Source organism: Eublepharis macularius, chromosome 11, assembly GCF_028583425.1.
Source record: "Eublepharis macularius isolate TG4126 chromosome 11, MPM_Emac_v1.0, whole genome shotgun sequence".
Lineage (NCBI taxonomy): Eukaryota > Metazoa > Chordata > Lepidosauria > Squamata > Eublepharidae > Eublepharis > Eublepharis macularius.
Genome location: NC_072800.1, coordinates 23,409,949 through 23,554,127, shown reverse-complemented (window position 1 = coordinate 23,554,127; position 144,179 = coordinate 23,409,949).

The following is a 144,179-nucleotide window of genomic DNA, read 5'->3' as shown; positions in this document are numbered from 1 at the left end:
GGGCTTTTTTTCAGCAGGAATGCGGTGGAATGGAGTTCCGGAACCTCTTGAAAATGGTCACATGGCTGGTGGCCCCACCCCCTGATCTTCAGACAGAGGGGAGTTTAGATTGCCCTCCGCGCCGCTCCAGCAGTGCGGAAGGCAATCTAAACTCCCCTCTGTCTGGAGAGCAGGGGGCAGGGCCACCAGCCATGTGACCATTTTCTCCGAAGGCAACCCACTGAGTTCCACCACCTCTTTTCCCAGAAAAATAGCCCTGCCCCAAACTATTTAGAGAGAGCGAGAGAATGAACACTCACACTGAGAAGCTGAAGGATCCTGATACAGGCGCATGCACTGTAACAGAATTATAAAATGGCATCTTCAACATCTTCCCCAAAGGCAAAATAGGGACCATTCCCCAATACATTAGATAAACAGTTGGAGAATATGTGGAATGTCCATCACCCGACTAACTGATTATGGTTTGTGAGCATTCCAATGTGGTCAGTAGTTAAAGGATGAATTGCCAATGGAAATGGACCAAAGACACTCTGACTTTGTCTTTTATTTGTAAGTATATATTTTTGGGATTTAGGAAGTTACAGAAAAAAAATAGTTGTGGCTGTTTTTGCACTTTCAGAACAGATAGTATGAGTAATACAGGGTTTCTGCTGTGTTTCTGCTGCTGTCCTAAGCAGAGTTAACCTTTGTAAGTCCATTGAGGTCATTGAACTTAGAAGGGTGCAACTCTGTTTAGGACTGCACTCTTACTTGCTTTTTCAAGGTCATCTAATTGCTGGAAGGATAGAGTAATTGGCATAGATACTCATGACATTAGTTACTTGTTTTGTGGAAATGTAGTGTGTTCCTGCTTTTATAGCTGAAATTTAAAATGCAGGATACTGTGTGCTCAAATGAAATGACCATTAACTGAAAAAAGGTTTCAGTTGTTATACAATAACTGCCTTCATTAATGTCTTTTGTACAGTGAACCGATGCATATCTGACACAGACAGACACAAGAAAATGGATGATGGTGCAAATATGTTTTAAATTACATTGAGAGTTTGAGTTGGCTTTGAGTTCGAATGATATCCTGTATAAATGATGAGAGGTTAAGGCATAGCCTGGAGCTGAACTCTGTATTAAAGGATGGAAAATCTGATATCGTTCATGCATTGCAGTCAGATGGATTCATTCACTGTAATTTTTACAAAAATCTTCAGTGTTATTGGGTCAGATCCTACATCTTTTGGTGAGATCAAATACTTACTACTATGAGCAAGCATTAAAGGACCTTTCAAGCTTCTTGCCTACAGATACAAAGGTATGTGTTTTTAGAAAGGCAGATATTAGGGCTATCAGTCCAAACCAAACTTTTTTTTTGGTCCATTGCTAATTACATTTAAAACAACCCTTATTTGATTGAATATGCATCAATTAGCATAAAATAAAACATCTTATTTTTTCAGCATATAGAATAATATGAAATATTATGGGTTGGGTTCAACCAGCTGTTCTGCCTTTGAAAAAAAATATATTTGATTAAACAAAAATGCTATGCTGAGAATCATGTTGGTTGTAATATAGAGGGGAATTGGATGAAAAGCTGTCTGGATCCAACTCAGTATTTCTTTGTGAGTTGAAGGTAACCTGATCAGTTACTGTAGTCCTTAACCTGCTATTACCGGAGTCCCCAAAGGTGTGAACACCTTTGGAATTCTGATATAGGTTGGTGGGTGCAACTACAAAATGGCTGCCACAGGCAGCAGAGCAATGCTCAAAGTGTCAGGGACTGAGGTTATGCATAACTCTAATAGTAGCTCTTCAACATTTCAGGCAGAAGCTCTGCCTGTTAAACAACATGTTGTTTAAAAATATTTAATAATACTATCTTGCATACCCACAGCTTTCCTTCAGTCTCACAGTAAAGTGGTGGCAGCTGCTGCTGAAGCAATTTTTTAAAATTCCTCATGACCAAATAGATCTCCAGTGGTCAACCAGAATTCCTGTTGGGCAAAACCCCAATATGGCCCTTTCACTTTCTAAAACTCTTTAGTGTGTGCACCATGAAAGATGTTGGCAGGTGCTCTGGCACCCATGAGTGTCGTGTTGAGGATTCCTGTATTGTTATGTGTTCATATAATATTCTTCAAGCTAAATTATAAATAATGTAGTTTTTTTTTCATTTATGCAGTCCAAGTATATTGAAGCTGGTGCATCTGTATTGCTTACACTGCAGCATCTCCTTCAATAATCCTAAATGCCAGAGTTTTTGCATATTATCAATTGTACTTATTAGCCAGGGGTGCACATTTCAGTTCTGACTGATCATGATAATCAGTTAGATTATCTGATAATCGAAGGGCTTTTCCATATGCTCAATTTATAGTCCGTTTTCTGTGTATTCGGTTTGCAAGGATCAGATCTGGTTTGGGCTTCTGTAATTCCACACTTGAGGGAGTTGAACCAAAGGCTGATTCCGCACACGTTGGATAATGCACTTTCAATGGACTTTATCAATCGTTTGAGGTGGGTTTTTTGTTCCACACACACAAAAAATCTGTTCCAAATGATCTATAAAGAGGATTGGAAGTGCATTATCCAATGTGTGCGGAATCCCCCAAAGTGATGTCTGTTTCCCCCCCACCCCTTGCATTTACAAAAACACCCTGTTGTTGATTTGGGCTTTCTAAGGAACGTCAATGATATCAGCATTTTCATCAGTGTAGGCATCCCCTTTTTTGTTTTTTGTGCATGAGTTATAACATTTGGACATTAGAGGGCATTATGTCATTCCAGTTTACTATCCAGAGTTTCAGTTTCATGGTTGGACAATCCCAATCACATGTTCATAGTGAGCCTATCAGGAATGTTTTAGTGATGACATCAAAGAATCACACACGCTCCGTAAATGCCATGTTTAGAATATGAAATACAAACGTTAATGAACTGACAGAGTGCATGAACAATACAAACTGATCTTTCTTGGTGTTAATTTTAATTTGGATAATTACTTTTTTGAAAAAATGAACATAAAAATGGGAAGAAATTATTTTCAATGTAACAACATTATAGAATAAAAAAGCATCAGAAAAAAAACAGACAACAAACCAGGGAAAAGGGAGATTTAATGTTCAAAATGTCATCTCTCACAGCTTCTGTCGGTGAGCAGACATGGGCAAATTTGTGTGGACACATTGCACATAACACATTATGATATTAACTTTTTTCCCAATAAGGATTGCTAAAGGGGAAGAGTGGGGGGAGAAAGTGGGAAGAAGGAAGTGGTTGGACTTTGGCATTCAGCCAACCAGCATGCAGAGAAATAAAGGACCGAGCCTGCATCGAAGAAAAAAATTTGCATGTTGAAAAAAGTGTCTTAACTCTACTTTTAAAAACCCATGTGCAGGGGGGGAAATTGAAAAAAAAAATTCTGGGGGAAAAATAGATTCTGCAGCTGATGCAGTCTTTCACTGTGCAGAACTCTGAAGAGTAAAGAAAGCAATTTGAACATTGAACCAATGTTATTTGACCATGTGGAATAGTCCTAACTGTGCTGATTAATCAATGCATGCTTAACTTCTAAAGGAGTTAAGATAAAAACATGTATGTGCATACTCTAAAGATGATAAATATTGAAAGTAAGAAAGCTCTTTTTAAAATCTAAAATCTTCAGGTCAGGTAAGAAGAGAAGCAGATAATCGAAGACACCATCATACGCCTGTTCTGGTTCAACTGGACAAAGCAGTTCCTAGAAATATTAAAGCTCAAGTTAAAAAAAATCAAAGGATTAAAAATATCAGTGGAAGTTTGACTTTATATCCAAACAGACATCATATTGTGCCCTATGATGACTGTATGATACTGTTTCCCCCCCAAAATGTGCACTTTCTCTTGTGTTTTGAGAGGTACAGCTGTGGTGCCGTATCTTCTGAGGTCAGGAAAACAGTGACCAGATTTGGGTTGGAAGAGTCAGCGGACGTTCAGAGAATCAGATCAACTGCTTGATTTTTCCAGTCTAGTAATGAATATTACAATTCACTCAATTGTATTTTAAAAGTAAAATGAATGAAAAGGCAAACACGCTAAGGTTATTTTATTACTCTCCCCTCCCTCTTCTCTAAACAGCAGTATTTAGTAAGAATATTTGCAGTTGTACTGTCGAAGGCTTTCACGGCCGGAGAACGATGGTTGTTGTGGGTTTTCCGGGCTGTATTGCCGTGGTCTTGGCATTGTAGTTCCTGACGTTTCGCCAGCAGCTGTGGCTGGCATCTTCAGAGGTGTAGCACCAAAAGACAGAGATCTCTCAGTGTCACAGTGACACTGTGACACTGAGAGATCTCTGTCTTTTGGTGCTACACCTCTGAAGATGCCAGCCACAGCTGCTGGTGAAACGTCAGGAACTACAATGCCAAGACCACGGCAATACAGCCCGGAAAACCCACAACAACCACAATATTTGCAGTTTTTGACTGACTGCTGAGAGGGGATTGAGAGGGCTTGTGTAGCATGCTCCCTGACTGGCAAAAGCCAATTCTGCTTGTTGCTATGCTATGCAGGAAAACAGGCCTATCTACTCCACTGCAGAGCTACAGAAATCTTGGTGCAGGGTGAGGTTGCCAGCTGGAGTTACAGGGACATTGAACATGTTTAGTCAAATGTCAGTTTTTATCCACATTCTTCAAGAACAACTATCCACATTCTTTAAACCACTGCAGAACCATTGCATCTGGCTTAAAGAACAAAGGAATAGTGGTTATGGTCCTGATATGTAAACATCATAATCTGAAACAGCAAGGTTTGATGGAAAAAAAGACTCAACAAGAGAGGCAGAAGCCTCTAAGGACCCAAAATTCATGCTTTCAATTGTACTTCTCTACCAGCTGGAGATAGCATTGGGAGAATCTGTCACACTTGATCATCCTGGTTAGATTGCTGCGATGAGTTGGACATGCTTCTGTCTTTGAAGACGGTTTAGAAACTTCAGCTGACTGGCTATGCAGCCAGATTGATACCTGGGACTGGTCCAGTAGGATTAATGCAAACGAAACCAAGTACAACAGAACCAACGTCGAACCAGAGAATCCCAATGAAAACAAAGTGAAGCTGAGGACACTGTTACAAGTCCAACAGAACAAGTGTCACTCACAGATACCAGGCAGAATCCAGGGCCAATGCAAGCCCAACTGAACCAACATCAAACCAGAGAATCCCAGCACCCAAGCTGGAAAGTCAGTAGTACCAAGGCAGCCAGGATAATATGGACGTAAGCGAGATGATGTAAGCTACTTTGGGTTCCCATTGTGGAGAAAGGCAGTATGTAAATGAAGCAAATTAATAAATATAGGTGAAGATGGGGCAGACAAAGGTGGGTGGGAAGGAGAGAAGGAACCAGGAAAAGGGGAGAGGCTATGGGAGGCCGGGAAGGGAAAGATGACATGGTGGGGGAGGGGGAAATGAGATGGCTCTCACAAGTCCTTGCGGGTTCCCCACTTGTAACCTGCTTACTTCTTTCAGCAATTAACTTTCGAACAATCATTAGAAAGCTAAGTTAATTGACCCCATCCAGACATGGTAAAAAAGCCTGCAGGTGTTTATTAGTGTAGGAAGAAAATCATGCGTGAATGCTGTCTGGCAATAGACCATAATGCATTGCATGCACAATCTAGGTATGCAGAAAATAACAGTATTATGAAAGTTATGTGCATGAATTATTCAAACTCAGTGGACACATACCCTCATGAATTTCAAAACAATGTGAAAGGGAAGGATATGAAAAATACAACCTCCTCCATTTCTGATCTTCTTGGGTTTCCCGTGTGGGAATAACCAACAATTCTGGTAAGTTGTTGTTTAAAGTTGCCACCTGTTTTGTGCAGATGCAGTGTGTAGTAGTTGCCAACCATCTTATACTAACTTAACTAGTTGTAACAGGGTCATGCCTCAGACCTCAGGTAACCAGGCCATTATTGAGGATGTCTTATCCTTATGGCTTATGCTTGGCCCTTCCACCCAGTGCTTCCATCCTTGTGCATAGCCCGTGAGGCCTCTCCTCTGTTGTTCCACTGCCCAGCTGTGTCTCTTCTACCCCTCCTGCTTCGCCCCCTCTGCCCTGCCGTTTTGGCTCCTTCCTCAGAACCCAGTCCCCCCTCATCACAACAGTTGGTAGTTAGGACTTTATGAATCGTACTTCAGCAGTTTTAAATCTGTCTGGACAATACGTTTCTGCAGAAAGCATCAGTTCTCTCTTCCTCATTCATGGAAGAAAAAAGACTATTTTTTCTCATATGGGCATGGGACAATTTATAGAAACCACTTTTTCCAAACCACAAAGTGCTTACCCATATTTTAAAAAAATATCATTCATCCAAACTGTAGAGTTGATATGCTGAAGGTGGTTAAGAGCATGAATTATGAGGTGGAAGTCTGCATTTAAAATCTCATCTCCGCCATGAACACATGCTGGGGTGCCCGCTGGCCTTAGGCACACCGTGGTCCACCAGTTGCCATTTTCCATCTGTTGTGATAATGCTAGCCTGTTTTTCAGGGTATTGTTGTAAAGGCTACTGAGATGATTGTGAAGTGCTTTAAGCTCTTCATTTTTCCAACTTCCATCCACTTATTTCTCCTCATTACATTTTAATGGTACTGTATCTGCATTTTTCTGGCCTTCCCCTGATTCCTGGTGAGATCATAAAATGCAAAGTCTAAGGACACCCTGTTTTCTGAATGGGTATTTTGTGAAGCTCTGTTCTTCGAGTAACAAGAAAAAGTCAATTCATTATGGCTTGGAGAGGGTACCACTGGAAAGCCAGCTTGCTGGTTACGGTGAAGTAAGCTAATGACAGTATAATACCTATGAGAGACATAGATTTAATTGCATTGTTTCCACTGTTCTCCAGCATAGAGCTAAGTAATAGTATCTCTGGCTCCAGTATGACTTCTCATTGTTTCCTTTCCTGTTGTATCAAACATAGAAGCTTTTCCATTGTGCATGGGGTTTCTCTTTTTTCCTTTTCACTTAGAGGCAGAAAGTGCAGAGGACAAGTTTTTTTTGTTTTCCCGTGTCATGCTTTGATTCATGACAATACCGCAGTTGCAGGATTCGCAGGATGTAACCAATATACTTCCTTTAGGTTTCGACTGACTCCAGCTGAAAATGAAAACCTCATCATCCATGTGCCTGTTCTGTTGGTCACAGGGGATCTGTGTAGGATATGCGTGAGAAAGCACTCCAGTGCAGAACACCTTAGCTCACAGCACAGGTCTAGCCAAGTCAATCAAAGTATTTTTGATGCTTTCTCTCACTACAGATGCAGGCCATTGGGTTATTCTGACTTTTCACACCTTTCTTCAGCAAATTCTATATCTACGTAAGGTTGGGTATTACCCTTATTATATTCAAGCTAGCTTGAAATGTCTAGGGGAAAAAAAATCTGTTTCATAAATTTTACTCATCTGAGCCCCAGAAATGGATTTCTAATTAGAGTTTTAGGGCTGACGTATATTTTTCATGTCATTTATACCCCACCTTTCTCCCCAGTAGGAACCCAAAGCTGCTCACATCATTCTCCTTTCCTCCATTTTATCCTCACAACAACTCTGTGAGGTAGGTTAGACTGAGTGTGTGTGTGACTGGCCCAAGGTCACCCAGAGAGCTTCTGCTGCAGAGTGGTGATTTGAACCTGGGCCTCCCAGATCCTAATCTGAAACTCTAACCCCTATACCACGTTGGCTTTCATGGGGTGGTTGCTGTTAAACTACTGGGTGAGTCATGCAAATTCTGTGGTAACAATTCACCCAGTGATTGCTGATTGGCCTGGCCCAAATGACTTCTCCTTGAAAGGCCAAAACAGTCCTGGAAAGTTCCCTGCTCCCTCCCCCTTCTATGTACTGACAGAAACCAAGGCTTGAAGGCTGGCAGTATTTTTGGAGTTGCCTAGCAATGGCCGCCATGGCCACTGAAGGCACTCATTTCTTAAAACTACAGATGCTGCTTCTATCATTTTGAAGGATTTTAACCATCCATTTCCCCCCTAGATTTTTCTGCAGACCTGGGGCTTGTCTCAGGTTTGTAGAAAGACCTGTCTTGTCTGCTAATGGTCCCAGTCTCTGGATTTAAGTATCCACAGATGGGGTCATGTTGAGAAACAGATTGATCATTTGAACTCCTTATGAAAACCAGTGGAGGGACAAAGTGAGGTGATGAAGAAATATCGCTAGGTTAAAGGCTTTAGTTTTCGTTTTTTTTTAATAGGCCGCAAATGAGCGAAGAGTGGCAAGGCAGTGATGAGAGAGTGTTACAGAAATTTCCGGAACATTGTACCCCTAAAGCAGATGAACCCTTTGAGAGAGATCAGTTTCACATGAGAACATAGTGGGAGGTGATTTGGCAGATGGAGCAGTCACTTACAAGATTTCCTTCTCTTCAGTAATTAAGAAAAGAGAAAATTGGCTGGATCAGACCAGGGTTCCATCTAGTTCGGTATCCTGTTTCCAACAGTGACTGGCCAGCTGTTCCCAGAAGATCACAAGTGGAGCATGGTAATGATCACCCTTCCTTGCTGTTTGGCCCTGGCATCTGGAATTAATTCTTCCATAATTTTGTGAATACTTTTAATTGAACCTTTGCTATCAATAAAAGTTTATCTCTTAGATGTCTAGAATTTGGATCCAGAGAATTGTTAACAAAACTCACTCTCTGTCAAGAAAAAGAATCATAAAAAGCATAAATACTGTTTTATAAACAACATAGTATCTGTGATACCTTATAAAAGTCTTCCTTCTTGGCATCTATATGTTTGATCCAAACTTTCAAAGTCACTACTGTAGGGGTTGAATGTTGCATTTACAAGTGCAACTTAATGTTGCATTTAAAATACAAACATAAAAGACAAAAACTTCCATTTAAAATACAAAACCTCTCTTTATTGGTTGAATGCAGGTATTCTCAATTGCAAAGAGGTTGCAGGTAGCCTCCACACTTTACAAATCAAAATCCAAAAACAAATGCCAAGTGATACCATTTATTAGAAACAACTAGTGATGCTCTAGACTAACCCTAGCTTAACCCTCTGGCAGATCAAGTGAGAGACTCCAGAGACATTCACCTTCATTAACTACTTATAGGCAAGGAAATGTGCATTCTCAGTTATGCATACCTGAATACAAAATGCATGTGTGCTGTTTCTGTTGTGGATGAAAAGTGTGCCTGGGGCTTTTTTTTATTTTTTAGAGGAAGATGCACTTAAATCTAAACCTATGCTCCCTTTGCTCTTGATGTAGCATGCTCGTATTTTGCTCTCATTATATTTATGTCAAGTAAAGTGGGAATTGGTCCTAGGGTGAATATTTCATTTCATTTCATTTCATTCCTAGTCCATCTTTCTCACTGAGACCCAAGGCACGTTACCAACCTTGCTGGTTGGAGGGTCTATTTACAAGGAGGACCGACGCTAACAGAAGTGCTTAAGGTAAAAAGAATGAATTCTACAGAGTCAGTGTGTCATAAAAAAGTCATGCCTACTTGGTGACTGGAGAAATAGTATTATCAATTAACATTTTGGCTCTCGGTGGAGTCGTTTTTGACTGTCAGGTAGAGTTCTGTTTATTTGATGGAAAGGGGGCCAACACATTAACAGAACTGTCCTATGAGTAACTCCAGTTGAAGTCATTTGAAATCAAGGGGTTTTCGAGTGGAGTAACTCTGCATAGGATTGCACTGTAGGAGTAACTTAATCTGCAGCATATCTTCCGCTTCACAGCTGTTGACTGTCCCTTTTCTCCTCTTCCTGATTTCCCCCCTGTGCCATTTTGCTTTTTATAGTTCTAACGGTTCGACTGAGTTCCCACGTACATTCCGAAGCACATCCAGAGCAGCACCTTTGCAAAACCTTCCTATGTGAAACAGAAGACAGCGTATGGGGGCAGTTTCATTTGTGCACAAGGAGCGTTCGGTTCGACAGACAACAGATGGATATGAGCTGGGACCATGCCCATGATCTCTGATGAAGTTACAGTGGTGTGAAAAATAGCCTGGGATGCCTCTTCTTCTTCTTTTTTGTCACTTATCATAATGGTATGGTATTTGTTTTCCATTGGTATAAAGAAGAGTCTTCTTGCTATTTGAAATTCCAGAAATGTCTGACTGATTACTGTAATGTCACATGTGCTAAAGTTATTTTAGGATAATGAGCAATTTTAATCTGACTTAACCAAGTGCTTTTTCACAGGGCACTTTAGGGGATCTGCCAATGTGGTTTTTACTAAACCACTTTTCTCCTTTGGCATTTATTCAAGGGTATTCAAATCCTACAAACTGGCAGCTGAATCTAAAAGTTAAAATGGCTCTAGCCCTGGACTTAATTAACTGGTAGCTTTCCCCTAAAAAAGATCTGATTAAAAGGATGAAATGGTATTCTTTAAATCTTCTTTGTGCTGATTTGAAACAGGACTAAAGACGAGTGCGTTGAATTCATCGCAGGTTTATGGTAGAGGCCGACTCTCATTTGTCTCTGACAATTTGGACCCATTTGAGTTATTGCACTCTAAATAACAACACAAGTGGTTTGTCATAATGCATTCTTTTAATTTGGGGTGGTGTTCCTCTTGAAAGCTAAGAAGAGTTGGAAACTGTTAGCAAAACAGATGCAACAAAAGCAAACTTTGAAGCAAATAAAACACTGAGCATCATAACAAATTGGCTGTAAAAGTTCAGAAAGAACTGTACAATTAACAGGCAACCACTTTTGTTCCATTCAGATGTCTGGAAATATTTCCATTTCATTCCAGGAGAGAAGAACCAATTAACCACTGTGGAAAAAGACCTTGACAAGTAGATGTGGTATCTGCTTCAGTTAGTGGCCAAACCTCATACAAAGGTTGTTCCAGTCAACTCTTTGGATGCACGCATTGGCCTTCCAATTCCAAATATATTGTCCCCTTTCTCTAGTTCAAGTGTGATTACATTTAGTTTAATTTAGTTTATTCGGGGTTTAACCCGCCCTCCCCACAAGTGGGCTCAGGACGGGGTACAACAGTCATAAAATACAATTACATAGTAGATTCGACAATAAAATTCAGCAATTAAAATTATATACAAAAACCGGATATAGTTGGCTACACATTCCTGCCCCCAGCATACAAAGAGGAGGTAGACAGACACATGAGCTGTACTTGAATACTGGAGACCGGTGGGAGGCTCAATGATGGTCCTGCCGCTGGCCTCAACCAAAAGCCTGGTGGAACATCTCCGTCTTGCAGGCCCACCGAAATGATACAAGATCCTGGCGGGTCCGAGTGTCCTCAGACAGAGAGTTCCACCAGGTTGGGGCCAGGACCGAAAAGACCCTGGCCCTGGTCAAGGCCAAACAAGCCTCCCTAGGGCTAAGGATCACCAGTAAGTTCTTACCCACTGAACAAAGCGCTCTCCGGGGCACATATGGGGAGAGAGAGTCCCTCAGGTATGCTGGTCGCAATCCATTTAGGGCTTTAAAGGTTAAAACCAACACCTTGAAATGGATCTGGAATTCCACGGGGAGCCAGTGAAGCTGCTGTAGGATTGGTGTAATATGTGTCCTGTATGGAACACCCATCAGGACACGAGCAGAAGCGTTCTGGGCCCGTTGTAGTTTCCGGATCAGACCCAGTTGCCTGGGTTTGTTAGGTGGGGAAATACACAATTTTCTTTTCTTTTCACTCAAAATTATAATGACTACTTCTGTTTTTCTGGGTGCATAATTTCTGTAGCAAATATGGGCTGGATATATGTCTTCAGGAAGTATTACTGTAAAGTCCCTGTAATTAACATGTCTGTGTCATCTGCCATTTAGGATTCCATGACCCCTTGGGGGGGGAGCTGTTAATTTCTCAAGTGCCTCACCACGTACGTAACGATCTTTATTACTCATTGTTTACATATTGAAGTGATAGGGGAAGACATTAGTGTTTCCCATTCAGGCTTGGAATTACTTCTCTGAAATGGATGCCTTACCAGTATCTCTCATTCTTTGTATTTGATTACAGGGTTGTTTGTTTTCTTTCTTCCTTCCTCCTCTGCTTGCTTCATTGTTGGGTTTCTCTTAAGGCAGTGGCTTTTTTATTGGGTTGGTACCAGGTCCCAAAAGAAGTGATCAAAACTATGCTAGTTCCCATGACAACAACAGATCCCTAATCTGTGTCACTAAACTTCATGATGTGGAAACTGTTAGTGTACTCCAATGTCTCAATCGTTTACCGAGTTCATTCTTTTTATTGTTACCAACAGAGCCACATGAGTTCCCTGTTTTGCTTTTCTCTTGGTAGCCCGTACGGGCCTTGTCTGTTTCAGTACAGGCTGATATATTGATTTCCCTCATTGGTTTTAAAGTGCTGTTCCGAGAGACGGGAAAACAATTGTCCCCTTCACTGATTTTCTAGCACAAAATGTAAAGTAATATTTTTGACCCCTCTTTTGCTATAGCTTGATAACACATATTTTAAAAAAATAGCATATAAATAATTAAAAATAATGAATGGGGGGGCAATTAAAACCACAACTCACTGGATCAGCTTATTTCATTGTAATGCAATCAATTATAGAAGCAGTGAGTGACAAAGAAAGGCATCAAAACAAATGTCAGTCCTCCTAACTGTGTGCATAAATGCCACTCTGTTTTACAAGAGCTTCCAAAATTTCACCAAGGAAGCATTGCATGGTGTTTTTGGATTTATTTCAGGGCTTTTTTTCAGCAGGAATACAGTGGTACAGAGTTCCAGAACATCTTGAAAATGGTCACATGGCTGGTGGCCCTGCTCCCTGATCTCCAGACAGAGGGGAGTTTAGAGTGCCCTCCGTGCCACTTGGCGGCATGGAGGGCAATCTAAACTCCCCTCTGTCTGGAGATCAGGGGGCGGGGCCACCAGCCATGTGACCCTTTTCAAGAGGTTCCGGAACTCCGTTCCACCGGGTTCCCACTGAAAAAAAGCCCTGCCTGGGACTATCAAAGTATAACTGATTGGTTCTGAAAATGAAGACAGACCATTTCCCTGGTAAAACCTGTTTTGCTCTTGAGTGAAAGGGAAAGATAATAGCCACATGGGCTTTTCATATTTTATTTAAGATTCTTGAGACAAGGGGGGAGGAAACTTGTGACAATAAAGAACTTCCTTGTTGTCTGTTAGCACTATCAAAGATACAATAGACAATATTTTGAATGGGTTGGTTGCACTGGCTGAGTGGAAATTTATGGCTGGAAATCTTAGGGCCTCATGCATACCCTTCTGGGCATATTTCATTCTGGTCCTATGATGTGTACAAGGTAATTTCGTGATGTAGGCACTAACCCCCCCCCCCCCAAAAAACTACTTCTTATATTGTAAGAAGGGGAAATAATGCAAGTTTGTATATTCAAGTATTTCAGCTTTCTTGAAGCTTTAAACAAGATATGTTGGAAGTTACTAAGCCAATTCCAAGGGTGCGATCATATGCACTCTTACCTTGAAGTAATTACCATTGAACATAGTGGGACATACTTTTAAATAGATGTTCATGTGGGTCTTCTTTGTCTTTATATCCCATAGATAAATCCTTGAATGTGGTCATCATGTGGGCCTGATTCTGGAGCACTGTATGTCTTAGAAGCACTCCGATTTCCCTGGGAAAAGGATAATCAAGAGGTGACGTCAGAACTGGCTCTGAGTGTGAGAATCTTGGTGACATTAATTATTAGTAAAAAAAGAAAAAAGGAGATTGATCTTCTGAGGCATGTTAGATGTATGTGTGTGGGAAACATGATGAAAGTATAATTGTTTGTTGACAAAATACAAAAGTAATGCACATTGATGAGGGTAATTAGAGCTTCTCAGAACATCTTACTAATGAAAAGGAAGTGCTTTCACACCATACCAAATTTGCAAGTGGAAGTCATTGTAGCAACCAAAGGCAAGATTTCCATGGGTTTCAAAATGTGCTCGACCTTAGCATGGGCATTGAATATCCAGTGTCAAATATTAAATGAACAATTATTGAAATATCTTTTGAAGGGGGGGGGCACACCCATGCTCAAGCTCAGCTTCTCACTGTTTTGGAAAACATCACGTCTTTTATTTTCAATTCTGACCTATGAGCTAAGCTCCATTGAAAATTCTTGAGAGCAAGTTTATGGGCAGGATAAACAAAGAAATAATTTATCTGTTTATTTAGATTATAATCCTGTCGTATTCCAAATTCCCCACATGCTTCTAAGCATTCTTGTCCAAAGTTTTCTATGAAAATAAGAAATAAAACCCTTCTTTTTTCTCTATCAGGCCTGCCAAAAGAGACAACGAAGGAAATAACTGCTTGTAGGTGTCTATCAGCATATATCATCACCTCCACCACTTAAAACATCATCTGTTGGGTCTCTAAAAGCCAAACAAAACCTCCTGGTACTACTTCCCGTGTGCTGGCACACAGGGATGGCTCATATAGTGGTTTACTGGGAGGAACACAGTGGCCATTTTCACACTGCTTGCTGGCCATGGAACATCATGCCGAGCTCCCGGAACGACAGCATCTTCTTGATGCGATTTCACGCGAGAACAGTCGTTTTCGCGCGAAATCATGCCAGGAAGACGCTGTCGTTCCGGGAGCTCGGCATGATGTTCCGTGGCCGGTAAGCAGTGTGAAAATGACCAGTGACTGGTGCTGGGTAAGGGCTGTGATTCAGTGGTAGAAGATCTCAGGTTCAGGCGCTATCAACTCCAATTAAAAAGGATGTGAAAACGGCTGCCAGTCTGAGTAGGCAATACTAACCTTGATAAACCAGTATCCTGACTCAGTGCAGTGGATTGTTCATGAGAATGCCACTATTGGGGACTTGGCACTCTTACCAGTGGGTGACAGGGGCTGCTCCGACAGAGTTCTGCAGGTAAAAAGCAGCTGACATGCAGCTAGTGAGGGTGCGAGAGATGAGATGACATCACTGGTCGGACAAGATGCTGCTATCTGATCAGATGCCATGTTGCATTCAAGGTGTTGCAGGAACGGTCCCATGGTCACCCTCCTCTTCAGACTTGCTCAGCAGCATTACCTGTGGCCCTTATCTGCCTCTGGACTTTTGCCACACAAAGGTAATGTTTCTAGAAACTCCTGTTTTTCATTTTTCATGGGAGTGATGTCATATATTTTTCACAAAGTAGGAATAGGGTGGCCAGGTGCCCTTATGCTCCCAGTGGGAGGGAGGGAGGGGGGGAAACTGGCACTCGATTTCTGTTTTTCATGCATGTGCAAAGCGTGCGTGCACTCCCGGGCCTGTGCAATGACATCACCTCTGGGAAATGATGTAATTGTGCAGGCCTGGGAGCATGCATGCACTTTGCACCGTTTGGGACCCAAACCAGCCCCATGCAAAGTGTAGGAGTGCTCCTGGGGCGATATAATGACATCACTCCTGGGGGTGATGTCCTCATGCCACCCTAGGAGCAGGCCGAGGAGGCCTGTTCCCTCATCTTCCCCCCCCCCAAGCGGCCAAGTAAGTGTGGGGGGGGCAGAAGGTGGGAGTGGGTGATCCCCTGTCCCCACCGGGGAAATGGCAACCCTAGGAATGAATGCGAAAAAGCTGGGTGATGCCTGCTTTTTCAAAACAGGGCTGGTAAAAACTAGCAACAGGGGCCATCTCACGTTTGTTCAGAAGCCCATGAACCTCTTTTCAATTCCATTTTTCATAGAGTTACTTTCTTAATCTTTTCTCATTGCTTTTGTTTCTTCAAAAAAAAAGGGGAAAGAAAAGAATACACTTTTTTATTAGTAGTTCCACTTTGCTTCCCTGTAGAATTCCTGCATGAATTCCAAATGCATGCTTGATGTGCCCCATGTAAATCAGATACAGCTGTTTCCTAAATCTGATCTTCCTTTCATTTTTAATATTTTCCAGTAATTAGCTTGTCTACAAGAAATACCATACTCCCCTATAGCACTCTTGAGTATAGTGAGAGAGTGATTGCCTGCTCGTGATCTATGAATTCTTACATCTTCCGAACATCCTAAGTAATTACTCTAGAAGCTCTGTTCACCTTTTCCAAGATCATTGATATTACCACTGTTTGAAAGGAAGCCATAAGTGAACATCCTGGCTAAAGGTCCTCCAATCTCTCTTGCTGTCTGCCTTCTGAATTCGGAAAGAGATTCACTGAGGACCCCGGAGTCCTGTCAGTTCCTATTTGAGACATTGTAATGTCTTGATCACCTGTTCCGTGGTGATCATAATTTCTTTGTGTCAGGTCCTTCCTCCCCTGAGAAATGTATGTCTGTTTCTGTCATCTAATCTGGACTCTCTTTTTTTCCTTTTGGGAGGGGGAAACACTGGGGGAGGCATTAAAATAATGTATTTAGCAATATCTCTTCCCGCTTATTTAATAAATTACCTCATCTCTATTTATTCCTAAGACTCCAATTACACAGATGACCTCTTGTTTTACATTTCATTTTACAATACAGAGCTCTACAGTTTTCTAAAGGTTTTTGCGTACATTCTTTCATTGCAACAACCCTATATGCAGGGCTCATTTCGAGGGGAAACGCACAAGAACACAGTTCCAGAATTTCCCCAAAGAGGTCACATGTCAGGTGGCCCTGCCCACCTGACTCTCGGCCCCTGACTCTTGGGCCCGTTTCAGCTTGGATTGGGGCCGAAACAGCCTGAATCAGACCTCTGATGGGTGGTGGATCACTCTGCCACTCAGCAACGGCCTGATCTTGATCATTTTGGGCCCCTTTTCTGTCATTTTCAGCCCCTTTTTGCCATTTTGGGCCCAATTTCAGCCCTGAATGGCCAGGATTGGGTCCAAAACAGCCAGGATAGGTTATGTCAGGGGGTGTGGCATATGCAAATCAGTTTTGCTAATGACACACTTCTGGTGATGTCAAGGGCTGTGGCATATGCTAATGAGTTCCTCCAGCTCTTTTTCTACAAAATGACCCCTGCCTATATGGTAGATCAGTGTTATTGCCTGCGTAGTGTGCGTGAGGAGCTGGGGATGGCAGATTGTGGCTTATCTGAGTTTGCTTCCACTCATGGTGGATAATGCACTTTGAATGAGCTTTGGCAATGATTTGCAACTGGATTTTCTTGTTTCATACAGGAGAATCCAGTTTGCTAGAGTGCATTGAAAATGCATTGTCCCACTTGTGAGAAAAGCAGCCTAAGACATCTTCTACAGGGTTCATGATAAAGGCAAGATTCACACTACGGATGTTCAGATCAAAGGCCAGTCTATTCCAGCATTCGATGACACGGAATGAAGACTGTTAGCTACGGCCCTCTCCAACTGTTTTCCCTAGCATCATTTTCAAGAGGAATGGGACCTAGGACCTCTTAGCATGTCAGCAGGTGAGAATCGAACTCAAGGCCATAGAATCATCCTTAACATATAGAGCTTCTCTTAGTTTAGGTTTCTCAAAAGATGAGGTTCTCTTAGTTGCCACTGTTCTCTGTCTGTAAACTGCCTTCACAATATAATAATTGCACCAGAATTAAACACTATATAATATAGTGTTTAATTCTGCTGCACACAGAACAAATAGCATATTAAGTACTTTCTGTTCCCTTCTGAAATCTTTATGTAAAAGCAATAGGTAACAAATGAAAATGTGTCCTACGTGCTGTACAGTTTCCTTCCTTGGGACTTTTTTTTTTAAATTGCAAGGAATATACCCTTTAACTTGGAAAGAAGGAAGCCCACCCCAGCTACAATTGCTTGATTTAGAAAGTTCTGGGTTGTACTTTGTGGAAAAAACTCAAAGAGTAAATACAAATTTTATGACGGCCCTAGTGATTTCAATGTGGTTTGGCTCTGATCTTCAGCTTTGAATGGAATAAAATGAGCCAAACTATCTAGAAATCAATTTTAATGCTTGATTTGCCATTCCCTCCTGGCAGACGAAAAGGTTTTTTTTTTCTCTGTGTGCCGTGGTAACCTAACTCCCTGTGGGGTTCCATTTAGAACTAGAGCACACTCCAAGCCCTGGCTTCTTCTCCTTCCCCAGGCTGTAGCAAGTTGGCTCTCAGCATCATCTGGTATTTCCCTCAAGGTGAGCCAGAAGCTGATGTTACATGTGCATGGAGTTTTTTAATGCACTGGCTGGTTTTCTGCTTCTGTATCATAGTACAGACCACAATTTTCCTGGCATCCCGCTCTTAAACACACATACCTGGAAGGAAGTGCTGCTCATTTAGGTGGAAATGACCTATAAGTAGGTTTAATTAGGATACAGCCTTCCAACCTGATCATGTGGAAATGCATAAACTTAGTGGCTGACAGAACTGCTTGTGCTAACTTACCTCCAGTGACTTCTTCTAATTAGCAAACTGTGGGAGTCTTTCCTGCTATTTTGTTAGTCAGCATAAAATAAATAAATAAATTTTGTGTCTACGTTACTTAGGAGCTGCTTGGAGGGAGGAAGAGATAGAGATTTTCATCTATCAAGGATGGAAGGATTCTGACTAGAGATGGGCATAAACCAGAAAAAAACTGAACCATGTGGTTTGTGGTTCGTCAACTTTCATGAACCATGAACCACAAACTTTCAGAAACCTGCCCCTGGTTCGCGAACTGGTTCGTTTGGTTTGTGAACACATCACATCCAGGTCAGAAAATGATCACTACCGGATCAGCAGAAGGTCACTTCCGGGCCAGCAGAAGTTCACTTCCAAGTCAGCAGAAGGTCTGCAGGAAGTCCATCCCTTGTTGCCTAGGAAACTGATTGATTGGCACCCAGGCTGTCTGCAGTGACGAGCCAAAAAATGAATGAAATGAACCAGCCTATAAGTTCGTGGCAGTTCATCAGAAATGGGATCTGATGAACCGTGATTCGTGAACCACGAACTGGCCTGGTTCGTGCTTAATCTTGGTTCGTATTTCGGTTCATGCCCATCTCTAATTCTGACCTCACTGGTGCATTTGGATCAGTCGGTCACTTCTCCCCTGTCCAAGCACTACCACATTGAGATGGTCCAGATCCTACCTGGGAGGTTTATCTGCTGATCTGCTAATGTGGAAGTCCCTCCTGCAAGTGTCATGATTTCTTAGTGAAGGTGGAAAGGTCCTCTGTTTATGTTCCTGGGCGTGCCTCTGTTTTCTGATACTTTATCAGTGCAATCCTAAGAAGAGCTACTCCAATCAAAGCACATTGATTTGAGCTGTGTCAGGTGGGATGGGAGAAGGAGCACAGGAATGGGCTGCTGGAGAGGTGGTTTGTGATTGGGTCTTCAATATTCTGCTTTTGAACAGAGGCAACTGGCATAGGAATTTCAGGGAAGAAGGATGGCAAATAACAGAGGCCTACCTGGGAAGGCCAAGTAAAGGGGGAATGCTGCAAGGCTTCCATTGCCTATATACCAATGCCAGAAGCTTGGGCAATAAGAAGAAGGATCTTGATCTACGAATGCAGATGGAAAGATATGACTTAGTAGGCATTATAGAATCTTGGTGGCATGATTCTCATGACTGGAATGCAGTGGTGGATGTGTATGAGTTATTCAAGAAGAACACTATGAATGGTTATCTCATTCTTATGAGAGTTTGCTTCTCATTCCTGGTTGCCTGGAGCCAGAGCACATGCAGCTTGCTATGCTAGTTTCAAAGTGACCTGGGGCAAAAGGGCAAGGAGGGTTATCTCCTCTGACTTCTGGGTGAGGGTGGCAGCAACAGCAGTGAGGTGTATGTGGGGAGAGTGGGATAAGCAAATTGTGCTTCCACCCACCAACTCGGATTGCAAAATACCTTGATCCACTGGTGAACTACTGCAAGAGATTTCTTTGCAACTATGTGCTATGGGCCAGCTGGGTTCTGTGGAATGATACACAGACACTTCCATTTGGTTGGAATGGCCACCCACAACTTTATTGATTACAGCCTTTGGCGCATTGGCAAAGCATATGGGAAGTGGATCCCTCGGCATTGAAAGGCCCATTGCTGTTCAATGCATTGTTCCCCAACCCTGATGCTGGCTACCGTGGGACAGCAAGTGGCGTTCTGCCACCAACAGCTGCTGGATGGCCCTTGTCTCCCTTTTTGACCCCGGGGTGAGCCTCCCAATATGCTCTGCTCATCCCCTAAGGATCTGGCCCAATGCCTCAAAACTGCTGAACCCCTAAAGTTGTGACTGGCCCACTGCCTGCCCAAATTGAGCGGTGGGTGGATGAGAGGGAAGGCATCCTGCTCCTGCCGAGGTACTGTTGGAATGGCACCAACCACATTGCAGCCCATGGAGGAGGATCTCTTGGCTTGCTCCTCCTCTTCTGGCGCTGGACCTCTCCTCCACCTCAGCCTCGCTCTCAGTTGCAACCTTGCCCACAGTGAGTCTGTGAGCTTCCTTTATTTACTCCATTTAGAGCGTATTTTTCTCATTGAGACTCAAGGTGGATTGCAGAATTAGGGGGAAAATGCAATAAAATGGCTATAATACATGCAACAAACAGTGCAATAAAACTAGATTATAAAATTGGAGAACAATGAAATAAAGCCAGTATAATACAACCAGTAAACAATATAAAGGGAGGGAAAACGACGTGTTCAGACAATCAGCACTACAGTCCTTTGTACAAAAAGAGCCCTTTCAAACAGTTCTGTTTAATTGAACATTTCCCCTTTTACTACCACACTATTCCCTTTATAGAAATGAACAATTCCGTTCCACTCATTTTGCAAAAAGATAAAAGCATCTGAGCCCTTCATACACTACTATTCCTTTTCTAAAAAAAGATCCCTTGAACAATGCGATTTTACTAAACATTTCCATTCTGCTAAATACCCTCTTCCTCTATGTATCTCACACAGTTATTTTGTTACAAATAATAAAAGAGAACATGGAGGAGGATGGAAAAATGGATAGAAATGAATGGATTGGAGCTGAAGGGAAAATAGTGAAGGAAAAGCAGGACTTTTTTTCTGGGAAAAGAGGTGGTGGAACTCAGGACTGCACAATGGCGTTACTTTGGGTCAGCTGGAACAAGGGGGGAGTTTTTAAAAGTTTAAATCGCCCTCAGCGAAAATGGTCACATGGCCAGTGGCCCCACCCCCTGATCTCCAGACAGAGGGGAGTTTAGATTGCCCTCCGTGCATGGCCATGTGACCATTTACAAGAGGTGCCGGAACTCCATTCCACCACGTTCCCACTGAAAAAAAGCCCTGAGGAAAAGTATTAAAGAAAATCGATGGGGGGGGGGATGTTATGACAGTGAAGTAGGAGCAGAGAGGATAACAACAAGAAAGAAAATTGTGTGGGGAAAGGATGTAAGAAGAGAAGGCCACCCGGAACACATGAGAGAAACATAAATCTGCTTCCCTCTTCCTCCAGCCACCCAGATGCCTTCACTAGGCCCAGTTTAAGCTGCCAGTGGTGCCTGGCCTTCTGGAGTTTTGCACTCGTGCTTCCCATTATTAGACATGTAGGATAATCTCATGCCTCTGTAGTGACTGAAATGCCTTTTGGATGCTTTTCTTCCAGTCTTTCCTGTTTTAACAGCCCAGTAGCCATGCCGCCAAAACCTTAATATGTACTTGTATCCTGTTAGGCTGCCATGATGACAGCAGCTAATAGAGCAACATCAACCCATTCTGAGCCACCATGACGTTGCTGTGCCACATCTTAAACATTGTTTTCCAGATCGTTTGTGTCTCAGACTTGGAAGTCTTTTTCTCCTATTGAATCTGGAAGGCTAAGAAGTAACCAGGAAGCATGTTTCTGTCTTCTCTACATCCCTCCTGGCTCCCGCAGACTGGCAAGGACAAGCTGTTTTATTGCTGCAAATTGGCCTGGGTCTTCATTGGGGAATATTACCTGGAAGGGCTCTTATTTAGAGCCACTTCCATGTTGAATTAAAAACAGCTGTTGCCTTATTTTAACAAAATTATTTAAAGGTGGTTAGGGGAATACATTTAACACCACTTCACACTTTTTCCCTTCCAAAAGATGTTTGAGTTCTACTGTGCAGTTAAACTGGATGGATGGGGTAGCATTTGAAAAGCACCGTTCTATTTTATAATCTTGTAGTGGTTTAGAAAAACCTAGTCCCAGAGGTTTCCCATGTGGGAACTATTTTAAGCACTATATTGCTGAAGACTATTTGTTGAAGGTGGTAGTTATTATCAGGTACTCCATTATGTTGCACATTTATTGAAGGTTCAGGTCCTGAGGCACCAGAAAAAAACATTCATAGGGGCAAATCTGTGATCAGATCAGAGCAGGGAAACCTGAATTCAGATCACCTGAAAAGATCCACATTAGGGTTGCATCATTGATGTATAACAACTGCATTGCCCTGTCCACACAGAAAAAATACAGTTGCAAATGATAGATATAGTTGCACTCAGGGCTCATTTTGAGGGGGAATGTGCAGGAACGCAGTTCTGGCAGTTCCCCAAAGAGGTCACATGTCAGGTGGCCCCGCCCACCTGACTCTCGGCCATTTTGGGCCCGTTTCAGCCTGGATTGGGGTCAAAACAGCCAGGATCGGGCCTCTGACGGGTGGTGGATCACTCTCCCACTCAGCAGTGGCCTGATCCTGACTATTTTGGGCCCCTTTTTGGCCATTTTCAGCCACTTTTTGCCATTTTGGGCCCAATTTCGGCCCTGAATGGCCAGGATTGGGTCCAAAACAGCCAGGATAGGTGATGTGGCTTATGCAAATCAGTTATGCTAATGACACACTTCTGGTGATGTCAAGGGGTGTGTCATATGCAAATCAGTTATGCTAATGAATAATGCTAATGAGTTCCTCCAGATCTTTGTCTACGGAATAACCCCTGGTTGCACTGATAACACAAACTTCATTAGTCTAGTGCTACAGCTCCATCTAGCCTAACAGCAAGCCCAAGGTTGCTTGGTTTTGATTGAAGCTGTTGCACAGGGAGAGTGTCCTTCCTCAGAGCCACAGATTAGAGCCCACTTGCTTCCCTGCAGCTACTTTTTCCTGAAAGAAAGGAATTTTGATTGCAGTTCATCAAAACATGATGAACCAAGAAACTATCCGTATCTCACTTCAGCCACAAACTCTCAAAATGGCAAGCACAATGGCTCAGCCTCAGGCCTCCATCTGTAACATAGGCTAATAATTCTGGCCTACTTACAGAACTGTTGTAAGGATGCCCAAGGCAATACATGGGAAAGTTTTTGAACCTTGGGAATCTCTGTATAAATTTAAAGTGTTATTGACAGACCTCACTGGGAGGTCCTGGTACACTTACCAAAGTTGAAGGGACCCCCCCCCCCAAGTTCATCACTGAGTCCTTATGTTCTTTTTTTCTCTTTTTTAAAAAAGGAATTTCTCTTTGATTTCTTTTTGGAGAGAAATCAGTGCAACTTTTGTAACTTCAGCACCTGCAGTTGTTTTATGTTACACACCATAGGGTGGTGCTCTAATAGGAGATGAGAAGGTTTGGGAAGTCAGTGCTTGCTTCTGAGCATCTAAAGAGTGAAGTTCTAAAATTTGGCAGAACCTCCTTTCCTGCCATTCCTCCTCTAAATTTTTGGTCTCAATGGAATTGGTCAGAAACTGACTCTAATATCCTGAAAAGAGGAAAAGAAATTGATTTTTGGGTTTCAGGGAGAAATTGGGTACAGAGGAATTAAGAAAATGTATCTTAACCCTATTGTGTTTCTGGTGCACTTTGTAGTAAATAAGTGGCACGGTTTTTGTGCTTTCCTGAGATATGCCAACTCTTTTCTGACCTTGACTGTGGTGTGCAGGGAGAACCAGATTTGGCCTTCTGTGGAATAGCTATTGGAACTGTTGTGAAAATGTGGCTGTGTGTCATTTTTGCAACTACGTGAAACTTTTGCATTTAAACCAATAGAACTTGGTAACTTGTAGCATGACTCTTATAAGCTTGAACAAAAATGAGTGGGAGCAACTTTGCAATACTGTAGCCCACCTGCAGGGGCAGTAGCAGTTATTACATTTTTAACAAAAAAATATCAGGTATTTATTTATTTTGTTCCCCATCTGTCCCCCAAGAAGCTTTGGACAGCGCACATGTAGGGTAGTCCATTGTGGTGTAGTGGTTAGAGCATCGAACTAGGATCTGGGAGACCCAGCTTCAAAGCCCCACTCTGCCATGGAAGCTCACTGGGTGACTGTGGGCCAGTCCCACTCTCTCAGCCTCACAGATTTGTTGCAAAGATAAAATGGAGGAGAGGAGAATAATCTAAGCTAGGTTAGATCCCCTTTGGGGAGGAAAGGCAAGGTATAAATAAAATAAATAAATAAAAACAAATAAATCCACAAAGCTATCTGAGATAGATTATGGTGACAGATATTGATTAGCTAAGTGCAGAGAAAAGATTTGAGTCCAGGGGCACCTTACAGACCAACAAGATGTTCAGGGGTAAGCTTTTGAGAGTCAGAGCTTCCTTCTTCAGAAAAGATTTGTGGTTGGGTAGGTTTTTAACCCATCATACTAGCTTCTGCAATTGTTGGGGGCATCCCTTGGACTAACGTTCTTCTTCCTTCCCCTCCTTTTTCTCTTTGTGCATGGCCATCTGATTGAATGATTTCCAGTGTTGTGGTAAGGTTTCATTGCTGTTACAGCCAAACCGCAAACTATGATTTGTGCTCCTCCCTACAAACCTGGCTTATAGGGGAGAATAGCTCATACATAGTAACTATCAAGAGTTTGCTGTAAAAACATAAAAGTTTGTTGAACTTCATGTACAGGGGAGTAGATAACAGCAGTGAGCCCAAGGATCCTCTAGGCTCATTCACAAGGCAACAAACCGTGGTTTGCAGTTATGTCTGAATCATGCCTAATAGCTGCCTAATAGCACTATGATTAGAATCTTAGTAATATGACAGTTACCATTAAGTACAAAAGCGACTGAAATATTAAAGATATATTCTCAAAAAAGGAAAAGTGGTATTTATATGGGGTGCCTGGTTATTTGTGTATTTCTCAGGACAGCATGTCAGCAACCTACGATATAGTCACTACATATCACGGTCCTTGGAAAGCTCGCAAGTGTTCTAGTTATAGATCACGAATAAAAACATTCCAGATTGATTCATGAGCATTTCCAAAATTTGGACCTGTGTTGTGTCGCTTGCAGTGATAAAAAATGCCAACTGTATTTGGCTTCCGTGGGCTGCCAAGCTCTGAGTAATGCCGTGTTGTGTATTCTATATTTTGAGTTCTGCATTTGTTGTTCCAAGTCGTGAATTTGTGCGTGCACAATCAGTCCTTCAGTTTATTGTCCTGTTTTTTGACACCTCAGCCAAAAGAAGAGAGGTAATCTTGCATAAAAAAGATATATCTAACACAGCAAAAATCAGCAGAGAATTTTCTGTTTCTTGCTTCCCTCCTTATTGAACGACCAGCCCACACAAGACATTTTCAACCCACACAAGCGTTTTCTTGGATATCTGCTCGCTCCATGTTTTAACTGGCACAAAACCTCTGGTAAACTCAGAACCCCACTCTGAGGTGATTTTCTAGAACCTTTCAGTTATGGAGAACAGTCATCACCTGTTCCTTGTCTTAGGCTTGTTTAAAATGTCATGAAACTCAATTTGTGAGAACAGCAACCTCATCTCATGACAAGGGATGTACAGTCACAAGCTTGGCTGTGAGGGAATGTTGAAATAACACCAGTGCCTCAGTTCATTACCCCTACACTGCAGGATTAAGGCACATTTTAAGGAATCTAAGTAGAGTGTACATTGCAGTAGTAAAGATAATCTTAACTCTGATAGGTAAAGTCTATAAATACCGTTTGACATCCCTTTGCTTTACCGTGTCCCCTACTCTGACTGTGAAATGAATATTCATTAACCCTTCATTAAAACAATATTCCTTATTCAAATACAGGTATCAGTTTACAGTCATTTAGTAGTGTGTACAAAGCTAAGCACATACTTACATTTTTATCGCCTTGTCAAAGCAAAGTCTGTTAGTAGTTGAATCCTGTTCTTTCAAAGTAAATAGAAGTTGCTGATTAATGGGAATCTAGGTCTGTTGTTTGCATATTGGGCAATTCTTATCTGGTTACATTTTTAGCAAGCAAAGTGTTGCCAGCAAAAAAAAAAAAAAAAAGATCTATAATTATTAATGCAAATAATGTATCCATCCAGGCGGTGGGGGGAGTAAAGATAACTTGAATGTCAATATTTAACAAAGCCACCTGGTTCTCCAGAAGAGCTGAATGGGATTGCAAGACCTTAGACTAAAGTGTTTACTTTATATAAGCTGTCAGTATGCTTTAATTATTTACCAAATGTAGTATTTATTTAAATTAGTGATTCTGTCTTACGAGGTTTAGGCTACACTCCTAAACATATGCAATAAGAATTCTTTAACTCATTGGAGGTTATTTCTGAATACATGTTCTGAGTTCAAGCTGTATCCTTGTTTACATGGGGGCCACAGTGAATGGGGGGATGGAACGGAATGGGGCATGCTGTCCCCCACATTATAGGTTCATGATACAAATCTATTGCATTGTACATTGTTCAAATACATGTACATTATACCTATGTGTCCTGTGCAAATTATACACTAGGCCAGGGCTTTTTTCCAGTGGGAACGCGATGGAATGGAGTTCCGGCATCTCTTAAAAATGGTCACATGGCCGGTGGCCCCGCCTCCTGATCTCCAGACAGAGGGGAGTTTAGATTGCCCTCCGTGCTGCTCGGTGGTGTGGAGGGCAATCTAAGCTCCCCTCTGTCTGGAGATCAGGGGGTGGGGCCACTGGCCATGTGACCATTTTCACCGAGGGCAATTTAAACTTTAAAAAACCTCCCCCCCTTGTTCCAGCTGACGCAAAGTGATGTCATTGTGCGGTCTTGAGTTCCACCACTGAGTTCCACTACCTCTTTTCCAAGAAAAAAGCCCTGCACTAGGCACATATTATATACATTTCATATATATCATATAAAAACTGTATAAACTTCATATAAAAACCATACCCCTTGCACGTACAATACAAACGAATTTACAAAATCAAGAGCAAAAAAATCATTGACAGAAAAGTGAATGAAGATGAAGTGAAGTGAAATAAAAAGAAAGGAGATGAAATAGGGAACTGTTATCCCTCAGGATGCTGGATTAGATGGAACCCTAGCCTAACCCACCAGGGCCTTTATTTTCTTAATTATTGAAGGGAGGGGGATCTGCTCCGTCTACCAAATCACCTCCTCCTCCTCTGTTCTCATGTGAAACTGATCTCTCTCAAAGGTTTCATTTGGTGGAAGGGGGTACAGTGTTCCATAAATTTCTGTAATTCTGTGTCATAATTCGCTCATTGCTCTTCACTTAGTTGCAAACTATTAAACCCATCTAGTACTACTGGCCTAGTATTATTTAGAAAGATAACGGCCTTCTCTACCTCATCTTTCTTTGACGCCCTGCTTGCTTTCTTAAAAAGAAGTCAATTTTTTTATCTAAATGTTTTCCACTTTTTACTACTTTTCTGAAGCTAAGTTACTGTTTCTTACTTTTTTGTTTTGTTACTTTTTGTTTTGTTACTTTTTTGTTTTTGTTACTTTTTTCTTTTGCGGGTTCCAACTTCCAACTTTCTCCTATACAAAGCACAGTTACTCCAATTCCCAATGGTCTAACAAGGCCCAGTGAAAAACTAAAGTCTCGGGCATTCTGTATGCCTGCAGGCTCTGGATTGCCTTCCAGCACTATTGCAGTGTTATGCAATCCACTGGATTTCCTGTTAATCTCCCAAGAATGGCCCACAGTGCTATAACTGGGCCATGCAGGGCTGCCTGTCACTGCGCACGTTAAAAACTGTCTTCATAAATCTTGTCTAACATCTTAAATGCTACATGTATGATACTGCATTGCAGGTTTCCACAAAGATGTATGCACAAGATGGAAATCTTATGCAACTGTTGGAGATATATGCCCCAAATATCTCAGATATTTGTGTCTGGGGTCTATGTGAGTAGAATGTGGAAATGGTTATGCCTTATGAATTTCCACTCAGCTCTAATATTTTTTTATTTATTTACATCATTTATAGTCCATCTTTTTCACTGAGACTCAAGGAGTATTACAATGTGAATCGGTACAGTCAATTTCTAAGACATTTCAATAAGCTTGAAATGGGTATATACATGTAAATTTGCCAAGATTTAAAAACCAGCAGAAACCCAATATGGAGCTGAAGAGATGTTTAAATAGAGCATAAGCAATTCCATGACTGCCATATAAAATTACATAAGAATTAAACAGTAGGATCATATTCATAGCAATAATAGTGAAGTCTATGGTCCCTTGATGTTTACAGCAATAGTAGTAAAGTCTGTGGCCCCTCCTTATCCCTTTACTGATGGGTTCCCTGTTCCTTTACTGATGGATCTCTTGAGACCACTTCCTTATGGTACAACTCTTCTATCTGAGTAAAAAGCCCTCTTGAATATAACAGTAGACATCTTTAGAATGAAGCAAAATTTGTAGGAGAATTGTGTGCAACTCAGAAGTCACAGAATAGCTGTGTTCTCCCATATCCCACAAAGATTTCATGAGATCTGATGGAGGACATAAAAAAGACGCCTGTTGGCTTGGATCGTGTAGCCCTCATAATGTTAGAAGTGTTGTACACTAGCATGCTTCGTTTGGAAGAAATCTCAGCCCGGACCCTGTTCCAGATTCTGTTTCTTTGACACTCTGAAAAGAAGTGTTCATTTTCAACGGTTGTAGCTCAAAACCTAATGGGAGATATTGGAAACACAACGCTGGGCTAGCTTGTCCTTGGTCTGATCCAACAAGGCAATCATGTTCTTATTTATGTCCTAAGTTTACCATACTGTCAATGTGGCTCAATCGATCCTCAAATGGTGCACATCACCTTTTCCCAAGGGTATTTTCAACATTTAATTCTGGCCCAGGATAAGAGCAGAGCAGCTTAAGACGTCTGGGAGAGACAGGGAGAAATCACAAATGCTGTCTTCCCTGTAACCACAGCTCTTTTCTCATCTACCAAGTGGCAAAGCAGACAAAAGAGCTTTGATCACTTTCAGTCTCTCTTAACAAGAAGACTTGTTTTAATTATAGAATACCTCGGCTATTACTACACATTTGCCTGGCACAGTTGGCATATGACATCATTGCACAAAAGCTTGCTGTTTTTTTTTTTCTTTAGAGCATTCCAGCCGTAGGCTGTTCTTCTCAGAACTAAAGAAGCAGCCTTATTCGCAGCCAAATGAAGAAGGTGTCTTTAAATTAGAGCCAATAAAAATAAGATAGTAATCCGGAACCATTCCCAAGGAATGACCACAAAGGCAACAGCCACCTAATGAAGACGTGTTCTCATTCACTGCTCTGTGCACTGATTTCCGGCAAACTCGCAACAATGCTGCAGATTTCCCTGCTGCCTCTTAGAAATAAGAGGAGGGTTGAATTTCCAGTAATCCCAAAGCCAACATTAATTTTACAAACTCATATTGTTCTCTACGAGAAAAAAAATGGTTCGGGAATGTTTTTCTTTCCAAGCCACTGTGACATACTGTATGGCAAATACATTGCAGATTAAATACCAGATGAGGTCAGTGTAACATAAAAGGGAGCCTGCAAGATTCTCATAATCATGACCTTAAGTGTCATAGAGCTACAACTTGATATTTTGTAAAATTGGGAGCAGGACTGTAACAGTGATTAACCTGGGTGATTTCTGTGAGCGGCATTAATTTCACTAAAGGAAGCACCTAGTGGAGGCATGTCGTATGAAAGATGGGAGTTCTACGAGAGATCGTGTTTTTTTTTAAAAAAAAAACTTTGTTTTTCAATTTTAACAATATAACAAAACACAACAGTATAACCATATTTTTGCGAGTTAACAATAATGTTAATAATATAAGGATGGAAAGGCAGTCAAGTCAATTGCACAAGTAATAATTTATCAAAGTATTGCTAAGAATCTATGAACTAGTGGGTCAACTAGGTTTGAGTGGTCATTGCTGGTCACATAGCTTATAAATAGGAACCCCAGTTCTAAAAATGAGGACTGAAATTGAGGGTTATCTTTAAAAAGTGTAGATGATCAGATATTTTTTTTCTGTTAGGAAGATGTCCTAGCTGTGATTGGTGCTCCTAGCTTAAGCCAAGCTGTGATCGGTGGTGAGTCAGCTTTCTTCCATGGAGGCGCGAATAGGGTTGCCAGGTCTCCTTATCCTCCGAGCAAGAGGCGGAAGACCTGGCACTCACCATTGTAGCTATCTCCCGGGCTGCATGATGATGTCACTTCTGGGGCAGTGCGATGGGCCCTGGAGTGCTCCCGTGCTTCTCAGTGGGCCAATTTTGGTCCAAATGGGCCCGATTCGGCCCACTGTGGAGCATGAGAGCACTGCTGGGAGGGCCCTGGAGAGCTACTGCGCTTCACATGGGGCCAATTTAGGTCCCAAACGAGCCTGATCTGACCTGTTTGGGGTCCAAATCAGCCCACTGAGGAGCACAGGTGGGTGCCCCACTGCCCGGGAGCGCACTCCAGGGGACTGAAACTCTAGGTGAGAAGCATTTTGGCAGGGGCTAGAGAAAAGAGTAGGCCATGTTAATTGTGGTATATATAGTAGGCCATGTTAATTATGTTATATATAATGTCTTTTTTTAAAAAAAAGCAAGCATGTTTATTCTCCTCTCTGACAACATCTTTTGAATAGCTGTTAATAGTTCAAGACCCAGTTTTGTGTTTGTCATTTTATTATTTTTTAAAATTTCATTTCATGTTATAAAAAGACATTCTAGCAAATATTTTAGCCCAATTGCAGGAGTTATTTCTCTGCAACTGGTATATAAAACGGGGTTTAGTCTGTTACCATTATCAAGAGAAGGGCAATGCAGAGGTAGTGATGTCACTGAAGTTAATAATTACCTAATTCAAAATGTGTGTATCACATATTTTTGGATGTATTGTATTTTACTTTGTTTGAAAAATTTATATGCCACTTTTCCAGAGGTTCTTCACAATTAATAATGGCAAAAATCCTGTAAACAAGTAATAAATAATAAAGCAACATCACAATAAAAATAGCTTACAGCCAACTGTAGAACAATACACTCTGGCCAAGGCCAATTGGAAGAGGTTAGTCTTACCCACCTTACTTACTAAAAGCAAATCAGAAGGCTATTTCTATAAAGGCCTTGCTTCTCACTTTTACAAGTTCTTACTTCAAGTAAGAAGGAAATGTGAAGCAGCCCTGATATGAACAACATTGTTGGTGTAGTAGCCACCAGTATGGGGAGAGCTAGAGAGACATATGGGACTAGGCCATGGAGTTTGTTAAATATTACATTAACAACAACTCACATTGGTCCAGAACCATGTTTGTGGCCTAGACATTACAAGTCATTGTCTTCTGAAGTCCTCTTGCTTAGAATGTAAAATAAGAATCTGCCCATCCACATTGTGTTTAGAATAGCTGGGTTACTTTATAATTAGAAATGGGAACGAACAGCAATATGAACAAAAAAAAAGCCACGAACAGCCCAATCTGCTGTTCCCGAGCAAGCTGTTCATGAGGCCCCATTCCCGGCAAACATGTTCGTTCCAGGCCCTCTTCGTGGCATTCGTTAGCCATTCATAAAGCCAACAGTCTGGTGCCTTTCAATCAATTCCCCTGGCAACATAGGCATGGACTGTCTGAACTCTGTCTGAACTCCTTCTGGCTTTCCTTCTGGCTTGTAACCCCTCAAAGTAACTTCCAGCAGAGAGTCCCGTTTTTGCCACTATGAAAAGAAAATGGCAGGAAAGGAAGGGACTCATGGCTTTCCCAGGGTCCAATCTCTCTGGAACTTGGGGGGGGGGGGTCTTCAGAGGACAGTGAGGACTATGTCCCCTGCAAATTTGGTGGGTATTGGACATTGGGAAGGTCAGTTTGTAACCCCTCAAAGTAGCTTCCAGCAGACAGTCTAGTTTTTGCCACTGTCAAGAGAAAATGACATGAAAGGGGGAGACCCATGGATCATGGCTTTCTCGGGGTGCTATCTCTCTGAAACTAGGGGGGTCAGAGGACAGTGAGGACTATGTCCCCTGCAAATTTGGTGGGTATTGGACATTGGGAAGGTCAGTTTGTAACCCCTCAAAGTAGCTTCCAGCAGACAGTCCAGTTTTTGCCACTGTGAAGAGACAATGACATGAAAGGGGGAGATCCATGGACTCTCCTTTCCCCGGCTCAAGTTCAGCTAAGTCCCAAGGGGGCCGTTCTGGCTCCCACAAACCTCCAACTATGAACATGTTCATGAACATGTCATGTCCGTCAATGTTTGTGAATCTCTCTTTGTGGATGGCAATGAACAATGAACATCGTGTTCCGATTTTTATTCCTGTTCGTGCGCATCTCTATTTATAATTGTAAGTGCAAAAGTTCTTTAATTGTGAGTCTTTTCTTCTAGACATACCCAAGTACACAATAACAGGCCTTAAACAGAATTGTTGCAGAGTATGAAAAAGTCTTTGACTTGATGCAGAGATTATGGACACCACCTCAGTTTTATGAATGCTGATGGATTAAAGAGACTAGAACTTTTTGGAGTATTGTTAAGGATTCGGGATACTGTATGTATGCATAGGTGATAACAAAGCAGACCTTAAGGGTTTCTCTGTAGGTTGTACTGTTGAAGAACCAAACTGCTTTTCCATTTGAAGTTTAACTGAGAGGTGGCTTGCCTTGTCAGTATGCTGTAGAAACTTCAATGAATATCCTCCATTGTTTTCGTTGCAATCTCAGAGACAATTTGAAAGAATGCTAGAAACCACTGATGGTCCACTGACAGTTTCACTAACCATGAGGATTTGCCTTTAATTAATTATAATTTACTGGTGTACTTATACATCCTATTACATTCCTAGACTTTCCTGTTATACCCAGAGCATTAGATCTGGAATTAAGAATTCATAACTTATTGACTTGGGTAAGATTGGCAGCAATACGATATCATTTTAAATTTGAGACGTTTAGCCCTCTGTTTACACAAGACTTGAGGGAGGCTTGTTTCCTAAGCTGTGGATTTTCATGCCTCCAATGCAACCCCCCTGTTTTAGAGAAATATTTCTCTACATGGGACATCTGCAGGGCAAAGTGAAATTGCAGAGTTCTTTCTGCATCTTTATTGTGCTAATTTGTCCTAAAAGATTTGAGAAATTCCTCATATGTGATACCTTTCTATATATTTAAACAGGCAATAAGAAGCCTTACTTATAATTGGTAGTGAGTAGTGAATTTGAGGTTGTTAAATGCTATTTTTATTTCTTGTTAGAAACCCTTTCTTCCTGGTGGCCTTCTAAACTTCCTAAACTCCACCACCCATGTCTCAGAAAAGTATTTCTTGGTTTGTCGGTGAGAGCAATTTACTTTAGGATGAAGTTCCTCCTTCTGCAGGAGTAAAGGCCTTTCTTAAGGAGGAAGTGGAGGAGCAAACCCTGCTCCTTCCACAAATATATTGTAGTAAGTAGCAATTGGGCAGTAGTATATGTGAAAGAGATCTTGGGGTAAGAGTGGACTGTAAACTAAATATGAGCAGTCAGTGTGATGCAGTGGCAGAAAAGGCCAATTCAATCCTGGGTTGTATCAAAGGGGCCATAGCATCGAAATCGTAGGAGGTCATAGCCCCTCTCTATACTGCCTTGGTCATACCTGGAGTATTGTGTGTAGTTCTGGAGGCCTCACTTCAAAAAGGATGTGGACAAAATCGAGAGGGTGCAGAGGAGAGCGACAAAGATGATCAGGGGTCTGGAGACTGGGCCCTATGAGGAAAGGCTGAGGGCCTTGGGACTGTTCCCAAGGAGTTCATACCAAAGATAATGGAAACTGCAGAAATGGACAAACTACCTTTGTTAATGAAAGGACGAATGGAAGAAGACTTTTCCACACCATGGGACCCCTTCTAAAAATGGATGAAGAAGAAATATAACGATTAAATGTAATGTAATATTAAGGCAATACTATATGCTATAACAGAACTCACAGTTAAAGATGTATTAAGAGGAAACACATGACGTAGAGAACTAGAATATTGATACAAGTAAGCATGAGGATAATTGTCTCACTTTCTATATGCTTATTTTTTCTCTTCTTTTTTCTGTATGAAAACTAATGAAATACATATATAAAAAGAAAACAATGCTGAGGCTAGAAAGAGAATGAATTTTTTTTATTTATTTATTTTTATTGACATTATTTATAGTTTGTTTTTCTCACTGAGGGTCAAGCTACGCATGCAGGTTTCCCCTGCAGCTACACAAGTTTCCTGTAGCTACATGGGTAGTTTTGGGGACCAGCTGTAAAAAAATACAGGAGAGCCCAAACGGCCTCAGAATACCTTCAAGCTGTTTCCTCATGTCAAAATAGCATGGGGGAGTTTTATATGTTTTTATATTTGGGAGTTTTCCTATTTTGGTAGTTGTGTTAGGCAGGCAGCAATGGTATTGGACACTGGCAACACTACTCAACATCAGAGATGTTATCAGGTCGACAACATCTGACTGCACCATCCCCGTCAGACGTTTCTGCCAATGAATTTCCGGTACTGTGAGAGATGGAGAAAAACATTATCGCTATCAAATTTCTGTGCACTATTAATAAGTTGATTTATCTCTTTTTTGTCCCCATATAAGAACAACCCTGAGGACCAAGCTAGATGAGATATAGAGTAATGAGTTGGATCTGGGTTCCCTGGTCCTGAGTCTTCTCCGCAGCCCCACAGCAGCTGCAGGGAACATTGTTTTAAATGTCTGCGAGGGCCTGATTTGGTCTGGGATTGAGGTGTTGGCAGGGAAGCAGGAGCTGAATCGCCCCAAGCTGAATCTTGCTCTTGCAGAATTTTAAAAGGACATTCCCCACAGCTGCTCTGTGGCTGCAGAGAAAGTAAGTCATACCTGACTCATTAAAAAAAAATCGTGTGTCACCTGCCAATGAATGGAGAAAAAGAGTAGGGTGAAAACACCCTGGAAAGATTTACATTAGGGCAGCCATGTCCCCCAGGTGGTGTGGAGGATCCCCCACTCTGAGTCTCTGCCCCCCCCCCGCCACTGCTCACCTGGCCAGCGGGGGGGGGGAGAGAAGCCCTAGGGAACAGGCCTGGGAGGTAAAACAACTCCTGGGCCAGCACATGGCGGAAGCACACCCACCGAACATGACTATGTCACTTCCTCAAGTGACATCACCACTGAAGTCATCAGTGGGCATACTACTGCACTTCACAGGAGCCCTCATACCCCTTGCTGGACACAATGATGTCACTTCCAGAAGTAACATCATCACATCTGGCTGGAGCACGCCCACTGCATGAGCAAGAATATCTTCCCAGTTAGTGCTAGGTAGCCCTCCTCCCCGCCACTGGAAGGGCAAGGGGACCTGGCAACCCTAGTTTCCAGGGGACTGGGACCTACCTAGTAACGATTTTAATCCTCTCCATTCCTAATCAATTGGCAGCTAGCCACAGCTCACAGAACAATCTGAGGGTATACAGTTCATTTATACTGCTGAATTTAACTGTTCTTGCTTATTGTTGGCATTTGCCTCAGAACCATATGTATGTTGCTTGAAAGAAGAGCAGGTTATGAGTATAACCAATACAAATTTCAGCTCTCCAAAGATTAGGCCCACCCTGTCAGAACATCTGTATGGTACACAGTTCTCAAGATATCACCCTACTTTTTACTTTCTTCCTGCCCCAAACCTATATGTTCTAGAGAAAAGAAAGGCATAGGCAATATCGAAAAAATGAGCATATGAGGGTGTGCTGATTGCGTACAAATTGAGAAAAATGGGGGCCCTCTGGTCCCTTCAGAGAGGCCCCCACAGGGAGAAAGTTATCCAAATCCACTTTAGAAAGGTGACTGAGAGACTGAATTGTACTGCTGATGGCAGCAAAAGAAGTGGATGGGGAGATATTTTTGTGACTATTAATATTCCTCACTGTTGAATATTTATGTGGTACTATCAATATATGTAGAGGTTTACAGAATAACCCAAGTAAAAGAGAGCGTTTCCTGCTCCAAGAATTTTACAGTTTAAAATTTGAAAGTGTGGGAGCTAACAGCAGGGCATGGCTATAGGAATGGTACAGAAGGGTGGAGTGATGGGAGATTCAAGAATCACAGGCTAGAATGTCTTTCTGTAAGTCTCTGTCTGTTTTCAAGTATCATCTTCTTCAGCCTCTTGATGTCAGCAGTTCATCATGTTTTCTCCCTTTTTGGCAATACCCACCATATTTTGCAAGTTAATATTTGTCCAAATGCAGTTGAAGTACATTTTATGTGTTTGTTGAACTTTATTGTTTTTACATAACACACTGAAAACATTAATGGCCAGATTGTGAAATCATTAGTCATGCTTGTTTGTCAGTAACTAATTTACTCCATGGGCAGTCTCCTTTGCTTCATACAGTTTCCTGTTTCCTAGTGTGAAAGGATCACATTCTGGCCCTAGTCAACATGGAATCCACTTTCTTTGGTGTATCTATTTGTCTTGTTTAGGTAGTGTCGCAATTCTAGATATGAAACAGAAGATCACAATTTATTGGAGGCTTAGTTTGAAATTCTGTCTCTGGAGTGAGCTTATTGCAAGAGCTCCAGTTCAACTGACATCAACTTAGTAAAAATATCCATGGGAATTATGACTGACTGCTAAGTAAGAATGATCAAATGTTGTCAGTTCTTGCTTGGCAATAATCTGATTGGACATAAAACATGGGCAATTTCTATGGACAATGATGTCACATCATCCAGAACTGTTTGGAGCTCTACCACCTCCATGAACACCTGGCTCCAAAACAGATAATTGCAATTGGCAAATAGATATCTGGACCATTGGTGGTTACTGTTGAAAAATCCTTCTCAGGCCACGCCTTTTAAAACTAAAACAGCATGCTGGGAGGCTTGGATGGTGGATTGCCTTATCTCAGCCCACAGATGGTCCAGTGCCTGAAGGAAGATTCACAATAATGATTAGGGTTGCCCAGTCCCCTTACCCTCCCATTGCGAGGAGGAGACCCAGCACTTACCTTATAGATTCCCTTGCATGTTTGGCATATATGCACTCCTGAAGCAGTGTGACAATGTCACTCCCAGGAGTGATGTCATTGCACAGGCCCCGGGAACACTCCCGCACATTGCACTGGCCCGATTTGGGGCCCAGTCATGCTCCTGGTGCAGTGTGACAATGTCATTCTCGGTAGTGACGTCATTACGTAAACCCTGGGAGTGCTTCCATCCTTTACATCAGACCAATTTGGGCCCCGGGAACACTCCTGGCACGGTGCGACAACATCATTAGTGGGAGTTACATCATCCTGAAGTCCCTGGGAGTGCTTTCGTGCTTTGCACCAGGCCGATTGGGGGCCCAAATCAGCCTGGTGTGAAGCACGGGACTGCTCCCAGGGCCTGCGCAATAACCTCACAAGTGACTAGAGTTACGTTACTCCTGCCCCCACCAGGGGACTTGACAGCCCTAATGACGATACATTTGTAGTAATATTCACAATACTGATAAATTTGTAAGAACTTGCATACCTTTTATACAATTCTGGAATCAGCATAATCCATTTGACATGGGTAAAGCATTGGATTTTGTGATTTTCTTTTGATATCAGGATGGATATATTTATTTTGAGAAACTTTATTTTTCTTGTAAGATTCGGTACGTAAGGTTTATTGTGTATGTTTTAGGCATATATTGTGACGAATTGTTAGAATTGTCTATGTGTTTTTCTATGTATTTCTTTTTAATAAACAAAATCTTTTAAAGAAATACTAAAAAAGTTATCTCTTATTCTTAACTTCCCATAGAACTTGCATGAGCACTGACTATATGCCAAGTAAATCTCTTCTGCTATGTTTGCCATCTCTCTCCTTATGATATAGTACAAAATAGTACAAAAGTGAAGAACGCTAAATTTGACAGTTAACATTTGGGAGAATGGCTTTTATTTTGCCTAAAATGTAGAGTTAGGTACCAGAATGAAAGCCTTGCCATACATGGGTTTACTTAAAGTTACCTTCTACTCTCCCTCAATATCTTCCCTCACTGACCAGATGCTGTGTTTGAAGAGGTGAACACCTTGTCCAAAAGGTCACCTAGGAAGCTACAAATACTATCTGCTCTACTATTTATGTCTGAGGAGTAATTACAATGGAATTTAAAGACCTGGTTTTTATAGACAACAGAAGATGTTCTGTGTATATTAAAACGATGAATCCTTTCCAGACCCACTTCTCATTTGGCTGGAAAGGAAATTCATGAAGTTTCTCATACAGTCAACCGAAACCATTTACAGTAAACTCTGGGTGGTATTCGTGGTGGTAATATCCAAATATAAAGAGGGTATGATTTCAGTTTTTACACGATTACTTGTTTGTACAGTTATGAAAGAGTTATGAGTTAACTTAGACATTTTTAGGAACGTAAAGGAGGATAGTTTAATGACAGGAGCCAGCTGCACTGGTGCTAGAGAACAAAAATATTTTTAGGAATATCTTAGTAGACCTAGGTAGTTTATTTCGCAGTTCTTTGGTAGACAGATATGAGCAATAATATGGGGAAAATAGGAAGACTGATGGGAAGAAACAGAGGTTGTGTGAGGTCATACTGCCCAGCTTCACTTCAATGAAATATGTAACTATTACAGAATATGTCTGGACAGCAACTTCCTGTCCCCTCCACTAGGTTCTGAAACGTGCACCATCAGAATTGTCAGAAATACATTTATGAGAGGACTTGTTTTCAGGATTGGGATTTACATCTGTTAGGTCACTGACTACATTGGCATTTAGGAGTCTTGTTCTCAAAAAGATCTGCAGTCAGATTGCATCTGACGAAGAGGACTGTGATTCTCGAAAGCTTATGCTACAGTAAAGTTGGTTAGTCTTAAAGGTGCTACTGGACTCTTTTCTATTTTGTTCTCAGAAAGAGCAGATAAAATTATAATACTCTACCTCTTTGATGTTTTCGATTCTTCTCCCCTTCTAATTAGGCCCCCTGTGGAGAAGTGCATTTTATTTGGGGTTTGGGCTTGACGCACACACCCCAATTTAGTTTTATAAGTTATTCTCTCTCCCGGCACAGACAGGAAGGATGAAGCAGTTATTGCCGAAGTACCAACCATCAACGTTTTGAAAATGCTAATGACCATCCTGACCGGAGAAAATGAAATGGTCAGCTCACACTTTGGCTGAAGTCTGACACCTAGAAGGGACACAGAGACTGGGGATGTGAGTGGCCATATTGTACTCTCTTGGAGACTTCAGGAAAGAAGTCTTTGGGAAAGCAGAAGAGAATCCCTTCTAAAACCTCTTGGCACAGAAGGGCCAGTTTGACAGGTCTGTTCTGGCTGAACACATCTGGAGGAAGGAGCTCTCATATCTGAGCTAATCTTGATGGCCACCATGTGGAACAGATAAAGGGTTGGCTGCCTAGACAAAGACTGTGAGATAATGGGAAGCTTTTAGAATATTGTATCTTCTAAATTAGAAAGCTTGGCTTAGAACAGGACCGGTTGGGGCAAGTATCGAGTGAGGGCCAGAGGAAGTGCGTTTTTGCAGCTTTCTTTGGTATTCCTTGCTCAGTCCATTGCTATGCAGAGATTATGTGTGTGGACTTTTAATACATTTTTTACTATTTTGGATGCCACTGTTCAAACATGCTATTTAAAATGGGCGTGAGGGGAAGGGAGGCAGTCAGTGGCTAAAACATTTTCCCAGGAGTGCTCAAGTGTCGTAAGCCATCCCCATAGTAAGCAGTCACTTGGTGGTGGTGATGCAAGCTCCAAGCAGAAGCTTAGAACAGCTGGGCAAGAAGGGAAGCTGGGAGCACTGGCCCTTTCAGTAGGAAATATCTAAAACAGCCTGTTGACAGTACAACAAAGGAGAAGCAAGAGAGGGAAACCCCTTCAAGGGTTGGCAGAACAGAGTGTCACTAGCTGGAGAACTAGGATGGTTGCTGGGCACCTAGACACCTTAGAGCAGCGTTTCTCAACCTTTTTCCGACCATGGCCCCCTTCTGACCTTGTTTCCTTCCTGTGGCCCCCCTGTCCTACCAGTATAAAGGTAGCTATTTTATATGCCAATAAAGGCCGCTACTTGAAGGTAGCTACTTCAATGTCTTATTTGTAAATTGTGCTTTTTCTTCCTTATATGGAATACCCCTGCTCTTTAGCTCCCCCTAGTGGACTCAGGGTTACACTTGCATGAAGAAACAGCACCCTATACACTGTCTTTTCTGTTTTCTTTTCTCGGTCACTTCTCTATTTTCTTCACTTCTCACTTCCCTCTGTGGCCCCCTAGTCTCGTGCCGTGGCCCCCCATTTATGCAATTTTTACTTGTGGCCCCCTTGGAATATCCTGGGCCCCCCTGGGGGGCCATATGGCCCCAGATTGAGAACCACTGCCTTAGAGGGCCAAACAGAGCAGGGCTCAAAGATCTGCGGGGCCATTCTGCCACAGCCCGTCATCGGTTCCATTAGAATTTAGAAAATATTGGGAGAATGAGATGACAGTTGCCCAATGTTTCATGTGTTTTGATCTTAAGCAGTTACAGAGTACTGCAATGCAATGTTTAAGATGTTCTTTAAAAGTTCTCTGGTGCCATGGCAGGTAAAATGAGTGTGAGGGGCTGATGAAAGTAAAATGGTTCCAGTGTAAGTAGGGCCCTGAAAAATATGCACCTTCCCTTCCAGACAGCTTGGTAATGCACTTGGACTGTGTTTCCTTTCCTGAAAGATTGTAACAAACCAGCTTTGAGAAAGACTGTGCTGAGGACTTGGTAAGCCTGAAAAGTGGATAAACAGAGGAGAAAAACTGCTGCAGTTTGGAAGCTGAGGCATATGAACGAAGTCCCTTTCTTGTCTGTTAACAGCACTAATCGTATTGTTGGTGCAATAATCAAGAAAATACCTTTCCCTCTGTCCTTTTTTCAGGACATGACTATAGGTTTACTCTTCCCCCGCATAAGAAAGCACCAAACATGCATTAAATCAAGTAAACATTAAAGGCACCTGCATATATTTTTAAAATGGAATTCATCCTGCCTAACATAAAGAAGAAATGAGCACGGGAGGTTCTATACAGGGTTGTTTGAGGAATGAAGTTACGGGGAAGCCAAGCTGTCCACACCAGTGTAAAGTAATATCTGTATTCACCCTAAGAGATACTATGGAGTGCTATGAAGAAATCTATAACTTACTTCCTGTAACTGATCTGGTTGTTTCCAAGCATAAACATCTCAGGTGCACATTCCATTTCTGTATCAGCAGTAAAAGGGAAAGGTAGTCCCCTGTGCAAGCACCGAGTCATTACTGACCCATGGGGGGATGTCGCATCACAATGTTTTCTTAGCAGACTTTTTACAGGGTATGTGTGTTACCTTCCCCAGTCATCTACACTTTACCCTCAGGAAACTGCGTACTCATTTTACCGACCTTGGAAGGATGGAAGGCTGAGTCAACCTTAAGCCAGTTACCTGAACCTGACTTCCTAGATCGAACTCAGGATTGAACCTGGATCGAACTCAGGTCGTGAGCAGAGCTTGGACTACAGTACTGCAGCTTACCACTCTGCGCCATGGGGATCTTCGTATCAGCAGTAGAAGTCTGATTGTTGACCTACGCAGCATTTGTTATGTTGGGAACTGAAAGGAGAATGGTTTGTTTCTTCTCAGTGATGAGAGGTGCGCTCTCCCTTCTGGGTGTACAGTCCTCCCAAGAAGATCGTAAGGGACTTGGAAGAAAAACTGAGTTGTGAGGCCAGCTGATCACTTTGATTGGAGTGGACGTATAGTGACATGCAGGCTTTGCTTCCGGTACCTTCCTCTACAAGCTCATAAGAAAGCATTATGTCTTGGGTTCTTCAGAGTATTTAATGATAAGTTATAGACAGAAACCACACACTTATAACCACAGTTTAACAGGGATTTTTTAAATATATGAAGCGTATAATGAATGTTTAACTTTGGTGTCTGAAGAAGGCAGCTCTGATTCTCAAGAGTTTACACCCTGAAAAATGTGTTGGTCTCTAAGGTGCCATTGTATTCAATCCTGCCGTAACTTTCCCCACAGAACTTTGTATTCAGTAGTCTGCCCTCCCATATTTCAACAATACTAAGTTGTACTAGCAGGTGTGAGGTTTGTGTTATGGGCAAATAAGACACTTAGAGGCATATGCTTTGGGAGGCCACAACTTTATTGATTACAGCCATTGGAGCAGTGGTGCAACATAGTTCATGGATCCATGGCACTGAATGACCATCAGTCAATAGAAGGCCCCCCAACCCACCAAACACGAGATGGCAGAGATGTAGTGCCCGTCCCAGGTACAGCCCTGGCAATTCCCTGCTACCCAGGGAGAAGCCTGCCAATAGCCCCTGAGCTGGACAGTTATGCCACAGCTTCTCCCCAGATCTTTTAAGGGGACCCCAAGAGGAGAGAACCTCTCAGCCAGTGAAAACTCACCCCAGTGGATCTGGCCCAATGTCCCGAAAACCTCCCAGAAAGTTCTGACAGGCAACCCCAGCTTAAGCTGGAAACTACAGGGTGGGAGGGTGGGTGACCATCTTGTCACAAGGGCACCCAGTGGAATGCAGCAGCCTGGGGCCTCCCCACTCCACCCCCAAAATGGCAGCCACTGCACTGCCAGGGCAGCTAGTCCTCTTCATTGCCTCTCCTTCCAGCTGCAACATGGCCTGCTGATATATTGAGGGAGCCCCTTTTAACATTAAAGGACAGCAGAGGCAGAAAAAATGTTTTGGGTTCTGATGTAGTAAATCCAAATGGTGGTGATACAGATAAAAGAATGCAACGTCCGCCAGGCATATGGTTGAGACCAGCACTTGGATCCATTCTAAGTGGCCTCCCTGCCGGTCTCCTACTTGTGGGGGGGTATATGGTCCATCTGCCCCCCCTGCATTGGGGAGTTAAAATTCACCAACCCGCACCTCCGCCCTCTTTCCCCGTGTGTATAGTGTGCAGGGAAAGGGGAATGGCACCCCATTTGATACTGAAATGTAGCTTGATATGTTGAGATGTGATTTTATCTTTCTACTGTTTTATTTGTTGTAATTTATCTATTGCTGTAACCCACCCTGAGCCTGTTCGCAGGGAGGGCAGGCTAGAAATGTAACCAATCAATCAGTCAATCAATTCTATCACATACCAGCGTGACCAATAATCATGGAGAGATGAGCTTTGATCCTAATCCAAACCGAGCCTTGCATGCCTTGCGGTTGCGTTGCCAACAGGGAACTTCCAAAACAGTGTCTGGTGGAAAATCCTTCTGGTCTGACTGAGAGAGAACTGTAATATTTAGCTGGATCATTAGCATAAGACTGTCCTTGTGTGTTCACCTTTTCTTTCTCTTTTATAGAAGAAGGGTTGCCATTGAGTCCTAAGGGGAAAGTAAAGCAATGTTCTTGAGAATACTGTACGGTGAGGGCAAACCTTGCTGTCCATCATTGATGATGGATGGCCCAAACCTCACTGACAATACAGTATGGTGGTGTATGGCAAGTCTGCATTTAGCGCACCTCCCGAAGTTCTTGAAATATGGAAGTCCTGCCATTGTATTGACAGGGATATTGGTAGTAAGCTATAAAAATGACAGTCTGCTGTTACGATGTTCCCTCCTCCTCTTTCCCTCTTCTTTGTCAAGTCAAGTCAAGTTAGCTTTTATTGGCATATAGCAGCAATTCAAGTTACCCACTTACAAAAAAGAAAGAACAAAGTTAAAAGAATGCTGTATTACAAATACAAAAATACATTTAGAGCTTAACTCCATGATATCCTTTGACGCAACTTCAAGGCAGAATGGAGAAACTCAGCCACCTTCTCGGTTACATCATGAAGTCTATAGACTTTGAGCGAGTCAGAACAATCCATCATACTAGTTAAGATAGCTTTTAAGTATGTTTGACGTGTACCAGCGTACAAATGACAGTGCAAAAGGACATGAGTAACTGACTCGACACATTTTTGTTCACATAAACAGCATCTAGCTGAATAGTCTATCCTGTTAAATCTGCCATGTAGAATGGCCGAAGGCATAGCATTGCACCTGGCCAAAGAAAAGGCTCTACGAAGTTGTGGCACCTGCAGGGAGGATAAATATGGAGCCATCCTCCCTACAGTGAGGGGGACTTCAAAGCTTAGGGGGGAGCAGGTTTTAGTAGCTAGGCTATATAACTTCTGGCACTCGATATCTAGCAACCTACTCTTAATTTGATGAAATGCCACGTTTGATGTTAACATAGACAGTGAGTCCACAGATATACCCATGCCTTCCATTTTTTCCATGATATACGCTGACCAGTTTGACACATTGGACTCTGAAAGCATTTGATATATAAAGCTCCCAGGGTCAGAATTATAATGTAACTGTAGCCAGTATTTAAATGTAATAAGCCATGCCCTCATTTCCACTAAAATTAAGCCATTTTCTAAGCAAATAACTGCATATGGAACACACTTCGGTAGGCCCAGGATTTTTCGCAGAAATTTAGATTGGACACATTCAATGACCCGGTCAAAGGCCCTAATCCAAATCGGAATGCCATACAATAGTTGTGGAATCACTTTGGACTTAAAAATTTTGGAAGCAGCTGGTACAAATTGATTACCTCTGGTGAAAAAAAAACGTGCTATAGCTGAAGTACTAATGTCAGCTGTCTTTGCTGCAGACTTGCGGTGGGTGGACCAAGTCGCATTATATTGCCTCTTCTTTGTCCTTAAACAGCAGAAATGGCACCAGAGGCCTTTTTTAAAAGTTTTTTTAAAAAAAACATCCATTTTATTTATTTTAGAGGGGAAAGGTCACGTGAAATCAGAGACTGAAAATTTCTGAGGTAATTTAACATAGGAAACTCTGAGATTAAATCAGTACATGCACGGACTTTATTTCTTAAGCCGTTCACAGATACTTAAAGGCTTAGGTTTAGGGGCTTTTGTTCGCATGATTCTCCCAAACACTCTAGTACAATTTCTTTTAGGACTCTCTTTCTCTTTGGTGTTTAAGAATGCTGGTACCTGCATTCTTAAACATCGCATTCTTAAACTCCTTCTCTTCCAACACCAGTGCTTTCCTTCAGTTTTTAAAAACTGAATCTTAAGTTCTCCACAGGCAGTTTCTAACTACACCCAACCAGGGATCTCCCCACTCTTCAGAACTACCTCCCTGTTTAACTGGATAGGAAAAGTCTCTCCTTAGAAGATCCATCTCCTTTCTTTGACCCGAATGGGAGTCTGTACCTACTTCCCAAAGTTCCTTGCCATCTTTTCCCCTGTTGGTGTTCTCCTGTTGGTGTTAAACTGCTCTCAGGACTCCATCTCCCCCAAAGCCTTCACACTTGATTCCGCAGCTTGGGCTGCAAACAGACCCTCCCCTTTCTAGCTCATGCTACTTATTCAGATTCCTTGGAGTAACCTGTCACTCAAAGCTCTCTGTTTCTGTAAGGAATTAATCCTTAACAGTCCTTCAGCTGTTTGTACAGCAGTTCCAGACTTTTAAAAAGTGCAGTCCATCACCGCTGTCCTTTCAATAGTGAAAAATGTGTTGCTGCCTGACATGAGCCACCTTACTGTATGACAGTAAGGCTGGCCAGGGACAGTGGAATCTCTAGGATGGCTGCAATGGAGGAAACCCCACCTCGGTAGCAGAAGTAAACTCAGAAGTAGAGATGGGCACGAACTGCATTACAAACCTCAAAAACCCACAAAAATGGTGATCGCACGATCGTGACCCGACGAATCGTGATTGGCCACGGCCAACGAACCAGCGGTCGGGAGAGGCCTGGTTTGGGGCATTCGGGCGCGGTTCGGGAAGCCAGACACTCAGGTGCCAGCAATCTATTCCCCTGGCAACGGAGCCAGGGGAATGTCTGAGCACTGTCTGCCCTCCTGTCGCTCTGGAAACCCAAATGGAAGCCCAGCTTTCCTTGATCAGCAGGGCTTCCTTCCAACCACGGAGCTGTAAAGCAGTTACAAGTTGGGAGAAGACACCCAGGGGAGGGAGGGGGAAGGAGGTGTTCTGTAGCCATGGGCACTCCAATTTCATCCCTGCGAACCCTGATAGGCAGCTCTGATGGCCAAACACAGACCTCCTGTGTTGCTGAATGGGACCCATGCTTATAAATAGCCATGGGCTCCCAGGCTGGGTTTCACTTTCTGCGAGCAGTGGAGTGGGACAGAGCTCTTGCTTGCCACTTTGGCCTCCATGAACCATGATCCGGTTCGATTTGGCAGCAGGAGATGTTCATTGTGTTTCGGGAATTCAGGATCGTGGTCTGCACCAAACCACGATCCGCTGGTTCGTTAATTTTTTTTGGTTCATGCCTGTTGGTGTTAAACTGCTCTCAGGACTCCATCTCCCCCAAAGCCTTCACACTTGATTCCGCAGCTTGGGCTGCAAACAGACCCTCCCCTTTCTAGCTCATGCTACTTATTCAGATTCCTTGGAGTAACCTGTCACTCAAAGCTCTCTGTTTCTGTAAGGAATTAATCCTTAACAGTCCTTCAGCTGTTTGTACAGCAGTTCCAGACTGTGTCAGGAAGCAAAGTCATATTAGGAGAATATAATCTAAGTGTAGGAAGTATCAGTGTCCATCCAGATGATACCCATGCTGCAGCTTTGGTACCTCCTGGCATTAATCCTCCATTTCTCTTCCATCACTCAAATGGGTCTCAGCAACCTAGCTCCTCATAAATGTCACAACTGTGGTAAATATTATTATATCTGTGCTGACAGGACCTAGAAATGGCATTTGGGGGTCAAAGGCTTCTTGTTAAGCAAACTGTTACGGACCCCACTCACACATTGTGTTTTCCATTTCCATTGCTAAAGCAAGCAATTAAATTGTTCAGATTCAGAAAATCCAATTCGTAAATAAGCATTTAAAATAAATCAAAGCTATGGCACTCCTAAATCTATGAAAAGAAGCTTTGTTGTCTCTGCAAATAAAAGACGGGATCAGATCAGAATTCTGCCCTGTTCATTGTGTATGGCTTGCTGCTTGTTCAAGTTTCATTAATTACAGTTCTAAGACCAGCATGCAAATTAATCAAGCAAGGATACAATAGAGGAAAAAGACTGACTTTTAGAAATTTTAAAATGCAATTCCCATAATTTAAAAATTGATGCACAAAATTTAGCAACTTAATGTGCAATTCTAAAATTTTTATCAGATTAAAACCAGTGGAGCCTTGCATTATTAGTGGTTATATGACCGGGGATCATGTCGAGTAACGGGGTATCTGAGACGAACCTTCCTATAAAATGAACAACTAAAACATGTGCTCAACAGACTTGACCTCACCTAGGGGTCATGGGCACAATCTTTCTAGGTAGGGGTTTTTGTTGTACCTGCCTTTGATAACTGCAGATGATAGAGTGGAGCACCTAGCTAGAGTAAATGTCCTGCTAAAACTATATGCTTCCATGGAGGCCAAGTACACCGCCAGCTCAGACGTACCTTTGGCATTTAACAGCACCCTAAGTTTTTCTGCCTTGGAGATGTCAGATTGGCGTTCAATATCCTCTATTCTTTGTTTAATTAACCCTTTTGCTTGATCAGCTCCGTATGTTAAGAGAACCTGAGGGGGAAAGCCTATTCTATTAATATGGCTATAAACAGCCTTGAGCCAGCTGGATTGGAAGTGGTCTTGAAGGATCAGGGGAAACAAACCTTTTGGCTTAGAATGCCCTTTCAGCCACATATAAATAGACTGAATACAAACCCTGGCTTCAAACCTAAGACAACCAGACTCCAATCATATCTTGGCATTAGATACACAGTTTGGGAGTTGCAGAGCGGTTCTCAGAAATTTAGACTGGACTCTTTCTTGCGGGGCGAAACGTGAGGAGGGCGGTGCTACAAACGTTCTATACTGCAGCTGGGCCAGTGATTCAGCCTTGTATAACTTTAGGGCTGCAGGAATGAAACAGGCTTGCTGCTTCATCCTGGTTTTGTCCCAATGCAATAGCAAGAAGCTTGGAAAATCCTTTTGTGTTTCTAAAGCTATTGACCTAAAATATTTATTCTTACACTATAAATGGCAAGGGGATATTAGTATATTACTGTACAGATTAAGGTGGGTGGCCATGTTGGTCTGCACTAGATGAGCAAGATTAGAGTCCAGTAGCACCTTAAAGATCAAGAAAGAGTTTTCAGGTTATAGGCTTTCAAGAGTCAAGTCAGGTGTCTGATTAAGAGCCAAGCTACAAGTGACTTTTTTCACGTGGACAACACTTGATCATTTTCTCAAGTTTTCCTGGGAAATGAAGTCCCAGTGTCCTGCCCCTTTCTGTTAGAATCACTGCCTGAAGAGCTAGAGAAAGCTGGCTGCAGCAGCAGCTTTTGCAAATCGTTCCTCCAGTCACAAGCCTGCTCTCAACGATCGTTTGGGGGTGGGCAGCTGCTGCTTTCTCCCTGGGTGTCCTGCTCCCAGGGAGCTGCTCCGAAGAAAGCTGCCATGTCGGTGAAGCTCCAGCCGCAGTGACAGCGGAAGAATCTGCTGCTGCTCTAACATGCCCTTCCCTTGCTCCTGAGCTCCTGGAGAAAAACTGGAATGAGGGCATGTTAGAGCAGCAGCAGATTCTTCCGCTGTCGCTGCAGCTGGAGTTTCACCGACACGGCGGCTTTCTCCAGAGCAGCTCCCAAGGAGCAGGACACCCAGGGAGAAAGCAGCAGCTGCCTGCCCCCAAACGATCGTTGAGAGCAGGCTTGTGTCTGGAGGAACGATTTGCAAAAGCTGCTGCTGCAGCCAGCTTTCTCTGGCTCTTCAGGCAGCGATTCTAACAGAGAGGGGAAGGACACGGGGACTTCAGCTCCTAGGAAAACATTGGAGTTTGAAATCATCCCTAAGCACAAAAGCCCTGCCGCTTATTTCTCATTGTTGTCTTTCCCTCGCCAACACCAAGCATTTACGCTCACACCTTTTAACGTTTTACCCTCTGAAATTCTGTTTGGGAGATTTACAAATACACCCTCCCCCTTGCGGAAGGATGCAACCCGAATCTGTAACTCATGTTTTATTTTATTGCGATTTTTATGTTCATGTGCGGGACTCCTTGGCCATTTCCACACACGTTGAATAATGCACTTTCAATGCACTTTAGCAATCTTTTGGAAGTGGATTTTTTGTTCCACACTTTGGCCGTTTCCACACACATTAAATAATCCACTTTCAATACGCTTTAGTGCACATTTGTAACTGATTTTCCATGTGTGGAACAAAAAATCCACTTCTAAAGGATAACTAAAGTGCATTGAAAGTGCATTATTCAACGTGTGTGGCAACGGCCATGGAAAAGCAGTTCTAAATGTTCACTAAAGAGTATTGAAAGTGGATTATCCAACCTGTGTGGAAGCAGCCCTTGATTAGACCTCCGCTGATCAATCGTCAGGGTCAATCTGACAGAGGATTAGTTTCTTTCTTACTATCACATCATTGTCCCCACATTACATACATGGTTGTATTGTATTTCTCAATTGTCATGTGGAGTATATGGGAGTATACGGTTAACTCGGTCGACTGATTTTGCTGTTTTTTGGTTTCTGCCCTGCTCGATGTAAATTACTTTATTGAATGCCAATAAAAGGTTGCTGATGATGATGACTCTCCAAAGCTTATACCCTGGAAAATCTTTGTTGCTCTTTGTGTGAGCCCACACTGGAGACAGTTGTTCCTTTACATGATGCCTTGCTTTGTCTTTCCCTCCCTTCCAGATCAGTGATATATGCAAAAATGGAGGAGATGCCATCTGAGAGGAGTTCTGAGGGCCAAATGCCATGCGATGCTAGAGATCCATGATAAGACCCCCTCAGCAAGAGGCAAAATTAGCCTCTTGGCTAATTTTACCTCAAGCAAATTAACAAACAGCTGTAGGAGGGCCCAGCAGGATTGGGGCCATGGCTCTGAGAGAAGCAGGCCTCAAAACTTTCCCCGTTCCTTTTCACCAGTTAAAACTGGGTCCCCAAGACTACAGGGAACGAAGACAATAACCAGATAAGCTGACAATGGATCCCTGGCACCACATACAATTTAGCCCTGTACTATGAATGAGTCAGCTGAGTAGGACCTGTGGCTGAACACCTGTGCCTCCCCTTTTGGCAGATAGTTTAAGCCTAGGTGCAAAGGCACATCAAAGGACAAGACCCAAAGGGCTTTGAGCTCCTGGCCCTTGACTCACAGCCTATGACCTTCTGTGAGCCATTCTGCCAGAACCAGCATCAACCTTGGGATGACTTTATATCCCATAAGCTTCTGGAAGTGTGTCCTGAGCCTAATTTAATTCTGCTTACATTGTGGGTGTTTTTTTAATATGAGCTGCTTTGAGTCTTCAGTGTGGGAGAAAAGCAGGGCATAAATGTTAAATATGTAAATAATCCTCTTGGGGTGGTGAGCAAAGAAACTCATAATCAGGGAATGGTGGCCATCCTCTGCCCCCTGAGTATGAAGAAGGGAGTTCTGATACTCGAAAGCTTACACTCTGAAAATCTTGTTGCTCTTTCAGATGCAACTGAACTCACATCCGGCTGTGCCCCAGCAGCCAGTAATCAAAGGCTTTGTAGTTGATTTCTAATTATTGTGGCTAACGCCTGTTTTTTTTTGTTTTTTGTTTTAGAAATTTTTTATTGGTGAGTATACTTTTCAAATTCAATACATACATTCCCTCAATATCTAATTAACCCTATCCCCCACCCTTTTCCTCCCCCCTCTCTATCGACTTCCAACAGCTTTCCAACCCTTACCCCCTCTTATTACTTGATAATTCCCTTAGTCTAAGCACATTCTAATTTTTTTCCAGGTATTCTATCATATATATCAAATATCCTATCAATATAGCATGCTTCTATCAATTATACGATCAAATATTCTATCAGTATAATATACATCTATCAATTATACTATCAATATAGTATAAATCTTATACCCCTCAATATAGACCAGTATGATATAATATAATATATAACAAAAGTCTTAGTTTAAACATATTCTATTTCTTTTAAACATATATTCTATCAAATATACTATTGTCATTATAATATGTATTAACACCCCTACTGTGCACCCTGCCACCAATGTGGCACCGCACACAGCACCATACTGCACATTCATTATATAATATACAATCTAATCTACCAACATAATAGTATATATAGTATGCCCCATCAGTATATTTGTTTAACTATTCCCTTATTCATATACTCTGATAAAGGTATTACTTATCATAACCTCCCTATCTTATTCTTTAAAAAATTAGTTCTAAATTTCATCCCTCTTCTGCTATATTATAATCCAAGCTTAGATTAAAATAGATATAAATTCTTAATGGTAAAGTCACTTCTCTCTTCTGTTTAAAATGTCTTGTTTCAAAAGTTCTCAAACTGCCACAGTTCTCCTTTCACATCCCATTTTTTTTTCCAAAAATTGTTTCAGTTTCGCCCAGTCCGCCAAATACTGTCCCGGATCTAGGTCTTTAAGTTTTCTTGTCATTTTATCCATCTCTGCCATGTACAGCAATTTGTAAATCCAGTCCCCTACAGTAGGTACTTCTTGCACTTTCCATTTCTGCGCATACAGTAATCTTGCTGCAGCTGTCATATAAAATAACAATGTTCTATTTTGCACTGGAACATTCTCCATTCCCAAATTTAGTAGCAGCAGTTCTGGGTTCTTATTTATTTGGGTTTGTAACACCTCATTAATTACTTCTATTATATCTCCCCAGTACTGCTTCGCTACTTCACAAGTCCACCACATATGGTATAATGATCCTTCGTGCTTTTTGCATTTCCAGCACTTATCTGACATTTTAGCGTTCCCCAGCGCAATTTTCTTCGGTGTTAGGTACCATCTGTATATCATCTTGTATACATTTTCTTTAATATTCGTACACGTTGTAATCTTAATTGTATTCTTCCACAAGTGCTCCCATGCCTCCCTTGCTATTTCTTTATGAAAATTTATTGCCCACTTCACCATCTGTACTTTCACTGTTTCATCCTCAGTGTACCATTTTAGAAGTATCTTATAGATCTTTGAGATTGGTTTCTTGCCTTCTTGTAGCATTACTTCTTCCAATTCTGTATTTTCCATTCTTATTCCTCCCCTTGAACAGTCCGATTTATAAAGATCCCTTATCTGTCTGTATTGAAACCAACTATAGCAAGGAGACAATTCTTCTTGTGACTTCATTCTTAATGTTGAATATTGTATTTGTGTTATCTCCTTATAAGTTAAACGTTGCTGTTGCCTGTTGATGAACTTAATGTCTCATGTTGATAACATACCTGTGTATGAGCAGTACATGGACAGGTGGGCATCAGATAATTGTTTAAGTTTGCAGTGCACCAGAAAGATTTCTGCTGCATTGTGGCTCTACTTGTGTCATGTAGTTCCTTAGGAGTAGATGCTGGTGTTCATGCTGACTTGGAGGCCACCAGTCAGAGGTAGATTTGATCTCTGGAGCATGGTTTGAATGCAGAGTGTGGGAATTTGCAAAGAGATAGAAATACTAGATCTATCTATCTATCTATCTATCTATCTATCTATCTATCTATCTATCTATCTATCTATCTATCTATCTATCTATCTATCTATCTATCTATCTATCTATCTATCTATCTATCTATCTATCTATCTATCTATCTATCTAGTACTGCTCCTACGGCTATTGCCCTAAGCAGAAATTAAAATGGGAGGAAACTTACTTGGTATCATGTCTCTGATGTTTAATTATTGCCCCTAACAGAATCATCTGTATCCGATACATCACCTGGGCTCTCACACTGGGCAGTTCCACATTTTCAAGCAGAGTGAAGACCAAGCTACGCCTCAGCTCATCAAATATGGGACACTCCATAATCGTATGTTCAATGGCTTCAGTTTTATCATCTGCATGTTCTGTTGGCATAAGGTACTTTCTTGTATCTACCCTCAAAAACTGACGAGGGAAGGGCATTCATTCTTGCCAGTGTAAAAGCTCTTCTGAGCTTTGGTAGTCAGATGATAAAAATACCTTGGCAGTTGCATCGTGAGGGGAAATACTGGAGTTATCATGTGATCCTTGTTTACTGTTTGGGAAATCCATTGACTCTGATGGATCTTCCTGCACGATATCATGGGTACAGCCAGCTGTGAGTGGTGGTGCATTTTATATAGTGTCCTTGGCACTGTATGGAAATACCTTCCCTTGTCCTTGCTACTGATTGTACTAATCTTACACTATGTAATCCGCCTTGAGTCTCAGTGAGAAAGGCCAACTATAAATGACATAAATAAATAAATAATAAATAAACACTTCCTTGGGAGTAAGCCATATTGAATAGACCTGAGTAGGATTCTGAGCCAAACTGGTTATGGTTGCTTTCTTGGAAATGTAAGGGCACTATGGGGCGCACCCATTGGTTCAGTGAGATTATTTATTTATTTAGATATATATGTCCTGCTTGTTCCCTCAGTAAAGACCCAAATGGCTTTAAAAATCATTTTGGGTTTTTAACCGTCACAACCACCACCCTATGAGGTACGTTAGGTTGAGAGAGAGTGACCGGCCCAAGGTTATCCGGCAAGCTCACATGGCAATGTGGGGATATGTCCATTTGCTCTGTCCTCAACATCTCAGACTGCTCATTGGAAGTCTCATAAATTGGGATTTGATCTGACATGATGAGCAGCCGGTGGAGTGGGGCAGCCATTGACTCAGTTGTGAAATCTAACCTAATAGAATCGTGTAGTCCTCCATAGTTCTGAGCTTATGCACAGCACCATCAATGGCACAGCACCTAAGGGACTGCCTCTCCCCATATGTGCCCTGGAGAACGCTCTGATCAGCTGGAAAACATCTGCTGGTGGTCCCTGGCCCCAGGGAGGCTCGGTTGGCCTCAACCAGGGCCAGGGCCTTTTTGGTCCTGGCCCCAACCTGGTGGAACTCTCTGTCTGAGGACACCCGGGCCCGTCGGGATCTTCTATCATTTCGGTGGGCCTGTAAGACAGAGATTTTCCACCAGACATATGGTTGAGGCCAGCATGAGATCCTCACTGAGCCTCCCACCAGCCTCCCACTAAGTGTGGGGTTATACAGTGTCCACCGGCCGGCTGCCCAACATATGGGTACAGCATGGGGCTATGTAGTGGCCATTCATTTACGATCCAAGTATGGGTTGCAGTATATTATCTGTCCACCTCCCTCCCCCTGTATGTTGATGGGCAGGAATCTGGAATTGACCCCATCTTGGGACAGTTATTATTGGTTGTTGATTTTATGATGAACTGTTGTTTTATGAATTGTTTTAATATTTGTATTATATTTTTATAACTGCTGTACCTCACCCTGACCCTGCATGCGAGAAGGGCGAGTTAGAAATGTTGTTGTTGTTGTTGTTGTTGTTGTTGATGATGATGATGATGATGATGATGATGATGATATTAATAATTCAGGAAGCAACATTGGCCATTTTCACACTGCTTACCAGCCACGGAACATCACACTGAGCTCCTGGAATGACAGCATCTTCCTGGCACGATTTTGCATGAGAACTGATGGTGCCAGCAACAGGGAAGCCCACTAGGGCAGCGGCAACAAGAAGTGCTCCACAGCAACAATACCATATAGGCCTTTGAGGCCCGAATTTAGCATTGACCAACAGCTGTCAAACCTGCCAGAGCCACAGCAGGTGCAGCACAGCAATAAGCCAGTATGGGCCTTTTAAGACCCTACTTCAATCACTGCTAACTAGAGATGGGCACAAGCCAGAAAAACAAACCATGTGGTTCGTGGTTCATCAAATTTTACGAACCACAAACCATGACCATGAACTTTTATGAACCTGCCCCTGGTATGCGAACTGGTTCATTTGGTTTGTGAAAAAGTCACATCCAGGTCAGAAAAATCATCACTTCCGGGTCAGCAGAATGTCACTTTCGGGTCAGCAGAAGGTCTGCAGGAAGTCCATCCCCTGTTGCCTGGGAAACTGATTGATTGGCACCAGGCTGTCTGCAGTGACAAACCAAAAAACAAACCAAATAAACCAGCCTAAAGTTTGTGGTGGTTCGTCAGAAATGGGATCTGACGAACCGCTGGTTCTCGAACCACGAACCAGCTTAGTTCATGCTTAATTTTGGTTCATATTTCGGTTCGTGCCCATCTCTACTGCTAACAGCTGCCAACAGTTTGGCCCGGCCAGGGCAATGGGATGGAAAGGAGTCCATAGGAGTAGCTTAAGATTCCAAAGTTCTCATCATGAGACTTCAGGGAAATTGATTGCACTGTACACAGTCTAATCCTCATAAGGGGATTAGAAGCAGGCCAGTGAGGAGAGGGCAGGGTTTTCTCTCCAGACTGCGCAGGAGAGACCCAGTAGAGAGGAGGATGAACTGGAACTAGAGGTGCTGCAGGTGCCACAAACCGACTCCCTTTTCCAGCTCTGAAGTTCTGCTAGCCCAAACAGGACAGAAAAGGGCTTAATGGAAAAGGGGCCATTGGGTAAAGACATGGATGCCCTTGAACCTCACAATTACATTTTGATGTTTTATTGTTAGGGGAAGATGACCCCTAAAGGAAAACTATAGTCCAGTGGTTTGCCCACTGACTGAAGTAGCACAAGGGGTTAAGAAACTAAAGACGGACAAACCTGGGAAAGCAAGAACACAAAGAAATGTTGTTGCAGTGTGATGAAGATTACCAGACCACCACAGAAAAGCCCCAAAGCATCCTTCAAACCTCAGGAAAAAATGCACTAAAAAGTTACCATGGGAACGGCCAATTAAATGATTCAATAAAAGAGGACAACTATCTACACCTCAACCAACAACACAAACAAACAATAAAAACAGAACTATAAATCAGCTAAACTCTAAAATTAACTGGGAAATGGAAAAAAACTAAACCACCTCCCCTCCCCTGAACCAAAAAACCTCCAAGCCAAAACCAGCCTTGATTTTCTAAATACTTTACAGACAGAAAGCGAAAACACAAAATGAAGATGTTCAAGAATATCATTCCATACAGCAAATCAAATACATCTTGGAAAGTGTGCCTTGTAAAAGGATAGCTTTTAAATCAGCCAGTCAGCTTTCTCGTTTCAGAATACACAGCCTGAGTTGGAGGCTGCACCAGCAACATTAGACATGGTGAGTCACACTGCCTTTCTCTACCCTGTCACAAGAGAGTCTCTTGGCTAATTTGAATGCTGTGCTTTTGCACGGCAATTTTTACATCTTCCAAGATTTATTTTGAGACATGTCTTAGCATTTCTCTAGAAACCTCTTTACTTTGGCCTGCCAAATACTCGACAACCTTGCAGCCCAAGAAAGCCACAAAAACAGGGGGTATCTCAGGCACCTGGTTAGCTTCCATACATGGCTGATAAACTGGCCAGTCCCTAATTCTTTGGGTCTGAACAAATCTGTCATATTGTCATTAGCCTCAGTGCTGCAACATGTGAGGTGGGCTACCTTGTCTGCTTTTAAGGTGCACAGCTAGTTCTCAACTTAAAAAAAGGAGTGTGTTCATTTGAGGCTGGGAGCTGTTGTCATCTCCAGTGTCTCAAATACAAAATATTTATCAGCGCCTACATAGAGTTTCCTAGTAAAGAATAATGAGAAGAAACCCCACCTGTTCTTTGGAGAGCTGGGATATTTATTGGTTATATGCATAACCCGTCCTTCCTTCAAGCAACATGCACGTAGCCGTGAGGCAAATGTCACACGATGAGTAATGAGCATTTAGCTTTAGCAGTAGAAATTAATTGCATGCCCTCAAATTATTCTCTCATCTGTGGCTATCTGGTTTTCACGGGATTAAGAATGGAGCAGTTCCCAGTCCCACAAATGTTATGTAAACCTTTCCGAGGTATTTTCACAGATCCTCCCTTCTCCGCTCATTGGCAGGCACCAGCGTGTTGTTCTGATAGAAAATAGGCAATACCATGGGAACATAAAAGAGATTTATAAAATTATGCATGGCACGGAGAAATTTGATAGAATGATTTTCTCCACCTCTCACAGTACTGGAAATTAATTTGGCAGAAACTTCTGACATGCAAAAGAAAGTATTTCTTCAAATGATGGATAATTAATTTTGGGAATTTGCTGCCAAAAGATGCAGAGATGACCCACTCCCTTAGATGGCTTTGCAGTGGGGATAGGCAGATTCATGGTGGGGAGAGCGATGAGTGGCTGTGAGCCATTGTAGCTAATTGGAATTTCCATGTTCAGTATCAGTTGATGGACAATTAAAAAAAAAGTGGCAGGAAGCTTTCTTTCTGGCCTGCTTCTGGGAAGCATTGCCGGTTGAAGCAGGATGCTCGAATGGACTGACATTTAGGGTAGAGCAGCCAAGCTGTGCTTACATTTTGTACTTTAGATGTAGAAAGTAATATCTACTGACATACAACAATATTGTGTTTCAGTGTCGATTTTAGAATTAAATATTGGTTTAAGAAATGTTAATTAAACAGCAACTATTGATTGGCTTATAATATCAACGCACCAAGGTACAGTAGGGTTGGCAGCTCCAAGTTGGGAAATTCCTGGAGATCTGGAGGGAGAAACCTGGAGAAAGTGGGGTTTGGGGAGGGAAAGGGCCTTGGCATGGCATAATTCCATAGAATCCACTCCCCAAAGTAGCCATTTTCTCCAGGTGAACTGATCTTTGTGGCCTGGAGACCAGTTGTAATTTCGAGAGATCTGCAGCCACTACCTGGAGACTGGCAACTGTGAGATACAGTGGGATCTCTAGTTTCTTAGGTCAAACTTGATGTGATCTTGGGATGATGTCTTGTAGTCATCTCAGGCTTGAAAGCTGTTCTGGGCCCCCCAATTTCTATCAGGGATGCAACACTGGGAGGATTTTATCTTTGCTCCCAGGGCTTATTTCAGTCCTTCCCAGTTCCTGTCTCAGGTATCCACATAGATGTTTTTGTTTCCTTTGTGGGTCAAATAGCTCTGGGTGAATAGAAGTAGGTAAACAGCAACAGTTCATCCTCCCTTTCAGTTGCACTATGGCCCCAAATCCAGCCATGGGCCCTATAGTTGTTATTTAACCTGGTTGCTATTTATCATGCTTTTATAAAAAATAATACTGCTGTAGAAATCACCTTTTATTGCTTATCTCTACCAAAGCTGCAGATCTGCCTGACCCTGTACAAAGCCAGAATGGAGTGCTGAGATAAACAGTGCTGATAGGTGTAACATGTCCCTACATTGGGCTTTTAGAGCAGATAAACTACTGTGTTGTTGTATTGCTAATAAAGGAGTGCTTTCATCCAGTATTTCTGGGCTGTTTATGCTGTCCGTGGCAGCAGTTAAGTTTCTACCAGTCCAAGATCCCTTTACTTTTGCTCTAAGATAAAGGATGGCCATGGAGCCAAGCAACAGTAAGATGGATAGTTCTGTTGCAATATCCTAGCCTAGCTGCTGCTGTTGTATGCTTGCTCAAGCTTCTACTGCCTTCTGGAGAGTGCGTCGTCATCTTCTCCCTGTGTAAATTGCAGCAGGTCCTACCTAAAATCTGCCATGAAGCTCTAGACACTGTAAGTCACAACAAACTCGGGAGCCTTGAAAGCCAGGTTGGTATAGCGGTTTGAGTGTTGGACTAGGATCTGGGAGACCCTCTCTGTCATTGGTTTGCCAATGGTATCCTCCAAGCCGGGCCTGAATATCTCCTGAACAGCTCATCTCCAGACATTTCCTTCTCCTGGAGGAAATGACTGTCTTGGAGAGTGGACTCTATTGCATTATGTCCCTCCCATTGCTAAACTCCACCCTCCTTGGCGGAGGAATTTCCCAAGTTGGAGCTGGGAACCCTAGCATAGAAGCTGGCTCAGAGCCAAGCTACAAGTGATGCCTTACATAGGTTGGACACTTGTCAGCTTCCCTCAAGTTTTGATGGGAAATGTAGGCGTCTTGGTTTTACAGCTTGGCTCTCCATTACAGCTGCAAGACCAGGATGCCTACATTTCCCATCAAAACTTGAGGGAAGCTGACAAGCGTCCAACCTGTGTCAGGCATCACTTGTAGCTTGGCTCTCAGTGACCTTGGTCCAGGTGCGTGCTCTCTCTCTCTCTCTCTCAGCTAAACCTACTTTGTACGGTTGTAATTGTGAGGACAAAATGGAGGGGAGGGACACAATGTATAAGCCTCTTTGAGGAGAAATGTAGGATATAAATCACTAATTAAATAAGCATGACAAAGCCTTCCTTTTTATGTTATTTGGTATTGGCATCGTACCATGTTAGTGAGCCATGTTTACAAGTCACTGTGCTAAGTCTGGAGATATTGTAAGCCACCTTGAGTTCCTGCAAGGTAGAAAGGCAGCTAATAAATATTTTAAACAAATAAATAAATAAATAATATTGGTGGATATTTGCTACAGAACACGAAGAACAGATATTAGAACCCCCTGAAAACAAAGATCTGTTTCAAAGAGCGTCATAGCAGCATACACACAGGGTGCTGAAGGGTCAACTTTGCTGAGCATAGTCAGTTGACTGATCTGTGTGAGTTCTGGAATATGTCCATTGACCATTACCGCATAGATAATGTACCTATGCCCGCTGAGAATTCATTAGAGATACAGCCTGAGTCTCACTGGTATATACTTGGAATGGCAGTAAACTACAAAAGAGTCAGTACAATATGCTCTTTAGCTGATGCGTTTGGTTCCTCATAATGTTATCCAGATCTTCTTACCTCCCTGTTTAGCCTCATGTTAGGATATCATATTCAGTGCTATCGGGTGTCCTGTATTTTGTCTTTCTCTCTGTATCGCGTTAGTGTTTCTATTTTAGTATGTACTTACAGCATCCCAAACTTCAGAGCAAGAGTTTCTTAGAGAGCCGGTGTGCCATGAACCAGCTTCCTATTTGTGTGAAATCATGCAGACTCTTCTCACTGGCAATTCTGATGCATGGAGTATCTCTGTGAGAACTTCATAAACTGTTTACATGGAAAACTCATCTGAAGCAGCAGAAACACTATTTTGTAATTTCAATGCACTTTGCCTCCTGTTCTTTCTCTTCCATTTATTCATCCAAGGGGGAATAGTAAGCAGAAGGACATGATGCAGTTTATGGCCTTCCTTTGGTTTTTGCCATGTTTCGTATTAGGTTCTGTTTTTACGGCTGGCTTTTTCTTTTAATTAAAAATCTAGCAGATTCCTCTTGTGGACAGAACAATAAATCAGAAAAAAATTGGGAAGTTTTGGATTATACAATCCTATGTCAGTGATGGAACACAGGGACAGATAAATCAGTGGAACCCAGGGAAGGTGTAAATAGGTAGAAGGGTAGCAAGGTTTTTTACCTGTTCTGATGAAACAGGTCTAGAGGACTCACCCATACTGCATCACCAGCAAAATCTTCTAGAATTCTCAGAAATTATATTCTTCTGTAATTAGATCCTAATTTTAAATTGTTTTAGTTGCTCCATTGTATGCCTTGAATTTTCTTTTTCAGTGTAAATGTGTTATGTGATTGGTCAAATGACCGTAAATATTTTTTTAAAAACATCTATCTATCTATCTATCTATCTATCTATCTATCTATCTATCTATCTATCTATCTATCTATCTATCTATCTATCTATCTATCTATCTATCTATCTATCTATCTAATCTCTAGAATAGATAGAATTGTGAGGAACTTCTTTAAAGAAAGGAAAATAATATTTAAGAATCTGCATGGTATATTAATGGAATGGTGGACTCCAGTTTGGTAGACTGTTTCAAATTCCCACTCTGCTACACAAGCTTGCTGAGCAATCTAGGGCCACTGTCATGTCTGTGCCCCATCCATGCCAATGCTATTGCTGACCTGTTGTTTCTGAACCAATGTTTCATGCTATAACTTGGTGTCATATTGCCATAACCATAACTGTTTGCTTTCACAGACTTATTGAAGTTGCAGGTGCCTTATCTAATGGACTGTAGAAACTTTCAGTGCTTCTGACCTTGTACATGGCTCACTCCCATACACTGCTCTGTCTCGACTTTGATCTCTTGCTTTCTCAGTGTCTTGACTTGATAGTACAAATATGTGAGACGTTCTCAGGATGAGTTCACAACAAAAGTCCTGTTTTACTGTTGGGAGGTGGAGGAGTAGATGTGTTCTTTAAGAAGAGTGGTTTTCCCACATGTCATTATTCTTACCTGTTCTTACTGCTTAGATGCTTACCTTGCTTTTGAGTAATCCTATGGACATATCTGTGGAAATGATCTGATTTCTGAATAAAGCCATTTAACCAAGAGCCTGGATTTCTTGCTGTAATGGTACAGGGATCTATCTGCCATAGCCTGTCATCCATAGTCTGACAGCCACTCTCTCCCAGGCTGACCTATTGCACAGGTTGGAAGGAATCAAGAAGATACCTGGGCTGTTTCTTCATGGTCTAAAAATAGTGTGATATTTACAGAAGGCTGCCAGCTTCCTCAATGCTATTTTTGATGCCATCCGTTTACAAAATGCCACAAACGTGATTTGTGGTGTTTTGTAAATGGATGGTATCAAAAATGGTGCAAGGAAGCCGCAGCCTTCCGTGAGTATCTCACTATTTTTAGACCATGAGGAAACAGCCCTGGATATTAAGATGTCCAGAAGACATCGGAGCGGTTGTCATGAAGTTAAAGAGGGAGAATGCTGTAGTAAAATGCTTTAGATCACCATGGGGGAGGAAAAAGAGGGTATAAATACCTAAACAAACAAACAAAGAGTTTATAGATGCACCGATAGTGTCCTGGACTATCTCCAACTAAGAAAGAATCATCTTTCCTAAGTCAAAACAACTGCTTTAATTGCAGATGTGGGGCCTCAACCTAGAGATTAGCATATATGGTAATACTTTGGGGATTAGTTTCTGTGAGTTAGATTTTTAATTAAAATGACATCATAGCATCCTGAGGCACCTGTGTAGCTAAAGGAAATTCTCCTTGAGCAAATCTGGCAGTTTCTAGTACATAAAATGGAAGTTGGGGTAATGACCCTGCATCCCAGAGATGTTATAATGAGGAGTGCAGTAACTGTTGTGAAACAACAGGCACATTAGCATGGCCATAGAAATTACAAATATCTGTACTTGTCACAGAAATGCTAGAATGAACGCATACAACTTTCATTTGATGTTGTTATAGGAACCAGGTAACAAGTTAATATTGGAACGCATGGTGTTGCATTTATTTTAAGTACCTGGCTTTGGTTGGCAAGAAAGAACAGGTTTGCCTATTGCATCACTATTGACCAAACTTCAAACTCATAAAACCAGGAAATTAAAAGAACATTGTGCATTTATGCATGCCCAAAAGCATACAGAAACATGTTCTTCATTATCAATAGTGTACACATTTAATTGTATAATAAACAAACAACAAGTCTAAAGTCTAGGCTTTGGTTGCTTTTAATGCTACTGATCTTGCTTTTAATTTTTAAAAAGTCACATGGGTAAAAAGTCAGTCAAGCTGTTTTCTGTCTTTTTTTAATGTAAAAACCTTTCCCCTTGCTTCTCTCTTTAAAAATACTCAAGGCCTGCTTTACAATAGTGATACTATTCTATGAGAGTACCAAGCTGATTCATTTCTATTTATTTGTATTCTGTCCTTCCTCCAAGAGTTTCAAGGTAGAGTACTTGGCTTCCCCTCCCTATTTTATCCTCATGACAACCCTATGAGATACTTCAGGCCTGTGACTAGCCCAAGATGAATTTTGCGGTAGAGAGGGATTGGAACCTATGTTCAACACTCTAACTGCATATTTGTATTTTTTAAAAAACATATATCTCACTTTTCTCCCCTGGGGAGACCCAAAGCATCTTATATTGCGCTCCCCTCTCTCCGCCATTTATTCTCACAACAATAACAACCTTGCGAAGTAAGCTAGACTGAGATAGATGGACTGGCCTAATGTGAGTTTCTATGGCCGAGTGGAGGATTAGAAACCAGGTCTCTCCCCCATCCTAGTCTGACATACTAATCGCTTCATGGCTATGCCTTTCATGCTTAGCATCACATTGTTAAAGTATGTAGATATGGTTTGTGATGCACGGCTTTGGCCTGTCATAGAAGTCATTATAGGGACATCTCACACCTTTGGCTTTCCAAAGAAAGGAAAGTGACTGCAGGCTGGGTGTGCTACTCTAACCATTTACAACAATCTATACTGTAGACTTGTCCACAAATTACAGGACTGAAGAGGTTGGCAAAGTCTAATTCTTTGTTGCTTATCCCATCATGGCCAAGACGCCCTTCGCAACATGGCACTAGCAGCCAGGGTCCTCCCACTCTGCTCCTTCCTCCGAGCTCTCCATCTCCGTGTAGATATAGATGCATCACCAGGGCTTTTTTTCAGCTGGAACGCGGTGGAACGGAGTTCCGGAACCTCTTGAAAATGGTCACATGGCTGGTGGCCCCGCCCCCTGATCTCCAGGGGGCAGGGCCACCAGTCATGTGACCATTTTCTCTGAGGGCAACCCACTGAGTTCCACCACCTCTTTTCCCAGAAAAAAAGCCCTGTGCATCATACATGTGCCAAGTGTTTATTGAAGCTTGTTTTAATGCTTTTATTGTTTGTTGCCTTCGGACCCTAAGTTGGGTAGAAAGGAAGTTTCAAAATGTTTTCGCTAAATAAATAAAATCTCTCTCAGCTAAACTTCTTCAGGCTTTCTACCTGCCCATTGCTCTCATGACCATCTGCTCCATAAACAAGCCCACACCTTTAAAGGGACTGCCAGCATTCGGGGAATCTCTCTAGGACTCCCTAGGAGTCATCATTGGTGGCCAACACATTGGCCCCCAGGCTCTTGCCAGCACTCTGTCCCAACATCACCTACAGAAGGGTCGGCATCAAGCTAGCTGGGACAGTCGGCATTCCCTGGGCCCCTTTCATAAGTTACTCACTGTGCACTGAACATGCTTATTTTGGGGTGGGGGTGGGGAATGGTACTCACTGCCACACTCCACAAGCAAGTTCAGGGTAATATCTGCATGGAGTTGATGTGTCCTGTACATATGTAGCACTCGGTGCAAACATCAGGATCAGAATATTATGTTGAACAAACATAGAGGGTAGGCCAGTATGTACATTCATGTGGGCATTGAAGTAATGCTGGCACAGATCTGGGATAACTTAAGCAATATCTAATGTTGGGGTGGAGCCACTGTTTCTACAGCTATGTCTAGAAAGGAATGTTTTCTGTACTAGGCACTCAAAGTGGTTGATACATAATGATAATAACAATAATATGTACTTATATATTGCCCTTCTGGACAGATTAGTGCCCACTCAGAGCAGTGAACCAAGAGTTATTATTATCCCCATAATACAGCTGGGGAGCTGGGGCTGAGAGGAGTGGCTTACCCATGTGGCTTACCCAAGGCTACCTGCAGAGCTCCTGGCAGGAGTGGGAATCAAACCAGCAGAGTGCTGATTCACATCCCATGTGGCATTTACTATGATGACAAACCCCCTTGGTGGAACATTTTTCTTAGTGGAGCTTGTTTGGTCCCTCTGATGATTTTTAGCAACAAATGAAGATCTGAAATTTCCAGAAGAGGTTCCCCACTGACTATCCACTAAAAATGGGAAATCAATGACCTTAGAAGGGTATATCTGTTTAGGACTGAACTGTTCATTTGGTTGTAGATTTCTTATATGTTGTTTCAGTTGTCTTTTATTGTTTTGTGGCTTTGATTATTAATGTGGTGTTTGTAATTTTTGGATAGTGATTTTAAACCTATGTATATTGCTTGAAATATAGTTTTTCAGCAGGAATGTGGTCTTAAATATATATTTTTTAAAAATCAAATTAAAATTTAAAAATGAATGAAGAATTGATAATCCTAGGGGTGGGGGGTGAGAAATCAATTTAAAAAAAATGCAAATTATGTAAAACTGTGAAACTTATTTTTGCTGAATGTGTGTGTGTTCTGATGGTGTGTTAGTATGTGCACTTTCTGTTGTCATCTCTGTAATTCCTATTGCTTGTATGTAAGGGTGTACGGATATTTAAGGATATTCTTTCTCTTTATTGTTCTGTAATTTTGCTCTGTGCTGTGCATCACTCCTCCTGAATCCTGGTTTAGCTGTGATTGCCTCTGACATTAATTCTGGGACTGAGGGCCAAGCTACACATGACGAATGACACTTGAACGGCAAGTGGATGGAGTGGAGGGCAAGTGAACAGGGAGAAATACACTTGCTGTTCAAGTGTCATTCGTCATGTGTAGCTTGGCCCTGAGACATATGCTATTTGTTGAAATTTCAGTTTCCAACAGGTTTTTTTATCTTCAGTCTCCATGTTACCAATGTGAATGAATGAATGGATAAACACTGTACAACTCCAAAGCTGATTGTGAAGGTTCCAAAGTTGCGTGAAGGGGTTTTTTTTGTGTACCATTTTATTGAGGCATACATGTGCTGTGGCGTTTAGCCAAAACGTCCACACACAAAAATATTGCTTCAGACATATATATGATCACATTAAGATTTTTGGTGGTATTTTAAGAATAATTGGGGTGGGAGTGAATTGAAGGGCCTGAAAAGCTGAGGCATACTATGCACGTCCAGTGCTCTATGCAACATTCAGAGATTAAACATGAACAGTGAAGAATTCCAAATGCATTGTTTCTACTTCAGAAACAAGATGATAGAATCTGGAACTAAAAAAAAACGTGGGGAAACCATGAGATGCCTTTCGGCAGCATCCCTATAACTAGGTTGTCTGAACAGGGCTTCTTTCTACCCCTCCTTTTCTCCTCTTTTCCCCTTAATGCATTTATATCCGTAACTGTCAAAACATTATTAATAAAAGCACGGGAATGAAACTTTTAATTATGCCATTGCTCTAAATTTGCCAGCCTCTTACAGAATACACTAGATTGTGAACTTTGCTGGTACCTTTCTGGCAGAGAAGCCAAAGGAGACACAACAATGTTGTGATAAATAGTTATGTAATGTTACAGAGTTTTATCAGTGACACTGGATTTGTGGCTGAAATTCAGATGCTTTTATGGTAAACAAAAGCTTATTTTATCACTGACATTTTGTGATCAATCTCCTATGTGGTTATTTATTATTCTCAGACTCTGTTGTGTCTAACATATTTTGATGCACGGCTGCGATGATGAACTTGGCTGTGAAAGAAAAGTCATGTCTGGGAAGAAACCGAACAGGAGTTGTCACAGTTTGCAAAGTGCACTGTGACAAGCAGACCTCAGTGAAGGTACAGGGTGCCTCCTTGATGGTAATCAGGGCTGCCCCCCACCCGCTTATTTAGTCTAGTAGAATGCAAGAAGCACACGCACAGACAACCTGGCGTCCCATTGCATTCCTCCAGGGTAAATAGTTTATCATGACTGAAGCTGATTAAGTGTAAATGAGAGGGGTGTCAAGAGTCCAGGTAACACCGTGGCGTGTGCTGCTTTTTCACTTTCAAAGCCTGTGGGTCACATGTCAGCCTTTAAAGCTCCCTTTTGGATAATACTTAATGGACTTGCTTGTTTGGGAACACAGATCTTTTGAGGTGGGGAAAAGAAACAGGCTCCTATCTCTGGTATCACAGCACAGAGAGTTTCTGCTCACACACTCAATTAGGGGGTAATTGCATTGGCTGAGATTGCAACAGACAGTCAAGATCATTCAGTTTGGAATGCCAGATTAAGAAGAAAGGTGTATCCCCCGTGTGCATATTTACGCAGATGCTCATGTGCATCCAGCCCAGGAGAAACGCAAGCCCGGCTCAGTTTCAACACTGACTGAAGGCTGACGACATCTTTGCCCCAGCATGTTTTCCACTGTTTTAGCATGACTATGTCTGACGTTACCCTGACCTGGAGAGCCCAGGCAAGCCCAATCTCATCAGATTTTGGACGCTAAGCAAGGTCAACCTTGGTTAGTAATTGGATGGGAGACCTCCAACGAAGACCAGGGTTGCAGAGGCAGGCAATGGCAAACCACCTCTGTTAGTCTCTTGCCTTGAAAACCATAGCAGGTGTTGCCATAAGTCAGCTATGACTTGACAGCACTTTCCATCACCACCATGTATGAAGTTGCTGAGCAGGTGCCTGGAATGGACAGTGGATTATTGCACGTTTTAAAGTTGTAATATACCTTACAACCTCCTTCCTGCCTTACACCGCTGCTGCGTAATGAGATGCTCTCATTCCTGGGTGAGAAAAAAGGGGTCTCTAGGACTTCAGCGTAACTAAAAATGTTGTTTTCCAAAAAGTCAGAGCATTCCAGAAGTCCTTAACGAAGATTGAGGCAGAGTTAGATTAGCAGTTATAAGCAACGTTTGCAAAGTTACAAGTGAACGCTTTGAGAATTTTTGTTGAAATCGCTGAGCAAGGCTGGAGTTAGAATGTAAGACTGCTGATCCAGTGTATGCAAGATGAAACTGACCAAGGGTTTCAGTGGCTAAGAAAGACTTGGCCAATTTCCTCTTTAGGATGCTGGGCATGTACTTTTTAACAGTACTAAGGAGAGTTACATCCTAAGTCCACTGATATCAATGGCATTAGAAGTGTGTGACTCTTGCATACACCCCTTTTAAGGAAAGGCTATAGAGTTTGAGGCTTTACAGTTCAGGGGCGGGGGGAAGATTAAAGAGGAATGTAACAGGTTTATAAAATTTCGGCATTATACTGAGAAATTGGAGTGGGAGGGCCCTTTCCTTCCTTCCTCACAATACTTAAAATCATGGCCTTCCATATTTTAAAAACACTTTATTCATGCATGGAAGGGAATACAATTCCCATGAGGAGGAATGCTGACGTGCAAACTGATACAAATCTAGGCAATTCAGCACTCACTGATACTGAGTGATGCTGTCATAAGGCACACAGCCAGATGATCCAGCATGGAAGCCAAGTGTGCAATCTCGATCCAGGATTCAGGAAAATGGCCAGATTTTTGCTGATCCAGCTAAATTCGGCTTTCCTAAACCAAATAATAGAATCCTGGATCTGATCCAGGAACCAAGTTCTAGACCCCTGGATAAATCCATGTACCTATAGGAGACATGGCTTCAGCGTCTGACTGGCTCCTTTCTGGGCTTCTCTCACTTGTTTTTCAAGAGGGGAGGAGGAGGAGGAGGGAGGAGGGAGGGAGGCAAAGGCAGAGGTAGGAGGGAGGAGTAGTGATGCAGGGAGTGGAGAGTGAGTGGCCAATCCATGCTCCTCTTCTTTGCCTGGCTTCTGCGAGTGACACTGGTTCAGTTGGGCTAGGTTGCAACAGTGTCCCTTGCTTCAGTTTGGTTTGGGTGGAAGTCTCTGTTGTGACATGATTCTCTAGTTTGATGTCGGTCCCCTTGATTCACTTTGGTTCAGATTCCATCTATTCTCTTGCTTCAGTTTGGTTCTGTTGGGGTTCCTCTTGTATTTGGGAGTGTGCCTTTGGCCACTGCCAGCCTTGCCCTTGTGTGTAGTTGGAAATGCTTCCCCCATAGGAAACAATGGGGAGTGGCTGGGGGCACTTTCTTCAGGGGGGCATAGAATTGGACCCCAGGGTTCAATCTTCCTGACATGTGGGTGGTCTTTAGAGGAAAGTCATTAGTAGGTTCTGGGGGTTTCTTAAAAAATGCCACCCACGGCCCTCCAGATGGCCTCCTGAAAGTTTTCCCCATAGCGAACAATGGAACGTGGCTGGGGGCACCATTTTCAAAGGCCCATCGAATTGGACCCTGGGGTTCAATCGTACTGAAACTTGGGGGGGGGGGTCTTTAGAGGACAGTCAGGAGTAAATTCCTTGTAAATTTTGTGGAGTTTTCTTGGAAAATGCCCTCCAGCCCAAAAAGTAGCCCCCAGATAGTTTTCCCCATAGGGAATGACTGACTAAATTGAGGATTCTCTGATCTGTCTTCACTAGATCAGAGAATCCTGGTTTTTTGGGGGGATTCCTGAAACCTGAATCTATATCTCCCAGATTTGACCGGGGGGGGGGAAGGGTGCACACCCATACTTGAAACACTGCTTTGTGCATGAAGGACAGAATCCAGAAAGGATTCAGACAAAATAGTAAAGAGTCCAGTAGCACCTGTAAGACTAACCAACTGTATTGTAGCATAAGCTTTCACGAGCCACAGCTCTCTTTGTCAGATGTGGCTCTCGAAAGCTTATGCTACAATAAAGTTGGTTAGTCATAAAGGTGCTACTGGACTCTACTATTTTGCTACTACAGACTAACATGGCTAACTCCTCTGGATCAGTATTCAGACACTTATTTTTTCGTAAGTGTTCCATTTGCTGCTTTGGGGCAATAGTCCATCCAAAGTAACCTCAGGTGTATGCTGAAAATGTTAAAAAACCTAATCTTCACCAGAAATGCAAGATTTGGCTCCAGTAGCACAATAAAGACCAATTCGATTTCCAGAGTATGAGCTTTCAGGAGTCAAAGCAAAAGCTCATCCCTTGGAAATCTGGTTGATCTCTAAGGTGCTACTGGACCTAAATCTTGCTCTTCTACTGTAGACCAACACAAATGCTCACTTGAAACTGACTTTACTATAAACATCACTATTCTAGATTATTGTTTTACAGCATACAAAGCTATCAAAATATTCATGTATAGAATCCTCTCCCCAGGCAGAGCTTCATATATCCACTGCCTTCATTGTTTATTTTAAGGTGCTAGGAATTGTTCAGGCTTTGTGGATGTAAATTTTCCTCCCTAGTTTTACCTGCCATGCAGTACTGTTGCTGCTGCCCTGGTTTTCTGCTGCTCTTCAGTCTGGTTTGGATTTTTTAAAATTGATATTTTCTTGTTAAGGTTTATTGATTAACCTAAGACTAAAGGAGTCCTACGTTGGAAAACAGGCTGTGTTGCAACAATAAAAAAGACTGTTGTGCCTCTGCAGAAACTCAGACCTCTGCAACTTTAACTTGATGAGGAGCACTTCCTTTTGGATTCTTGCTACCTGCCTATGTAGAGGTAAGGCATGAAGATAAACACTGCTGTCAGCCAGCAATAATGTCTCACATTTCATATGAAGTTCAATGTTGCCCCAGGGCCCTATTTTTCATGACTGTGATATCGTATCTGTCTCATTACTGAGAAATTACCAAGACAGTATATCAAAAGTGAAAAAATCCTGTCACACAGGCCTTTCTTCAACAAATCGTAAAATGAAATAAGTTGCTTACTTCTACCTAATGTAATTTCTTCTCTTCATTATATGCAATTACAGTTTCTAGAACGTAAAATTAAATGACACTCAAATACATGACTGCTTAAGGGAAAAGTCCTTTTGATAGATAATACCAGCACATCTCTCATCAAATAGACTGGAGTGCAAGCACCTACCCAGAGGCATAGTATTCTATAAACTGAATCCTTTCCTCGGTGTTTCACTGAAGTCCGTATGGGATGGTAATGCAGTAATTAGTCTTGATTTTATTGCGTTGCCGTTTATGTAAAACTGCATATCCATTTTTGCATGAAGGTATCTGAGCAGGCAGTGGATATATAATTACTATTGGCACATACAATAAAGAAGTAGCGGCTTAACTGTGAATGTGATATGCAACAGGGATTCAGATCTTCCAAAATACACTTGCAAGTGTAGAATACTTTTGTCTTAAAAAGATCTGATTTATTTCAAGTTATAAAATTGCTTCAAAGGTATACTACTACATAAATGATACATTTTAGCATAACATGTATGCCAGTGACTGTTTGAAAATTGATGGTCAGTCTCTCTACACAAGACATCTTACATGGGGACATTCAAGTAACTTACTTTCTGTGTGATCTTATATTCAAGTGTACTCTGTCTATATTTGTATATGTATCCACAATGGGAGAACAGGTGTAAGAACTTTCGCTTGAGCATCCCCATGTAAGATACCTTGTGTAGAGAGACTCAGAGTCTCTCTACATGAGACATCTTACATGAGAACACACAAGTGTAGGGAGATGCAATTCTAGCTGGGAAGCATAGTTTAAAAAAACAGAGCCAAAGGCTCTGTCAATTTCACCTCTCTACAGAGCAGGCAAAGATCACTCCTCAGAGGATTTGTTAATTTTCCTTTGGTCTCCTCGAAGGCTCTTGTCAATTTCATCTCCCCTTCTCAGAGGCTAAGAAGAAATTAACAAACCCTCTGAGGGTTTCTCAGCTCTGTAGAGAGGTGAAATTAACAGACCTTTTGGCACTGTCGTTTTAAACTACACTTCCTGGCTAACATTGCATCTCTCTACACTTGAGTATTCTCATGGAAGAGGTCTTGTGTGGAGAGACTCTCACATGTTAACACAGTGAATCTACTCAGTCACTTCTCTGTTTGTGTGACTGCGTGTGTGTGCGTGCTGTGAAGTTGCAATCGACATGGCGACCCCAGCAAGGGGCCTTCACAACAAGTGAGAAGCAGAGGTAGTTTGCCACTTCCTTTCACTGCAGAATCTTCTTTAGTGGTTGCCAATCCAAGTTCTAACCCTGCTTCGCTTTCGAGACTGACGAGATTGGTCTATAGCATGCCACCTTCCCTCCCACTAAGTCATCTACACGAGATTTATTTATTTCCTTGTTAAGGGACTTATAACCTTCCTTTCCATATAGTTGGAGGTGGTTTACAAAATGATTTTTAAAATTCCTGAATTAAAATCATGATAAAATCTCTCCCTCCCCAGCCCCTTAAAAGATGTCTGTCCCCTCAAAAGTCCTGGCAAACAAGCAACGCCTCCTGAATACCTCCAAAGAGGAGGCTCCCTTCACCTTCTCAGGGAGTCCATTTTACAGAGCAGGAGCCATGACCGAAAGGGCCCTGGGCCCTGTTCTGTGCCACACAGGCCGAGCTTAGTGGTGGGATAGCCAACAAATTGCTGCCTCAGGATCAGTCAACACATTTGGGCATATGGAAGGAGTTGGTTCTTTAACTATGTGGATACCCGGTCCACATGACCAGCATCTTGAACTGAACTCAGAAACAAACTGGCAGCCAATATAGTCATTTCAAAATGGATAAAATGTGGTCTGGCATTTTCCCACCCAGAGGAGAGGAGAGTAGAGTAGAACTTGGTCATGGCCTTTGAAAATTATAGTCTTATAGAATTAGTGCAGGTATTAGCTATCCTCCTCAGAAATGTGATCTGGTAGGCCACATACAGCCAATAAAAACATTTTTTCTTAATATTGTTTTGAAAGTGAAGCTCAGGGTTCCTCAATGTGGTGCCCTTGGTTGCCATGGCACTGGCCAGTACTTCCCTTGGTTCCTGCTAAGCTTTTCAGAAAGTGGGTGGGGCCATTGTAAGGCAGGACTTTTTACTGGCTACCCTCATTCAAATGAGAGAGTTTTCTTCTGAAGAATCAGGAAGACTTTCATTAATCAGTGTGTGGTTCCACCTTCCATTCTACCTTCCATTCCACCTTCAAGGCCAGGAGCTGTGAGGAGGGAGGTATTCCATTCAGCTCCACCTCCTGCAGCAGCCATTTTGGGGTGGCGCTTGTCACACACACACCCCTAAAAATTCCAAATATGACCATAGGCTCAAAAAGGTTGGGGTCTGTGATCTCACTGTGTTCATGAAACGAGAGGATGGAAGCCTGCATCCTGTTGCATGTGCTTTGAAAAGGGGCTGTCTGGTGTGTGGTGCATGCTGCTGAAGGAGGAGGGGAGGTCTTGGGGTCTGTGAAAATAAATTAATCAAAATGGGGCTCTTCGGGGTGCTACACTTTGAGAACCAGTGTTTTAAAAGACAATATTGTTTTAATCATCATGCTCACGCTGTCTGCAGTGTTGGGTGTAATTTTTCAGTATCTGACTGGTCCAGCTCTGTAATTTACTTCGCCCTTTGTGAATTACGAATCTTACCCATAAATTTTATACAACAACTCACTGGTCAGTGTCCCAGTGCCCTGAATAGTTTATCATCTTGTCATTTCCAGACATGATGCTACAGTTAGGTCAGGTTGTTGAAAGCCTGCATGTGGTCTTGCCAACAAGATTACAAGAAAAACATTGCAGTTTGAATTACTGTTTTCAGTGAAATCAAACCACTTCTGTGTTGTAAATTTACTGGGCAAGACTCCAGCACTTTGGGGCCATATTAAAATGATTATGTTAGTGGTACTTGCTTGTCAGAGGTACTAGCTAAGATCTGAATAGCATTGACCAACTCCCAGTCCAGAACTAGGGAAATATATTTAATAAGCCTTATTTACAAGGACATATTACAAGTCAACATATATGGAGTTCTCGATGTTCAGCTGTCATTCCTGGCACAAGTGGCTAAAACTTAGCACAAGCAGCAATGCACTTGTCCAGGGCTTTTTTTCTGGGAAAAGAGGTGGTGGAACTCAAGACCACACAATGGCGTCACTTTGGGTCAGTTGGAACAAGGGGGGAGTTTTTTAAAGTTTGAATTGCCCTCGGCGAAAATGGTCACATGGCCAGTGGTCCCGCCCCCTGATCTCCAGACAGAGGGGAGTTTAGATTGCCCTCTGCGCCACTTGGTGGTGCGGAGGGCAATCTAAACTCCTCTCGGTCTGGAGATCAGGAGGTGGGGCCACCGGCCATGTGACCATTTTTAAGAGGTGCCAGAACTCCATTCTACTGCGTTCCCACTGAAAAAAAGCCCTGATTTGTCAGAGATGGGTTTGAGAATGGGCTTAGGCTCTGAACGTCTATTATAAGGAAATAGTCAGTAAAAAAAGGAAGGAGGCCCTCTGGTTCACTGTCAGGGGAAGCCTCCGGGTTCACTCAGGCAGAACAAACACTTTTAATCAAACTAACCCACTGTTTTCATATCATCCAGAGATGTTACAGCTGCACACAGCCTCCACACAATTCTTGCACTCATCAAAGTGCAGGGATAACACGGAGGTTTGTGTTAGATGATACTTTCACTGCAGTATTTCTGAAGTCATCATATTCAGAGAATATCATGAATGTGTTGTTTCACCTCCTTGCACGATCCCTGAACCCATGTTGCCGGGAGGGGGTGAATGGAGTCTCATTTGATGTGCTTCACTTTCTCCTAGAAATCAGCAAAGCATAAGAATGCTTAACTTGGACTGGGGAATGGCCGTTTCTTTGGAATTCATTTCAGGGACAAATTTTGCCATAGAAAAGTATCCTTATTTTAAAAACATCTTCCTTTTGATACATGTAAAAGTGTGAAATGGCTCTTTAGTATCTAAGACCTTTAGGGAACTGGCCCTCTTGCCTCTCTGATAGCCTGGATTACATTGCAGGCAGGCCCAGAAAGTTGCCACAGGGCTAAAATCTGAAAACAGGAGCTGAAATTAGATCTGTTTATAAGACTGGATGCAGATTTTTATAAATCTAGGCTTGTGAATTATGATCACTGGTAGAGAGTCTGTTTTGTCTCTTCAACAAGATTTTTGTTTAACTGTAGTATATTTTATTTTATACGGAGAAGCATTCAAAAGTACATCCAGAAATACTCCCCCTTTTTTTTCTTCCTTGACAAACTACTGTTTTATAATGATAATTCAAACCAGCAATAGCCCTCCTAATAACAATGGAGCATACTTAACACTGTGTCATGAAGTTTTCTAATCTATTGCATAGAACTTACAGCCATCTCTAAATATTGCATTTTAAAAATGTGGCATGATTAGCTCTTATTTGACAGAAAATGCAAAATTGGCTTCCGCTTTTTGAAAACAATGCGTTTTTATAATTGCAGCTAGAGTCCCTGCTTTTATAAACTTCCTTGCATTTTCAAAAGCTGTGTAACTGGAAGAAAACTGAGAGAATCCCATCATGGTGGGTCAGTGACGGTGGGAAATTCCCTGGTGAATTTCTTCCCAAACATATAGAAGCATGGCAGTTCTTCCAGGAAAAGGTAGCAACCTAAATAGAATATGTCATACTGTTTAAAATAAAATATTTATTTCTGTCTTGTCAATATAGTACTAGTAGCAGAAGTGTCCTATAGAAGTAGATGGCAAGGGAGTTTTACTGCAAAGGAACAATTGGGATTCTTCTATGAGACTGTAATTCTGAGGGACACACATGATCTTCTAATGGGGGGAGGACAGGAAGTGGAAAAGGAACTAAACATCTTTTTGTGGACTGTAGTGTAATGCTGAGGAAAAGTGGAGGCTTTTTTGTGGTGATTTTCAAAAGAGGTTGGATACGGGCAGGCTGCTAGGAAAATCTTTCAAGTTTACAAAATTCAAATGAGAAATGTTGCTAGTCTTCATACTTCTATCAGTTCCTTCAAAATTCCACTCCTGAAATGGAATCTCTGCATGTGTATTGAATTTTGTTTTAGAAGAAACCTTAAGAGAACCTGGGATTGTCCTCCCCCCACCCACCCCAAAAAATTCTTCTAGTCTTAGAATTATTTTAGCTTCCTTTTGTTTCTCAGACATTTCTTTTTAAATTTGTTTCAAAATGATGATGATGACGATTCCAAGTATGGCTGATTCCGCACACGTTGGATAATGCACTTTCAATGCACATTATCAATCGTTTGAGGTGGGTTTTTTGTTCCACACACAAAAAAATCCATTCCAAATGATCTATAAAGAGGATTGGAAGTGCATTATCCAACGTGTGCGGAATCACTCTATGATACAAGTGGTCTCAGTGCTGCAATATGGCTTGGAAATCCCTTCAGAATTCTACAGTAGACTCCTTGCTACCGACCAAAAGTAATTGACTGGTTGCTCCGATAGTCAGAGACGACTGTGAAGACAGAGCTAAATGCCACTGGCATCCTTACACCTTTCTCTTTCCATAAGATAACATCCAGAAACTGACATAAAGAACAGTAACCAAAAACCATAGTTCTGTTGTTTTGAATATAGTTGCTAATGTATTCAGAGAAGTCTGTGCTTTGTCATATTTTATTGGGAGGATATACAATATATGCTCTATGGGAGGCATATATGAATTTTAACATTGCTCAGAAGGACAGTTAAACAAATGACTCTTCCAGTCCAGTTGCTGAACCATCTGTCTCTTCTAACTTTCCCTACCAGGACAGAGTGTGGTGACAGCAGTTATATCATCAGCAAACCCAAGAAGCTGAGAACACTTACGCCAGGTTTCAAAGTGCCTTATTTGCCCTCCCTCTGAGTGTCACTTCTGTTTACTATGAGTTTTCCCACATATGGTGAGAGTGAACCAATGATGATAACAAATGCAGATGTTATGGAAACCCTAATGGAAGTTATTTGACCCCTGAGAGATCATCCTCCTTTTTTACAGTTCCAAGAACACAATTCTCAAATTGTCTTAGACTTTGGAATAGAAGTTTCGCAATCATCTGGCCATATTTAGCAATAAGAGTGCCATTAATAGATTACTGTCTTGCTCCAACCTACAAACGGGCACTCAGTCCACTATTGGGAAGTAAACATGCAGGCCCCTTATGTAGTACATGTAAGTAGACATGGGCACGAACCCTAAAAAAATTAATGAACCTGTGATTCGTGGTTTGGTGCTGCCGACAAACCCGAACAAATGAACCATAGTGAACATTTCCCATTACCGAACTGGTTCGTGGTTCGTGGGCGTTGGAATGGCCCATTGGACTTAGAGAGCCCATATTCCCAGGGAGTGTTTAGCAGGCTCTCCTCCAGCCAGCATCCAAGTTTGGTCAAGATTTCAATAGGGATCTTGGAGTTATACCCTCTCTAATCTGAGACCCCCAGGAAACTCCCACTCGATACAATTACAGCCACCAGTTGATGTTGGCCCAGTGTACAAGGGGTTGGCCATCAGAACTGCCTATCAGGGTTTGCAGGGATGAGATTGGAGTGCCCATGGCTACAGAACACCCTCCTTCCCCCTCCCTCCACCCAGGTGTTTTCTCCCATGTAACCAATTGTAACCAATTTGCAGCTCCATGGTTGGAAGGAAGACCTGACGATCAAGGTAAGCTGGGCTTCGATTCAGGTTTCCAGGGCGACAGAAGGAGTGCAGACAGAGTTCAGGCATTCCCCCAGCTCCATTTCCAAGGGAATTGATTGATGGTGCCTCACTGTCTGGCTTCACGAACCGCGGGCGAATGCAACAAACTGGGCTTCCAACAAATGCTGGTTTGTTGGCTATGGACCCTCACGAACCGCCGGATTGTGAACAGACGATCAGGCAGTTCGTGGGTTTTTTTGGTTCATAATGCGGTTCGTGCCCATGTCTACTTGTCAGTACTGTTCATGCCTTGGTTGTTTCTGCTCTGTTTCGTGGTAGAGCTTGGAATCCTACTAAAGACATACCTTTACCCAGCAGGATTGTCTAGTGCATGTTAATAGCATTCTATAGGCATTGTCATGCAGGTGCAAAGACCTGTCATCATTATCTCTTTGAGTCCTATTGGCTGAATACATCTTTTGATGCAAATAGAATGCAAATCTCCCTCCTCGGACAGCACTTGTTTTATGCAAGACTAGCCACCCGTAATTACAGCTGGAATGGAACTAGTGTGTCATATAATATGAGTGGACCTTATGTCAGGAAATAGGTGGGGCATAAAATAAGGAGCAGATAACCACCCTCTGCAAGGAAACAAGAAAAGTGAATTCGCCTCTTCTTGACAATTTAATATTTAATGTTTTGCAAGGAGTTCAATATATATATATTTATTTTCAAAAAGATAATCAAGGTTTCTTGCAAAAGGAATGGTTTTGTCATCCAGCATGCTGTTAGCATTAAATATTTAAAATTAGTTAATGTTTTCATATGTACTTGGATAACAATTGGAAGTTCTGGAACTACTATGAACCCCCGGCCACTGTAAAAGATTGATTCACACATGATGGTTTTAGTAAACATTAAAATGTAATGCACAAATGAGACAAACATGGTTGAAAATATGTGTATCGTATATGTATACTCTTCAGAGAACCGGAACTGGATTCAGTTTCTTGTCAAGTACACACATGGTCCCAAAATTTGAGGATGCAGCCCTGTAATGAGTGGAAAGGCTACATATATGAATCAGGGCCTTATAGTCTTCTGGTGCTGTGGATTTCTGCCCTGTCCCCAAGATCTTCAGTCTGCTTGAATGGCTCTCCATTCAGATCATAAAAGCAACCTATAACTCCACTCCATCCCATTTCTATGTTTTGATTCTGATGCTGTCAGTCTTGCACCCCGGTCTTGCACCCCTTTTGCTAAATGAGCTTAAACACATTTCCCAGAAGTAAACTGCCATTGATCTCAGTAGCACTTATGTCCATGTTTTTACTTCGAAGCATTTATTTCCCTAAAAGCATTTCAAGCAAGAGAAGAGGCTGGGGTGAACTGTGCAACTGGGTACGAACAGGCAAGTGAGATGACACTTATAGAGGCCCTTCAAGGTGTTACGCTGATTTATAATATCTGGTCAAGGTCGGTGTGTCAACAGCGCACAACACTGATAAAAAATATTAAGGGAAAGATGTCAAAAATATACCCTCTCCATTTTAAAACTTGGAAATGACATGACCCTGTCTAGACAGAGAAGCACTCCAAAAAGCTACTGCTGGTGGTATTTTGCATACCCCACACGGTCTCAGATTTAATCCTGCTAAGATGCTTTCCAAAGACAACTGACTACTGTGCGGCCTGTGGCATTTCTTTGTATTATTTCCAAGTGGGTTTCACACTCTCTTCAGAGTTCATGTACAGTGCCATTCCTTGACTCATGTCGGCAGGAAGACACTCACTGCTCCCCTGCTGTATGCCATAAGTAACATGTAATGCTATTATAGTGTAATCAAGGTTAACTGTGAACATTCTTTCAGAGCACAAAACTATGAGTTACTCCCTGCCCACCCTCCCGTTTAGTAACAGACAGGATTATTTTTTTTTCCTCCAGTGTCTTAATTTAGCATTAGACAGTATTACAATAGGATAGACCATTTGTAGTCTTAAATAATAATGTGCCTGATTTAAAATTAGACTCCAACTGCCTTGCATTTGTGGATAATCCAGAGCTAGCCCTAATTTTGTAATGGATGTAGTAGAAGAATGAGATCCTAAAGCTCTTACCCTTGGGGAAAGTCAGGTTCCGGTTCATAGTCTGAAATTGGGGTGGAGGGGCTATAAAGGGGAGTTTATATATTTTTATTCAACTTTTTTGGAAACAGATTGACAAATTCACTGGTATTTCTGTCCCGTTAGAGGTTTTTTTTTTTTTTTGCCTAAACTTAAATTAACTTGTTTTACCTGAGGAATTTCAAAAGAAGCCATGAATGTGGGTACTTACGTATATCTTGCTTTTTTCTCCAGTGGAGACTCAAAACAATTATAACTGTTCTTTCTTCCATTTTATCCCAGTAGAATTGCTAAGGGGAAAATTGTGTGAGATGCCAACTGTGGGTTGATTTGTGTGATACGTGGGCCTACACATAGTGGGAAGTAGGGGGAAGCACATCACCTGACACATCAACCTCGCCTCTGACACCACTGACCATCCCCATGACAACATAAGGTGATTTTGGTATAGGTTTTACATACACCTGACCAGGGCTCATTTCGAGGGGGAACACGCAGGAACGCAGTTCCGGTAGTTCCCCAAAGAGGTCACATGCCAGGTGGCCCCACCCACCTGACTCTCGGCTATTTTGGGTCCGTTTCAGCCTGGATTGGGGTTGAAACGGCCCGGATCAGGCCTCCGATGGTGGTGGATCACTCTCCCACTCAGCAGTGGCCCGATACTGACCATTTTGGGGCCCTTTTTGGCCATTTTCAGCCCCCTTTTGCCATTTTGGGCCCAATTTCGGCCCTGAATGGCCAGGATTGGGTCCAAAACAGCCAGGATAGGTGATGTCAGGGGGTGTGGCATATGCAAGTCAGTTATGCTAATGACACATTTCCAGTGATGTCAAAGGGCATGGCATATACTAATGAGTTATGCTAATGAGCTATGCTAATGAGTTCCTCCAGCTCTTTTTCTATGAAATATTCCCTGCACCTGACTGATATTCCAGAAAATACCCAGGGATCAACCATAGGAACATAGCTCATGCTTGTTGGCTTTGGTCAGATTCTCTTCATGTTATTCACCAGATGAAGATGGCTTACCACGTGGTGGAGGTAAGTAGCACTCCCTCTTCTTTTCTCACAAGGTCATATTCAGATTGGTTTAGTGATGGAACAGAATGCTGTATGTTGCTGGTGGGGTAACCCTGAAATGTATTTTCATGTTTTCCACTTTTGCAGTAAGGTCCAGAGAGGGAACTTGTACATTTCCCCTGTAACAAGAGAGGCCAGGCTTACATTTAAAATGTATCATTTTCTTATGGAGGAGATGGACCCTTTTCATGGTATTGGGGACAGCAAATGCATATGCCATTAGGACACTGAATTTTTGTTGTTGTTATTCCTTCTGTTAGGAGACATTGTTACAAGTTCCAGCTGTCTTTCCTGTAAAAGCTGGTGTCTTCATCTGCCATGAATAAAGCAGATGAAAGGTAGGATTAGACTAGAGCGTTCTTGATATGCAAAGATAAATGACTACAAGGTCCATCAACCATGAAGTGTTAATACCATTAGAGTTGGAATGCGACTGAATTGTTTCTGTACTGGAATTCAATATAAATATGCACTTCTACCAAAGTGGAATACTTTCCTAGAATTATGAAAATCTGCAGTCTTTAACTGTTGCTAAATATCTGCAGTGAACAACTCTTGTTGTTCATCTTGGATATGTTAGTGATTTCAACAGCTCAATAATCAGATATGTATTCTCATGAGATTTTAATAATTTTTATGCCAAAACAACTCCTGTAATCTTACTCCATCATATGATACCAATTATATGTGACAGGACCCGTTTCATTGTAAACCTCCATGGATACAGTGCAGCTTTGAGCAAACTGTGCATGCCTGGGTTGAACAATTATCATCTTTAATAGAGATGGGCATGAACTGGAAAAAAACTGAACCATACGGTTCGTGGTTCGTCAAATTCATGAACTACGAACCACGACCTTTCACAAACCGGTTCATTTGGTTCATGAAAATGTAACATCGAGGTCAGGAAATCATCTCTTACGGGCCAGCAAAAGGTCACTTCTGGGCCAGCAGAAGGTCTGCAGGAAGTCCATCCCCTGTTGCCTAGGAAACTGATTGATTGGCACCAGGCTGTCTGCAGTGACAAACCAAAAAATGAACCAAATGAATCAGCCTAAAAGTTTGTGGCGGTTCGTCAGAAATGGGATCTGATGAACCATAGTTCGCGAACCATGAACCGGCCTGGTTCGTGCTTAATTTTGGTTCGTATTTCAGTTCGTGCCCATCTCCAATCTTTAATAATATGAAACTCATAATGCAGAGTAAAAACACATAAAGCTATTTGAGATTAAAGCAAAGAATTGAAGAAGTACCAAATAATGAATTGGAATGGGCTAAATTTCAAACTGGGCCATTGATTTTCAATGGAAATAAATTGCTTGGGACCAGGAAATGGAAATGACAACAGAATTCCTCTTGTGTGTTTTGTACATCCCAACACGTGAAAGCCAGTAGCTGCTTCTGCATTCTTGTTGGCATGTCAGTGTAGGCTGCCATACTCAAGCACCAGACCTAATAATTCGGAGCCTCCTGGATAACATCCCCCCCCACACACACACACACTGTGCTGTGTTAGACTTGTCATCACTGCATATTACACAGAGGACTAAGCAGATGCAGCATGCTGCCATTTAAGACAAATTCCAACATGATGAAGTAGACCTTGGATCTATTTTTACGTTTCATTTTGGACAATGCTCCATCTGAACAGGACAGCTTGAATTAATATCTTTTTATAAGCAACACAGTGGTTAAGATTTTTATTGACTTCCAGACACAATAGTATTTTTTTAAAGTCTAGCAGCCCACCACACAAAACAACTTGTCTACAGGCTATTAACAGATGGGACAGGCAATACACAAATCAGGTGCCCTGCACATTTTCATTTCTCCATTGACAAAATGCGTGGTTTATATTGTCCTTGACCCATTCTTTCCCCTCTCACCTAGGCTCATATAGCCTTACAAAAAACCTTGATTATAATGCTTCTTGCTAACTGTGAGGGATGCAACAATTGTCCATGTTTTTTTGGCGCCAAACTGAAAAAAGCACATATTTATCTTTGATGCCCCTCCAATAAAGCAACGGATTTCTGAACACATATTTGTGGATCTCGAAATTGTGGCAGTTCCTGGATTGCAGATTGATTTTGAGCCCAATTCACAGTGTTCTCTTTAACTGATAAAACTGTACGTGGTCTCTTAAGGATCACTGTTAATTAAAATCAGCTTTAGAAACCTTTCTTCATATACTTGCTTTTAGAGGTTAGATTTTGAAGAAAGGGGCTTTTAAAGTGCTGGTACCCCTGTTATGGAGCTCTCTTCCCCATTAAATTTGTGTAATGTTTGCTTTATACTAATAATAATTTATAAAGTACTTTTAGTGTTCAATGGATTTAACATACATTATCTTGTAAGAATCTTTTATCCTCATAGAGTACATAGGGTGTTTGGCAGGGGATGAAACTGAAAATGGATTACCTAATGGTACCTCATGAGTTTATGGGTGAGATGAGATTTGAACCAGTGACCTGCTCAATACAACTAACAGTGCAATCCTAAACAGAGTTGCACTAGTCTAAGCCCATTGATTGCAATGGACTCAGACTGGAGTAACTCTGTTTAGGATTGCACTGTCGTTTTCTTCGCTTGAAAAATTCCTACCATGTTATTTCAGCTTGGTTCCTAATAAATTTTCTCCCATTCCTATTTTATGTGTTTCCTTTCCCTTCCTCTAAAGAGATCCAAACGTCCCTTGCTAAATTAGAATGGTGGCTGTCCTGCTTAGATATTGTTGACTTTAACAAACGTTGCTGGTCAAAGTTAGAGCATGCTTCGGTATTTCTCACTGTAATCAGTGCAATGGAACAAATGGTAGAACATGCTGTAATTTTTTTTTAACGACAGTTAAGCATAAAGGAAAGCCTAGGTGAGGAATAGGAAACTGTTTTATCTCAAATGCATTTTTAAAAACCTACACATGAAGAGGTTGGTTGGTTGGTTGGTTGCTGTCAAACAAAGGAGATGAGGCCTGAACTTGACTGGACAGACTGGCACCTTGGGCCCAGCTGATGGGAAGTGATGGTCTGGGAAGTGATGACAGGCATAAGCCCTTCATTACCTCCATTCCCAACTTCTCTGAAGGTTACAGTTATCCATTACAATGAGGTTTTGTCATTGCTATTTTCCTATTGGCCTAGACAGCTGCTTTTCTGTTTGTTTGAATTTTTGATAGGCAACTGTATTGAAAGAAGCCTCTTGCTTGTGTGGGTTTACCAAAATTTGCATTGTTTGCATGAGTTCCACTACACGTTCATCCATGATTCAATGAGCCTATTAGTCTCTACGCAGGTAGGCCAGAAAGTATGGCTACAAAAAGGAAGTATGGACAGTACAAATATGTTTCTCTAAAATCCAAAAAGGAGGATGATTTTTCCATGGAAGTCAATTGATCCAAGCCAGGAAAATATATTTTCCAATGGAATATTTCCTGGAGTAGGCACATCACACAATTATGCTGACCTGAGGACAGGGGAAAACAGATGCCCTAGCAGCACCGATGTAGGGTGCAGTGTTGGATTTAGGAGCCGTTTGTGGGAACGTATCACTTCTGTGTATTGTCGAAGGCTTTCACGGCCGGAGAACGATGGTTGTTGGGGGTTTTCCAGGCTGTATTGCCGTGGTCTTGGCATTGTAGTTCCTGACGTTTCGCCAGCAGCTGTGGCTGGCATCTTCAGAGGTGTAGCACCAAAAGACAGAGATCTCTCAGAGATCTCACTGAGAGATCTCTGTCTTTTGGTGCTACACCTCTGAAGATGCCAGCCACAGCTGCTGGCGAAACGTCAGGAACTACAATGCCAAGACCACGGCAATACAGCCCGGAAAACCCCCAACAACCATCGTATCACTTCTGTTCACTTCTGTGCTATCACAAATGCAGGCTATGTGAATCCCTTCATTATAGCATTTTTATAATGCTCTGAGAAATCACTTGGAATAAGAGACTAACTGGGTCTGATTGCCCTGCTATGCAAAACTTATCTCTGAATATCCGCACGCACCAAGTCAGATTTTCAGCATTACTCCAAAGCTTGAATGCTTTGTATCATGTCAACTTGACAACTTGCCATAAAAATACATCGTTGCTGCAAAGTTGTTTAGACTAAATCTGTCAGACGGAACCTTGCTAGGTCTGCTGCTGTATAATATCATCCTTATCAAGCCCTTGGCATATAAAGATTTGATTTACGCTGTTATAAGTAATGGCTAGTTTCTCTCGTTTGTTGCCATGGTGCTTGATCCGGTGGATCCAGTAGCTGCATCTCTAGGCATGTGCAGCTGTCCAGATGTTTGGTTCTATATTTACCAACTGGAAGAGGGGGTCAGCAGGAGGGAGACTGTTACATAGAACAGAGTCTAGAAAGAGGATAATGTGGAGGGTAACTGGTTGTTCAATGGTAGATCCTCTACGTGGTGCATGGAAGGTCCCAGGTTCACTCCCCAGCATCTTTAGTTAAAGGATCAGGTTGTAGGTGGCCCCAAGACTTTAGAGACCTGCTGCCAGTCTGAGTAGGTAATACGGACGTTGATGGATCAACGGTCTGATTCCGTATGGCAGCTTCATATGTATGTAAAATTGCCAGCCATCGCATAGAGTAGGGTGACACAAAAAACAAATATGTTCCAATTATTCAAAATCAAGTCAAGGTATATTGATCATATATAGAGTAAAAATACTCTTCAAATTCAAGAAGATATCACAAAGCAATCAAAGGCCCTGGTCGAGGAGAAATCACAGGGCCTTTTCGGTCCTGGCACTGACCTGGTGGAACTCTGTCTGAGGAAACCAGGGCCTGGCGGGATTTATTATCTGTCCGCTGGGCCTGTAAGACAGAGATGTTCTGCCAGGCATATGGTGGAGGCTAGGTTGGGCCCCCACTGGCCACACTAAAGATCTATCCACCACCCTACATATGAGCCAGGGCTTGAAAAGCAGTATTTTATCATCACCATCTGAAGAGAAGCTGTATTGTATAAAGTTGTTGTAATGTTATTTGTATACTGTTTTATCTGTTTTTAACTGTATTTATGTAATTTGAAATGTTATACTCTGCCCTGAGCCCACTTGGCGGGGAGGGCAGACTAAAAATCTAATAAATAAATAAACAAATAAATAAATAAATAAACAAACAAACAAACAAATAAAGTGCCAGTATATAAGATAACAAAATATTTCTATCAGGAAGATGACCAACAGGCAAGTGAACAAACAGGCAAGTGAACAAACAGGCAAGTGAACAAACAGGTAAGTGAACAAACAGGTAAGTGAACAAACAGGTAAGTGGTGCAGCAAAATTCCATTTAGGAAGACACCCCACAGGTAAGCTTCCACAATATCATATAAGCAGGTAAGTACTGTAGAAGTCCTTTTTAATATGTCTTTTTAGCAATATTGTAGGTGGAAACAGTGGTAGCGGGACTTTGGCAAGCAAGCCCGCATCACTCAACATGCAGCCCTGGCTTGAGACACGATGTTTCATTATAACAACCTCTTCAAGGGTGAAGACTAAACCCACTGAACAAAACATTACGGTTAATAACTTATCGCACCATTCAGTCAAAGAGCTAAACACGGCGTCCTCACCTTGACTTGACTTTGAATGATTGGAACACATTTGTTTTTTGTGTCACCCTACTCTTGTATTCAGACCCCTGTTTTTTGTTATTGAAGTGGATACCTCTTTATTTTGGGAGCCATCATATAGAGCCCGGAGATCTCTCAGAATCACAACTGGTCTCCAGTGTACAGGGAAAAGGGCTGCTTTGACATTATACCCCATCGGGGTGCCCCTCCCCTTCCCAAACCACACCCTCTCCAGGGCCCACCTCCACATCTCCACGAATTTCCCAACCCAGAGTTGGCAACCCCATGTTCAAGTCTCTGGGTGTCTAGAGCAGAAAGAAAATCTGTGGGCTCCTACATAGTCAAACAAATAATGTGTCACAAAGTGCTTTTCTCCATACAAATTAATTTTATTATGCTTTTCAAAATCAAAGCAGGTTTCGCTATGCCCTACCCAACTCTACAATTCATGCTGGAAGTACAATTTAAGCCAAATAGAACTGAGCAATAATTAAAACTTATCCATCAGTCATATTGCTTTAGAGACGTATTCTCTCCAAGTCTGTATTTGTACTAGTTGCTAATTGTTCAAAATCACTCTCCCTCCCCTATGTTTGAACCATTTAATTATTCTAATTAACCTTGCCACTTTAGAAAATTTATTTTAGTTGCGGAAGAATATAGCTGTTTGCCAAAGAATGTGAAAAAGAATGAAGGTTCATATGTAGTTGATAACTGTTGTTGTTCAGGGGATGGAGAACAATGTTGCAAAGACATAACTCAGGGTTAAAATAATCACAGATTTTTAAAGTTGGGCTTCTAAATATGCAAGCATTAAAACCAATAGCTGTTATGCCATTGACATGCAATAGGATGCAAATCGTGCCCAATGCAAATTGTGTAGAAAAGATATCCTGATTTTTTCCTAAATAGGCAACTAGAGGGACCAAATTCTTGCTGCCTCCGTTATTCTTGGGCAGGCATAGTTGGTTGACCCCGAGTAGAAGTCTGCCGGGTTCCTGCCATACTGAATGGTAACAGTTTTTTCATGTATATTCTGGAATCTGCTGCAATTTTGGTGTAGTTTGGTGAAAACATCCTGCCCCCTCCCCCCGAAAAGATTTGCCTATAGGGAATAATGGGGCTAAATATCTTTGCATTTCCAAATAAAACCTGGATCTGAATACTGTATTGGTATTTTTGGACCTGAATATTGGGAATATCGATATTCAACTGATCCCTGATACCCAAATAAAAAAATACAAAAAAATTTTTGTGCGCATCTCTGTGTCAGACCTTCTTGTTCCACATTCAGTTCTAGTTCTCCACCCAAGGAACTAAGATGATCCTCTGTGGTATTGGAAGCACCTCTGAAGCCAGTGACATGAGAGAACATACCAGGTATGGCTTATGTCCATCATTGCCTCCTGGACCCATGCAGCTGCTTGCTGGGTCTTTGGTGAGCCCATGGGGTGTTGGCAACAGTGTTGGGGCTCAGCTTGAGCCCAGTCTCTTGGCAAGGCTCCCCACCTGTTTTCATTAATCAGTCAATTAATGACTGGCACCAGTCATTAATTAATCAATTAATGACTGGTGCCAGTCAACTGAAGCAAGGGGGGAATTTTTTAAAGTTTAATCACCCTCGGTGCCGCTCAGGAATGGTGCCAAGGGCAATCAAACTACCCCCCTTTCCAGCTGACTAGCGCCAGTCAGCTGGAGCAAGGGGAGTTTAAAGTTTAAATTGCCCTCTGCACCGCTCATGAGGGGCACAGACGGTGATCTAAACTCCCCTTTGTCTGGAGATCAGGGGGTGTGGCCACCTGCCACTGAACATTTTTAAGAGGTGCCAGAATGCCATTCCACCACATTCTGGCTGAAAAAAAATCCCTGGGTTAGGCTGAAGAAAGGAGTGACTGACCCACAATCACCCAGTTTGCTTCCATGATGGAGTTGGGATTCAAACCTGGTTCTCTGAAGTTTGACACTTTCCAAATCTGTACCACACTGGGTCTCCCAAGAGAAGTTTTCTAGCACTTTGACACTGTCACAGGTAATATTGCTTTCTTTGTGGCACTTGAGTGAAAAGTAGTTACTTAATCCTCTTTTAGGGCATCGGGCCACTTGGCACAGGTGCAGCTTCATTCCCCTCCCCCTCTTCATCAAGAGCACATTCTTGAGATTTCTACAAATCGCTTTTTGCAATGCTAAAAGATACACACACAGAGAACTGACAAGTGCCGTACAATGCTAATTTTCTGAATAGGAAAGATGAATAGGATGGGCTGCTGACGCAGAAATTCCAAGATGCTTGACTGAGATACAACAGTAGACTGCAGGATATTTGAATGCCAGCTAGGAACACAGAAGAAGAAAGAGCTGGTAAAGAATTGGTGGGTCATGTTTTGCAAGCCCCCCAACCAAACATAAAAGTCCTTGATACAGTAATAGCAAAAACCAATAACAGCTTAGTCATCAGGGAAACAGGAACATTAATTAGGTGCAAAATTGTGGAATTTCTCCCCTCTGAGGTATGGATGGCCTCTCTTGTAGCCTCTCTTGCTAATTGTTGCTCACAAGGGAGGCATTCCATAATGTTGCTGTTGCCACCAACAAGATCCTGCCTTGACATGTTGAACTTCTGATCTTGGCTGCACAGAAAGCATCTCAAAATGATTTCAGTGCCTGGTAGGCTCCTACCAGAGAAGCCAGCCCTTCCGATCTCTAGTCCCAAACCATTTCGGGGGGGTAAAGGTTACAATACAAGTACCACTCTGAATTGTATCTGGAAGCAAATTGGAAACCCATGCAGTGTGCAATACGATTCCAGCTGTTGGCCACAGACAGTAACTGAGCAGACACATTTTGGACTAACTGAGAGCCAAGCTACAAGTGACGAATGACACTTGCCTGGCAAGTGAACAGACTCGCGTGTATTCCTCCCTGTTCACTTGCCATTCACTTGTGCTCCAAGTGAATGGCAAGTGAACAGGGAGGAATACACGTGAGATTGTTCACTTGCCAGGCAAGTGTCATTCGTCACTTGTAGCTTGGCTCTGAGAGCCTTAAAGAGGCACACAAATTGAGTCCCAATAGTCACCTTGAGAGATTACCACAAAGCATGCATAACCTCTGACCAAGTCAGACCTCTCCAGCAAGAGCTGCAGCTGATTTAGACCAGGACGGTAAAGACTAAGCCATTTCCAAGGCATGGAGATCCAGTGCTGGGAAAGCTCTGCCTGATCAATTTTGCAGGTCGCGCTGTTGTTAAAGGCCCCATGGTTCTGTAGTATAGAAATGCTGGAAATCTCAGGCCACATCCACGTGTCCTTAAAGGGACAGCCCACTCTCTGAACACCACCAGCTTTTCTCCTTCTCTCTGCACGTCCCCGATTTCAAAATGGTAGCAGGCTGTTTGGCTTCCGTTTTTTTCGGCTCCTTTTCTGAGAACACATTTCCCGAGTTCCCAAAAAAAGTGCTGAAAAAACAGAAACGAAATAGCCTGCTACCATTTTGAAATCGGATATGTGAGAAATGAAGGAGAAACGCCAGCAGTGTTCATGGAGTGGCCCATCCTTTTAAGGACGTGTGGAAATGGACTTGTCAGGTTACAATGCTGAGGCAAGGGCTCCCGGCGAGGCGAGGGCTGAGCTGAGCATCAGGCTGCGAGCAGGAGTCCAGAACACGCCAAGGTCACGAGCCGGGGAGTCTGTCCATCAGGGGCGCGAGCAGGGGAGAGTCAAGGAGCCGTACCAAGGTCTGAGAGCCGGAGAGTCAGTTGCAAACGGAGACAGGCAAGGGGTGGTCGGGGATGGAGCCGAGGTCAGGTCGCAGGAAATCCTTCCGAACAAGGCAGGATATGAGGCGAGCCGCCGGGCACAAGGAGTGTGAACAAAGTTGCTCCCACTTTTATAAGCAACTCCCAAAGTTGCTTATAAGGTCAGGGTGGCATAAGAGGGCCAGGTGTCTCGCCTTCGCTGGCTCGCCGGGCTTGATCTTCTGAGGCGCTGGTCCCCCCTCCTCTCCGCGTGCCCCCTCACCTCCACTATCCTGCGCTGAGGGGCCAGGTTGCTGGTTGCCATCTGGAGCTTCAGGGGCTGGGGGTGCGTCTCACACTGGCTCTTCCAGCCCCTCCTCAGAGGAAGAGGAATCATCTGCAGGCAGAGCACCCCGCTGGGGCGGGTCTCCGACAGCCTGTTTCTCTCCCTGGTAGGAATCCAAAGTTGCTCACAACATCATTCTTCCCTCCTCACAACAGGAAGCTGATTAGGCTGAGAGTGAGTGACTGGCCCAAGGTCACTCAGAAAGCTTCCATAGCAGAGCGGAGATTTGAACCCGGGTCTTCCAGATCCTAGTTCAACACTCCAACTACTATAGCTCATTATCTCTTGCTCTGTTGCAATTCTACAACAAAATAAGACTCAAGATTTCTCACTCTTTTCAAGTGTTAACCGTTAGAAAGCCGGTACACCTCAAGCAGCATAGGTGTTACCTAGCCTAGCATAATTTGTGAATGTTCTCTATACTTCTCTTGATTCAATTTGAATTTTATATCATTCCATTTCACCTAGTACTTCCTGCCCTCCATAGTTCCTTGCCCCTGCTATTTGTTTGCCTTTCACACCTCTACATAAAAAGATGTCCTAGGGAGGAGCCAATCCCTGCATCTGAAGAACTGGGATCTAGTCCTCCAAGGCTTATGCTGGGATAACATGTTGTTAGTTTATTAGGGGGAACATGCACAAAGCTGCCTTCTACTGAGGCAGACTCTTGGTCTGTTGAGGTCAGTATTATCTACTCTGATTCTCAGTGGCTCTCCAGGGTCTCGGGTAGAGATCTTTCATATTACCAACTACTTTATCTTTTTAACTGGAGATGCCGGGGATTGAACCTGGGATCTTCTGTATGCAAAGCAGATGCTCTACTGTTGAGCCACAGCGCTTCTTCAAAGAGGCCACAAAGTCCCATTTTATTTTGATGCAATAGATTGATATGGCCAGGGCTTTTTTTCAGCTGGAATGCGGTGGAACAGAGTTCCGGAACCTCTTGAAAATGGTCACATGGCTGGTGGCCCCGCCCCCTGATCTCCAGACAGAGGGGACTTTAGATTGCCCTCCGCGCCGCCGAGCGGCGCGGAGGGCAATCTAAACTCCCCTCTGTCTGGAGATCAGGGGGTGGGGCCACCAGCCATGTGACCATTTTCTCCGAGGGCAACCCACTGAGTTCCACCACCTCTTTTCCCAGAAAAAAAGCCCTGGATATGGCTACCCCTCTGGAATTGTTCTGTTGCTTGACACTGTAAGGGGGAAGTTATGAAGTTCAGATTCTCTGACGGCGTTTTAGAATTCTGTCCCTTTCCTCTTTCTCTTGCTTGGATTTTTACCCTTTCTCCATCATTGTTTCTTTGCAACTTGGGACTTGGTGGTGTTATCAATATCTCAGGGTCTTAGGAGATCAAACTATGTGGAGAATTTTCTCGAGGCTTGGCTAAAGAGATCTTTCTAGGGTGACAAGGCCAGCCGAAAAGCCCTGACAAAAGAGTCGTTAAAAATGCAAAAGAATTCCAGAAGATAAATTCTAAAGCCCTGTCCTTTTTGTTTTTCTTTTTTTTTTGGCTTTGCTAGCTACTTTTCAGAGGCAAGATGTCTGGGCTCTTCTTTCACTAAATGTGGGAGCAGAGCTGCTGACCTTGTATGCTGTCTTAAATTTTAGGCTGCCGAAGACCTTTGTAAGGCAGTGAGCGGAGAGACAAAGAGAGTGAAATGGCAAAGGTTGGCCTTAGAAGGGAGCATTTATTTCGCCTCACAATAGCTCTTTGTCTCTTTCTTGAGTTTGGACAAGGGTATCCAGTTCGGTGTTTGGATACACTAGTTTCAGACACCTGACTTTCTCAAGGACAAAAATTTCTATGAAATGCAAAGGTGTACTGTAAATGTGGGTGTGTCGAAACAGAAATTGACACGAGGAGCCAAATCTGAGCTAATCAAGATTCCTCTCACTTCATCCGCCCTTGGAACCTGATTGCAACAAGTCCTTCCCACTTACAGTACTCTTACCTTGATCATATGCAGTAGCACACTTCGTGGCAGGCTTCCGACACCAAATGTATGAAAAAGAGCATTGTAATTTTTTAAGAAGGGGGAAGGTACAATTTTCATGCTGAAGATTTACAGTAATTGAACGAAAGGGGAAGTGTGTGTTTCTGTGCATGCATGCAAAGACTGTCTTCACTTTTCTTTTAGCTTTTTTCCTGTTAAAAACAGCTGAACCAGCCCTGAGGCAAATGTGAAATACCTCTTGTTTTCTAAATTAATGTTCATAGAATGTCTGTGTACGTAGGATTTCTTTTGAATATTTCTGAACAGAGCTCAGTTTTACTTCCTGTTGGATACTACTTGGAAGAAAGTGCTTTTAATTTTTTATGGGTGAATTACGATCCCTTTCTTTTATAGCCTCCATCTGCAGAGGAAGAGACGGCATATGAGATTAAAAGGGGAGGACTAAAGGATTGACAAATGACTCTTATACTAAAATTTTGCCGCTAAGGAGAACTTCCCCACTGCCCTTTGACAGGGCAACAGCAACCAGCTGATGTGTGAAAAGGCATCTCAGCTGTGCCACCTGGATGCCTTTTCTGGCAATGATTTATGCAACAATTGTTTTACATGTGATCTGGTTGCAAGAAAAGGGCTCACTTGTGAGGGTTTCATGAGCTCTGGTATCATCTGTAAAGGATTCATCACACTGTGTACAGTAGCAATGATCTGTGACCTGGAGAGAAGTGGTACTCACATGTGAATTTTTTCAATGGAGTATACATGCAGCATTCTAAGAGAGAAGAGCCCTGATGAAGAAAGTAGCATCTACTTGCCCCAATAGCCCCAAAATAAAGACACACAAAATAAAAATTGGTTCAACTGGGATTTACTTATTAAACTGATCTGAACTTTATTCTATGGGCACCCACGTAACAGTCTGCAAGAAGCATGCCAGTCGTTTGTTTGTTTGTTTATTAGTGTAAAGCAAACAAAAAAAAAGAAAGTTTTTTTAAAAATGCTTGCTACAAAAACACTATTAGCAAATCTATAAATAGGCTTCTATAAAAGGTTTCCAACATTCTAAAAATGTCCACGTCATTGCCATCTATATGCAATATGTTCAAATGTTGATAAATGTATAAGATCCTTAATCCAATGAATTACAGGAAGTGAGTCTTTCCAGCATTGTAATATAACTCTTTTAGCAACTGGAAGGACATGAAGGGTTCATTTCCCTTGACCATCACTTTGGTTCCAAGAGACAGGCAAATAGTTTAACAGTACATAAACAATCTCAAAAATAAATATTCTAATACAAAATTAATATGGACAATGACTTCCTCCCACCCTGGGTAAACCCAGGGCAAACCCACCAGGCTCCAAGTGCAGGGTGGCCTTAATCTGACAAATGCTTTCCTTGGCCTGCATACTAATGTATGCCAAAAGAGGCTGTTGCTCCACTACACTCTGCCAGTGTAGGCAGACACAAGGGTTCAAATAGGTGAAGTCTCAGCCCTGAGGGGACCCCATTAGGGTTGCCAGGCCCCCTCAAGCTCCCAGTGGGGGATTGGGGACTGGCTCTTAGCTCTGTTCCAAGGGGGGGTGCGCTCCTGCAAAGTGTGATGATGTCACTTCCGGGAAGTGACATCATCATGCTGCACATGCACCCCCCCAGCGCACCCACGCTCTGCAGGGGCTTGTGTTGGGGGCTGCTGTGGAGCACAGGAACGTTCCTGTACTCCACAGCTACCCAAAACGCACCCGCAGATTGGGCCGTTTTAAGGCACTGTGGAGCACAGAAGTGCTCCTGCACTCCGCAGCGCCTCAAAAGGGCCCCATTTTGGCCCGGATTGGGCCCATTTTGAGCCGCTGCAGAGTGCGGGAGCTCTCCTGTGTGCTGCAGCATCCCAAAACAGGCCCAATCTGTGGCCGTTTTGGCATGGATCTGGCCCATTTTGAGATGCTGCGGCATGCAGGAGAGCTCCCGCGCTCCGCAGTGGCTCAAAATGGGCCCAATCCGGGCCAAAACAGGGCAGTTTTGAGGCGCTGCCTCAAAACTCAGTTTTGAGGTGCTCCTGCACTCCACAGTGCCTCAAAACGGGCCCGATCTGCGGGAACACGCAGCTCCGCAAGGGAGTGCACACAGAGGGTGTGCGCCCCCTGCTGGCCAGGTAAGTGGGAGCGGGGTGTGTGGGCCGAGGGCACGGGATCCCCCACCCCCACTGTGGATCTGGCACCTCTAGACCCCATCCCAAATTCCATGACTGGTATGCCATGAGCAGGAAGCCTCCCCCCATCATAAGATGCCTCATGGTGCTCACCGTAGTCCCTTAACTTAAGCAAAAGCCTGCCCTGTTCCAGCCAATCCCAGTAAGGCCTAGGGTTGCCAGCATCCAGGTAGTGGCTGGAGATCTCCTGGAATTATAACTGATATCCAGGCCAGAGATCAGTTCCCCTGGAGAAAACGGCTGCTTTGGAGGTGGACTCTATGGAATGATACCATGCTGAGGTCCTTTCTCTCCCCAAACCACGTCCTCTCCAGGCTTCATCCCCCAAATCTCCAGGAATTTCCAGCTTGGAGCTGGCAACCCTAGGGCCTAACTAATCTTAACCATGCCTATTTAGAAACACCCCATCCCAGCAAAGTGGCAAAGCAAAGCAGGTGAAAAAGAACCCTTTCTTGGCCAATCTGAAATTTTATTTGATTTTCAATTTTAGTCCGCTCTCTCCACAAACGGGCTCAGAGTGGAGTAACAACAGTTTAAAATTACATTAAAAACATACATATTGGACAGTTCGTACAATAATAAAAACTGTAAATGATGGTCTCCAATATACCTAGCCCCAATAACATTCCAATGGGTGGGAGGTGGAGAGAATAGCACGCTCTCACCGATGGGAACTTGGGGGGGGGGTCACACTACCCCCACCCCCGGAGAGGAGACTGTCAGGAAGGCACACCTACACCCCAACTTCAACCATATGCCTGGTGGAACAACTCCGTCTTGCAGGCCTGAAAAGTAAAAAAAAATCCTGCTCGTCCCAAAGCTACTTCCACCTTGCCAAAATACCAGGCTGCATGTTAAATATATTTTGTAAATTTTTATATTTTTAATTCTTACAAAGGTGCAAGTGCTCAAATGTAATAAATATTCTACAATAAATATGCTACAATAAATATACAGCTAATAAATAATCATAAATATTCATCAAGCGTCCAATCCTTCCAGTCAACTTTGAAAAATCAGGGTTGTAAATTGTATATTCTTAGCTCTTGTCCTGTTTCAATGCTGTTAATATCTGTGTGGAGCTTGAAAACTATAAATATCTGTGTGGAGAATCCTCAGATGACAGCATTGCCTAGTGGTTACAGCTGAAACTCTCCAAGATTAGGCTATGAGAACCTGTATGATCTTGTTCTTTGTTCTGTTTCAAAGCTGTTGATATTTGTTTGAAGTTTCAGAACAGTTATATTTGTATGGAATATCTTCACCCAACAACATTGCCTAGTGGTTCTAGCTGAGACCATCCAAAAATGGGCTGTAAGAGCCCAGGGCTGGATCAGGGGGAGCAGGGGGCGGTAGTTTGCCCCCGGCGCCACCAGGGAGGGGGCGCCAGGAGCAGCTGCCAGCTGCCAGAGGGCACAGGCAGCAGCCCCCCGCGCCTCACAGCCCCCCCGCGCTGCCTTTCACCTGCCCCACAGGACCGGGGGCAGCTGGCTTGCCGCACACCGCTTGTCCTGCAGGGCAGGCAAAAGGCAGCGCAGGTGGCTGTGCTGCCTTTTGCCTGCCCTGCAGGGCAGCGGGTGCACAACAAGCCGGCCGCCCCCTGTCCTGTGGGGCAGGCGAAAGGCAGTGCGCGGGGCTGCGAGGCCGCCCACGCCATTCGCCTACAGGGAGGTGAATGGCTCGAGCGGCTTCCCAGCCCCGCACGCTGTCTCTGCCATTCCACCCTGCGTGATGACATCACTGAAGTGACATCATCACGCAGCGCGGGAAGCGCGCGTACGCGCAGCATGCGAGGTGGTCAGCCTAGGGTTGCCCCAGGCGCGGGCAACCCTAGATCCAGCGCTGTAAGAGCCTGACGGGTGTTGCCAGCCTGCTTTCCCTTTTCGAAAATGTCTTTTTCAAAGGCTCAAATCAACATACAAATCACTCCAACACCACCACACACATTTCCTGGAAGATGAAGGAGCCGACGGACCACTGCTGTCAATATACCTAGCCCCAATAACATCTCAATGGGCAGGAGGTGGAGAGAATAGTACGATCTCACCGATGGGAACTTGGGGGGGGGGTCACACTACCCCCACCCCCGGAGAGGAGACTGGCAGGAAGGCACACCTACACCCCAACTTCAACCATATGCCTGGTGGAACAACTCCGTCTTGCAGGCCTGAGAAGTCCCAAAAAACTCCATCTTGCAAGCCCGAAGAGTCCAAAAAAATCCTGCTCGTTCCAAAGTGTCCCTCTACTTCCACCTTGCCAAAATACCAGGCTGGGTAGGCAGGCAGCTCCAAACAGCAACTGCTGTTACATGGGAGGAGCAAGCATAAGGTCTGCCTTCTCTTCTCCCTTGATTGACAGGGAACCCAGCCTCCCAGCATGCCCCCCCCCCCCAAAGCAAACTAAGCAGCTTCCTTATTTGGAAAGGAGTTGAGGCAGACACAGTTCCCAAGCCAATGAGGGTGAGAGCTGATATTGCTCCGTTTGCCAGCGGTGAGGGGGCGGGCACTTCCTTTTAAGGACACTGGATGCAACAGAGGGGAAGGTCCTGTGCCTTAGCGTGCTGCAAACACAACTTGCAAAATTGTAACGTCAGTTCTGCATGCTTACATTTGCACGAGAGTCTTGCTTGATTTGAGAATATTTTCCATATTTTGTCTGGGAAATGTTGTAACTTGATGTATAAGCCGATGCATAACAATGCTAAATTGTACGGAATGGGTCCCTTTCCAAGTTCTCCTAACTATAAATTTCAGGTCATACACCTGTGTGTCCCCCAATGGGTTTAAAGATGTGCTTCCCAGTAATGGACATGATGTGGCTTTAAGCCAGTTTCAAGTAATAACATACATGCATGTCCCACAGTGGAGACAGAACAAATCTAAACTTAGTTTCAAGGGTCTCTGACCCTGAATGGAAATCATACAGCCCTTGTGCTGTCTAGCTTGGGCTCAGGGAATATAATGATGAAGCAAGCTCATAAAAGGGATTGGTACTTGTCTTCTGAAGATTTGTAAACTCGTAGTCGTAGTGCTTTCACCGCTCTTCTAAAGAACCTTGATGCCCAAATCTGTACATTTTTGGTGGGGTAAATTTGTGTGTTGAGCTTCCCCCGAGATCACTGAGGCCCAGTTTATACGTGTATTTGAGGTATGATTACTTTTTCTCAGGGCTTTTTTTCTGGGAAAAGAGGTGGTGGAACTCAGTGGTGGAACTCAGGACTGCACAATGACGTCACTTTGGGTCAGCTGGAACAAGGGAGGAGTTTTTTAAAGCTTAAATCGCCCTTTGTGAAAATGGTCACATGGTCGGTGATCTCCAGACAGAGGGGAGTTTAGATTGCCCTCTGTGCCACTGAGCAACGCGGAGGGCAATCTCAACTCCCCTCTGTCTGGAGATCAGGGGGCGGGGCCACCGGCCATGTGACTATTTTCAAGAGGTGCCAGAACGCTGTTCCACCATGTTCCTGCTGAAAAAAAGCCCTGCTTTTTCTACATGGTCAGGACACCACTGTATCTGGAACTGGGAACCATGTGTGGTTACTTTTCATTTGGGTTGCCAGCTCCAGGTTGGGAAATTCCTGGAGATTTTGGATGTGGATCCTGGGGATGGTAATGTTTGGAGAGGGACTTCATCAGTGTATAATGCCACAGAGTCCACCCTGCTAAGCAGACCTTTTGTAATTCCGGGAGATCTCCAGCCACCACCTGGAGGCTAAAAAACTTGGTGGTACAACCAGAAGTGGAGGTAAGATAAATGATACAAGGGAATACAAATAATTTATAAATATATTGGAAAGTGCAAAAGTGATTAGTGCTCTAATAAATATATTTTTATATATTTATAAATACTTAAGCCTTAATATCATAAATAGAGGACAATAAATAGCAAGCAATACAAAAATCCAAATTCATATCAGTGTCAGCTGCCTGTTAAGGTAAGTAGCAGCCTCTTCAAGTATCACTATCCCATAATGTATACTGCTGTTCCTTTTCTTCTCTTTTTCAGATGATAGTGCTGAAGATGGATGCTTGGTAGAAGACCGACGTTCGAATTTTTGACCAAAGTTTGAATTTTTGACCAAGTCAAAAATTAATGATTCCTTATTTTTCTGTGCTTCTAGGTAGAGCCACGAAAATGGAGGAAGAACCCGGTGGACCCTCCTAAGCAGCCCTTTTCTTCAGGGGAACTGATCTCTATGGCCTGGAGACCAGTTGTAATTCCGGGAGATCTCCAGCCACCACCTGGAGGCTGGCAACCCTACTTTCCATGCTAATGCTCTTTGTCATAAGAAAGAGTCACGCATTGGAAAGAAGTTTCCGTCTTCCTGATCTGTGTGTAATGCTCCATACCATGTATACATGTGCATTCCAAGTACCTGTGATTGCTAATACACTAAAGCAACATGTGTTAGACACAGTCTTGCTCCAAAACCAGAGTAGAAAATGCACATGCAAGGCCTTTATCAGATACACAGTGCAATCAGATGCAGTTATACCCTTCTCAGTTCACTGAAGTAAATGGGCATAAAAAGCCCTATGTGGACTGGGACCAGTGTATCTATGGGACTGTCTCTCCCCATATGAGCCCCAGAGGACACTTCGATCTAATGATAAACAGCTGCTACTGGCCCCTGGCCCCAGAGAGGCCTGTTTAGCATCGACCAGAGCCAGGGCCTTTTTGGTCCTGGCTCCAACCTGGTGGAACGCTCTGTCTAAAGAGATCAGGGCCCGGCTGGATTTGCTATCCTTCTGCCGGGCCTGTAAGACAGAGGTGTTCCACCAGGCATATGGCTGACGCTCTGGGCCTCCCTGCCAGCCACCTAGAGAAAGCTGTGCCCCTACAAAGGGTACCTACCACCTAGCCTTTGCCATATATTTCTGGAGGTGGTTGGGTGGTGGTTGCTGTTGAAATCTGCTGCCATATGTTTTTCAAAACCTGCTGCTGTATTGCTTGTTGCGTGTGTTCTTTTTTAAATATTTAAGATGTTTGATTGGTTTTAAAGATACTGTATTTTATATCATTGTATTATTCAAATCTGCCCTGAGCCTGCTGGTGCGGGGAGGGTGGAATACAAATAGAATAAAACAAACAAACAAATAAATTAAACGGCGTAACTCTGCTTAAGATTGCATGTTATTTACCTAAATGTGTAGCATGCTCTTCAAGGGAAGATGCAAACTATAGATCCTTATTTTCAGTTCTAGATCATGATTTATCTCAGCGAGTTACATGCAGGAAAGCTTTATTATTAAATCGACAAAATGTTAATTGCAACCTACTCTCACATTATTGCTAATTTGGTATCACTATTTTTGACCATCACTGTATTAAATGACAGTATTTTTAGAGAAAAGGAAAGAACTAGTGAGAAAAAAAACTAGCTGGAAAAAAATATTATTTAAATAGCCTTTATGAAACAATGACTTAATGCCTAGCCTTATGAAAGGAGCCAATTCCAGAGTTTCTTTTCAGGGTTTTGCTGGGGGGGGGGGGTTTTGCATTCTCGTGAGGCTATTTCTATAACGATGGAGGCCAAACGGAATGGGGTCTCTGTGCCATAATGCAGGAAAGCATCTAGTGCTGTGGGTGAGAATGCCCCCCCCCCGCCCCTCGCCCCCTTCCCTGTTTTGTTTGTGCAAGGCTTGCCATCCTATGAAATTTCCATGACATCAATATACAGTTTTTGCAGCAAATCACACATCGTTCAGCCCCTTTACAGGATTTGTTTGCGCCACATTTTGAAAAAAATAAGCAAGCCTACATGGAAAGAGTGAACGTATACCCAGGAAATAGTTTACTGATAACATAGGAGCCTTCAAGTCTGCTGGGTGTTGCTTAGAGTTTCCCTAACAAAGGACTAAGTGTTGCTCCTGCAAATAAAAATGACTTTTGAGACTCATGTAGGAGCCGGAGAGTTTCCAATATGAAAAAGGTTGGCTTTTGGTTTATATTTATATGTATTTTTTTAAGGAGGGTATAATTAGAAGGGGATCTCCTCAGCCATACCCCCCAAGTTGGTCTCCCTACTTTTGGAGGCCAACGTAACTCTAGCAACTCTTTAACTCTGTACGTTCAGGAAGACAGCATGTCTTTGCCGTTCTGAACTGAGCAGAGATTAGCTGCTGGCATCCTTGAAATAAGCCTTTCTCAACCCATCCCCATAAGGTTATCCACATAGCGTTGCTGTTTAGCGCAGGGTCAGAGTGATGAAATTTATTTGTTGAGTCTCTTCGGTGCCAGAGCTTTTGCTAGTAATCTGATTTACCTGATAGTAGCGCTATTTCAGAGACGTCCAAGTCAGGAGAAGAAATGCAGTGTCTGTAGACACTGAGACGGAGCCCCGAGACCCTGAGAGAGGCATAGCCCCCCCCCAAAAAAGCCCCCCCCTCCTTCATGACAACTTAGGTCAGTTTGCCTTTATCCAAGAATGGCAAAATGCTGCTTTTCATTTCACATCCTTGCTCATGCAGACTAATGCATTTAAAAAATTTTTCCATCAATACAGGGATAGCTTGCTCCTTTGAGTTAAAAGAAAACATGGGTGCTCAAAGCTGTATCATCAGTACTGCTCACCCATAGGATGACCAAGAAAGTAACAGGAGCAACCCTCAAGGGAGTACCAAAACAAGCAATATATATGAGGGCAACACCAACGCAACCAACCACTCTACAAGTTCTTTGCCTGGCTCCTTGTAGAGTCGCTGGGGTCTTGTGCCCCCAGGCTTTCTTCCTGACACCTGCAAAAAAGAACATAGAAAATAATTCTATGACTTTATGCCTGTTCTGATTGTATTACTATGGTGCTGTAGCATGTTGCACTTTAATTGGCTATACATTTGTTGTTATTTTTTCAATAACACTTTATACTAATTTTTCACTGTGTTGCCCTCACATATATTGCTTGTTTTGGTACACCCATAAGATGAGCCTTCTGCCATTCTAGTTGATGGCATTTCAACCGTTAATACCCCCTCCCAAGGTCAATCGGCTAAGAATGCTCAATGAAATAATTAGCATCATAGCCAATATCCTCCCCACAGCCCATGGTACAGATATAGGGCATGTTTGGGGGCCAGGCCTCCCAAATGACTGTTTGGGCAGGCACAATGAGGAGGCTGTAGGGTTGCCAACTCCAGGTTGAGAAATTCCTGGAGATTTGGGAGGTGGAGCCTCAGGGGTGTGGGTTTAGAAAGGGGGGAGACCTCAGCTGAGTCCATCCTTGGAAGCTGCCATTTTCTCCAGAGAACTGATCTGGATATCAGTTGTAATTCTGGGAGAGCTCCAGATCCCACCTGGATGTTGGCAAACCTAAGAAGGCGCCAGTGGCACTTAGCTCACCTCCACTCCCCACCCCAGCCAACAGCAGCATGGGCCAATGTTGCTCAACACTGAGTCCAAGCCTGCGTGACAATGCCTAGGGCCTTGGCTTGTACTCAGCCTGCAGAGGCACTGGCCCAAGAGGGGATGGCTGCACCTTGTTGGGGTTAAGAAAATACCTGGAATGGTCCCTGCACAGGATGCACATACTTGCAGTATGCAGCATGCAGTAGCAGCAAGCCTTTGTAAAGTAATGAAGATATAAGCAGTGATGCAGTTGTTTGGTTATGTTGTATTACTTCAGTATTGCTTGCTTTCTTCTAATATAATTATATTTTTGTTTTATGCTCCCCACCCCCCACAAAGTGCAGTACCCTTACTATTCCTGGGTCTAGGAACCTGTTTTCCAGCATTTCTGAATGTGTGTTCCCACCACAAAGCGTCATTTTGCCATTCTGGCTCCGGCTTTGTCCATGTGCCCTCTGTGTACTCCCTGCTCATCTCTTCGGCAAGTTGAGATACAGAATGCTTTAAAAATAGGCAGAATGAGGTCACATGCCCTTGATTCTAACAAAGAAATGGAGAAGCATAATAAAATAATTAAAGAATGTCAGGACTGCAGACCTCCCCCGAGGACTCACCAATTAGGGTCAAAGAAACATAACTAAATACACAATGTCTATTAATATCATATAGAACCCACCAGCCTAGCGGGAAAGGAACCATGCAAAGAATTGTTTCAAACTTTGGGAAACCCTATAATTAATCACCCCAATCATAAATAGAATTCTTCATCATCTCAAACTCTATAATTAATCATCTTAATCATAAAAGATGCCTTTTTATTATTTATACAGTGACTCACTAGAGATCCTGGTAACTACACATTGTGATTTAGTTCATATGACCCAAATATCGCAACAAGTAATTGATTTGATATAAAAGTGATAAGTTTCTTTTAAATTCTTCACTTGGGTGAAAAAGAATTAAGAGTTTTGTTTTGGTTTTGGTCTTATTTTCAGAACACATCTAAAGAGATAAAACGGGTTTTTAAAAAAATGGAATTAAGACGAGGCACTTCAGTAAAAAAAACCCTTTGCATTTGTACATTTTATATAGATTGTAATAAAACCTCCTAGGAAACCTATAAACAAAGACGAGCCACTAATATGTTTGACTACGACACTCAGCAGCTTCAGGTCGAGCCCTAGGCCGGGTCGTTGCAGGAGGCAGCATTTTTCCCAACGAAGGTAATCTTTCAAAACCCAGGTTTGTGTTACTTGCTCAGGGACAGCCAAAGCATAAAAGAAGACTTGATACTAAAGGAAGTCAAGCAACAACTGAAAGCTAAGCAACAAAAGACAAATTACATGAGGAGGAGCACGTGAAGGGAGTCGCAATGTTAGCTGGGAAGCTGAGTTTTGAAAGAGATCGGAAGGCTTTGTCAATTTCCCCTCTCTACAGAGCCAGGGAGATGGCTGCTCAGAGGGTTTGTTAATTTCCTCTTTGCCTCTTAAAAGGGAAGTGAAACTGGCAGAGCCTTTGGAAGGCAAAGAGGAAATTAACAAACCCTCTGAACAGCGATCTTCCCTGGCTCTGTAGAAAGGGGAAATTAACAAAGCCGATCTCATGTAGAGATGAGATACTTGATACAATGTTATACTTGATACAATGACTGAAAGTTCTAATGTACACCCAAAGAATCTAGAACAAGTATCACCATTATACAACACAACCAACATTAACAATCCTCATCATTTATAGAGCAATTCTATGGACCACATAAATTTCCAATCAGGTAAGAGAATACAAGCAAAAGTTAATATACAATGAATCCCAGATTTAAGAGTTAACAACAAAAACAACATTCGACTCATATATCGCCCTTCAGGACAACTTAACGCCCACTCAGAGTGGTTTACAAAGTATGTTATTATTATCCCCCACAAAAAAACACCCTGTGAGGTGAGTGGGGCTGAGAGAGCTCCTAGAAGCTGTGACTGACCCAAGGTCACCCAGCTGGCTTCAAGCGGAGGAGTAGGGACTCAAACTCGGTTCTCCAGATTAGAGTCCTGCACTCTTAACTACTACACCAAACTGGCTCTCTTAATTATTAAGAGTTAATTTCATTCATGTACAGCAGTACTACTAAAAATCCACAATGTTACTGGATTAGTCTCTCTGCACAAGACAAATTACACGCGGATGCTCAAGTGAAGGGCGACGCAATGTCAGCCAGGAAGCATAGTTTCAGAAGGCACTGTCAGGAAATAAATAAACCCTCTGAGGAGTGATCTTTGCCGGCTCTAGAGAGGTGAAACTACCTTCCCAGCAAACATTGCATCTCTCTTCACTTAAGCACCTTCATGTAATTCATTTTGTGTAGAGAGACTCAGGTAACTTCAATCAAATGTCTAGTGCAATCAATATCTTAGTTGCTGTTCTCTTTTTTCTTTTTCTTGTCAGGTGTCCAGGTAGGTAGGCAGAAGCACGTAGTTTTGCTTGGATAGGACATTAGGTTTGGGGAGCAGCAGGGAACTGCAGACTGCAAGGAAAAAAATGGCACAGCAGGGCAGCAGGGAGGAGAGAGGAAGGCCACACCTAACCCCATTTCCTTCAGGATTGGAATATCTCATACATGTATATAATTCTAGTGACTACAGTTTGCAGTCCCTTAAGAAAGCCCAAAGCCTCTTTCTCCTCCCCGTACAGAACACTATGGTCTCCTTATACCCTTATTACCAAAAATGTTCTCTGTCTTGTAAAAGAGGCTGAGGCTGCAGTAATGGAGGAAAGCAGAACAAATGAAAGAAAATCATGGATATTTTTTTGCTAAAGGCTCTTTGTGCTTCAATTACAATATCAATTACAACATTCTGCATTTTTGTAATTATAATTTATAACAAAAGAAGCATACAAGTCTAATTCTAATAATAAGTGCCTCTCTGTGGCAGGGTGTAGTTCTGACTTTTTTGAAAGAGGGATTCATAATAACAGCTCCCTCTGAAGAAGGCATTCCTGGGTTCAAATGACCTAACAGCTTTTGGATGGCCAGTGTTTCATTCTTAGGAAAATAGAGTCCAGCAGCACCTTTAAGAGCCACAGAGCATAAGAGCATAAGAGAAGCCATATTGGATCAGGCCAATGGCCCATCCAGTCCAACACTCTGTGCCACACAGATAGTATGTGCTGCTATGTTGATGTTTGCATGTATTTTAAATTGTGTAAACCTGGATGTTTTTATGGTTGCTAATTTATCATAATTGTTTTACATATTTTAACCTCTATGTATCTATAATCCACCCTGAGCCTGCTGGAAATGTGGGGAGGGCAGAACACAAATCATAAATAAATAAATAAATATCCCAAGATTCTGGGATACTATCACCCTGGTGCTAAGAGGTCTGCACTGGCTGCCGATCTATTCCCAAGCACAATTCAGAGTGCTCGTTTTTATCTTTAAAATCCTCAAGGGCTTGGGGCCAGGGTAATTACATGACTGCCACCACTTGTATTGTCCAGTCTTCCCGTTAAGATCTCCTTCTGAAGCCCGACTTTTGGGTGGCAACCAGAGGCAGGGATTTTCTGTGGTAGTACCTTGCCTTTGCCCTCTTCTATGAGGCTTACCCTTCTTTTATGCAGCAGGCTAAAACATTCCTTTTTTCCTGGGTTTTTAGCTAAGAGGTTTTATATTTTAAATGTTTTATTGTCTGATTCTGGCCCAAGGGTCCTTTTATTGGCATCAGTGGGGAGTTTTTTTGCTATTGTTATGTATTGGCTTGTTTTAAAGGCATTGGCCTGTTTTTTAACTGTTGTGTTTTAAAAGCATCAAGCTGTTTTTTTAAGTTTTGTTTTATCATCTTAGTTGTAAGCTGCCTCAAGCAGATCTCTGGAGAGGTGGCATATACATTTTCTAAACATATAAATAAATAAGTCAATGGCAGGGCTTTTTTTCAGTGGGAATACAGTGGGAGTTCCAGCACCTCTTAAAAATGGTCACATGGCTTGTGGCCCTGCCCCCTGATCTCCAGACAGAGGGGAGCTTAGATTGCCCTCTGTGCCGCTGAGTGGCACAGAGGGCAATCTAAACTCCCCTCTGTCTGGAGATCAGGGGGCAGGGCCACAAGCCATGTGACCATTTTTGCCGAGGGCAATTTAAACTTTAAAAAACTCCCCCCTTCTTCAAGCTGACCCAAGTGATGTCATTGTGCGGTCTTGAGTTCCTCTACTGAGTTCCACCACATCTTTTCCCAGAAAAAAAGCCCTGGTCACTGGTAAAAAGTCAAACATCAGATACTATTTCAGAGCTTGCTTGCAATTTTTCAGGTATGTTTAAGCCTCTCCCAAGCAGCATGATAATTGGCCTTGAGGGTAACTAGAGTATCCTCTTTACCATGCCTAATAAATACTTTAAATATTCTTTGCAGTGAGCACCTGTGTTTATAGTACATTTGGTCTGGACAGGTTGATCAGCAGGCTCCAGTACTGGCAGAATCATCCTGCCTTGCAGGGGACTGTAGAACTGGGATCTTCTCTTCGACTGATTCCGTGAACAATGAAATTCGGCAGTGTTCTCGAATGGAATTGGAGAGAGAAGACAGTGATTTTACTTAGTACTGCGTATCACTATAACCTATTCTTCTCTAGTTATGTAACACTAACGCAATATTGTTAACATCATTGGGTCCACTCACATTGAATTCAGGAAGCATCACATTAGAACTGTTATGTGTTTCTTGCTGTTCTCTGTTATGAGGACAAAATATGTGTTGTTACGTGGAAAGGTTATTTTGTACTCATGTAGCTAACAAGAAATATATCATTAAAATGCAAAATGCTTAGTGATTTATCAACTTGGAGGTCATGGCACTGTCAAAATAATCTATGGCTCTCATTTGGATCTTTATTTATTCTGGACCTGTCTTGTGTCTGTCTCTAGAAATATATCTCTGTGACTAAGAGCCAGACTACAAGTGACGCCTGACACAGGTTGGACACTTGTCAGCTTCCCTCAAGTTTTGATGGGAAATGTAGGCACCCTGGTTTTACAGCTTGGCTCTCCATTACAGCTGCAAGACCAGGATGCCTACATTTCCCATCAAAACTTGAGGGAAGCTGACAAGTGTCCAACCTGTGTAAGATGTCACTTGTAGTTTGGCTCTTAGATCCTTCTCCATCTCAAGACTAATTGTATTGTGGACACATTTCTTCCAATGTGTTCAGCCAAATTTGGCAAAGGAGAAGATACCTTGCCCACAGGGAATGTGGCTCCTGTTTCAGCCACACTTGATGTCCTGTGCTTGAAGAGGCCAGCATATGACTGACAAGGCAACTCATCTCCATTCTTCATCTGCAACTTCTCCATGTAAAGTTCTCTCCATTCAGAGTTGGAACCCGGCAAGTGTCAGTTTCTTGAATCAAAACTTACATCTGCAACTATACACAAAAGAGTGCAGCTGTCTGTTGATAATTGATCATTTCATGACTGCAGTTTTAGCATACTTAAGAGAAGTTGGCACTTGGCTGGGCCAAAAAAGTCAGGTTCCTAAATTCATTAATGGGCATCATGCTGGTTTAATGTCTTCTTCTTGTGGTTGTAATTTTTGTTTAGTGGGTAGCTATGAGTAATGTACACTATTAAAGTATTTTAGTTTGGAGACTATGAGTTAGTGCCACTTGGCTGGGGCTTCTTTTGCTACCCCCCCCCCCTCTTTTTCTTTTTTCTTTTTTTGCTAAAGGAATGCTTCCTTGTAAAGGCTGGCTAGACTAAAACTTGAGCAATGGCCAAATGCTAAGAATGGCGTTCCATTCCTCAGTTCCCATCATCTTCAGAAATCTCGTCAATCATGCTGTTGCTGAGCTTGTGCTTGGAGGGGTAAAACTCTTGCTTAAGGATGCTGCAAGACTGGAATGAAGGGAAGTTAGCCAATTTATTGTGGCCATTCCCACTTGAAAAAAAGGTTCGCATTACAGAATCACAGAGTTGGAAGGGGCCATACAGACCATACAGTCCAACCCCCTGCCCAATGCAGGATGAGCCTAAAGCATCCCTGACAAATATTCATCCAGCCTTTTCTTGAAAACTACCAGTGAACGGGAGCTCATCCCCTCCCTAGGCAGCTGATTCCACCTTTGAACTACTCTGACTGTGAAAAAGTTTTTCCTACTATCCAGCCGGTACCTTTCTGCATGTAATTTAAGGCCGTTGCTTTGGGTCCTATCCTCTGCTGCCAAGTGGAACATCTCCTTGCCTTCCTCGAAATGACAGCCTTTCAAATATTTAAAGAGAGCAATCATGCCCCCCCTCAATCTCCTCCAAACTAAACATTCCCAAGGCTCTCAGCCTTTCCTCGTAGGGCTCAGTCTCCAGACACCTGATCATCCTTGTCACTCTCTTCTGCACCCTCTCGATTTTGTCCACATCCTTTTTGAAGCGAGGTCTCCAGAACTGCACGCAATATTCCAGGTGTGGCCTGACCAAGGCAGTATAGAGAGGGACTATGACCAGAAGGATCATATTCTCCACTATGAACATACTGAGATGTGGCTATAGTCTGATGAGTTCATGTTTTGTGTGACACCACCATTGGAGTTCAATAGGTGGCAATATGTGACAGGAGGACCTTTTAGATAGTGGCGTGATGGCTTCTAAATTTTTGAAGGCACCTTAAGGACACCGTACTCTAAAAGGTGGGATAAAACTTAACTTACTACTCTACTCTTTGTAGAAAAGGCTCTAACTTGGAAGGATGTGTAGCTGGATATTTGTGTGTGTTATGTGCTGTTAATCACTTCTGACTTACGCCATCCTATGAGTGAAAGACCTCCCAAACATCCTATCATTAATGGTCTTGCTTAAATCTTGCAAACTGAAGGTTGTGGCTTCCTTTATTGAATCCAGCCATCTCATTTTGGATCTTCCCCTTTTCCTACTGCTTTCCACTTTTCCTATCATTATTATCTTTTCCAGCAAGTTTTGTCTTCTCGTGATGTGACCAAAGTATAATAGTCTCAGTCTTGTCATTTTAGCTTCTATGGAGAATTCAGGCTTGATTTGATCTAGATTCCACTTATTTGTATTTTGGTCATCCATGGACACTTATTTACTGCAATTCACCCGAAACCATGTCCTATTCAGAAAACGTTTTAATGCTCTAAATCCATTAAAAATTGTTTTTGACTTTCAGATACAACAGAAGCATTTCAGTTTATTATAGCACCTTGTCTGGTTTGTTTGTTTATTCATTCATTCTGCTTACTATATTTATAGTCTATCTTTCTCAGAGTCAAGCTACACGAGATGCCTGACACCTGGCAGGTTTGTGCAAGTTTACCTGGGAAATGTAGTCAGGCCGGCAGCAGCAGGGCCAGAAGGACAGGAGGGAAAGACTCAGCGAAGAGAGTCTGCTAGCCATCTGCCATCTTTGGGCTCCCCTCTCTGACTCTTTCCTTTCTGTCCCTCTGGACGTGCTGCTGCTACTGCTCTGACATGCCCTGCCTCCACCCCTGAGCTCCCGGAGGAAAACCTGAGCAGACCGGATCCGCTTGGGTTTTCCTCTGGGATCTCGGGGGCAGGGGCATGTCAGAGCAGCAGCAGGGCCAGAAGGACGGGAGGGAAAGAGTCAGTGATGGGAGCCTGAAGTTGGCAGGTGGCTAGTAGCGGCAGAACAAGCTGCTGAGGCTGCCACCGCTGCTACTTAACCATTCCCTCTCCAACTACACTTCTCAGGTAAACTTGCGCGAACTTCCCACATGTTGGGCATCTCATGTAGTTTAGGTCTCAGTGAAATTGAAAGCAGATTACACAGAGTTAAGTCAATGCAGGCAATATGATGAAACATCTGATAAGCAGTGATTACAGAAATCTGAACAAGCATCACTTATTAGACAAGATAGAAAAATGGCAGGAAAATGGCAGAAAAAAATAACACAGTGACAACAGGGTAATATGTGCAGCAAAGAAAGAGCTCTGACTTTGCAAACAGTGGAGAGAGAGTTGCTGTTGGCATTTTGATAGAGAGAGTGCATTGGAGCTTGAATTTTCTTTGTGTGTGGTGGGATAGGGATCTACCCCTTCAGGTTCCAGGGATGCTGCCAGGCTCTGGGGCCAAGCTATTATTTATTATTGGTACCTCTCCTGGTGCCTGCTCAGGTCAGGTTTCTGGGAGTGGTGCGGTAGGGATCTTGACCAAAGTTGGATGATAGCTGGAGGAGAGCCTGCTGGTCCCCACAAACATCCAATCACAAACATGTTCATGAACAGGTCATGCTTGTAAGTGTTCATGAGTCCCTGTTCATGGATGGCAACGAACAACGAACATCGTGTTCATTTTTTTTTCTGTTCGTGCCCATCTCTAATCAGAATGCAGTGAGGCAAGGCAGGGGTGCAGGGTTTAGCTTCTGTCTCTTCCATGTTGCATTTTTGTTCAATAATTGTCACCCTTCTCCACTCGAGGATCTCCGAAAAGAAGGGGAAAGCTCTCCCGCATCTGTATTCCTGCCTATCTGCCCTGCTAGTGAGAGTTTTAATGGACTACAGATCAAAGATACTTTCTTCTATCTACCTGAAATTTGAGGAGGAGGATCTTGTAGTTGCAGGGAGTAAAAATGGAGAATTTCACCTCAATTTTGGGGGCAATGATACACACCGAAATGTGTTTCCCATTTAAACCAAAGGAAATAATTTCCTGATAGGAGTTGCTTTAATTACATTTTTTGTAAAACAAAACAAAAACAAAACAGGCTTTTAAAACAGCACTAAGCAAGCACTTTGTTTGCACACTCTTACTAATTAGTACTTAGAGTACTTTTTATTTATTCAGTTTTTGTAAAAAAAATTAATGAAGGAGTTGTGGATGCACCCTTCTCAAGCCAAGGAAGTTTGGCTTATGGCCCTATTTTTTCCAACAGCAAGTGAAGTGTGGGGGAGGAATGAACTGTGCTCAGTCTTCATAGATTGAAGGACATTTTCATCAGCAGAGAGACATTTTTATAAGGAAGGAAATAGGAGATATAATTTTTTAAGGGAAATCTCTCAGGACGCAGGAGAAATTGTGATTTCTCTCCCAGCTAGGCTGCTACCTTCTTGCTTCTCCTAGTCGAAGAATTCTCTAAATCCTGCCTTCCCTCATATTCACTGTCCTAACTGGGGCAACTCATACCCACGCTTGGTTTCGACCTGCAGTGACGGTTCTAAGAATATTTTCGTACAGGAGGTGTTGTTAAATTGGAAATGTTACATCACCACTGGCTAAAATGTGGATTCAGTTCCTTATCCACTTATAACCTGCCTCCATTAAGTACATTCACATCTGGCAAAGATAGCACATTTCAGTTACATAAATTCTCCAGGAAACCATCAGAGTCTATCTAGCCATCCATGGTGTCTATCAGGGTCTATCTAACCATGGGGACTAAAGCATGCCCCCCTAAAGCTCAGAGGCAGTAAACCTCTGAATATCAGAGCTAAGACATTAGTTCAGGGGGAAGGACTTCTCTTCTGTGCCCTATTTCTTGGCCCTCCTGTTTGTTGGCCACTGTGTGAAACAGTGTGGACTGGATGGATACTTCTCTAATCCACAAAGGTTCTTCTTGGGTTCTTTTAACAGAAATGCCTTCTCCCAAAGACTTCTGGGAATTGAAGTATGGCAAGGCTGCTGAGATTTCTAATGCCCTCAGAGAACGACAGTCCCCAGGATTTAAATGGTTAAACTGGTTATAAACTGTAGCGTAGATAAGAAAACAAAGTGTTATTGCTCTATCAAATTCACTTGTGTATTTCCAGACACGTTCTAGGTAGCAAGAGGAAAATGAGTCTTCCGTTGTCTCTGGAGATAAACCCCAAGTTTACTGATGAGCAGGACAGAGACATGAGAAATATTTGTGGCTGAGGAGAAGACATAAATACAGAAGTCATAGGAGGAAAAGGCAGAAAAATAAATGAAGCAGGAGAAACTGAGAGAAATAAAAACAGGTAGGCTTGTACAAAAATAGTACCAGACAGAAGACAGCTTTTGAGACCAACACTGAGCTGCTCATGCATCTGTTGGGCCTACGTGGGTAGATAGGGGAAGAGGGCCAAGGCTTGGATGCGAACTACAGAAATTTCCAAGAGGAAAAATGTTCAAATGCTATAAAAACGGTGAGAGATTGAGGGGTGAATCAGTCATCCCTCTCATTTTCAGAGGGATCCAAGCCTTCACTTCCCAATATAATTTTCTTTAGATGGGACTTGCTGGCTGCCTTTTTCTTTCCAGCTCAAGGCCTTATTATTTAAAGCAAAGGGGGCCTTTTCTTTATTTGAAGAACTCTCGCAATATGATCTTATGTACAGTTTTATGGGAGTAAATCCTACTGAGTACAGTGGAACTGCATTTGAACTAAGTGTGTGTAAGATTGCAACCTTGGTTGTATCTTATGAATAGTCTGTTCTGCAAGAATCTAAGTGATTCAAACTTTTCACTGACAACTTAATCGGAAGGGGGAAAGAATATGTGCAGTTGGTGAGCCTGCATTAGAATTAGGCAGAATTCACAACCCTTTTAGACTTAATTCTAAGAACCAAGCTACAGTTTTACTTATTAGTCACATCCAAAATCTAAAAGTAAGCTTCCAAAAACCACAGCCTTATCTAAGAGGTATAAACAGATGGCTGGATTAATAAAAGTATTTGGGAGACTGAAAAATATTTCAAAATGAAAAATCCGGTATAATTCAAATAGAGATGCCCATATAAACATTCTTCCTTTGACCTCATGCACATGAAGGCTTTTGGTGTGCTTGTTTTGAATTGCTTGGATGTCATGAATATAAATTTCAGGAGTATTAATGTCAGCATTTTGTCATTTGGCCATCGACTGAGCTCTGTAAAGACAATTAAAATGCATTATGTGTGTCTTCCCAAAGAACATATAAATAGTATTCAGGCACTGAAATGTAGTTATGGACAGAAAGCCATCTGTATGAAAAGCAGAACTGGGCTTGACGTTTACGATTCAGATGCCCTGAAATGGAACACCTGCTCAATGCTAGATAGCCTACAAATCCTATACATGTCTTGCACATGTGCCCTGACCTGGATAGCCCAGGCTAACAGAATCTTACCAGATCTTGGAAGCTAAGCAGGGTCAGCCTTGGTTAGTAATTGGAGAGGAGACCACCAAGCAAGACCAGGGTTACCACGCAGAGGCAGGTACTGGAAAACCATCTTTGCACATCTCTTACCTTGAAAAATCCAGCAATAAGTTGGCTACTGCTTGACAGCACTTTCCACCACTACCTACACATGTATGGCATTCATACTTGCTGTATTGTGTGTCCTGGTAGTCATATTGAGGTTTCAAAAGGGCATTAAAGGGCCTATTGGCCTCACCCATGGACATCTATGCATGCCATTAAATGTCTGAAGCAGCCCGTACTCAGGCACATGTGCCAGCTCCCCTATAAGCACATACATTGAACATAATTTTGAATGCCTGAGCAGGGCTAACATGATTGGTTATGAAATGCTCATCCATAAGAACATTCTTCAAGACCTGGGCTTGAGAGCTTGCCTGAGACAAAGCCCACTCCACCTATAAGATCCATTGGTGGTGGTGGCAAGAAGTCCCCATGTGTAGGATGGAGCCTTTATAGACATCCAGGTGATTGTGTCCTGTTGGGGAGAAGGTGTGACTCAGGGGCAGAACATCTGCATGCAGAAGCCCTCAGTGTATTTTCCCCTCCCGCGGGGACATGCGGGGAAAATATACTGTTAGCATCAACCTGCCCACCCTTAACATGTTTTGAGGGATGGGTTGGAGAAAGCTTGGAGCATAGGGGAGGTTGCAGTGCCCACCCAGTTGCGCATAGCTCTCTTTAGCCAGGGTATTCTGTTGAAAAAAAATCTCTGCCCTCACAGGCTGCAAGTTCTGTGCAGAGCAAGAGCTGCGCAAGGAGGGAAGGAGCTCTTTAGCCAGGATGTGTAAAGGTGGGAGTGTATGCGTTGATAGTGGCTTTTCCCCACCCATCTCCTGCTGCCCGGCTGTCAGACAACAGCATTGGTGGCAATGAGCTGGGCAGTGGAGGAGGCTCCCCCAGGGCAGCTGGGCAAGTGGAGGTCTCCCAGGGTGAGGACCCGCTAGCCCTAGGCAGCTGCCCTGATTGTCCTGTCCTAAGACCACCTCCTGAGCAGCTCAAGAAGTCTTTTACCCAGTTGGCTTTTTGGAGGCTACGTATGAACTTTTTAGCTGGGCTTCTTCTTTTTTTTATTTTTAAAGTGAGCTATTCCAGCTTTGGGGTATAGGATAAGAATAGGTTAAGAGTGAGCTTTGATTTGTAGTTATGTTTGTTTTGGTTTATTGTTTTTTTTTAAGTGATCCATGTTGAGTCCTTTTTTGAACAAAGGCGGGTTAAAGCATTGCACATAAATAAATAATTTAGTTCATTGAGCTTTAATGACCCAAGGTAAGTACGGACTCACAAATAGTAGGAGCAAACAAGAGGTAGTTCTGTTACTTTTTAACTGCCTGCTCTGAAAAACATTGAGAGAAAATAACATAATCTTTCTTCCACCCCACCCCACGCTCCTGGAAAACTGAAGTTTTACAAAGAAATTTTCAAAGGCTCGTACACATTTAGGGATTATTTGCCCCCTTTTAAAAAAACTTGCTGTAGCTTTCCAGATGCAGAGTGATGCTCTGTGACATTTAGGACTCTTTGCATAAATTTCAAAAGCAGCATAACAACAACAAAAGCAACATTCGATTTATATACCACCCTTCAGGATGACTCAACATCCGCTCAGAGCGGTTTATAAAGTATGTTATAATTATCCCCACAACAACAATCACCCTGCGAGGTGGGTAGGGCTGAGAGAGCTCCTAGAAGGTCACCCTTCTAGCTTCAAGTGGCGGAGTGGGGAATCAAACCTGGTTCTCCAGATTAAAGTCCCATGCTCCAAACTGGCATGATAAGTGGTCTCCGAAGTTTTTCTCCTTGGCATTATAAAGCTGACAGATAGTGCTATGCAGAGGTAAAAGAGCCAATTCACTACCAATTAAGAAGAATGACACAGGTATAGATACACAGCTTTATAAAAATGGGACAGGAGAGACCCATTTGTATTTTTGGGGTGGGCTGATCAGTAGTTTATACACAGCTGTCTAGTCTGTGTTATGCAGGTAAAGGGTGGAGGCTGGGCTCAAGCTGTTTTAGGATGAGAACTCCCCTTCCTTTGGCTTCTATCCACAATTAGAGCTGGACTACACATTACACTTACAGTATGGAAAGCACCTAGATGTGTCCCCTATCTAGAAAGGCTTTGCTCCTGTCCATTAAGAGAGGTAGGAACTATAGAGCACCTGTTTTTTAGCTGCCCATATTATAAGGAAGCACAAGATGAGATGATCACACTGTTATTAGGTAAAATCTCTGGTCTCACTGAAAAAGCTAGACTTGACTATCTTCTATCCAATAAGAATGCCAAGACTACCTATCAAGTGGCCAGACACTGTTTGGTGATATTAATGTCTTGGGAATTATATTGTATTGTAACTAGATCTTAATTTCAAATTGTTTTTATTTGTTCTATTGCATGCTTGAATTTTCATTTTTAGTGTAACTGTGTTATATGATTGGTCAAATGACCACAAATAAAGAATGAAATGAACACCTAGATGTACAAGTTTCAAACCTTCAAAGCTCCTCAAATGCTCCTTCCTACAGGTAAAGCTGGAAGGGATTAAGCTGCTTGCTTACAGCCAACCTTTCTTGTAGATTAACTGAGAGAAAAAATGGGAGGAGCTAGCTGAGAACCTCTTCCCTCAAAGTGTGAGGAAAGGAGATGGTGAGGTTTCAGACCCTTACAGCTTCCTTTGCTTTCAAGGATAGAGCCTTCCAGGACCTACAGAAGACACAACTGGACTGATTTCCTTTTAGAAAGTGTAATGCATACACCAACTCTTCAGGGATAGCAGGAGACACAGTTTGATAAGACAAGGAAATGTATGGTTCTAGGCAGAAAAGAGTGCCTTGTAGGCTCTAACAGAGTATAGTGTTGTATTGATAGGCCTTCAGTGTTAAAAAAGTTGACAGCCAGGATCATGGGTGCTACACTGAATTCTCATGAATAGTGGCATTCATCATGTGGAGGCCTTGATGAAAAGGTAGCTTACCCTCAAATATAGCAACCCCCTTTTTCCTCACTGGTCCTTGTTAATCCCTAGACAAGACGATGGTGGTCATCAGATTAATGTTCCTTACCATGAAATATTACTGGTTTACCACTCTAATTAATTTGTGTGTGGAAAAAAAGAAGTGGGAATAACAAACAACACTGATTCATATCACGGGCTTTCATCTTCTTGGCTTCAGGGATTATTACTCTTTAGTTTCCATGTGTTCTTTTCCTACAATATTTCATTTGCACTTGTTCTGTGTTCTTCCTGTGATGGAAGTCCCAATGGAAAGTACTATGTCATGTAAATAATATACACATGGCAGTCTATTATTTTGTACGGTTATTAATCCCTATGGAGATGAGAGCGTTCTGCTTCGCCTTAATGCAAAATCCATAAGTATGTTCCCTCACTGAAAGAGAAAAAGAAACATTCTTTTTTGGCCCAAACATGTGCTTTATAAAAACTATACAAGAACACCCATGAGTTATGTACCATTTTTCAGCTGCAGGATCCAGATTTTCTGAAAGACCTTTATCTCTCTATTGGGTAGAATTTAAGACCAAGCATATCTCATGTAGGCCTGGAGTCATTAGCATCTCTTAGGCAATTTAATTCTAGCCTGTGGACTGCTTTGCATTTTGAGGACCTGAGTGAAGGAATCTTATGATGTATAGTTTCATTTACTGTTCTCGTTTTGTAGTTCAAGCACTGTTCAAATAATTTATTCTTTAAAAAATAAGCTGAGTGCCTTTCACTCTATAGATTTGTGCTGAGAAGGGAAGAGGAGAAGGCCTGCGATCAGAAAAATGAATTCGTGGGGACACAGCTGTGACAGGCACTTGTGATTTTGGTCCATGGGGGTGGCCATAGCTAAAGAGCGAGAGTATGAAACGGGTTTGCTTGCCTGTTTTGACTCAATTGATGAAGAATTCGATCCATACAGCATGCATTTAAGATGCACTCCTAAACAGAGATAGTCTGCTGAGGGAATTAGGGTGGCACTACTTAATAATGTTATAACTACACATATAACATGAAGAATTTCTACTTTTTATAACTATTATGTACTGAACCTGAATGACTATCCTGAGCCCACCTGGTGAGGAAGGTGGACTAAAAATCTAATATAATAAATGATGATGATGAAGAAGAAGAAGAACTTGGTGCTCAGAATGATTTCAGCCCAGAGTGGTTTCAGCTCAACACAACATGCTTTATTGCAAGCCAGAACAGACAGAGACGCTCAATCTGAGCCAATATATACATACAAACCCCGCCCTGATAATAACCAGTAACCAATAGAAATGTGCTCTCTACAATCCTGTCATTTGCATGAACTACATACAATGTATTAGATTGGCAGGCAAGTGATTGGTCTTTATTAGAGAGGACCAATTGGCTGCTGCCTACAGAATGTAACCAATGAGAGTAAGAATATTAGGAACCTTGACTCAACCTGAAGCTCAATGCAGTGCATAACACTCAATACTTTCAGAGGCTTTGCTAAGCCCTGTTTTAACTCAATACATAACAATGACATAATCCTATTTTTGAAGTGTAAGAACAAAGGAAGTAGAATGGTCTCATTTAGCTCATAGTCCATTCTGTAGCTATAACGGCTGTTTGTTGACAGGCTTGGATGAGATTGAAATCATTACAGTCAGTTATTGATCATTACCCAAAAGAGAATTACAGTAAATGAAGTCAAAAACATGAATGATTCTGGCCTCATATTCAATGGTGTGACATTGCTCCATCCCCAAAGTAGACTGGTTTTAGGTCTACTTAAAAAGTAGTTGATCATCCCACCTTGAGCAGCTATGTAGCCCTTTTTTTTAAAATGGGAAGGTGGGGTTTTTTGCTGCAATTCAGAACACTATTCAAAGTGTAGTTTTACAAAGAAGTAAGGAGTAGGTCTTTTCAGTCTCAAGTCTTACTTCTTAACTTGGTTTATCACGTGATCTTCTCATTGCACCAAAGACTGAGGGCCAAGCTACACATGACGAAAGACACTTGCCTGGCAAGTGGATTGAGTGGAGGGCAAGTGAACAGGGAGAAATACACTTGCCATTCAAGTGTCATTTGTCACTTGTAGCTTGGCCCTGAGGTGTAATCTTCATAGCATTCCAAACCTTTCCGAGCTGTAGCTGTATATGCGCAAGCACTGTAAAAGTGCCTTGTCCTCGGAGAGTTTTATTTCTGCTCTTTTTACATCGTTATGTGCCTTTGCTTGGGAAAAGCGTGGAAATTACAAAAAGTGACTTTTAAAGTTACGACCGTTTTAATGTTTTCGGTTAGGGTTGCCTCTAGTGCCTTACCCGGTTTTTAAAAAGTTGCATATGTATGTGATTGTGTGCCCAAGCGGCCCAAACATTCATGCTGACAGGAAATGCATTAGTATTAGAGTGACCTTCTTCTGGAACCTTGTAATTCTCTTAGCAACAGCATAAGATCCCGTGGATAATTTCTGTGGGGAATTGTTTTTCCGATTCCTTCTTTCCTCCCCTTGTACACTTTCCTCTTCTTCTGCCACCATCTGGTAAATTAGATTTTCTTCCTGTCATCCGGCCACGCCTGCCTTAAAGTCATTTTCATACCCTCGTTTTCTCATTCCATCTTCCAAACAACCTCATGCTCTCCAGCGATCTTCCAAGCAAGCTGGGTTGGGGGTTTTTTTTGTTTCTTTTTCTTTTGTTTTTAATTGGCTTGGTAAGCACACCACAGAGGATGTTTACTTCGGAAGGAAAGCCTGACGTACATCTAATAGGAGCATGGAGGACTGGTCCCAGATTTTTTAAGAGAGTCTAGAGGGGCTTCTATGCCAGAATTTCATCTCTGGTGGATGGCCTGCTGTGTTCAAATTGATTCCTGCACAGTGTCTTATACTGATGAAAGGGATGCTTCCCAAAAAAACTTGGTAATCAGAAGAAACTGTACATATATATGCACAAATGGCCTTGAAATTACTGCAGTGACGTACGGATCGCTGTGCCTCAGCTCCACATAGATCTCCAATTAACTGTTTTACCAGACACCATCTTGCATGACATCAGTCTGCTATACACTGATTAATATTCCTTTCCTAAAAATAATAAAAATAACTGGTTTCAAAGTATAAGTAATAGGGGACCAAAGAGATGGAATTTCTCTAATTTCTCAATACAGTATTTGCATCCCTGGTTGAGAGACCCAGGGCCAAACTACAAGTGACAAATGACACAGGTTGGACATTTGTCAGCTTCCCTCAAGTTTTGATGAGAAATGTAGGCAGCTTGGCGGAATGTTGGACAAGTGACAGTTGAAAAGGCCATTGGACAGCAGTCGGAGAGCCAAGCTGCAAGACCAGGATGCCTACCTTTCCCATCAAAACTTGAGGGAAGCTGACAAGTGTCCAACCTGTGTCAGGCGTCACTTGTAGCTTGGCCCTCAGTCTGGCACAGTGGTTAGAATCTCAGGTTAGGGGAAACCCAAGTTTGAATCTTTACTCTGACAGAAAAGCTCACTGGATGACCTTGGGCCAGTCTTGGCCTAACCTACCTTACAGGATTGTTGTGAAGATAAAATGGAGGAGAGGAGAATGATGTAAACTGCTTTGGGTTCCCATTGGGGAGAAAGGCAGAGAATAAAGGAAGTAAACATTTTAAAATCTCCACATTTGTGTGACATCAAAATGAAACTGACATCAAGATACTGGGCCAGCTTTTCCAGTTTTTCACACGCAATTCCCTTCCCTACTACAGCTTCCAACCCACATGGTTTTGTACAGGTCCCAAGACTCCTTTGGGGGAGTTTGAAGAGGATCTCTCTTCCCTTTTTCATCAAAAGCTGGTTGGATCCAAGCTATTATTTCAGGCCCCAATCCAGCTAAAGTTAGTTGTGAAATCTGTTTGAAAGGAAGGAGTCTGAAGTTAGTTGTAACTAAGGTCGTTTTCATGCATCCCAGCATAGCAATAAACTCACGCAACGAGGGCGCCTTCCTGGTGTGATTTCTGATGTCATCGCACCACATGGCGCCATGATGTCAGAAATTGTGCCAGGAAGACTCCCTCATTGCATGAGTTTAGTGCTATGCCAGAACGTATGGAAATGACCTAACTTGTTCTGATGGTTTCAATGGGTCTCAGTGATTATTAACTTTACCTGGGCCGTTTCCACACGGCTTGCCGCTGCTCGCAACAACCCGGAAGATCATGCAAAAAACGCGGAAGATCGCGTTTTCTCGCGCAAGATTTGAGCGACGTCACGTGGCATCGCACAAATCTCACATGAGAAAACGCGATCTTCTGCGTTTTTTGCACGATTTTCTGGGTTGTTACGAGCAGTGGTAAGCCGTGTGGAAACGGACCTGGACTGGAGCCATTGACTGTTGTAGGATTTCTCAAAATTGAGAAATGTACTTTTCCTTGCTTTCAGTTCTTCAATGTTTCGCAGTAGTGTTTGCAAAAAAAACCCCAAAACCTTAAATGTAGTTAATCATCTTCATTACTATCTGGGCATTCCACAAGCTGCGGTCAGGATAAATGTCATTATAGTATGTCTGAGCCATACCATAAATTCTAACTTTTGATTTTTTAAAAAAATTCTCTTTAGCTTTACATGCAACTCAGCCACTTCAGCAAATACTTTCCCTGCCAATCAAAATATTAAGCTGTTGCGTCAGAGAGACTCCTGCAGATACACATTTTAATTTTTTTCCCTTCAATGATTGAAGTTTTTTCACTTACTCAACTACTTCTCCTGAGAGATTTCTACCACAAATGGGGTGATTTACGGTTATGCTCCTTGCGTCATGAGCTGGAAGGTCTTATTTCAAAAACCATGGTGCTAGGTCTTGTAGTGTTATTTTTGAAAAAAAGAGAGAGACTTGCACATACCAACAGAGAGAGGGGGAAAAGTCATTTTCAAAATGAAGGCAAATATTCTTCACTTACTGGTGATTTAACCATAGAGCGAGCTCCCTCCAACACCCCTAACTCCATGCTAACTGCAAAATCAATCCTCTAGGGTTTAAAGTTTGATTACTTCTCACTTTATGCAATCCTAACCCTTTCTGCTGTAAATGTAATCGGCTAATATTTTGAAGAAGAGACGTATCAGTGAAAATGGATCCTGCTCTCATGTCATATAGGCCATTAAACTTTTGCCAGGTCACAGTGCCCTTGACTACTTGACTTGAAGCAGATTTATACTGACACATTAGGGATAGCAAATTGTCTGTCTGGTTTTACTGTTCTTCAGTTGTTTCCAAAGTGAGTTCTGAAGGATCTTGGGGTTTCTTAGTAGTTTATCTTGGGTTCATCACTGGGAAGATTTTGGTAGACAAACTTCCATGATCCACTTACCTGTTACTACCAATCTTCTATATCAATGTAAGACTGCAGGAGAGTAAGGGGGATCGGATATGTTCTAGGGTGCATTCTCAGTTCACGTGGGGCAGGGATGAGGGATATCCGGCCAGTATCGCACATGAACTAAATGTTCTCTGGTGCCTTATTATGGGATGGAGGGAAACTCCACCCCATAGATTGTTTTTTTACGTACTTTCATTTTCTCAGTTCAGTTCGTTGTTGGTTGAAATAAAGCAGAGTGTTAAATTTAGCAGCTCCCATGAGTAAGCGATTTATTACATTTACTGCAGTGTGATCACAACGAGTCAATGTAAAAAGTGTTCCTGAAAACAGAAAATTTGAGAAACACTGCTTCAAATGATAAAGAATCCCTCATATCAGTTTGTAAGCCCTTCACCTTTTGCAAACCGAGAGTTCGTTCTTATTTGCCATGGCACACAGAAATAAATATTGGCATTGCCCTGCAGCCAACAGGTTTGATTATGGCATTGACACGATTCTTTATTTGGTTAAAATCAAAGTCTGAACGGCAAGACTGCTGCAATAATGTCTGAGGTACATTAATATACAAGGGCATGAAAATCAGAGGCCTAAACATTATTTTTAAAAACTGTCTCAGATGAGCTCTGTTTGGCTAGAACATTTTCCCCACACACCGAAAGCTGTGAATGTCTCACCACTCAAAGACACGTTTATAAATCATTTTAGAATTCAAGTGCTTCTCATTGCAAATCATTGTTGTTTTCTTTATCTTGCAGATTGAGGAAGGGGTGAAGCTAGAGAGAGGGGCTTCCCTGTAGCCACCTAGTGAGTTTATAGCAGAGGAGAAATGTGAACTGTGGACTTCCTGATTAGTCTCTCGTCCTCTACATTCTACCAACTGTACAACACCAAGTTTATTTATGTAAGCAAAATTTTTAATGGCCCTTGAAAAATATAAGAGCTTTGCTTGATCTTCTGGATACTTAGAGATCCTCTAGTTCAGCATTTTTCCAACCTTTCCATCTTCAGGAAACCCTTTCTGCTTCAGTTAATCTGCTAAGGAATCAGGGTCTCAGCAGGGCCGATTCCCAAACAATAGCATTTTTGCTATGTTTGGGGCCGATTCCTAAAGAATCAGCCCCGCGGAGATCCTGTCACTTCCAGTTTGAACCAATATCTCTTCAGAATCATGCAAAGATTCACCAAGTCACCACTGTCCAGTCCCATGGTGTAATGATTTCAAGTACATGTGTGCATGTATCTTTAAATGCTTGGTGTGATATAGGTGAAGAGTGGGGTGAAAGAGAGGGATGAATGAGTGATATGATTGGTTGATGACTGAGAGCCTCTCTACAAGTGACATTTTGCACGTGAAGGACACTTGATCATTTTCGCAAGTCTTTCTGGGAACTGAAGTCCCTCTCCCCCACCCCTTTTCCTTCTTTTCCTTCCCCTCTCTGTTAGAATCGCTGCCTGAAGAGCCAGAGAAAGCCTGCGGCAACAGCAGCTTTTGCAAATCGTTCCTCCAGTCACAAGCCTGCTCTCAACGATCTTTGGGGGTGGGCAGCTGCAACTTTCTCCCTTCCCTGGGTGTCCTGCTCAGCTTCACCGACATGTCAGCTTTCTCCAGAGCATCCCCCGCCCCCCAGCAAGACGATTTGCAAACGCTGCTGTTGCCGTAGGCTTTCTCTGTCTCTTCTGGCAGCGATTCTAACAGAGAGGGGAAGGAACAGAAGGAAAAGGGGTGGATGAGAGGGACGTCAGTTCCCAGAAAGACTTGTGAAAATGATCAAGTGTCCTTCACGTGTAAAATGTCACTTGTAGCGAGGCTCTGAGAGTGTGGGCGGGATGAATGCAGTTTTAGACTGAGAATGGAAAAAGAACATTCAGTTAGAGACAGAGAGGCTGGCTGTGTGCTGCCTGAGCATGTTTAAGTATTACTAAGAGAAAAATAACCTATGTGGAAACCTGAACTGAGTATGTTTGTGAAAGAACATTCAGTCAGGGAAAGAGAGGCTAGCTGTGTGCTGCCTGAGCAGGTTTAAGGATTTCTGTGAAAAATATTTAGTCAAGAGAAAGCAGGCAAGCTGTGTGAAGCCTGAGTAAATTTAAGCATTTCTGTGAGAGAAATATTGAGTTAGAGAAAGAGGCTGTGTGTAAAGCCTTAGAAGAGATCTGTGTGAATGAGTTTAAATGAAGTAACTTTAAGAACTGAGAACTACTTTTATGAAACCAATACACTTCTTAAAAAAATAAAAGTTTATTTTGTTTTTGTTATATCCCAGAGTAGCTGTCATTGCTATATCCCATTCCTATCCTCAGGGCCACATAGAACCACGAAGGATCCTCACGCTTAGGCACGTTACTAAAGGGAAAACTTAAATAAAATACCTTGGAATATAATATTCCTTGTGGCAGCAATCTACCCAGAGGGTGTAAGGGAAAGATTAAAGGCAAAAATCTACCCTAGAGAAAGTAAGGGTCATAACACATGGTCTTCTACGTTACTAGCCTCTGGTAAATTTGCCTCACTATCTGAAGAAGTATATATATGCTGACACATCTGTTACTACCAACTGGTACTACTGGAGATGACTCCAACTTGCCAGGCAAGATCTATAATAGTTATCCTTTCGGCTTTCATGCTGATAGCCCTGATTTTCAGCTTCTGGATGGAGCTTCTGGAGGGAGTCAGAAAAACCTGTTCCTTGAGTTGTTAGCACTGCAAAACATTTCCCTCTTTTTTCTGGTGGCTTTTTGCTGAAGGTTTTGTTGACATAATATTTGGTTGGTCTTAATGTTTTGTTTTGTATTTTGTTCTACTAGGATTTGTGTGTTATTGTTGTTTTTAAATAGTAATTTGATGGTTATTACTGTTTTAATAATAATTTTCTGATTTTAAAAGAATGCATTAGTTTTCATGTTCTTTTAAGCTGCTGGTACCTTCCTCCTGAAACCCATCCCCAAAGTGTGAATCCATTTTATATGTCAATTTTATTTATTAACTTCATTTATGCTTCACTTTTCTCCCCATGGGGACCCTTGTTCTTGGTTTATCCTTTTAACAACCCTGTGAGGTTAGATTGTGAGTGTAATTGGCCCAGGGTCACCAGGGTGGGGTTTTGAACCTGGGTCTCCCAGATCCTAGCCCGACACGCTAACCACTATACCAAACTGGCTGTAGGCTTGCCAGCCTCTAGGTGGTGGCTGGAGATCTCCTGGAATTACAACAGCTCTCCAGGCCATAGACCTCAATTCACCTGGAGAAAATGGCTGCTTTGGGGGATGGAGTCTATGGCATTATACCCTGCTGAGGTCCCTTCCCTCCTCAAATCCAGACTTCTTGAGGCTCCACTCCCCAAATCTCCAGGAATTTCACAACCTAGAGCTGGCAACCCTAACTGGCTGTCATGTCATGTAGAGGACAGTGGGAAGTGTTCCACTGCACGCTTAGTGTATTTCATTGCTTTAAAAACTGATAATCAGCTGAAGTTCTATTCAAAAATATCTGGGCCTCATTCTAGAACATACTCTGAACATCTGACTTCCTCACTTTACATTGGGCATGTGGTAAACAAAGATAATTCAGAGTAGAAAAATATGGGTCAGTATGTTCTAACTAGAGATGGGCACGATCCGCATTACAATTGAAAAAACCCACGATAATGGCAATTGCGTGATCGTGACCTGGCAGATCACGATCATCCACGGCCAATGATCCAGTGATCGGGAGAGGCCTGGATCGGGGCAATCAGACTCGGATTGGGGATCCAGACACTCAGGCGCCAGCAATCTATTCCCCTGGCAACAGAGCCAGGGGAATGCCTGAGCTGTGTTTGCCCTCCTTCTGTCGCCCTGGAAACCCGAATGGAAGCCCAGCTTTCCTTGATCCGCAGGGCTTCCTTCCAACCACAGAGCAGCAAAGCAGTCACCAGCTGGAAGAAGACACCCAAGGGAGGGAGGGGAAAGGGAGTGTTCTGCCGCCGCCAGCACACACCTTCCACCCTGCGCCGGGAATACCAGCGTGCTCCTTTTTGGCCTGGCAGGTGGGCACATGGAGGGTGTTGCTGGCGAGCGGCCAGACCCCCCCGCCCCCTGAGGGGAGGCGGCTCATCGCTGTCTCCCCATGCCTGCTGGGTCTGGCCGCCGCTGCCACCACCCACCTTCCAACATAGCTGGGAATAGCAGCGCCCCCCGCTTTGGCCTCCACGATCCATGATCCACAAATCAGAAACGGGAGATAATTGGTGTGGATCGTTAATTCGGGATCGTCGCTGGCGCCGATCCACAATCAGCTTGATTGTTAATTTTTTTTGGATCGTGCCCACCTCTAGTTCTAACCCACATCAAGGTATGAGTACCTACAGCATCACTGGGGGAAAAAAACCTGGTGCTTATGAGAAATTGCAAGCGAAGGATTTCAGATTAACTTCTGGGGATAGTTTACATTTTAAAAAAGCAAATGAATAATGATCCTTTGTCATGTTAATGATAAAGAATAGTGTTACAAGTTGCTATTAGGAAAAGAAGACAAAATAAGCAATTTCCTGTAGACAAGGCAATCCTCAGTTTTGCAGACTTCCTTTAATACAGCAGAATGGTACTTCCTTGTGTGTAGTACAACTGTGTAGTGTTTATTCAACCCTTGTGTATTCACATGAGTTTGACACTAATCAGCAGTAATGGCATAATTACAAATCCGTGCAGGAAAAAAACGTCCCCTGCTTTAGGAAGAGGGCTCCTCCGTTTCAGCTCTCTTCCTTGGAGTCCGTTGCCTTTCAGAATACCATCAAGTTTTGGCATATTCCCAAAATATATTAGTCATGAACTCATTAAAGATACAACAAGCAACCCAGCACACAAAACACTATGCCTTTCCCCCAGCATTCCTAAATAATATCTTCCGGAATGCTTATCTTAAATTCTATCTCATTATTTCTTCGGCATATTTACATGAGAGACTACAAATAAGCATGTGCTGCAGGGAAAAGTTTCATTCAGGCTATGACACTGCACTTCAAATGTTGTTCTCTGTTTGTGAAGGGTATCCAATTCTAGTGAAGTCAGAGCCCAGTTTTTTTTTAAAAGGAGATTTAAAATGTTTGTGTGTGTTTGTGTCAACCCATTTGTATCTTGGTCACACTAGATTCCTGTTCTGGTACATATTCATTTCCACTAGGGGGTCAGGTTTGAGAAGAGGCAATGAGTCTCTGGGCCTTAGGGAGTTTTGTCTCTTGGTTCCCTAAGCAATGATAGATGGAGAAGCCTGTCAGCTTGTCTGGTGCTCATGACTGGTGATCCCTTCTTCCTTCCTTGGTCATCAACTCTTTTATCAGCTCCATATATGTGGGTTCCTGGTGGTAGGGATTATATTCCATCAGTGGGTGAAGAAGTAAGAAATGTATACTCAAGAAATGGAGGAAGGAGAGGCTGGAAAAGGGGCAGAGTTAGATCAGGAATGGCAAACAAGTGCCTGAAGCTAATTAATAGGAGAGTCCTTCCTCATTCATCTGAAGAGATAATGGTGTGGATTCAGCCACTCAGCTCAGAAAATATTAAAGCTTTCCTCCACCCTAAGGAGCCAATGCGGAAGTATCCTTAGGCTTGTCCCAGAGTTTTCTGGGAAGAGTGGCTGTTTCCAACCAGGGCTGTTTCCACACTACTCACCTTCATCCGGAACACTGCGCAATATCATTAAAAAATCCACGGAAGACAGCGTCTTCTCGCATGAGTTTTGCGCAACGTAGTGCAAAACTCACGTGAGAATACGCTATCTTCTGTGTTTTCTTTGTGACGTTGAACAGTGTTCTGGGTGAAGGTGAGTAGTGTGGAAATGGGCCAGGGTGATACAGGTGATGAGCAGGAAGATTTCTTCAATGTAATGGCTGGTATAGGAGGGATGGAAAATAATAGTAATTCTTATAATAACATTATAGCATTCCATACTCTGGGAAACTCTTACAGGATGACTCAGCCCAACCCCACCTTCCTGAGTAGATATAAATTACCTGCCAACATCTTTTCCACACTGTGACACTGAGAGATCTGTGTCTTTTGGTGCTATACCTCTGAAGATGCCAGTCACAGCTGCTGGCGAAACGTCAGGAACTACAATGCCAAGACCATGGCTATACAGCCGTGAAAATCCACAACCACCTTATAATAACAATGTGATTTTATACCACTCTTCTAGACAGATTAGTGCCCCACTCAGAGTGGTGAACAAAGCCAGTGTTATTATTATCCCCACAATACAGCTGGGGCTGAGAGGAGTGGCTCACCCAAGATCACCTACTGAGTTCATGGCAGTAGTGGGATTCGAACCAGTAGAGTGCTGAGTTGCAGCCCAGCTACTTAACCACTATACTACAGCAGGAAGAGGATGAGGACATTAGAAATGCTGCTGAAATATGAGTGGGAGCAAGCCCCTTGATCTCCACTTGTGCTACTGTTAAGACAACGGTGGAATTCCCAGCAGCCACCACTCCATCATGCTGTGTGCCCATCCTGTGATTGTTACCACAAGCTCAGCACATGCTCATGCCCAGTTAGGACTGCTCCACCAAGAACATTTAAACATGAACCAACACAATGATGGGCAAAGTACTGCTTAGCTTCTCAGCCTTTTGGCTAAGATCAGGTGTAGAAATTGTCCGGAGTCTGTGGCTCATCCCCCGGACTTGCCAGAAGGGGACAGGAGACAGCTGGGAGGCAGCTGCCCAGCCGCCCTAACAGATCCCCAGGGCCAGAACCTGCCAGCACCCAAGGGAGAGAAAGAAGCACCCAAGCCCCAGAGGGTCAGAAGGAGCAGGTGGAAGCCAGCCAGCCCCACCCTCCAGTGGGAGGCTAAGAGCCCTGACAGGGGAAGTAAGGACAGCCAGGAGGGGGCCAGGGCAGAGGGAGAAGGTACAAGAAATAGGGACAGCCAGCCATCAGCCAGCCAGAGAGCTACCTTACCGGCAGGACAGCCGAAGCAGCACAGGGCCACACCCCAAGCTGCAAACAGGAAGGAAGGGAGTAATAGAGAACAGCTGAGGCTGCTGGAAGCTTGGAGCTGAGGAGGCTTGGCAGCCAGCCAAGAGAGCACCGCTGTAGCTGTCCAACACACCCAAACTAGCTACCCCCGGTGCAACTGCTTGAGGCAGCCTAGGCCAATGCTAGGAGGCAAAAGAGGGGCATGGCCTGGCAGATGGAGCCTGAAATGAGGGACAGGATATAAGGGAAGTCCACCCACAGGGCGTGGGGGGCTGTGTAGGAGTGTGATGGAGTGGAGGAGAGAGAAAGAAGGAATGAGAGAACAGCAGAGAGGAGGTGGAGGAAAGGAGATGAAGAGGAGCAGGAGCAGGAGCAATGGCTGGATGGGGGCAGCTGCCATGGAAGGCAGCTGGGACAATGTCAGGTTGAGGGGACCTACAAGTGGACTGAGAGGGTGTGAGGGTGAGGTATACCCCCCCTCCTTCCACAGAGTGGGATCCCGCATATTCCCTGAAGTTCCTTTAAAGCAGAAGTCAGACAGGCTGGTGTCTCACAGGGTGGCTCCTAGGGCAGAACCTGACAGTACTTATCAAATACAGTGAGCATTTTGGCCTCTTCCTGCTGGTTGCCAATTGATCTGTGTGCAGAGGCAGAGCAAGAGACATGGGTGCATGTGCGTCTGCAGCCCTGGTCAATGACGTCACTTCTGGCATGATGCAGAAGCGACAGCATCACACCAGGAATGATTCTTTAACAATCAGCTCAAAACATAACAGTGTTAAAGAATCGGCCCTGGTGTGATGCCAGAAAGCCAGGGCTATGGACACACCCTCCTGCAGGTGGCCAAGGGTACCTGGCATTCATACGTGTTGAGGAGAGGATCCTCCCATTGTTCTCAATATTTTCTTCACTATGTCAGAATCTCTTCTGACTTCTGTCCCTATGAAGCTGTTGGATGTTCCATACATGTCTTTTTAGCCATTCTGTAATATTGAGGAAGGGTTAGGCAATGATAATTTCCCCTGACCTTGTGCTCCCACCAAACTTGTGAGAGACAGCAAAATATATTTCTTCTCTAAGCAGGTCCTACTTTGTATTCCAGCAGTATAGGAACTGATCATCTTGAGGCTATGGAACCACTTTTCACAGCAGACACACAACTTTCCATTGTTCTGGTTGCTTTTTTGAGTAGGCTGCTAGGATGCTTTTTCACCTAGGTTTGGTTTTGGCAGTCTAGGTGCTAGGTATTTTTGTCATGTAGACACCAATAACTGTTAACATTTTGATGTTGATTTTCTGAGATGCCTGTTTGTAATTGAGGTGTTTTATTTTATAAACTACTTTGAGCTTTGGAGAAGCAGCATAAAATGTTCAAATAATTAACTAAGGGTACCTCCCAAATATCTGAATAAAAGCAAATCCACTTGATAGGCTTAATACAGTTTTATAATTATTCCTCTCTCTCAAGGAAACCTATGGACAATGCAGGATTATGAACTTCAAAAAAACATGATGGAATGGAAAGCCTCTGCTTTGGTCCATACAGAACCAGCAACAGCAATCCGTTATGTGCTTATTATAACATACAAACTCCTTTTCAGTGCTTGTTTATAAAGAACTTTGTTCATTTAGGACACAGTCAAGTTGGTGTACCACTGTACAAATTCTTGTTATTGGAGCCACTTAAGCCACAGTTAGTCACCTATGCTATAGCTATTTTATGGAATGCCATCTCCAGGGGCTCATGCGATTTAAAACAGTGGCTTGGGAGCCCCCATGAGACTCTTTGACATGTAATCTTTGTCTTTTCTGAGCATCATTCCCCAAATGTGGCACCCACCACATTCCAGAAGAGTAAGCAAGGCCATTGCCCAATAGGGCTTGTGGTTGGCAGATAGTTCCCACCTTGAAACAGCCACTACCACAGGGAGTGGAAGATGAGCAAGCTAAGAGCCTTCTTATGCTTCAGGTCTCATGTCAGGGACAGAAGGAACGAACCCATCTTCTCCAACAACCTGTCTTCTTTGCTGCCTCTGCAACTCCATCCTAGCATCTGAGTGGCTGCTGAGATGAGAGCAATCCGGCCCCAGAGAAGAGTATGTAAAGCATCACCACAGCAGACACCCAGGAAAAGAGCAAGCTAGCCCAAGGATGAGGGGAGCCGCATGGTTTTGTTTCTTTGCTTTAGCTGGGCCTCTTTTGAGCACCCAGGCAATCTTACTCTCTAGCTTGAGCTCATGCTGAGGAGAGAGCAAGAGGGCAGGGAGGAATTCCCTTCACTTCACTTCAGGTACTCAGGGGCTAGCTGAGTGGTAGGAAGTAGAGATGGGCACGAACTGAAATACGAACAAAAATTCATGATGAACCAGGCCTGTTCGTGGTTCATGAACCAGCGGTTCGTCAGTTCCCATTTCTGATGAACTGCTATGAACTTTAGGCTGGTTCACTTGGTTCGTTTTTCAGTTCATCACTGCAGACAGTCTGGCGCCGATCAATCAGTTTCCTAGGCAACAGGGGATGGACTTCCTGAAGACCTTCTGCTGACCCAGAAGTGTTGGTTTGCTGGCCTGGAAGTGACATTTTCACGAACCAAAATGAACTGATTTGTGAACCGGAGCAGGTTCGTGAAAGTTCATGGTTCATGAAACGTGATGAACCATGAACCGCATGATTCGTTTTTTTCTCCTTCGTGACCATCTCTAGTGGGGAGAGACAACCTTTCATGCTCAGTAATCTGGTGATTTAAAATGTTACAGTTAGCTGCTTAATATGAATAGTGATATTATTATAGATATATGTTTGGTGGAATGGCGCACAGCATACATTAGTCATGTGGCTCTTTTGGTTGATAGTAATTGTGAATGTGGCTCTCTGCAAGAAGTAGAGTGAATACCAGTGGTTTAAAATGTCTTGGGATGCTATGTGCCAGTGAACATAAGCAGAACTTCTCTTGCTGTACCAGGTTTATAGCAAGTACCACCAATCATGGCTAGCCCCATCCACCATTCTCTCTCTCTCTCTCTCTCTCTCTCTCTCTCTCTCTCTCTCTCTCTCTCTAGTTTATAATGTTAATAAAGTATTTTAAATATAGAATAACAATCCCTGTACCTATCAGTTGGCAGTACTCACTGCAGCATGTTGGGAAGGCAAGAAAGTCACACACTGTGGTCAGAAAGTCCTTCAATCTACAGAAATAAGTGATTCATTTGTCACTAGCAGAGTATCCTTGTTTGCCTTAGCTGCAAAAAAGATTAGGGCCAAGATTGTTTCTTCAGAAAATTAATATTCTTCATAACTATCTGGTCTCACCTCAGATGCTTATAATCGTACTGTATTTTAATACTGGTCTGAACAATTGGATCTACTAAGGCTCTAATTGTATTTTATTTTGCTATTCTAATAACTGTATTTTATGTCTGTATGATAAATTTCTACTTTTACCGTTCTTAACTCTGTATTGTGACGGCCTCTGGCCATATACAATTAAACCTCTAGTGTGTTGGATCCAAGCTATTTTTTCCTGCCTCATGTATGTGCAGGGGATGTGCAAGATTAGGGTATGTGCAGAAATGTATAAGGCATATTATTAAGGGTGTGCACTTTTCATTATACTTTCTGAGCCAGACTTGGGGGCGTTATTTTTACAGTATTGCTTATTTCTGAGTAGGATATTATAGGTTTGGAAGTCAAATCTGTGGGTTCCCCCCACCCCCTTTGGGACCATTATTTCCAATAGGAAATCTATTCAAGGGTCTGGGGCAGCTAATGACATCAAATCTGTATAAGGGCAATAATTAAATATCAGAGAAATAATATTAAGTAAAGTTTTTCCCATTTTAATCTCTGCTTAAGGCGATAGCTGTATGAGCAGTACCAGATAGACAGACACCAGATCTGCACAAAACATGGTTCTCATTCTAATCTAAAGACCTCCTAAATTTCAAGCTGATTGAACAAAGAAGGTTGGTTTATACAGACCCCCCCAAATTAGATTCCTGTTCTCACAGCCACACTTATTTCTACTGATTTCCAAAAGGGCAGCAGCCTGGCAAGAGAGCTCCAGACTGGGCATCAGCATAACCCACCCACACACCCCAATCTGCATTCATTTTATTTTCCTACTCTTAAAGTGACTGACTGACAATAAAAAAAAATTACCTTTTTGCTGAAAACTATCCATTTGCCATGTTTCTTTGTTGTGGTCTGTTTAACAAAGTGAGGAACGAGATCAACAGTTTTTCCATTATTCCCTATGGGGGACTTTCTCCTGGGGCAGGGGTGGAGTTGTTTTTTAAACAAATATCACCAAAGTTGCAATAGAGTGTCTTCTACCTGTCCTTCAAAGAACCCCCAAGTTTGAAGCAAAATGGAAGAAAGGTTTTAATTCTACAGCCCCCCCCCCCCCGAACAAACCCAGGCTTTTTAGAAGGAAAGAAAACTGTGTCTCCAATCCACAAAGGAGGGGGGAAGGAGAATGGCAGCTCTCTGCAGTTTGGGATTGGCTAGGACTGTTCTGTACTCCTCCCTTGCAAGGATCTGATTGGAAGGTAGAGACACCATTTTCGGAAAATCAATACAGTCAAAGAAAAACATGTGCTCATGATGCATGGACGGTAAGCATCAGAACTTGATATTCGGTGTGTTACCATTCTAGGGAATCAAGGTAACAGAACAGTGATTTCCTTGTATATTTTTGGCTTGGGAGTTTTGGTTTTGCACACACACACACCCAATATTTATGTGCTTATTCTGCAAAGATTATATGATCTGACACACTCTTTTGCCATATAATTAATTTTATGAAGTGAGAACAGAATATGTCTTTGAACAGATGAAACTGCTTTATACCATTGGTTCTTCTAGCAGTTCTGTCTGTCTTGACCAACAGCAGCTCTTTAAGGTTTCAGATATTTCTTCTGAGCCCTGCTACTGAAAATACGAGGGATTGACCCTGGGCCTTTCTGCATAAATAGGTGCTGTATTACTCTGATCAGTGTTGCTTTTTGTAGAAATACCGCAATGTTCCTGTTATGATCTGGGCCTAGTGGCTCCAGGGAAGCCTGTACCAGAGTGATTGCAGGGCCTATATTTCCAAGGTCCCCTTTGAGACCCTGTGATTGGTTAACAGGGGATTCGGTGGGAAAAATTGCACCAATAGAGAAGTAGAAGGATAGTGTCTGCGAAGACGGGATAAAAGGCCTCACCCACAGAGGGAGGGTGCACTCCTAGGGAACAGAGCTGAAGGGGGCTGCTGCAGATGGAGGGATCCCTTCTCCGGAAGGGGTAAGTCGTAGTGAATCCAATCACCAAGAAACAGCTAGGAACTGTCTAGATAGATGCATTTGGGTGTTTTATTTTGTTTGTTCACCTACCTTTACTGTTCTCTTTATTCTACAAAGTTTTGAACACCAGTTATAAGTGACCTTCTTAAATAAAGTTGTTTATTATTCTGCCTGGGTCCTCACGCCTCATTTGGTCACATAAAGTAAAACCTACTGGGGGTAAAGTAAATAAAAGGGGTCGGTTGGGTGCTCTGGGCCCTTCCGAGGAAACCTGTACTAGAGTGGTGGCAGCTGACAGTGAGCTTCCCTGGTCCCCGGCCTGTTTGCGATAGTTCCTGTTCTGTGATCCCTCAGGTCACAATCCTTTGGGGACAGAATCAGCAAAATCCTGTCCCTAAAAGCCCTTTGAAAAAATGTTGTTAATAACAGAGATCCTATAATCATGACAAATAGACTGAGATGCAGAGTTTTGGATGACTCATCAAAGACTGTCCGTGCCTCTCTTTAATGCTTACTAACCAACGACGGCTGCATGATGGGCAAAGACAGGCATGAGTAACCTAAGCCACTCGTCATCATATCTTTGAGAACCCTCTGGAGATACCCACGTTGATGCTGAATACATCTTGTTTCTGTGGTGTGTGTTAATTTAAATGCTGTATGATTCATTCACTCCTGCTGTTTCCCTGCAAATGTGGGCACGATACACTTACATTTTCAAGCCATTTTTTAAAAAATTGCTTCAGCTGATGCCCACCCTCTGTTTTTATCAACATGGAAGTTTAATATTCTGTCACCTTGTAAAATGACCCATTCTCCTAGTTTAATGGTGGTTCTTTGATTCTGTCACAGTATTGTATTTCAAATTGTATACGAGGAATTTCTGAGTGTCCGTATCTCTTATGGATCATGGAATAGCCAAATAGTGTTATAGCTATCAATTTGATTCCTTGGTTTTGCAACGGGAGGGAATGACTTACCAGGGGAGAGAGCACCATATCTGAGGTATGCAGGATTAAGTACATAAGAATAGCCTTATGCTAGATCAAAGCAAGGGGCTATTTAGACTAGCACACTGTCTTCAGCAGCAGTTCATTAGATGCCACTGGAAAAATCACAAGGCCAGCCAGAGAGAGATAATCATTCTCTGAAGTTTATGCCTTGCAAAAAATCGTCAGGGAGGTACTACTTTCGAATACAGAGGATTTATAATTTTTTTTTAAATGCCTTTTTTAGGGTATAATAAATTTTACAGGAAACACAAATTCCCAAATACAACCAAAATCACTAATAGGAATGTCCATTTTTAAATATTCTGCAAATTGTCATTCTGTGTTTTGTGTGCATGTGAGTGACAGGGGGGCTATTACAAACGGGCGCATGTTTATATCTGTGTTCTGTTATTTGAGATCACATATGGATTTGCAAAGTTTTCATTTTGAATTTCTGTTACTTCAAACAAAAACCTGTTTTTATGGTATTCAAAGTGAGATGAATTGGAGAAGCTGGTTAAATATTGTCCCTTATATTTGTAAGGTATACAGTCAAAAGTAGACAGTCTAATAAGGGTAGATAAGTGGCTATGTTATTAATGTTTCTTTGTTTGTTTGTTCGTGTGTTCATTTGTTTGTTTGTTCAATTTATTGTCCACTCCCCCCCCCCTGCACACAGGCTCAGAATGGATCTCAACCAGGTTAAAATACAATACAGTATGACAATTAAATATAAACAGTGTAGAATTAAAACAGTTAAAAACTGGTAACATAAAAAGTTCGTAACCCACCCTCGGCAGCACATTGCACAATCCCGCATAATCATTGGGCCCACTGTGGCTGATGGCAAACAGCAGATGGAACAGAGGCTGAGGGGGGCTCCTCCCCAGTAGAAGGCCAAAAAGGAGGCCCACTTGTCTCAACCATTAAAGTAGTATTGTTACTGAGAGCAAATCCTGCCACGTGCTGCTGGCGCGATTCCTTTTCCAACATTAGTTTAGGCAGTGAAGACTCAGCAAATCCATGGTGGGATTAGGAGATGAAGAGTGTAATCCAAGAGATTGTTGACTTCAGTGGATTTAGAAGGGACTAAATTTAGTTAGGATTGTACTGGTAGCCAGGGCTGGATCTACGGTTGCCAGCGCCCAGGGCAACCGTAGTCAGGCTCTACGCGCATGCATAGCGTGTGCGCTCCTGGCGCTGCGTGATGACATCACTCCCGTGGTACTTGGTATTGACATCTGAAAGTCATAGAGAAACAGGAAGGAAGGCCAGTAGGCCACAAATCCATTCCTTAAAAGACTTGGAGCTTGGAGGAATTCCTTCTTCGCTCAGTGGGTTGGATCCAGAGATGATTTTCTATGGCTCTTCCACCAGCAGATGTGCATGATTTTTGCCAGTCTCCACCAACAGAGATCCCCACTTTGCTCTATTTAGTGTCCTCTTTCCCAACAGTAGCATTTTGAGAAGTTGAGAAGGGGGCTACAGTGAGAGTACAGATACAAGAATGTTTTGCTCTGTTAATGGATTTTGGAATCAGCCCAATGTCACCAACCATGCAGCCACAAATTTGTTATACAGACTATCAAACAGGGTGAACCTAACTTCTAGGTAAAATTCTTAGTAAATTGTGACGTCATCACGCTGGGGCGCCCCCCCCCCCGCCCCCATGGCAAGCCGGCTGTCACGGCGTGCCTTGGAGCTGGTGGCAGCGCGAGTGGCTCAGAGGCTACCCGCGCCGTTCACCTGCCCCGCAGGACAAGGGGCGGCTGGCTTGCTGTGCACCCCTTGTCCTGGGGAAAGGCGAACGGTGCGGGCGGCCTCCCAGCCACCCGTGCTGCCTTTTGCTTTTCCCCAGGACAAGGGGCAGCTGGCTTGCCACGCGCCCCTTGTCCTGGGGAAAGGCGAATGGCACAGGAGGTCTCCCAGCCACCCGCGCTGCCTTTTGCCTTTCCCCAGGACAAGGGGCGGCTGGCTTACCATGCACCCCTTGTCCTGGGGAAAGGTGAATGGCACAGGCAGCCTCCCAGCCACCCGCGCTGCCTTTTGCCTTCCCTGCAAGCTGTCCACCCCTTGTCCTGCGGGAAAGGCAAAAGGCAGCGCGGGTGGCTGGGAGGCCACCTGCGCCATTCACCTTTCCCCAGGCATGCTCCCGAGGCTGGCAGTGCACTCCTGGGGCTGGCAACTGCGCCCAGCGCCCCTTCTTTGACTGCGCTGGGGGCAAACTACCCCCTCGGCCCCCCCCCCATCGATCCAGCCCTGCTGGTAGCCAGTAGTGAAGCTGCTGCTGTTGCCCCAGTATCCAGAGAAGTGTGGGTGGAAGGGAGAATAGTAACATGACTAAGGATAAGAATAAACACAGCTGTGTAATTAAAGATGTAACACGTGTAACAAAGACAGATGCAACATTTTACGGGTACTGGAAATTGTCTGCACACAGCCATAGTCCCTAGGTGTATGTCTGTTGGTATATTTATTAGAATTTTTATACCTCACTTTTCTATTTAAAAATAAACAGCAAAGGCAGATTACAGTATTAAAAGCCATACCATCTGTTAAAAATATATACCAGTAGCACCTTTATAGATGATATGGTGTCCAAGTTGGTATGGATGTGAGCAATTTTGTCCGCAAAGTGTTTAGCAAATTGATCACAGCAAGTTTCCAAAATATCTATTATTTGCTCCCTGGGGGTTAGATGCAACAATCTGGAATAACGTTACTGGGGTCACCATGAGGCAGGCTTCCTTCACCACCATTACCACCACAGGCCATAAAAAGGACTGTTATTAGTGTCTGGTTGGATTCAGTTTGAGTCTTCCTCTACCACTTCTCTAGCTGTTATCCGGATTCCCAAATGCTTCATAGCATGCTGTTCTGCCAAGAACTGCACACTTGATGACCCCAAGTATATGGGAAGGGAGACGTGGGACAGATTGTGTCTGCTACTTGCAAAGTCTGCCTATTCTAGATGATTACTAAATCTGTGGCATGTTTGCTAGTCACACTGCATGGAGAATCCCTCAGAGCTAGGGTTGCCAGCTCCAAGTTGGGAAATTCCTGGAGATCTGGGGGGTGAAACCGGGAGAAACCTGGAGAAAGTGGGGTTTGGGGAGGGAAAGGACCTTGGCATGGCATAATTCCATAGACTCCACCCCCCAAAGTAGCCATTTTCTCCAGGTGAACTGATCTCTGTGGCTTGGAGACCAGTAGTAATTCCAGGAGATCTCCAGCCACTACCTGGAGTCTGGCAACCCTACTCAGAGCTATTAGGAAACCATGTAGATCTATGTTTTGGGGGGAGAGATTTTTCCAATTGATACCCCATCCCTATGAGTTCTGTGCTACTTTAAGCTCAAACCTAAACAGAGGATGATCTGTAACCCCTGGGAGACCCAGAGTGAGGAGGATGGAGACTTGCCAGAACCACGTCTCATGTCTTCTGGCTGCATAATCAGAAGTGATATCCCTAGCTCACAGGATACTCTAGAATTTACCTGTAAATCTATGGTTGAAGGATGGCATTTTGCATCCCCTCCACCAAGGCAGAGGTCAAGAGGTTGTTTGCTAAAGCAGGCAACCTGGGCACCCTAGATCTGTCCATGACAATGGAGTTGCAGAGAACTCTTCCACTCATAGATTATCCTTACCCTGACCTGCCCAGAATAGCAAATTCAAGGTGTGACCTGCTCTGTGCATCAGGCTTGGTATCAGTTGAGACAGACCCTTGGTTTTCATGGCGTATATAAAATCCTGAGCTGCTCCAGACAGCAACGCATTGGTGTCCGTATTGAAGTTCTCCAAGTCCAATGGTCTGGGAACTTCAAACACCAACTCCAATACTAGCTGGTCAGAAAGACAGGAAAACAATGGGTAGAAGACCAGAATACCTAAAATAAGAGTTTTTTAAATATAAACATAGTCAAATGTGTCATAAGGTGCTGGTAGCATAGATCAAGTAAAAGGAGAAAAAGATGGTTTAATAGCTAGGAGGTCGCTAGTGATTTTTCCAAGAGTTGTTTTGCTGAATATTTGGAAACCACATTAAAAAGGATTGAGGGATCTATTAAAGGAGAGCATTTAAGACAGTAGGTTTAAACTACATATTTTTGAAGATGAAGGGTGCAATACTGAAGAATGAAGAGAGTAGAACAGTCAAGTGATGATTTTTAAGGACAGGAGAAATGATAAATTCTTGAAAGTGTGGAGAAATATGTAAGAGGCTGAAGATGCTGTGCAGATAAGTCAGAATGGCAGAAGGAAACACGTATAGGAGACAAGAAGGAATGAGATGAAAGAAGAAGAGGAAGTCAGTGTTTCCTGAAGGCAAAAAGTCTTAAAAGCAGAAATGCCAGAGTTTGGGCGTGGATGGTGGAGGGATGGAAGCTGGAGCTGAGGAGAAGCCAAAGTCCAAATGAATTCTGACAGTCTTGTTCTTTTAAGAGAAGGAGCAAGTTTTTGTACAGAATTCTAGAAGGGGAGAAGGAGCAGGAGGTTTAAGGAGGGGTGTCGATGAGCATTGAAGAGCACATGGCTGAGAAAGGATCTGGGTGCCAAAGTGCAGCATTAGAGGCTGAGTCTTGCTGTGGCTAAACAGAATGTCAACCTGGTGCAAATCAGCTGTGTGATGTTAGTGCAAGTGGAGAAAGCAGACAACAAGACTGAATGCTTCAACCTACTAAAAGTGTGGTGCAGTAGATTAGAGTGCCAGGTTCAAATCCCCACTTGATCATGGAAGCTTGCTAGGTGACTTTGGGCTAGTCACTGTCAACCTAACCTACCACACAGGGTTGTTGTGAGGATAAAGTGGTTAAGGTACAAACCATAAGATGCTTTAGGTCTAGGGTTGCCAACCTCCAGAGGGGCCTGGGGATCTCCCACGAGTACAACTTATTTCCAGACTGCAGGGATCCATTCCCCAGGAGAAAATGGATGTTTTGGATGATGAACTCTATGGCATTACACCCTGATGAGGTTCTGTCCTACACAAACACAGGCTCCACTCCCCAAATCACCAGGAATTTCCCAACCAGGAGCTGAAAACCGTATTTGGGTCTCTGTTGAGGATGAAAGTATGGTTTTTAGTTAAGGCATGTTAACTAAACAAACTGCACGCAGAAAGCTCTTATCTAACTTAGAGAACTAATAACTGTTTATTTATCTAAAGAAATATATTTACATAAGTTTAGTCGAGAGAAAGAACTAGTAATTGAACTAACTAGCTAGGATGGCTTTAGATTGAAAATAGGCCATCTCTCTCAGGAGGAGACACCATGCTGCCTCTCCTGGTGCATGCAGGGAAGAAGAGAGAGAGGAGGGGGAGAGAAGGGAAGGAAGGAAGTTCCCCTGGCAGGAAGGAGACTGATAGCAGCCTATCTATCTGACTCTGTGGTTGTTGCCTTCCTTCTTCTCTGCTGGCAGTCCTAAAGGCCTGAGCAAGAGACATCACCAGTCCCTTCTTCTAACAAAAAGCAGGATAGGTCTTTTTCTATGGCGGTACTCAACATCAGTACTGAGTAGAGATGGGCACGATCCGCATTACGATCGGAAAAACCCATGATAATGGCGATCGTGCGATCGGGACCCGGCGGATTGTGCTCAGCCATGGCCACTGATCCAGCGGTCGGGAGGGAGCTGGATTGGGGTTGGATCGGAGCGATCATGCTCAGATCGGGAAACCAGACAGTCAGGCACCAGCAATCTATTCCCGTGGTAACGGAGCCAGGGGAATGCCTGAGTTGTGTTTGCCCTCCTTCTGTTGCCCTGGAAACCCGAATGGAAGCTCAGCTTTCCTTGATCAGCAGGGCTTCCTTCCAACCATGGAGCAGCAAAGCTGGGAGAAGACAGCTAGGGGAGGGAGGGGGAAGGGGGTGTTCTGTAGCCATGGGCACTCCAATCTCATCCCTTCAAACCCTGATAGGCAGCTCTGACGGCCAAACACAGACGGCCAAACACAAACACAGGTTCCGCCGGCATCAGCCACCATTCTTGTATCGTTGGGAACAGCGGGGCGCCCCTCCGCTTTTGCCTCCACGATCCACGATCCACGGATCTGGAATGGGAGATGATCGGTGTGGATCGTCAATTCGGGATCGTTGCCAGCGCCGATCCACGATCAGCTTGATCGGTATTTTGGGGGGGATCGTGCCCACCTCTAGTACTTAGTTCTGACACCTTTTGAGGGGCTCTTCCAAGTCCTGAGGAGGGAATTGGTAGAAATCAGTACAGCACCATAAAAACAAAAAAAACCTGACAATACATAATGAGATCAAGGGATGTTGATATGTTCACATCCACTACTGGTTGATGTTCAGAAATCAGCACAATTAACTAAAGAAAATGGCTGTCACAGACTTAAAAGGTTTTGTGATCTGCCCCTCAGATTAGACGACCTCAGTAATCTATTGGCACGGTACATTAGAAATCACAAATTTTTATAATGCAAGTATTACTATGTTGTTGACTTGCAGAATTCCTTTGTCACCGTTTAGTGATTTTATAAGGCCAAGCAACTTATATAATACTTGGCATTTGATCTCCACAGCAGTTAGATAACCACCATTTTTACAGCGTGCATCATTGTATTACCAGTGCTTGAGATCCCACGTGTTCTTGTTATTGTGATGCATTACTTTCAATGTTATCAGTAAAACAAAAACCTTTATGGCCTCCTACATTGGCTTCTACTTATCAGTTGCTAAATTCTGTGTAGTATATGAATATGACACAGACCAAACCAGGAACTGATCCTCTGAGCCCTTGAAGACTCTCAGTTAATGGAAGGCCGTGTTTTCGACAACTGTCTCTGTTGCCTCTGAGGAGCACAGTCGTTGTGTGAGAATTTAACAGCAACAGGATGTGTACATTTGGAAGGATTTTGTAATTCTCTTACAATGGCTGCTCGGAACTCAGCTGTTTTTTATTTTCCTTGCAAGGCTTTGCAGAAGCCCAAGACATTTGCACATTCAGATTCATGGCGAAAATGTAATGTGTGAAGTTATAAAAGATGAATTGATCCTCTTTGGAATTCATTTTGGAATTGTGAAGCCTTGGGACTGTCTTCTGGGCAGATCCATGTGTTAATGCTTTGCTGTACGTACATGCTGACTGCAGGGCTAATTTCTGCGCTTAAAAAACCCATCAAAAAGGAACAGAGAAATCAGCACTTGGGTGCTGTGGATTCCCTACATCCTTTTGTTGCTTCATAGTACTAAATGCATGTCTGGATGATTCTTAGGGTTGCCAGTCCCCCCTGGGGGTGGGAGACCCCCTGATCCCACCCTCCAGCCCCCCACCCTTGCTTACCTGGCTGTCAGGGGGAAAAGGCAGAGGAACGCACCTCCCAGGTGCACTCTTGGATGGTGTGGCACACTCCTGCATGCTTCAACTGCCTGGATCAGGCCCGAATCTGCCCAGATCGGGCCTGGATTGGGCCCAAATCAGGCCATGACAGAGCACAGCAGCACTCCCACACTCCACAGCTGCCCGATCCAGGCCAAAGTGGCCCGAATCCGGACCGAAGTGGCCTGGATTGGGCCTGAATCAGACCTGAATTGGCCCCCTGTGGAGCATGGGAGCGCTCCCAGGGTGGCAGGTGGCCTGCATAATGACATCACTCCCCGGAAGTGACGTCATCGTGCAGGCCAGGAGTGCATGTGCAAATGGGAGAAGACAAGGTAGGTGCCAGGCATCAAGCCTCCCGCCCAGAGGATGGGGCGACCTGGCAACCCTAACGATTCTCCAGATCATTTTCCTGGTAGGAAGACCTATGCTATGCTGCATATTCTCCAGTTTCAGGTTTGTATGCTCTTTTCACTATTTCTTTGCCTTTTGGGGGGCTTTTAATTTTATTAATAAAATTTTAAAAATCACTAAAAAAAAGAAGAAGTAGACCCCATTATGTTCAGAGGAGCTTAGGGTTGCTAACTCCATGTTGGGAAATTCCTGGAGATTTGGGGGGTGGAGCCAGAGAAAAGCAAGGCTTAGAGAGGAGAGGAACCTCAGAAGGCTATAACACCATAAAGTCCACCTTCTAAAGCAGCCATTTTCTCCAGGGGAATGATCCCTACAAGGTCAAGGTGTCTAGGATACTTTAGGTTGCCAACCAATTGTGGGGGCAGTCTAGCAAGTTTGGCTTTGGGGCGAGTTACAAAAAAAGCAAATACCATTGTTGGGTTGTTGTCATTGTTTTGGCAAACTTACCTATCAAAAAGAAACTCACCCAATTTTGAGCCACTCCCAAACCCTGTGACCCTGAGTCTGGCTCAGTGAAGGAATCCAATTTGAAAGTTAACTCCAGTTACTTATTACATAGGTGCACATGTTAACCAGAGTTAGTTTTCCATCCCCAAACTGGGATACTGGATTATGCTTTCACTCAGAATTCTGGTTTGTTGTGGGAAAACGAACTCCCACCAAACCAGAATTTTGTCATTGCATTCATGTGAGGAGGGAGAAGGGAGGCATGCCTATATGAGCATGGAAACAAATCAGTTTCACACAAAGACTGGCAAGTGTCAGGTTGATGTGATACTGCCTGTATTTAGCCATAAGTGGGCACAATACGCGTGTATGTGAATCATGAAATTCTCATGCATTCATGTCTACAAACCTGAGTCTCCCCCAACAGATATACATACAAGACATCCACAGTTTTTGCATATGCTGGTGACAATCATAGTGTTTCCTACCGATCTAGTGATAAACATCTATTAACAATCCCTGGCCCCAGGGAGGCCCATCTGGCCTCAACCAGAACCAGGGCCTTTTCGGTCCTGGCTCCAACCTGGTGGAATGCTCTGTCTCATGAGACCAGGGCCAGGCAGGATTTGTTATCTTTCTGCTGGGCCTGTAAGACAGAGCTGTTCCACCAGGCGTATGGTCGGAGCGGAGCTGGGCCTTGCTGGCTGATTTGGAATATCCACCACCACCAGACTGTGTTTTTATCGACTTATTTGTTTATCTGTTGAAGTAGTTTAGTGACGGTTAGGTGAAAAAAGATGGATTTCTGTGCTGCTGCTAAAATTTTGCAATCTCGTAATTTTGTAACTTTTTAAATATTTATATTGTATTTATTGTTTATAGAATGTAATCCTCCCCGAGTCTGCTGGTGTGGGGAGGGTGGCATATAAGTTGAAGCAAATAAATAAATAATAAATAAATAAATTGCCCTCATTCTGTGCCATTAAGTTGTACTCAGAAATACAAACATTACAGAGATAACCATTCATAGTCTCAATCCAAGCCTGCCTGAGTCAAATTTGGGTAGAATGTCCAGTTTTTTGCATTTAGAAATTTGACTCAGTCAGGCTTGGATTGAATAGGGACTGAATGGTTATCTCATATCAGAAGTAACTGATTTCATTATCAGAAGCAAACTGATCCCATTATCAGAGCTACTGATTGCATCTACTCCCCCCTCCCCTCTCCACCTATATATCTGACCAGTTTCTTCTTCCCCTCCATGCATCTGATGAAGAGAACTGTGATTCTCAAAAGCTTATGCTACAGTAAATTTGGTTAGTCTTAAAGGTGCTACTGGACTCTTTTCTATTTTACTCATTTGTCCCCCATGTGCCTGGGAGGCACGGAACTCCCCATGCATATGTGATACAAGGGCCTCGGGGTAGTAACGAGGACTTGATATCATATGAATTGGCCCTTATTATCACAATGTCTTTCCCCCTTCTTCCCTAGCCTTAAACAGGGATGAAGAGAGCAACATTTAAAAAGAGGGGAGAAGAAAGGAAAGATGAAAAAGAAGAAATAAAACCAATAAGTGAAACTGAATAGAGAAAAAGGGTTGAAGGTGAAACTTATTCAAGAGAATTACAAATAAGTCCTGTATCAAATTTCATAAAGCTATAAAGAAGTGATGTACTTTTACCCTAGAGACTTCAACACAGACAGTATCTGGAAGCTCAGTGATCAGTGTGCCATGGATGTGAAAACGTATCCTCCGCATACTGTTTTTGCTTATACCATGGTAAGTTATTTTGCATGCACATTATCCCAAGCAGCAAGAAAAGCATAGTCCGGCCACTGTGATAATTAGATCCTTCCCTACATAATTTCCCTACAAACATGATTTACATGTTTGACTGACCACATTAATAAATTCTTCCAAATACACAACATTGCATTTCTGAAAAACTAGTGGCTAATTAGAGCAGAGTATGTAGATTTCCATCCCTCCGGTGGTACACTTGTTCTTCTTCACTAGAATGAAACATGGAAGTAAAAAATTTAAAGTGGTTTAAAAAAAAAAACAGCAACCCAGTGCTGCTATTTTTAATATCTTTCTACAATGTTTTAATGTTTAATGTTTAATGAAATGTTTTAAATGTTTTAATGTTGTTATCC